The sequence below is a fragment of the Oncorhynchus tshawytscha genome, linkage group LG02 (genome assembly GCF_018296145.1).
Source record: "Oncorhynchus tshawytscha isolate Ot180627B linkage group LG02, Otsh_v2.0, whole genome shotgun sequence".
NCBI classification, from domain to species: Eukaryota; Metazoa; Chordata; class Actinopteri; order Salmoniformes; family Salmonidae; genus Oncorhynchus; species Oncorhynchus tshawytscha.
Genome location: NC_056430.1, coordinates 47,180,438 through 47,318,355, shown reverse-complemented (window position 1 = coordinate 47,318,355; position 137,918 = coordinate 47,180,438). Strand labels below are relative to the sequence as shown.

The window sequence follows — 137,918 nt, the reverse complement described above, 5'->3', positions numbered from 1 at the left end:
TATTAAGTTTGGGCGTGCTTCAGGTGATGGTCTACTTGGCTGACGTAGTCTATGGTTAGGCTCTGCACAGACATGTTTGGTGCACATACATTACTGTTATAGTAACCTAGTATTAATTCTTATACTCCTGCAAACTTGAATAAAAAAATAGAGGGATATTTTTAGATATAACTTTTCCCTCTGACGCTCTTTCTCCTCAACTGTCTCTCTCGGGACTCGAGCATAGACCCTATCCCAGGTATAGACTCGTTGACGTCAGAGACCCTTCGTAATTTGACGTGTAAACATTCTCGTCCCCTTCCACGGTTTACTCTCCGCTTGCTTTCCTTGATGGTTCAATAAGGCAATAACGCCGTGACAGGTCCTCTCATTCCCACCCAGCACGTTGAAGGAAAAAAGACACGAACCAAGGGGAACCAACAGAAAATTATTTATTTAATATTACTTACATTTTCGTTTTGAATTGTCTTATATGCTTTCTAAGAGCATCAATCTAGTCGTATTTTCTCTGAGATGGAAATGAGATGTCGCCCAACAACGGTAATGTGCTGTGCTTTTGTGGTTCTGTTCTACATCACTCGTTCCGTGGATGCTTCATTCGGGGACAGACAGTACCTCAACGAATGGGCGGTGGAGATTCCGGGAGGACCGGACGCCGCAAGGTCCATCGCCAAAGAACTGGACTACCGACTAGTCCGCCAGGTATGTTAGCGCCACAGCAACGCCCCGAGACCACGTTTATCCTCGAGTAGTATTTGAACTGTGTACTTCTCTCTTTACACTATACAATTAATATGTTAAATTTGGCTCAGGGAATATCCTTGTCTTGGTCTCAGTAGCCTATTCAGCTTTGTTTTATAAATTATTCAGTTGGTTGTATTAATACATAGCTGTTGAAAGCTCATGGAGGGCGCCACGGCAGCCTTGTTGCTGATGTTGTAGCCCGTACAGCAGCATCCTTACTGAACTTCTGCTTCAGCCAAGATTAAAACACTACAACTATAGTGATTGGTGTATTCTGTCAATCATCTTCATTATTCTGGTCAGAGTGAGCAGGGAAATTCAATTGTGTAACCTATGAAATTTCCATTATTGTCTTTTTTACCATCAGTGTATTTCGGTATCACTGTTACTTTATATTAAGTAAATTGATATCATCAATCAAAAACAAATAATTTAGTCTATCAGTGTATTTGGGCAAAATATGGGGATCCAATCCATATTTTAAGACTTATTCTTTTGAACAAGTTCATTTTGTACTGTATACAATAGCCCCCTTCTGTAAATATGTCTATTGCCAATGTTGTAATTCACTGTCTACCTTGTCCAAAACATTAGGCCTGTACACCCCCTGACGAGCTCTCTATAGTCCACTCAGAGGAACCTAGCTCTCTGACTACACAGGTCAACAACCTATGTTTCCATTCGGCCAGGGGGATGGGTGCCATATCAGCATTATCAATATAATAGGCCTGAACTGTGGCTTAGAATAACTTATAGGTTAGGCCTAAATAATTGATGCAATTTTATTTTAATTTTATTTTCTCCCTTGACCAAAGCACCCTCTAGTGGCCTCATGGGTGGGTGTTTTAAATATTTTTAATAATTTCGTAATGAATAAACTTCTTTTTTTAACACAGAAAATCTGGTGTGATGTATATAAAGTCTAATATTGGGATGTAAACTCAAAATGCAATACATTTCAACTATATCTGACATGGTACAGGTTTCTTCTTTTTTTGTGTTAGGCATATGTTTTTGTTTCAAAGTAGATTTATTTAAGAATACCAAGAAACACTCTGTGTGACCCTGATTTACAAGGTAAACAGTAATATCTGTGATTGATTCATTATTTGCACATTTGCACAATTTGTGTGATATCGTGACAAACACCTGTAGATTCCGTGGGTTCAGCTGTGTTAACCTTGCTTTCTGAGGAAATTGCTGAACAAAGCCTGCTGTAAATACAGTCAGGTCCCGATATTATTTGCACCTTTTATAAAAATGAGCAAAAAAGACTGTATGAAATAAACAATACAAATACTGAGCTATAAAAAAAAGTGAAAATTATATTATTGTATATTAATACAATTGCTCAGAAAAATAGATTTTATCAAGTTATATAAAAAAAAAGCTCAAAAATATAGGGGTCAGAATCATTGGGAACCTTTACTTTCAAACCTCCAGCACCCCCCTTTAAAAAAAAAACATTTATTCAACTAGGCAAGTCAGTTACAAACAAATTCTGATTTACAATGAAAGCCTACTAGGAAACAGTGGGTTAACTGCATTGTTCAGGGGTAGAACAACAGATTTTTTACCTTAAATAATACTTATTTTCCACCATAATCTGCAAATAAATTCATTAAAAATCCTACAATGTGATTTTCTGGAATTGTACCTATTGTACCTATGATGAAAATGACAGTTCTCTCTCATCTTTTTAAGTGGGAGAACTTGCACAATTGGTGGCTTACTAAATACCTTTTTGCCCCACTGTAGCTCAATATATCGATTATTTATTCTATGCAGTCTTTTTTGTTCATCTTATCAAGGGTGCTAATAATTTGGGACCTGACTGTATAAGTACCAAGGAAACTGGCACGGCTATTGTGGTATCTCCCTTCCAGTCACATAAATATAATAATATAATATCAACATCTACCGACGTTTGAGAACGATCTAAGGTAGCCTATTGATTTAACAAGCTGTTCAAGACATTCAAAGTGAGATGTGTGTAACATGACGCAAGGCGCTCGTATGGCGATGCCAAAGGAAAATGTCCATCCTGGGTGGACAATAAGGTTCTATTCTTTGATTCTATTCTATAATTAAAAAGGATTGCATTGACAATTACATGCAGTCCTCTGTTAGGGGATTGACAGGAAGAGGTTAATGGTGTTACACCACAGCTGTGAAATATTCAACAACCCACCACTCTCCTCGTCTGCAGATTGGGACGCTAGAAAACCATTACTTGTTCAAACACCAGACTCATCCTAGCAGGACGAGACGAAGTGCCGATCACATCACCAAACGCCTGTCTGAGGATGAGCGGGTAAACAATCCTGTATTTGTAACATTGTCTGCGTTTGAACTGGTACCCTATGTCCTATTTAGTGCTCTACTTTTGGCCAGAACACTTGTGCGTGTGCATTAGCAACGTAAACAAAAGGACAGTATGAACATAAGTAATTGACAGATTGTTTTGGCCTGTGTGGTCCAGCGGGTTATAGCTGCAGAACCCCGGCACGCAAGTATGCCAGAGTCGGCATACGTTTGAATCCAGCCCACTGCCCCTTTGACTTTAGCCTGGGTGCCAGTCTGTTTCTGCTATCATGCCAGCTACTTGTGAGATTGTCATGCCAACGACAATGCCTTGGCTTGACAACGACAATGGAGCAGGCGAAAGCACAAACAGATCTGAGACCGGGCGACTTTGAGTCCTCCTCCCCTCTATCTTCCCATTTCTCCAACTGTACTATTGCTTAAATAAAGCTCAATGAATATGAAATGAATGGGACTGCCCCACCCCTTATAAAAATGTTGATTGATTCTCTCATCTCGTTGGGTGTCTAGGTATCGTGGGCGGAGCAACAGTATGAGAAGCAGCGCAGTAAGCGGGCGTCGCTGGGATCATGCCGGAACTGTCCAGTGGACAAGCTGTTCGATGACCCCATGTGGAACCAGCAGTGGTACCTGGTATGTCCTGAAGAGCCACACATTCCTTTATCTTTCTCATAGGCTAAGTCATACCCAGTTGGTGACATATCAGTTTGGATATTAAGATTGGTCTATTAAGGTTGTTTTTTGGTTGTCTGGTGGTCCATGTGGTGTTTTGGTTATTTTGGTTGTCATGGTGGCTAATAGCTGATGCCACAATGTTAGAATTCAAACCCTACATACACAGCAATCAAAAATGTGTTTTCTAACACTAAGTTGGGTGTTTATGTTATTTATGGTTATTTGGTTCTCATGGTGGCCAATAGCTGGTGCCAGAATTGAAGTCCTACATAAACTGCAGAAAATGTGTTTTCTGACCCAGTTCAGATCCAGCTGGTGTCTTCTGCTGCCTTCTGTTTGGCCTGATTCACAAACACAATCCTAGCCTGGTCCCAGATCTGTTTGTGCTGTCTTGCCAATTCATAATGGGCATAGTCACTAGGTATTGGCAAGACAGCACAAACAGATCTGGGACCAGGCTAACACAATCCCAGAGCCTTCTGAGATTCAGCGCTGGCAGGGATGGACAGCTCCCCAAATGCTGAGTGTGTCACAGTGCGGAGACTTTGCCTTCACAACCCTTTTGGATGTACAGTCATACATATTGTTTAGTGATGAGCTTGCAGGTATTGTATTAGGGGTTTGAATATATGTTGTGGGTTAGTTTATATCACAATTAGCACCTGTCAAAATGAAAGGAAAACGTTATATGTGTGAGGAATACTGTGTGTGTGTGTGTGTGTGTGTGTGTGTGTGTGTGTGTGTGTGTGTGTGTGTGTGTGTGTGTGTGTGTGTGTGTGTGTGTGTGTGTGTGTGTGTGTGTGTGTGTGTGTGTGTGTGTACACATGCGTTTCATAGCGAGAGAGGATGAGACAAATATCTTCAGCGATCACGCATGAATATGAATAGGACACTTGAGAAGTGTGAGACAATAGGTTTTTACTCTGTGATAAGCAAATGAATGAGTAATCATCCGAAATCCCAGGCAAAGGACCCATTTGTTGAATTGAACATGCTGGCCTGGTAGGCGATTGTAAGGGAAATCAACTTTCTCCCACCTTAATCCAGTGGAACGGAATAGGCCGTCACGCATTAAGGCCCAATTTAGCGGTTATTTTAGCCCATTGAAGCCAAGTGGATGATAGTGTCACAGCTGTGTATTCCCTACCGGATACATTACAGACAGCACATTCACTTTGTCCTGTGTTCAGGATTAACCTACGGTAGTCCAATTGGACTCCTATTCCATGTCATTAGTGATTGATGGATTTCTTTCATCGGTTATGTTTCGATAGCTTCCAATAATAGCATTTTAGCAATTATTGTGAGAGTGGAGAGAGCAGTTTGTAATGGTTGATTCAAAGTACTCGGTCATTTATTAAAAGCATTGGCCGTGTCCGGATGCGTGTAACGCTCGTCTGAAGAAGAGGAGCGTGGTACGTGTTCATGATCATTTATTCAAACTGAACACTCAAACAAAATAACAAAGTGGAACAAAACGAAACAGTTCTGTCTGGTGCAGACACAAAACAGAAAACAACTACCCACAAACCCAGGTGGGAAAAAGGCTACCTAAGTATGATTCTCAATCAGAGACAACGATAGACAGCTGTCCCTGATTGAGAACCATACCCGGCCAAAACAAAGAAATACAAAAACATAGATAAAATAACATAGAATGCCCACCCAAATCACACCCTGACCAACCCAAAATAGAGACATAAAAAGCTCTAAGGTCAGGGCGTTACATTGCGTCCTAAATAGTAAGCCATTTGGGTATGCTGAAATAGAACATTTTATAGTATGTGAAATGTCAAAGATTGTTTATGTTTAGATGCCAGGATGTCGTACTCATTTTGGCTTTTTATCTAGTGCGAATTTGCTACGTGCTACCAAGGAAGATAATTGTCTTTTCAGACCCACCTGTGTTTGACAACAGGCCTAGCTAATAATCAGCTGATAATCAGACAAGGGGATTGAATACCGAAATGAACGAATGGTGGTAAACAAAGCAATTGCGCATAAGATGACACATTCTCAGTATGGGTGAGCCTACTATGTTGATATGTGTTACTTACTGAGTATATTTTTACTAAACAGTAGGTTCTAAGTAGTATGATTAACACATAGTATGTCATTTCAGTAAGTAGTAGGCAAGACATATTTCAGACACAGCCATTAAGTCACTGTTTCAAATGTCTTAATCAGTTTTCCAGTCAACACCTGTTATTTCAAAGATAGGACGTGTGTTGTCTGTCTGTTTACATGCGTCAGTGTGTGTATTTTATCTGCTCTATCCATTTTCCCTGAACTTGATGTTATGAGTCACTCATTACAGGAAATAAGAAAATAAATCGAGATGGCCGCTTTTTACTTATCTGGGCTGATGATCCTAATTGAATTGGTCATGAAGTGCTCTCATTTACTGTACGTCAGTAAACGGCCATGGCTGACAAACACCAACTCACGCCCACTCACTTGTGACAGCACTCTGATTGGCATGGGGTGGCCCTAGGGACTGTCAGTCAGGGACATCGAATAGGCAAGAAGCAATGAGACAATGTCAATGTTTTATTTCTTACATTTCTTCTATGACGGCTTTATCTTTAGGAGGGCATCTACTCGACTATAGATCGGTAGATATATAGAAAGAAAGAAAGATAGAAAGATAACAGTAGTAATAACCAAGAAAATAGAGATGTGAGGGAGGGGTGGGTGGGAGGAGATAGAGGAAGAGAGAGCAGCAATGAAACCGTAGTTATTGAGAGGATAGAGTGATCGTGAGAGGAAGGGAGAGGGAAATGAGTGCGTAGAGCGGTAAAGGGATGGAGGGAGGGATGGAAGAAGAGGACATGGACAAAGGTATGGCTGTACTGATGGACAGCAGAAACGAAGGGAGGTTGAGTTAGGAGCAGAAGGAAGTGAGGGAGAAAGACAAAATTGAGAGAGGGAGGGATGGAGAGAGTGATGCGGAGAGAGGAAAGATGGAGAGAGAGATAGTGACTGCGTGCAGGGAGAGTGTGTCCCAGGAGTGGGTGACTGCCTGATAAAGCAATCAAAGGAGTGACTCATAATAGATTGAGATTCCTAGCTCTGTCATGGGCTGTGTGTGTATGTGTGTGTGTGTGTGTGTGTGTGTGTGTGTGTGTGTGTGTGTGTGTGTGTGTGTGTGTGTGTGTGTGTGTGTGTGTGTGTGTGTGTGTGTGTGTGTGTGTGTGTGTGTGTGTGCGTGTGTGTGCGTATCATGCGTGCATGCATGCTGATCTCAGGTCTCAGTTTGTGCACGTAAGCGCATGTGAATGCCGATGTGTTTGTTTACCGCAAGTGTCCATTCTAAATGTATGCTTGTGCGTGCGAGCTGGGCTGTTTGGAGACAACAGGTTATGTGCCAGTCAATAGATGAGTCATCCAATAAGATACCAAGACAGAAGAGCTACAGAAGCCATCAATAGGACTGCACAGCTTGAGTTCTGATATCTCTGATATGCTGCCCCATTCATACGTTTTATCATATATGTCATATATTCCACTGTTTTGTCAACCGTCCCTGTAGCAGAAACGTATGGTGTGGCATCTGTGTGGATGGATGAATAGGATGGTTTTAAAGATCATTCTAAACAGAGACAGTCTCCCACAACCACCCTGATCCCTTCACTTCCTCCAGTAGCCAGAGGGAAACAGAGAAAGGGAGAGCTAAAGAGGAGAGAGAGAGGGTAGACGGGCGAGAGAGAGAGAATCATTGGGGAGGAAATGGAGCAGGGGAGAGAAAGAGAAACAGAAAGACAGGGTCCAAAAGAGAGCGCAAGAAGATGGAGAGACGGGATTGAGAGGGAGCAAGAGGAGAAGAGAAAAATAAGGCGAGAGAGAGAGAGAGAGAAAGGAGAAAAGGAGAAAGGAGAAAAAAAGAGCGAGAGAGAGTGGCGTTCCGCAGTGTCTGTCCATAATGCGGAAGCAGAGCAGCTCCAAAATGTTCCTAGTCTTTTTTTTGTCCTGTCTCCTGCTCTGAATCATCCCATCTGCCCTCAGGGAGGACTGCTGCTAGCACGGCACTGCTGTACTCTTACTCCCCACTGATTAGCCAATTAACACTAGTTGGGCGCCCCACACATATACACACTCATTACATGCATTAAAGGGACCACTGATTATTAGATAGAGGATTGGTAGAGGTGACAGAGGCTTAGCCTTGCACTATGACACATAATCATGACATATTATCATTTTATTACACATCGCAAGATTCGCAACCTTAGCACGGTCTTCAGTGAACCACTTATATACATAATTTAGTTCTGGGCTGAAATATTAGTCTGAACACTCTACATAACAAGGTTTTCTACCGTAAGCAGTCAAGAGAGCCAGGACAAAGCAACATATTAATAATGAATTGCTAAAGGTCCATGTGGGACATGACTGTCTCCATTAGCGAAGATGGAGCTTGTGTAGCCCGACGGCCGTCTTAGGTTGACCTTTCTCCATTCTTTTCTTAATACTTGATTTTCACAGAGGCAATTTAGGTGAAGTACCTCATTCCTTAATTGTTAGAATGCCCTTTTTCCAGTTTCAGTATAGGTGTGCTACTTCCTGTATGTAAATTCGGTGCCAATGTCATGCGTATGTCAATGAGCTTATAAGCTCTATGAACACTGTATATATGCTTTAGGAATAGGGTTCAATAGTTCAACAATTGTCATGAAAACCTCTCTCTCTCCTCTTCCAGTTTATATGACCTTAATGTATGCTTTAATGCTATATGTACTGTATACATGATTTAATTACAAATAACTAAAACTACTCTCTCCTCCTCCTCCTCCTCCTCCTCCTCCTCCTCCTCCTGTGTTGGCCATTCCAGCAAGACACTCGGACGTCGTCCTCCCTGCCCAAGCTGGACCTCCACGTAATTCCCGTGTGGAGGAAAGGGATCACAGGGAAAGGAGTGGTCATCACTGTGCTGGATGACGGTCTGGAGTGGAACCACACCGACATCTACCCCAACTACGTAAGTCCACATTTCCATGGCAACAGAAATCACTAAGGGAGACCGTTCCCATAGCAACATCGGTGACACTTACACAGCCATCCATGGAGCACTAATAAGCAGTAATAAATTGCAATATGATAGGTGGTGATGACGGTTGTAAGCGTGCATAGATTATAGAACTGGAAATCAATAATAGGTGGAATTATTATGGTCCTGGATTATTTTTTTGTGGTTGTGTTGACAGGAACTACACTATAGGTGGCTTGGAGGCAAACAGTTCTTTCTCTATGAGACACAAGGCATTGGGAGACAGCCCTAGGGTCTTTCTAGAGAGGCAGATTGAGAGAGAGAGAGAGAGAGAGAGAGAGAGAGAGAGGAAGTATGACAACAAGGCTGATAGAACCGACTCTGACTATAATTAGCGCGACTGTGATTAATCAAAGGGACTTAATCAAGCGAGACGCTTATCCATCTTCACTCAAAGTCTCGAAGCAGACCTGTTTCAGTGATTCTGGTGCAGTGTAGGTATAAAAGTGTAGCCTGACCTCAGAGCCATACGAAACATACTATACACATTTTTCTGCATCGCCAAGACTTATGATATGTACTAATCGTGTAGTTACTTTAGACAGAAACAAAAGTAGGTAGGTAGGTCCGGGGAGGATGGGTGGATGTATACCTCGAACCGACTAGCGATCCAAAGGTTGCGTCGAGTTGCACAGGGGACAACTGTGGCATTTTAGGTAACCCTTTCCCTAAACCTTTTCGTGTTTCTTCGTTAATAAATAGAAGAATGTCTTCACATCACGCTGCGCCTTGGTCTCCTCCATTCAACGAACGTGACAGTAGCAATAAACCTTTCAGACGAAGACATATTGACAAATGTTCGACATTCCCCTTTCTCAAAAATAATGGCTTTGTTTCAGCCCTAAATAATTTCCTACCTCGTCCTCTTGTCTGGTGTTCAACCATCCATGTAATTTTACAGTCCCTCTCAGTGACAGGTCCCCGGTGCGGTCACTTAAGTGGGTTAAGTGGGTTGACAGATTGGGTTCTGGAGCGTATGGTGATTTTCCCTTCTCTCTCTTTCTTCTCCAGGACGCAGCAGCCAGCTACGATTTCAATGACAACGACCCTGACCCCTTCCCCAGATACGACTCCACCAATGAGAACAAGTAAATTGTCTATTTATTTTAGGGATATGCCTGCTATCATGTTTTTGTTGTTATGAGAAGCATGTAGCATTTTTCACACACATTTGTCTCTTTTCAAATCCTCACTTGTATATTCATTATTTACATGCATAGGCATATTACTTATGTGGGCTATGTAGCATAGTAGCCAATAAAAATTATCTTGACATCCAATATTAATGGAATGTACATGTTCCTCATTGTTCGGGTCCCATGCAGTCTGGTGACCACTATAAAACCCATGTAATCCTGTTCCTAGTTACAGCATCCTCACTGTCGATTACACAACTAGATAAGAAGGGGAGCAGCCAGCTATCCTGCTAGACACACACAGGTCACACTCGCTGGAAATGGGCATATCTGGCACACACAGATGGAGCTGTTGATGTAACAACAGTTATATATATATATATATATATATACAGTGCCTTGCGAAAGTATTCGGCCCCCTTGAACTTTGCGACCTTTTGCCACATTTCAGGCTTCAAACATAAAGATATAAAACTGTATTTTTTTGTGAAGAATCAACAACAAGTGGGACACAATCATGAAGTGGAACGACATTTATTGGATATTTCAAACTTTTTTAACAAATCAAAAACTGAAAAATTGGGCAGTTTTGTGACTTTGACTAGGCCATTCCAAGACATTTAAATGTTTCCCCTTAAACCACTCAAGTGTTGCTTTAGTAGTATTCTTAGGGTCATTGTCCTGCTGGAAGGTGAACCTCTGTCCCAGTCTCAAATCTCTGGAAGACTGAAACAGGTTTCCCTCAAGAATTTCCCTGTATTTAGTGCCATCCATCATTCCTTCAATGAAAAACATCCCCACAGCATGATGCTGCCACCACCATGCTTCACTGTGGGGATGGGATTCTCGGGGTGATGAGAGGTGTTGGGTTTGCAACAGACATAGCATTTTCCTTAATGGCCAAAAAGTCCAATTGTAGTTTCATCTGACCAGAGTACCTTCTTCCATATGTTTGGGGAGTCTCCCACATGCCTTTTGGGGAACATCAAACGTGTTTGCTTATTTTCTTCTTTAAGCAATGTATTTTTTCTGGCCACTCTTCCGTAAAGCCCAGCTCTGTCGAGTGTATGGCTTAAAGTGGTCATATGGACAGATACTCCAATTTTCGCTTTGCAGCTCCTTCAGGGTTATCTTTGGTCTCTTTGTTGCCTCTCTGATTAATGCCCTCCTTGCCTAGTCTGTGAGTTTTGGTGGGCGGCCCTCTCTTGGCAGGTTTGTTGTGGTGCCATAGTCTTTCCATTTTTTTATAATGGATTTAATGGTGCTCCGTGGGATGTTCAAAGTTTCTGATATTTTTTTATAACCCAACCCTGATCTTCTCCACAATTTTGTCATGGTGTCGCTTGCTTGGTGGTGCCCCTTGCTTAGTGGTGTTGCAGACTCTGAGGCCTTTCAGAACTGGTATATATATATACTGTATATATATACTGAGATCATGTGACACTTAGATTGCACACAGGTGGACTTTATTTAATTAATTATGTGACTTCTGAAGGTAATTGGTTGCACCAGATCTTATTTAGGGGCTTCATAGCAAAGGGGGTGAATACATATGCACGCACCAGTTATTTTTTTCACTTCACTTCACCAATTTGGACTATTGTGTGTATGTCCATTTGATCAAATCCAAATAAAAATCCATTTAAATTACAGGTTGTAATGCAACAAAATAGGAAAAATGCCAAGGGGGATGGATACTTTTGCAAGGCACTGTATAGCCAACCATAGCAACTCAAAGCAGTCCATTTGACCTCTGACAAAATGCCACATCGTCGGAATCTCTCTTTCTCTCTCTCTCCTCTCTCTCTCTCTCTCTTTCTTTCTTTCTGGGCCTTTGTCTCACAGACAATACCTGTAAATGATGACTCACTCTAAGCCAGCTGTGAGGGTTACACAAACACACACTCAGCCCCCCTTCCCACCCCTGTTAGTGCACTCTTTTGTTGTCAATGTACTCTGATCACACACTGTATAATTTAGACTCCAGCAGTAGGCTGTTTATTGTCTCCTATAGGCATTCCCGAATGACATGAAACCAAAGGGCCTTCCATTTTTGGTTGACAAGATTCTCCCTCAATATCAATATTTTCTATGGCAAGCACATAAATAAATGAAGAATCTTACATAACCACATTGAAACGAATTGAGGGACACTGGCACTCTTTCAAGAGGTTTTATGATGGATCCAATCTGTTTTTGAGATTTTTACATTTACTGTAAGCAATACTGACATATACTATAAACCAGTTTGTAAAGGTTCCAGATCAGACTTGTTTATTCTGAATTCACTGCTACATGTATATGAAATTAGAACTCAGAATATTAGAAATTAGAATTTTGTCAGTTAGTGGGCCAGTTTGTAAAGAAAAAAGCAGTTATGTATAGTTGTAAGTGTGTGTTCTGTTTCTGTATGTACTCAGGCATGGAACCAGGTGTGCCGGTGAGATCGCCATGCAGGCAGATAACAATAAATGTGGAGTTGGGGTGGCGTACAACTCCAAGGTTGGAGGTAAGAGATGTAGCTAGCAACGTGCATGGGTGACCTGATGATCTTTCTTTTTCTATTTCTGTGTTTGAGGGCTGCAAAATCCCCTTTTCACTTAAATATGCCTAGATGAATTGCTTGAATTTGACTCTGGAGTTTGACTCTGGAATTTGACTCCCACTCTTGCTTGTGCCACTCGTTTTTTCATGTTAATGTAACTACCGCTGTAATGACGTGTCAAACACTCCAATAATGGCTGAAATGGGCTCAATGGAAAAACATTGGCTTTCCGTTGGACCTATAAGAATGTTAATGCTTCGTCAGGATTTAACGCGCCGTCTCAACACTTACATCACAACAAAGAGAAGAAAGATAACTTTATTTTGGTGTGTGTAGACTTTTTGTACAATTGATCAAAATTGCATGATTTAATGTAGTTGAAATGATTATAAATGAGATGTGCTGAAATGAAAGCAACTTTCGAAAAAGAACACTCAGATTATAGTGATATTATGTCTAATCTCACAAAAAAAGGTATACTACAGTATGTACAGATAGGTGTTATCTAGAGCCAAGCGTTTTGATTTTAAATCGTGTGGCTATCCTTCTCTTATGCAAGAGAACATGACAACGACAGTAGTGAATTAATCATTAATGAGGAAGTCTAGACAGCACAGGTGAGCACAGGTAGGCCTACACAGAGCCCGTTTTTGGTGGTTGCAGGCAACTTGCAGCCCTTTATATTAATTTATTAATGTATGTAAATACACCCAGTGTATATATGCAAATTAGGCAGATATGATTTTCTTTATTTTATCCCAAAGTATTACAAAGATACCTGATATACTAAGAAAGAAAATATATATGACTGCATAATACTATTTTTGTAGGACATTTTACAATAAATTGAATACCTGAACTCCCACCAAAATGCCTCAATTTATTTATTACAGAACAATCTTTTATGTACTATAATTCAGCCAATATCTGAGCGATTTGTGTGTGTGTGTGTGTGTGTGTGTGCCGGATTATCAAACGTGTCCCGAAGGTCGAGGGGCACCCAAATAGCATATGTGTAGAATTGCATGAAATATGCTTTAAAACTGCTACATTTTATCTCTGCCCCATGGCAAAAAGTGTAGAATTGCAGGAAATTTGTTTTAAAACTGTGACATTTTCTCTTAACCTCATGAAAAATGTGCAGAAAAGCATTGTGAAACTACACATTTTTCTTTCTGTATATATAAACAATGGGGGGGTGGTGGGGCCCCTCAGAGGTTCGTGCTCCAGGGCTCCAAATGCTGTAGTCCGACCCTGTGCGTGCTGGTTTGTGGGACCCAGACAACAGCTGGAAGATGTCCTGTTGGCGGCCTACTTTTTTGAGCGGATGATTACGCAATACCACTTAACCAAATGACTGAGCAACAATTGGGCATCTGTTCCTCAGGGGGCTAAAACATAGCCACAGAGGAGGCAGCTCATATATAATATTAAAATGAGAACATATATTTGGGGGCACAAGACCACTCTACTTTCGAAGTGTGACTTAAAACACTTCAACTACAGTTAAAAACAACTAGTTGCTGACGATTTTCATCATGTTGACCCTGCAGGGATCCGCATGTTGGACGGTATCGTGACGGACGCCATCGAGGCCAGTTCTATTGGCTTCAACCCAGACCATGTGGACATCTACAGTGCCAGCTGGGGACCCAACGACGATGGCAAGACGGTGGAGGGCCCCGGTCGCCTGGCGTCAAAAGCCTTTGAGTACGGCATCCAGAAGGTAACACCACAGTCCTCTCTTTTTTACCCCCTCAAAAAACATATTCATTGTAAAATTGACTCAAATTATTATTTACCCACAAAGCAGTCAAAACAAACTGAAATCCAAACAAATGGCCCATCTAAATACATTGAAATTGGATAAAAAGGGAAGATAGAAAAGGGACCTAGGCTAAAGGCTACTAAAAACAAACTTAACACTAACTCCTCACCTGTCTCCTTCCCCTCAGGGCCGCGGCGGGAAGGGCTCCATCTTTGTGTGGGCATCGGGGAACGGGGGCCGTCAGGGGGACAACTGCGACTGTGACGGCTACACGGACAGCATCTACACCATCTCCATCAGCAGTGCCTCCCAGCAGGGCCTGTCTCCCTGGTACGCTGAGAAGTGCTCCTCCACCCTGGCCACCGCTTACAGCAGCGGAGACTACACCGACCAGAGAATAGTGAGTTAAAGTGAACTCCACACCACACCACTAGATAATGGAGATTGGTATTGTGCTACATTTTGTTATGGTACATTGCGTTTTTAACTTGACTTTTCTTTATTGTACCTGTGGTTTCTTTGTTTACTTCTGTGTCCCTGCAGACCAGTGCTGATTTGCATAACGAATGCACCGAGACGCACACGGGAACCTCCGCCTCCGCCCCACTGGCTGCTGGGATATTTGCCCTGTCGCTGGAACAGAAGTGAGGCAACAATCTTGACTTAAACAATGTCAATGGAATATGTGTTTAGGACTCCCTGTCATAATGAAATATGTGTGCAGGACTTCCTATCTGATTTCTTATTTGTCCATCCCCACTAACCCCTCCCCCAGCCCTGAGCTAACATGGAGGGATCTGCAGCACTTGGTGGTGTGGACTTCTGAGTTCGACCCGCTGGCCAACAATCCCGGCTGGAAGAGGAACGGGGCAGGCCTGATGGTCAACAGTCGTTTTGGATTTGGCCTGCTCAACGCTAAGGCCTTGGTGGACCTGGCCGACCCGGCCACCTGGAAACACGTCCCCGAGAAGAAGCAGTGCATCGTCAGGGACGACTCCTTCCAGCCCAGGTACAAATACACTGCACTAGTCTAGTAGATCAGAAACATCTAATCCTCCTGACATAACATACATGTTGTATTGTTCACTTCAGACTAATTCTGGTGGGCAAGCAAACTTATAGTGTACCAGTAATTCCTTTATGGACAGAGTCCCATGTCCTAAGATGTCCCTGTGTTTTGGCTCTTCTATTGACGCAGATCAAGAGCTCTTTGATAAGACACTATCTCTACTTTTGACTAGTTTCCCATATGGAACAATATATCAACAGTACAATGAAAGCTAGAGGTTTGTGTTTGCTCAAGTGTGTTTTTGTGTATTTCATGTTTATGTGTATGTGCGTACGTGCACATGGTCCGTATTGGTAGGAAAGCTGGGATTCCGGCTTAGATTTCTGTAACAGAGGGCTCAAAAAAATCTTTGGAGCAATCTTTCATTTGTTAAATCACTTTAGGTTTTTAGGCTTTAGGATAAGCTAAGGCTAGCTGGTAATATTGCTATGTCAACATTTATCTCCAGACTAAATCTGTTCCCGGAGGAAGGGATTTTTTTTTAACCGAGCAGATGTTTTGTTTACCTTCCTTTCGGATTAACTGCCTCAGGACATGTAGTGCACTAACTACAATAGGTTAGCCACCAAGGCCAGGCTACATCATCTAAATTACCTTCATCTTAAAGGATAGGTTTGGTATTTTAGAGCTTACGGTTATACGGTTCCTTACCCTGGCATTGGTTTACAGGCCAGGAGAGATTGTATTAGGTTAGGATTTTCTTATACAGCCACTACTAGCCTCCGCTAACCCCAAAAAAATCTATGGGAGAGATGAGGACATCTGCACAATGTTAAACATTTAAACGCCAAATCAACTGAAATCACCTCACTGATTTGGTCACCTTTACATCACTTAAAGGTCCAATGCAGCCCTTTTTATCTCAATATCAAATCCTTTCTGGGTAACAATTAAGTACCTTACTGTGATTGTTGTCAATTAAAAAGTTCAAAAATAAACAAAAATAGCTTCTTAGCAAAGAGAAATTTATCAAGCAAGAATTTTGCTAGGACAGTGGGGAGGGGGAAACTGCAAACTAGCTGTTATTGTCAAGGAGGTTTGGAACTCTCTTTCTTATTGGTCTATTAACTAATTTATCGCCTGGTGATGTCACCAGGCAGGCCAAAACTCCATCCCACCAAAGGGCAATATCATAACTTTCACAATTTCACAGTATTATTCCAACCTCAGTGTGGAAATATATATAAAGCATAGGAAATCATGTCTTTTAATGCACTGGGCCTTTAAATGAATAATCTATAACTATCTTTTGGTATTTGTTTCATTGGCCCACTGTTGATACAGTCTCGAAATGTTTTGTATGTCAGCATCAATATATAGGACTTTCAAAAAACAAAATGTAACTTGCCATATCATCACGATGATGCGCTTTGCGATTTAACATGTTAAAATATGTTTTTTTGAAAGTACTATATAATCTACAAAAATGACATGAAACGGTTTCCCAATCTGGCCCATTGATTTGTGGTTAGTGAATAAAAAGTTAGTAATGGCTGTTTAAAGAATTCCCTGGCCCGTAGACTACTGTCAGTATGAGGGACCATATAACTGTCAATTCTAAAATACCAAATGCATCCTTTAAGTTTGCTATCATCTCTCGCTAATAAGTCAATTATTGATGATGTCCCTATGCCAGGCAGCTTGGGTTAAGCGACTCAGTGGCATTGACACCCAGTTTCCCATTTACCTAGGCCATCATGATCATGCCATCTCAGCATCTCAGGAGGATTTAAGACTCCACTTGTGTCATTGCTCACTGGTCTACAGCCCCGTTCCTCCAGTCCTGTATGCCAGCTTGTTGTGTTTGACTGTATTTGTTAATATATGAATAATGACCATTATATGTTAAGCTAAAGGTTTGGTATGTTGTGCTGTGTTGCAACCACAGTACTGATTTCTCTGTGCTGTGTCTTTCTGCCAGGGCATTGAAAGCAGCAGGGGAGATCACCATTGAGATCCCCACCAAGGCCTGTGCCGGCCAGAACAACGCTGTCCTCTCACTGGAGCATGTGCAAGTGGAGGCCAGCATCGAGTACACCAGGCGAGGAGACCTACACATCAAACTCACTTCCCCATCAGGTTCGTTAGACACACGCACATGCACACATGCACACACAAAATCTATATGTACACAGTACCAGTCAAAAGTTTGGACACACCTGTTCATTCAAGGGTTTTTCTTTATTTTTTACTTTTTTCTACATTGTAGAAAAATAATGAAGATATCAAAACTATGAAATAACACATTTGCAACCATGTAGTAACCAAAAAAGTGTTATTCAAATCAAAATATATTTTATATTTGAGTTTCTTCACAGTAGCCACCCTTTGCCTTGATGACAGCTTTGCACACTCTTGGCATTCTCTCAAACAGCTTCACCTGGAATTATTTTCTAACAGTCTTGTTAGAAAAGCATTCCAGGTGAAGGAGTTCCCACATATGCTGAGCACTTGTTGGCTGATTACAGCATATCACTGCAGAATTCTGTGGTAGCCATGCTGGTTAAGTGTGCCTTGAATTCTAAATAAATCACAGACAGTGTCACCAGCAAAGCACACCCACTGTCAGGGTTTACCAGAATTGGACCCAGAAGCAGACCAGGACAAGGTGAGTATAAAGATGGTGAGTATTTATTAATTAATGAGAACGTGGAGGTAGATAGTTCCGGGTGGAGGAGCAGGCAGCGGAGGTGGGTTGATGGGAGTGGATAGGCAGATCCAATGGATAACAACACACTGGCGACGAGCAGACATGGATGGGGTATGGGTTCCGGGTGAATGGCTGTAGACAAAACAAACGGCGGTAAGTTAAAGGCAAGCAAGACGTACAAAACAATAAAACAAAACAAACTCTATAAACTGGAGGCTGGTTCATGGGCACAACATACTGTTCATGGCTAACGATCCGGCAGGGAATGGATGTCAGGTCAGAGCTTTTGAAGGGGAGAGGTGATGATCAGGACAGGTGTGCAGATTACTGATGGGATACAGGTGCGGGTGAACATGATCTCCCAACAAGCTAATTCGCCCGGCAACCAGACAGGGTGCGTTCCAGGACACCGGAAACACACTCCAGGACAGAAACACAGGCAAACACAGACTCAGAAAGCGGGATTCGTGACAGTACCCCCCCTCCGACGAACGCCACCGGGCGGACTACCTGGAGCGCCAGGGTGGAGGTGGTAGAAGTCACGAAGCAGGTCGTCATCAAGGATCTGACGCCGAGGAATCCAACTCCTCTCCTCTGGACCATATCCTTCCCAATCCACGAGATATGACAGTTTCCTCGACTCAGTCCGTAGAGGAAGATCCCGTGTAGCCAACCAAACCTTATCTCCGATGGTATAAGCGGGAGCAGGAATACGGCGACGATTCGCCTGGATCTGATACCGGTCAGAAACTCTAAGGAGGACCTTCCTGGCCCGATGCCAGGTCCGGTGGCAACGACGAATGTGGGCCTGGACAGAAGGAACCGAAAGATCCCTCTCCTGAGAAGGAAACAAGGGAGGTTGGTATCCGTACAGGCATTGGAAGGGGGACATCCCAGTGGCAGATGAAGGAAGGGTATTATGGGCATACTCGACCCAGGGTAATTGAGATGACCAAGAGGTGGGATCAGAGGAGACAAGACAACGCAGCGTGGACTCCATCTTCTGGTTGGCTCTCTCCGCCTGACCATTAGATTGTGGGTGAAATCCAGAAGTGAGACTGACTGTAGCTCCAATGGCCAAACAGAAGGATCTCCAGACAGCAGAGGTAAACTGAGGACCACGGTCAGAAACAATGTCACTGGGCAATCCGTGGACCCTGAAAACCTCCCTAACCAGGATCTCGGACGTCTCCGTGGCAGATGGAAGCTTGGAGAGAGGAACAAAATGAGCAAACTTGCTGAATCTGTCCACAATGGTCAGAATGACCGTGTTCCCAACAGAAGGGGGCAATCCCGTGACAAAATCCAGGGCCAGATGCGACCAAGGTCGCCGAGGAATAGGTAGGGGGTGAAGAAGCCCAGAGCTGGGCCGATTGGTACTTTTGTTCTGAGCACAAACAGGACATGCGGCAACAAACCTCCGGTTATCTTCTCCCATGGCAGGCCACCAAAATCGTCTGCGCAGTAGCGCCATAGTCCGAGCAACGCCAGGGTGACAAGCTATCTTGCTGGCGTGGGACCACTGAAGAACAGCAGAACGGACCGACTCAGGCACGAACAACCGACCGGGTGGACCGTTACCGGGGCCGGGCTGCGTCCGAAGGGCCGCCATCACATCCTCCTCAATCCTCCATGTAACGGCTCCCACGACAAGGTTCTGGGGAAGAATCGTCTCAGTCTTGGCCCCACTCTCATCCGTCTTGGAGAACATCCGGGACAAGGCGTCCGCTTTGCCGTTCTTCGACCCAGGTCGGAACGTCAGGGAAAAATTGAAGCGTCCAAAAAACAAAGTTACCTGGCCTGACGGGAGTTGAGACGTTTAGCCGATTGCACGTAAGCCAGATTCTTGTGGTCAGTCCAGACCACAAACGGTTGCTCCGCTCCCTCCAACCAGTGACGCCACTCCTCCAAGGCAAGCTTCACAGCGAGAAGCTCCCGGTTACCCACATCGTAGTTTCTCTCAGCTGGTGAAAGACGACAAGAGTAGAAGGCGCAGGGATGGAGTTTACCGTCAGTGGAGCTACGCTGGGACAGGATGGCGCCCACCCCACATCAGACGCGTCCACCTCAACAACAAACTGACGGGAAGTGTCAGGTTGAGAGAGAATCGGCACGTTGGTGAATCGGCTCTTCAAGTTCAGAAATGCTCGGTCTTCCTCAGGAGTCCAACAGAAAATTCTGGTGCACGACGTCAGAGCAGTTAAAGGGGCGGCCACCCGGCTGTAATCACAGATAAACCTCCGATAGAAGTTCGCAAATCCCAGGAATCTCTGGAGCTGCAATCTCGTACCGGGCCGGGCCCAATCCCGAACCGCCCGAACCTTCTTTTGGTCCATCTTGATCTCACCCCTGGAGATGATGTACCCGAGGAAGGATGTAGTGTGGGCGTGAAAATCACACTTCTCTGCCTTCACAAACAGACGGTTCTCCAATAACCGCTGCAGGACCTGCTTAACATGCTGGATGTGGCTGGAAAGCTCCTTGGAGAAAATCAGGATGTCATCCAGGTAAATGAACACAAACAGACTGATCATATCCCTCAGCACGTCATTCACCAAACCTTGGAACACTGCTGGAGCGTTGGAAAGTCCAAACGGCATCACCTGGTACTCGAAATGTCCCATAGGTGTATTGAATCCAGTCAACCACTCGTCCCCCTCTTTGATCCGAACCAGATGATACGCATTGCGTAGATCAAGCTTCGTAAACACAGTAGCACCCTGTAAAGAGTCGAAAGCGGAGCTCATCAAGGGCAAGGGGTACTTGTTCTTGACCGTAATATCATTCAACCCCGATAATCAATATACGGTCGAAGAGAGCCATCCTTCTTACTCACAAAAAAAATACAGCTCCCAGGGGTGATGACGAGGGACGAATGAGACCTGCAGCAAGAGACTCCTTTATGTAGGTCTCCAGGGCTTCCCGCTCAGGTCGAGAAATACTGTATAACCGTCCCTTGGGAAAGGCAGCTCCAGGGAACAGCTTAATTGTACAATCATAAGGTCGGTGGGGAGGAAGTGACTGAGCTTTCTGCTTACTGAACACCTCACCCAACTCGTGATATGTTTCAGGAACCAGGGACAAATCAGGAGGAGCAGACTCACTGACCCGACTGGGGACAGCATGAGAACAGGCAGTCCTGAGGCAGTTAGCATGGCACTCAATGCTCCAACTAGTTACCTTACCAGTCACCCAATCGAACAAAGGATTGTGTTCTCTTAGCCAGGGGTATCCAAGAACCAGAGGAACATGGGGGGAAGGCAAAATGAAAAAAGAAATTACCTCTGAATGATTCCCCGACAACAACATCTTAACCGGTTCAGTCCTCATAGTGATCCGTGCCAGACTACTGCCGTTCAGAGTGGTTGCTTCAATGGCTTCCGGTAATTGCTCCTTGGAAAGCCCCAGCTGTTCCACTAAGTCGGCATCAATGAAGCTGTCATCGGCACCTGAATCGATGAAAGCGTTAATCGCTAAACTCTGATTCTTATTTATGAGGGTAGCAGGAAAATGAGGTCTGACAGGGCTCTTGAGAGGTTGAAACTGGCTCGCTAACAAACCTCCCAAACTTAACGAGCCGAGCAGTTTAACGGGCGCTGAGGACAAAAGGAGATGTAATGTCCCGAGCTACCACAGTAGAGGCAGCTGTTGGTCTCACGTCTACGTTGGCACTCGTCCTTAGTTAACCCGTGCCGCCCCACTTGCATAGGTTCAGGATCTGGCGGCAGGACTCCTCCACTAATCCCGTGTGAGGGAAAATGATCAACCCGTTCTGGTCCACTTCCTGACCCGAATGGTAACCGAGTCTCAGATTGATTAGATGGACACCACTGCTTCTACCTCCTTCTCTCTCAGACTCTATTATCTACCCGAATAGCTAAGGTGACCAAACTATCTAGATCACTAGGCTCTGGATAGGAGATCAGCTCGTCCTTGAGTTGCTCCGACAACCCCTGGTAAAAAAACGCTTGTAGTGATTCCTCATTCCAACCACTCTCCACAGCCAATGTCCTGAATTCTATCACAAAGTCTGCCACACTGCGATCTCCTTGGTGAAGAGAGAACAAACGTTTAGCTGCGTCCTTACCTCGGACTGGATGGTCAAAAAGCTTTCTCATCTCTGCCGTGAAACCCTGGTATGACGTCATGCATGTGTCCCGTCGTTCCCAAACAGCTGAAGCCCATTCCAGAGCTCTACCACGCAGCAGCTCAATAACAAAAGCTATCCTAGCCTTATCTGTGGCGTAAGAGTAGGGCTGCAGATCAAAAACTAACCCACACTGTAAAAGAAATGAACGGCATCCTCCCAGATCTCCCTCGTACTTCTCCGGTGTCGGAACCTTGGGCTCACGGAAGGAACCCGCTCCCGAATCGGCAGGTGATATGGGTGAAACAGGTGGTGGATGATCCGCCGGCAACCTGAGCTGATCCTGGATACTCGTTAATCTATCCGATAAGTTCCGGATTGAACCCGCTATCTCGTGTAGCGCCGTGTTGTGTTGTCCCAACATCTTCTCCTGCTGGGTAATTGTATGGCAAACGGAGTCCAGGTCCGCTGGGTTCATCACTGGCCGGATCGTTCTGTCAGGGTTTACCAGAATTGGACCCAGAAGCAGACCAGGACAAGGTGAGTATAAAGATGGTGAGTATTTATTAATTAATGAGAACGTGGAGGTAGATAGTTCCAGGTGGAGGAGCGGGCAGCGGAGGCGGGTTGATGGGAGTGGATAGGCAGATCCAATGGATAACAACACACTGGCGACGAGCAGACATGGATGGGGTATGGGTTCCGGGTGAATGGCTGTAGACAAAACAAATGGTGGTAAGTTAAAGGCAAGCAAGACGTACAAAACAATAAAACAAAACAAAACAAACTCTATAAACTGGAGGCTGGTTCGTGGGCACAACATACTGTTGTTCATGGCTAACGATCCGGCAGGGAATGGATGTCAGGTCAGAGCTTTTGAAGGGGAGAGGTGATGATCAGGACAGGTGTGCAGATTACTGATGGGATACAGGTGCGGGTGAACATGATCTCCCAACAAGCTAATTCGCCCGGCAACCAGACAGGGTGCGTTCCAGGACACCGGAAACACACTCCAGGACAGAAACACAGGCAAACACAGACTCAGGAAGCGGGATTCGTGACACCCACACCTCCTCCTCCGTGCTTCACGGTGGGAACCACACATGCGGAGGTCACCTAATCTGCGTCTCACAAAGACACAGGAATTGGAACCAAAAAATCTCAAATTTAGACTCATCAGACCAAAGGACAGATTTCCACTGATCTAATGTCCATTGATCGTGTTTCTTGGCCCAAGTAAGTCTCTTTGCAGCAATTCGAACGTGAAGCATTTATTTGGGCTGCAATTTCTGAGGCTGATAACTGTAATGAACTTATCCTCTGCTGCAGAGGTACAGTGCCTTGCGAAAGTATTCGCAAGTATTCATATCCAGGTGTTAGAATGGCCAAGTCAAAGTCCAGACCTGAATCCAATCGAGAATCTGTGGAAAGAACTGAAAACTGCTGTTCTCAAATGCTCTCCATCCAACCTCACTGAGCACGAGCTGTTTTGCAAGGAGGAATGGGAAAAATTTAGTGGATATTGCAAACTGATAGAGACAAATCAAAAATGAAAAAGGTGGCGCTACAAAGTATTAACTTCAGGGGGCCCCTTTGCACGCCCAATTTTTAAGTTTTTGATTTGTTAAAAATTTTTGAAATATCCAATAAATGTTGTTCCACTTCATGATTGTGTCCCACTTGTTGTTGATTCTTCCCAAAAAAATACAGTTTTATATCTTTATGTTTGAAGCCTGAAATGTGGCAAAAGGTCGCAAAGTTCAAGGGGGCCAAATACTTTCGCAAGGCACTGTAACTCTGGGTCTTCCTTTCCTGTGGCAGTCCTTATGAGCCAGTTTCATCATAGCGCTTGAGGTTTTTTGCGACTGCACTTGGAGAAACTTTCAAAGTCTTAAAGTAATGATGGACTGTAATTTCTCTTTGCTTATTTGAGCTGTCCTTGCCATAATATGGACTAGGTCTTTTACCAAATAGGGCTATCTTCTGTATACGTTGTCAAAACACAACTGATTTGCTCAAACATTAATTAAGAAGGAAATAAATTCCACAAATTAACTTTTAACAAGGCACACCTGTTAATTGTAATACATTCCAGGTGACGACCTCATGAAGTTGGTTGAGAAAATGCTAAGAGTATGCAAAGCTGTCATCAAGGCAAAGGGTGGCTACATTGAAGAATCTCAAATATAAAACATTTTTTGATTTGTTTAACACTTTTTTGGTTACTACATGATTCCATATGTGTTATTTAATTGTTTTGATGTTTTCACTATTATTCTAAAATGTAGAAAATAGTACAAATAAAGAAAACCCCTGGAAAAACCCCTGGGTTGTCCAAACTTTTTACTGGTACTGTATATATATATATATATAAAGCTCTGGAAAAAAATAAGAGACCACTCCAAAATAATCTGTTTCTCTGGTTTACTATTTATATGTACAGTTGAAGTCGGAAGTTTACATACACTTAGGTTGGAGTCATGAAAACTCGTTTTTCAACCACTCCACAAATTTCTTGTTAACAAACGATAGTTTTGGCAAGTCGGTTAGGACATCTACTTTGTGCATGACACAAGTAATTTTTCCAACAATTGTTTGCAGACAGATTATTTAACCTATAATTCACTGTATCACAATTCCAGTGGGTCAAAGGTTTGAATACACTAAGTTGACTGTGCCTTTAAACAGCTTGGAAAATTCCATAAAATTATGTCATGGCTTTAGAAGCTTCTGATTGGCTAATTGACATCATTTGAGTCAATTGGAGGTGTACCTGTGGATGTATTTCAAGGCCTACCTTCAAACTCAGTGCCTCTTTGCTTGACATCATGGGAAAATCAAAAGAAATCAGCCAAGACCTCAGAAAAAAATGTGTAGACCTCCACGAGCCTGGTTCAGCCTTGGGATCCATTTCCAAACACCTGATGGTACCATGTTCATCTGTACAAACAATAGTACGCAAGTATAAACACCATGGGACCACACAGCTGTCCTACTGCTCAGAAAGGAGACACGTTCGGTCTCCTAGAGGTGAACGTACTTTGGTGCAAGAAGTGCAAATCAATCCCAGAACAACAGCAATGGACCTTGTGAAAATGCTGGAGGAAACAGGTACAAAAGTATCTATATCCACAGTAAAACGAGTCCTATATCGACATAACCTGATAGGCCACTCAGCAAGGAAGAAGCCATAAAAAAGGCAGACTACGGTTTGCAACTGCACATGGGGACAAAGATCTTACTTTTTGGAGAAATGTCCTCTGGTCTGATGAAATAAAAATAGAACTGTTTGGCCATAATGACCATCGTTATGTTTGGAGGAAAAAGGGTGAGGCTTGCAAGCCAAAGAACACCATCCCAACTGTGAAGAACTGGGGTGGCAGCATCATATTGTGGGGGTGCTTTGATGCAGGAGGGACTGGTGCACTTCACAAAGACAAATCTGCCTGATACCAGCCTTGCTGAGCACCACCAGATCATTACCGATCCTCCACCAAATTTCACGTGGGTGTGAGACATGGAGAGGCCTACAAGCCACAGAGTCTCACACCCCAAATCCTTATTAATCTGAAACACAATACCCCACAATGACAAAGCGAAAACAGGTTTATAGACATTTTTGCAAATGCATAAAAATTAAAAATCAGAAATACTTTATTTTCATAAGTATTCATACCCTTTGCTATGAGACTCAAAATTGAGCTCAGGTGCATCCTGTTTCCATTGAACATCCTTGAGATGTTTCTACAACTTGATTTACCACCTGTGGTAAATTCAATTGATTGGACATGATTTTGAAAAGCACACACCTGTCTATATAAGGTTCCACACTTGACGGTGCATGTCAGACCAAAAACCAAGCCATGAGTTCGAAGAAATTGGTCCGAGACACAGAGACAGGATTATGTCAAGGCACAGATCTGGGAAGGGTACCAAAACAATTCTGAAGCATTGAAGGTCCCCAAGAAAACAGTGACCGCATCCATTCTTAAATGGAAGAAGTTTGGAACCACTAAGAGTCTTCCTAGAGCTGGCCGCCCGGCCAAACTGAGCAATCGGGGGAGAAGGGCCTTGGTCAGGGAGGTGACCAAGAACCCGATGGTCACTCTGACAGAGCTCCAGAGTTCCTCTGTGGAGATGGTTGTCCTTCTGGAAGGTTCTCCCATCTCTGCCTCAATCCACCAAACAGGCCTTTATGGTAGAGTATCCAGATGGAAGCCACTCCTCAGTAAAAGACACATGACAGCCAGCTTGGAGTTTGCCAAAAGGCACCTAAAGGACTCCAGATTCTCTGGTCTGATGAAACCAAGATTGAACTCTCTGGCCTGAATACTAAGCGTCACGTCTGGAGGAACCTTGGCACAATTCCTACGGTGAAGCATGGTGGTAACCGCATCATGTTGTGTGGAGGTATTTCAGCGTTAGGGATTGAGAGACTAGTCAGGATTGAGAGAAAGATAAAGGGAGCAAAGTACAGAGAGATCCTTGAGGAAAACCTGCTCTAGAGCACTCAGGACATGAGACTGGGGCGAAGGTTCACCTTGCAACAGGACAACAGGATTAACTTCCGGCACCGACAGAGATGGCCGCCTCACTTTGCGTTCCTAGGAAATTCTGCAGTATTTTGTTTTTTTACGTGTTATTTCTTACATTGGTACACAAGGTAATCTTAGGTTTTATTACATACAGTCGGGAGGAACTACTGGGTATAAGAGCAAAGTCAACGTACGATCATTACGACCAGGAATACGACTTTCCCAAAGCGGATCCTGTGTTTTGCCCACCACCCAGGACAATGGATCGGATCCCAGCCGGCGAACCAAAACAACGATGCCGTAAAAGGGGCAGACGAAGCGGTCTTCTGGTCAGGCTCCGGAGACGGGCACATCGCACAACGCTCTCTAGCATACTACTCGCCAATGTCCAGTCTCTTGACAACAAGGTTGATGAAATTCGAGCAAGGGTAGCATTCCAGAGAGACATAAGAGACTGTAACGTTCTTTGCTTCACGGAAACATGGCTCACTCGAGACACGCTATCGGAGTCGGTACAGCCAGCTGGTTTCTTCACTTATCGTGCCGACAGAAACAAGCATCTTTCTGGTAAGAACAGATCTCTTCGATTATAATCACAGCCGCATATATTCCCCCCCAAGTAGACACATCGATGGCCCTGAACTGACTTTATTTGACTCTATGTAAACTGGAAACCTGAGGCTGCATTCATTGTAGCTGGGGATTTTAACAAGGCTAATCTGAAAACAAGACTCCCTAAATTCTATCAGCATATCGATTGTGCTACCGGGGCTGGTAAAACCATGGATCATTAATATTCTAACTTCCGTGACGCATATAAGGCCCTCCTGCGCCCTCCTTTCGGAAAAGCTGACCACGACTCCATTTTGTTGCTTCCAGCCTATAGATAGAGACTAAAACAGGAAGCTCCCGCGCTCAGGTCTGTTCAACACTGGTCCGACCAATCTGATTCCACGCTCAAGATTTCTTCGATCACGTGGACTGGGATATGTTCCGCATTGCGTCAAACAACAACATTGATGAATAAGCTGATTCGGTGAGCGAGTTAATTAGCAAGTGCATTGGGGATGTCGTACCCACAGCAACTATTAAAACATTCCCAAACCGTGGATTGATGGCAGCATTCGCACGAAACTGAAAGCGGCGAACCACTGCTTTTAATCAGAGCAAGGTGACCGGAAACATGACCGAATACAAACAGTGTAGCTATTCCCTCCGTAGGGCAATCAAACAAACTAAGCATCAGTATAGAGACAAAGTAGAGTCGCAATTCAACGGCTCAGACACAAGAGATATGTGGCAGGGTCTACAGTCAATCACGGATTACAAAAAGAAAGCCAGCCCCGTCGCGAACCAGGATGTCTTGCTCCCAGACAGACTAAACAACTTCTTTGCTCGCTTTGAGAACAATGCAGTGCCACTGACACGGCCCGCTACCAAAACCTGCGGACTCTCCTTCACTGCAGCCGATGTGAGTAAAACATTTAAACGTGTTAACCCTGGCAAGGCTGCAGGCCCAGACGGCATCCCCAGCCACGTCCTCAGAGCATGCGCAGACCAGCTGGCTGATGTGTTTATGGACATATTCAATCAATCCTTATCCCAGTCTGCTGTTCCCACATGCTTCAAGAGGGCCACCATTGTTCCTGTTCCCAAGAAAGCTAAGTTAACTGAGCTAAACGACTACCGCCCCGTAGCACTCACTTCCGTCATCATGAAGTTCTTTGAGAGACTAGTCAAGCACCACATCACCTCCTACCTGACACCCTAGACCCACTCCAATTTGCTTACTGCCCCAACAGGTCCACAGACGACACAATCGCAACCACACTGCACACTGCCCTAATCCATCTGGACAAGAGGAATACCTATGTGAGAATGCTGTTCATCGACTACAGCTCAGTATTTAACACCACAGTACCCTCCAAACTCATCATCAAGCTCGAGACCCTGGGTCTCAACCCCGCCCTGTGCAACTGGGTACTGGACTTCCTGATGGGCCACCCCCAGGTGGTAAGCGTAGGTAACAACATCTCCAACAACATCCTCAACACTGGGGCCCCACAAGGGTGCATTATGAGCCCTCTCCTGTACTCCCTGTTCACCCACTACTGCATGGCCATGGACACCTCCAACTCAATCATCAAGTTTGCAGACGACACTACAGTGGTAGGCTTGATTACCAACAACGACGAGATGGCCTACGGGGAGGAGGTGAGGGCCCTCGGAGTGTGGTGTCAGGAAAATAACCTCACACTCAACATCAACAAAACAAAAGGAGATGATCGTGGACTTCAGGAAACAGCAGAGGGAGCACCCCCCTATCCACATCGACGGGACAGTAGTGGATAGGGTAGAAAGTTTTAAGTTCCTCGGTGTACACATCACGGACAAACTGAATTGGTCCACCCACACAGACAGCATGGTGAAGAAGGCGCAGCAGCGTCTCTTCAACCTCAGGAAGCTGAAGAAATTCGGCTTGTCAACAAAAGCACTCACAAACTTTTACAGATGCACAATCGAGAGCATCCTGTCGGGCTGTATCACCGCCTGGTACGGCAATTGCTCCGCCCACAACCGTAAGGCTCTCCAGAGGGCCATGAGGTCTGCACAACGCATCACCGGGGGCAAACTACCTGCCCTCCAGGACACCTACACCACCCGATGTCACAGGAAGGCCATCAAGGACAACAACCACCCGAGCCACTGCCTGTTCACCCCGCTATCATCCAGAAGGCGAGGTCAGTACAGGTGCATCAAAGCAGGGACCGAGAGACTGAAAAACAGCTTCTACTAACATTGAGTGGCTGCTGCCAACATCCTGACTCAACTCCAGCCAGGAAAATTGATGTAAAAAATATATCAGTAGCCACTTTAAACAATGGCACTTAATATAATGTTTACATACCATACATTAGTCATCTCATACGTATATACTGTACTCTATACCATCTACTGCATCTTGCCTATGCCCTTCTGTACCATCACTCATTCATATATCTTTATGTACATATTCTTCATCCCTTTACACTTGTGTTATAAGGTAGTTGTTGTGAAATTGTAAGGTTAGATTACTTGTTGGTTATTACTGCATTGTCGGAACTAGAAGCAGAAGCATTTCGCTACACTTGCATTAACATCTGCTAACCATGTCTCTGACCCAGCCAGAGCCTGGAGTTGAACCCAAACGAACATCTCTGGAGAGACCTGAAAATAGCAATGCTCCTCATCCAACCTGACAGAGGTTGAGAGGATCTGCAGAGAATAATGGGATAAACTCCCCAAAATATAGGTGTGACACCTTGTAGCATCATACCCAAGAAGACTCGAGGCTGTAATTGTTGCCAAAATGTGCTTCAACAAAGTATTGAGGAAAGGGTCTGAATACTTATGTAAATGTGAGCAATTTTATTTTAATATTTAATATATTTGCAAAAATAAAACATGTTTTTGCTTTGTCATTATGGGGTATTGTGTGTAGATTGATGAGGGGAAAAAACTATTTAATCAATTTTAGAAAAAGGCTGTATTGTAACAAAATGTGGAAAAATTCAAGGGGTCTGAATACTTTCCGAATGCCCTGTATATAGATAAATCTGAAAACTGGAGTTAAACAACTCTATATCGTACATTATTTTCTCCCATTAGGCACCAGCACAGTCCTGCTGGCGGAGAGAGAGAGGGACACGTCATCTAACGGCTTTAGGAACTGGGACTTCATGTCAGTTCACACATGGGGAGAGGACCCCACTGGCACCTGGACCCTTAAGATCACTGACACAGTGAGTCCCAGGGCTGGAGAACACTTTGGCTGTTTCACAAGTTTCATATATTTTAAGGGAAATTCCAATCCAGTATTTTCCAACAAATTTCGAACCACATAGAAAATGTAGCTGGTAATTGCATCAACATGTTGTCTAAACAGGGTGATTTTTACACTCTTTTTCAATTTCCCTCTGTCAGTCGGGGCGAATGGAGAACGAAGGTCAGATCCTAAGCTGGAAGCTTATTCTCCACGGCACGTCAGAAAAGCCTGAGCACATGAAGAAACCCAGAGTGTACGTCCCCTACAACGCTGTCCAGAATGACCGTAGAGGAGTGGAGCACATGGATGACATGATAGAGGTGAGCTTGATAATTAAAGTGGCAATTCACTTCTTTTTAACCTCCTATTCATTATCTCCAGAAGCATACCAGTTTCAAAATACAGCAGCATACCACCCTGCAGCCCACTGCTGGCTTGCTTCTGAAGCTAAGCAGGATTGGTATTGGTCAGTCCCTGGATGGGAGACCAGGTGCTGCTGGAAGTGGTGTTGGAGGGCCAGTAGGGGGCACCCTTTTCTCTGGTCCCAAAAAATATCCCAATGCCCCAGGGCAGTGATTGGGGACATTACCCTGTGTAGGTTGCCATCTTCCAGATGGGATGTTAAATGGGTGTCCTGACCCTCTGTGGTAACTAAAGATCCCATGCCACTTATTTGTAAGAGTAGGAGTGTTTACCCCAGCGTCCTGGCTACATTTCCAATCTGGTCTTCATACTGTACCATCATGGCCACCTAATCATCCCCAGCTTACAATTGGCTCATTCATCCCCTCCTTTCCCCTGTAACTATTTCCCAGGTTGTTGCTGTAAATGAGAATGTGTTCTCAATCAACTTACCTGGTAAAATAAGGGATAAATACAGTATGCGATACTTGTATGTATGTATGTCTGTATGTATTGTCTGTTGACTGACCAGAAATTGAATTCTGTGTGGCTTACTGACCTTATCCACTGAAAAAGTGCAGAACTGAGGAGTTAAATCAACTCCTAGGTAGAACTACCTCTAAACCATTTTCTGACTTTCTGTTTGTCCTTCTCCCTGTCATATAGGAGCTGCCCACCCAGGCTGAGGTTCACCCACCACAGAAGACCCAGCCCCCTCCTCCTGCTACCCCTGAGAGGAAGGAGACAAGACCCTCCTCCTTCCCCCCCTCCCTGGCCCTTCTGCGTCTCCTCCAGACGGCCTTCAACAGACAGACCCCAGCCGCCCTGTCCCAGTCCCCAGCCAAGGCCTCTAGCTGGGGAGAGCAGCACACGGGCAGGGCCCCCTCCCTTCCATGGAGAGCAGGCCCTCATGTCGCTCCACAGAAGCTGTACCAGGCCCTGGACAGGATCAACCAGTACCAGCAGGGTGGGCAGGACAACAGCCTGTATAGCGACTACAGCGACGGCTTTTATAGCACCAAGCCCTACAGACACAGAGATGACCGACTGCTCCAGGCGCTCTTTGACATGCTCTCTGACGACAGGCAGTGAGGAGGGAGGATATGGGAGGAGAGTGGGTAAGGCAAGGGCGGAACTCCAGTCCTGCAGGGTGTGTTGGCTTTTGTTCTAGCTTAACAGATCCGGCCCCCGAATCCCAACTTGAGTCGAGTTAGGATTCGGGGCCAAATGAACACACCCGATTTAACCAAACACGGTCTACATTGAAGACCTCCTTCGTTGACTACCGGTAGGTGAATCAGGTGTGTAAGTGCTGGGCTAGAGTCTGCACAGCCCTGCCATTCTCCTTGGTCAAGATTGGCCACCCATGGGGTAAGGGGTGAGAGAGAAAGTGTGAGGAGGTGGGAGCTGGGCATGGAAGGAGGGAGGGGGAGAGTGAACGCCAGATAGAAACTCTTCCAGCCAACTGTGATGTTGTTTTTCCAAAACGCTACTTTTCTTTCCTTGCAGCATTCTAGCCTGTCTGTCTGTAGTTTTGTCTTTCATTCTGTACAGTTAGTTGTAAGTCGGTTGCATCTCAATACCCACAAGTGGCTTCCTTTCCTCCTCCTCCTTCCTTTCCTCCTCCTCCCCCCTCCTCCTGATGTATTGAAGTCTAGCTAACCCATAGACCATAGATCTCTGTCATATTGCTTCAGTCTTTTCAGATCAATATGCAGGAAGGAAAGGAGACAAGGAAAGGGAACCCCTGTAGTGTATTTAAATGAATCTGGGATTGCATTCCACCCCTCCTCCAGCCATCTATCCAATAGTCTTCAAGTGACAGTTAACATCAAAGTCAATGTTCAGCCGATGTTTTCAGCCCTCAAAAGTGGTCTGATGTCAGGATGTGTCCAGGCCCCACGACATCTGTTTTGTAGAACCAGCTGTATCCCTCAACTCCAAATTAATGAAAAACATAGCCACTGCGCTGCTAAATGCATATAGGGGAAATGCTGCTCTATTTGCCACCTTTACCTGTCAGTCGTATTGAAAGTAAGGAGACAAGAGAAGGAGAAAGAGATGAGGAAAGGATGTTTTTAAGACTTTTGGGACACAGCCCTATTCTCCCTTCACGGCACTACCTGCTTGAGCATGCTATGTACAGTACCTTTAGAATTTCAAGTTCATAATTGTATTATGACTGACACTATTATCTATATATTATACAAAGACAATGAATGTAATGTTGTTTTTACACTGAACAAAAATATAAGCGCAACATGCAAAAATGTCAGTGATTCTACTGAGTTACAGTTCACATAAGTAAATCAGTCAATTGAAATAAATTCCTTAGGCCCTAATCTATGGATTTCACATGACTGGAAATACAGATATGCATCGGTTGGTCATAGATACATTAAAAAAAGGTAGGGGCGTGGATCAGAAATCCAGTCAGTATCTGGTGTGACCACCATTTACCTCGTGCAGCGCGACACATCTCCTTCGCATAGAGTTAATCAGGCTGCTGATTGTGGCCTGTGGAATGTTTTCCTGATTCTCTTCAATGGCTGTGCTAAATTGCTGGATATTGGCGGGAACTGGAACATGCTAACGTACACTTCGATCCAGAGCATCCCAAACATGCTCATGGGTGACATGTCTGGTGAGTATGCAGGCCATGAAGGAACTGGGACATGTTCAGCTTCCATCTGTGTACAGATCCCTGCGACATGGGGCTATGCATTATCATGCTGAAATATGAAGTGTTGACAGTTGATGAATGGCATGACATGACAGTGGGCCTCAGCATCTCGTCATGGTATCTCTGCATTCAAATTGCCAATCGATAAAATGCAATTGTGTTCGTCGTCCGTAGCGTATGCCTGCCCACACCGTAACCCCACTGCCACCATGTGGCACTCTGTTCACTAGGTTGACATCAGCAAACCGCTCACCCACACGGCACCATACATGCTGTCTGCCATCTGCTTTGTACAGTTAAAACCAGCATTCATCTGTGAAGAGCATACTTCTCCAGCATGCCAGTGGCCATCGAAGGTGAGCATTTGCTCACTGAAGTCGGTTACAACGCCAAACTGCAGTCAGGTCAAGACACTAGTGAGGACGACAGGCACACAGATGAGCTTCCCTGAGACTGTTTCTGACAGTTTGTGCAGAAATGTCTTTGGTTGTGCAAACCCACAGTTTCATCAGCTGTCCGGGCGGCTGGTCTCAGACAATCTCGCAGGTGAAGATGTGGAGGTCCTGGGCTGGCGTGGTTAAATGTGGTCTGCGGTTGTGATGCCGGTTGGGCGTATTGCCGAATTCGCTAAAACGACGTTGGAGCTTATGGTAAAGAAATTAACATTACATTCTCTGGAAACAGCTCTGGTGGACAATCCTGCAGTTAGCATGCCAATTGCATGCTCCCTCAAAACTTGAGAAATCTGTGGCATTGTGTTGTGTGACAACTGCACATTTTTAGAGGGGACTTTTATTGTCCCCAGCAGAAGGTGCACCTGTGTAATGATCATGCTGTTTAATCAGCTTCTTGATATGCCTCACATGTGAGCTGGATGGATTATCTTGGAAAAGGAGAAAGGCTCACTAACAGGGATGTTAAAAAAAATGTGTGCACAAAACTTGAGAGAAATAAGCTTTTTGTGCGTATGGAAAATGTCTGGGATCATATATTTCAGCTCATGAAACATGGGACCAACAATATATGTTGCGTTTGTGTTTTTGTTCAGTATAAATACACTTGACCTCTAAACTAACCACCTCTCTAAACTCCAAATATGAAATCTGTATTTAATATTTATATTTTGACATATTTATTTTGGCATATATTTGTTTTTTTGGAAGAGTAGACATACTCACTGTGCTACTGTATCTCAGCCCCAAATCCTGATTTGGGGAATATAATTTTGAGGTATATTCACAATTTCAATTTAGGATTCCGACCATACTTTATTATGCATAAAGAAATGCAGTCCCCTTACTGTTTTTCAAACTGAAAACTCTTTTATGCTGTTCTATTGAAAAAAATGTGTAGTAAAGTTAACTTCTTTGCGATTTTCTTTTATAATAGAAAAAAAAGAAAGAACAAGAAATGGGGACAATAAATGACCAAGAACCAATTGGTTGAGTAATTCTTATGGAGGTTATTCGACCCTCGAGATCTATAGATATAATGAATATGATTAAAGCTTTTGCAAATTGGTCATGTTGAAACCATTTGAATAATTATTTAAACTGACAATATAAAATAACTCTAAAAGGAAACATTTCAAATATATATCTATATATACAGTATAACTATATACATATATATATATATATACTACACATGTTGTGTAATTTGATTTATTTTAGATTCAAAGTACAACGCTGCATTAAATGAAATATTTTTCTAGAAATTCATCAGTTTATAAAAAATTATATACGTATATATAAATCCCTTAATTCATTCCGTTTATATTACAAGTGGTTTTAGTTGACATTTTCAGTTAAATTCTAGGTTTAAATACAAACAAAATAAATGGAATTATGAATAGAAATGAACATTGCCAAACTGTTGTGCTGCCGAAGAAAAATAGCTTTTCTGTGTTTGGGTGATTGTAAAACAGGCTTGGATGTTGTTGCTTCATTTACAAACTCATGTTGACACAACTACCTAGTTACATGCAACACATTGGATATCTTCATTTCTACATTTCTACTCTTTGGTATTAGTGGACCTATCATCATTCAATCCAAGTATACTTTAGTAAACTGTATACTGGTAATACTTTAATGTAGGAGCTTTATACTAAAAGACTATAACACATTTATAAGCTATATATTATACCTTCATATGCCCTACATAAACGTTCACGTTTATGCTCTCAACTGCAGGTCGGTAGATGTCACTGCATATCTTACGTCAACTTGCGGTTGTTAGTCTTAGCTGACATTTACATGTATAAATGCTTATGTAGTGCTTATGACAGTGTAATGTACTGCTATGAATGTGATGTTTCCCTATGTATGTAGAGCCCCATACATTACAGTGTTAAGTAGACCCTATTTTCTGTGGTATTGGCTCTAGCCCTGCTCTCTGCCAAACAAGGTGAAAGATTGAGACGAGAGATGAAGAACAGTTTACATGCATCCTATAATTATACATCTTTCAATGTAGCCAGTGTTGTTCTAATGTTTGTTTATATTTTGGATTTAAATCGATGCTTCTGTCCAAAATGGTTTACAAAAGCTGAAATATTCTGTATGGATGTACAAAATTAGATTTATCGTAATAAACTGCAAAGTGACTTTGTGAGTGTGTCTGAGTTGTTGGGATTGTGACTGATCTGCCACTTGAGTTCATATGGCCATTTCTGTTCATATGGACATCTGAGTTCATCGACATTTCAGTTCATATAGACATTTCAGTTCATATGGACTATTCTATTCTTTTGGACATTTCAGTTCATATGGACATTTCAGTTCATATAGTGTAGACATTTCAGGTCATATTACCTTTCCAAACAAGCTATTGTTTCTTTTGGCCTTGCTGAGAACATTTTGAGTTCCATCACTGATTAATTGCTGTGAATATGGATATTGGAATAGAACAAATATGTGCAATGGCTGGGGGTTCCTGAGGACTAGGTTGGCCTATGTCATACTTTGTCATTTGAAATTCCTAGTCATGTCATATGCCAATTTCATGTTAAATACCACCACCTTGTGGCTAAAAACACAACAGTACACAGTGGGGGGGATAAACAGTGAACGCTAAACCATTGGGAGAAATCTGCCAAAAATGAATAGCTACCCTTTTTCAACGCAGCCAACCAGTATATTACAGTTCCAACACAACTGGACGGGTGAAAGCATACTCCTAGCACCACATCACTTCCACCTATCCTGTATTTTCAGATTGGTACAGTAGATGAGAGATGGGTGCAAAAGGTAATAGCCTTTTTTTACTTATCAAAACACTAATTAATTTATATACGTTTTTACAAAGTAACTTGAAGTAATGTTCAACCTATAGGCACTGGACAATAAACAAACACATTACTCATCAATCCTTAACTGTAGAGATACAGTATGTCTGTGCACTTGAAAAAAAAGTAGAACTGTTGTGGGATTAATACGGTGTAGTTCTCCTTGTTTAACTTCTTATGGCAGGGTGCAGTATTGAGTAGCTTGGATGAATAAGGTGCCCAGAGGTGCCCAGAGTAAACTGCCTGCTACTCAGTCCCAGTTGCTAATATATGCATATTATTAGTATATTTGAATAGAAAACTCCAGTTTCTAAAACTGTTTGAATGATGTCTGTGAGTATAACAGAACTCATATGGCAGGCAAAAACCTGAGAAAAAATCCAACCAGGAAGTGGGAAATATGAGGTTTGTCATTTTCAACTCATTCCCTATTGAAGATACAGTGGGATATTGGTCATGTTGCACTTCCTACGGCTTCCACTAGATGTCAACAGTCTTCAGAACCTTGTTTGATGCTTCTACTGTGAAGTGGGGGCGAATGAGAGGGGAATGAGTCAGAGGTTTGCCAGAATGCCTTGAGCTCGTGACACTCGTTCACGTGAGAGTTAGCTCGTGTTCCATTGCTTTTCTACAGACAAAGGAATTCTCTGGTTGAAGATTTATGTTAAAAACATCCTAAAGATTGATTCTATACATTGTTCGACATGTTTCTATGGACTGTAACGGAACATTTGGATTTTTCATTTTGGACGTTTTTGTGCTCGTGCGTCATGAAATTGGATTACAAGGAGGAATTTGGACATAAATGATGGACATTATCGAACAAAACAAACATTTATTTTGGAACTGGGATTCCTGGGAGTGCATTCTGATGAAGATCATCAAAGGTAAGTGAATATTTATAATGTTATTTCTGACTTCTGTTTACTGCACAATATGGCGGATATCTGTTTGCCTTGTTTGGGCTCTGAGCGCCGTACTCAGATTATTGCATGGTTTGCTTTTTCCGTAAAGCTTTTTTGAAATCTGACACAGCGGTTGCATTAAGGAGAAGTGTATCTGAAGTTCCATGTATGACACTTGTATTTTCATCAACATTTATAATGAGTATTTCTGTAAATTGAGGTGGCTCTCTGCAAAATCACTGGATGTTTTTGGAACTACTGAACATAACGCGCCAATGTATACTGAGATTTTTTTATATAAATATGAACTTTATCGAACAAACATACATGTATTGTGTAACATGAAGTCCTATGAGTGTCATCTGATGAAGATCATCAAAGGTTAGTGATTAATTCTATCTCTATCTCTATTTCTGATTTTTGTGACTCCTCTCTTTGGCTGTAAAAATGGCTACTTGAGCGCTCTCGCGACCACCCTGTGAGAGCCCTCTGTGGCCAAGAAACAGTGGGGTTATGACAAGCTAACCAGGGTAGGCCCAACACCACGGGATACGCAGGAGAATCAATAAGGAAAAGACTAATCTTTCCCCCCTGCGTTACCATACTCAAAGGAGCGGTGGCCTCCCTGATAAACTCTGACCCTAATGGTTGACTATCTAAGGTGTGAACGGGGAAAGGCACATCTACAGGAACAATGGAGATCCCTAAACTATGAGTTAATACTTTATTAATTATTTCCCCAGCCGCGCCTGAATCTACTAGCGCCTTATGCTGGGAACGCGGGGAAAATTCAGGAAAAGTGACAGAGACAAACATATGTGCAACAGAGAGCTCTGGATGAGAATGGTGCCTACTCACCTGAGGTGACACCAGAGTGCCCTTTCTGCTACCTCGATTCCCAGAGGAACCAACCCGGCACCGACCAGCAGTGTGACCTCTGCGACCACATATGGTGCACGAGCAGGAACCCCCTCCGGTCTGCCTGCATTCCGTCCCTCCCAGCTCCATGGGTATCGGAGAGGGTGTGCGGGAGGATGGAACAACCAGACCCCGATCTGGACGTCTGCGAGTAGCCAGCAGGTTGTCCAGCCGGATGGACAGGTCTACCAGCTGGTCGAAGGTGAGGGTGGTGTCTCTGCAGGCCAGCTCCCAACAGACGTCCCCGCATAGACTACAGCGGTAATGGTCGATCAGGGCCCTGTTGCTCCATCCAGCGCCGGCAGCCAGGGTCCTAAACTCCAGCGCAAACTCCTGGGCGCTCCTCGTCTCCTGCCTTAGATGGTAGAGGTGCTCACCCGCCGCTCTGCCCTCGGATGGGTGGTCGAATACTGCCCGGAAACTGCGGGTGAACTCCTCAAAATGGTCCAAATCTGCATCTCCCCCTCCACATACAGCGCTGGCCCACTCCAGGGCTTTCCCGGTGAGGCACGATATGAGGACGAAACTCTTCTCACGGTCCGATGGAGCTGGGTGGACCGTGGCCAGGTACAGGCTTAGTTTGAGGAGGAAACACTGGCAGCCGGCAGCATATCCGTCGTACCCCTGTGGCATGGATAGATGGATCCTGCTAGGTTCAGGCGGGAAAGGTTGTGCTGGTGGAGGCGCTGGAAAAACTCCCTGTGTCTCCCAGCGGTCCATATTCTGGACAACTCGATCCTTGGCGGCACTCAGATTGTAAAACATCTCCGTATGTTTCATGACGCGCTCCTCCACCTCCAGGGGTGGGGTACCTTCTCCTGGGGTGGGGTACCTTCTCCTGCTGACTTCATGTAGGGTCAGAGATTCTGTCAGTGTCGTGTGTATAGGTGGCAGGGAAGTCAGGCGCAGGAGAATCAAACTTAGTGGAATGGAGTTATTTAATAACTTGAAAACAAACATTACTCCAAAACCAATAAATAAAACAAAGTGGGTACGAGGACCCGTCGCGCACCAATACAAACATTATCATTGAGATAATAAAGCAAACATGGTCTATTTTATGTTTTCTTGAGTAAGGTTTCTCCAAAATGCAGGTGTTCCAGCCTAGCTCAGTGCTTTCTGTTGTGGTGGGGAAAGCCAGCAGAAAATATGGAGCGTTGCGCCGTGATTGGCTCAGTGTTCTGTCACTCATGGGGACACTACGTCACCGCCAAGTCTAAGGGTAGAGCTACAAAATTCTATCCCCATGGATGCTGCCTGAGTTACATTAGAAGTGCCCATCCAAGAAGGCTCAAGATCATTGGCCATAGAAAAAAATGATGTCAAATCACATTATATGTCCAGTAGCTTTGATTGGACTGATCATGTCAACATCATACTTTCAAAATCTTAGCTAGCAGTCATCATCATGAATCAAGTTGAGAATCTACTGGCAAATCCTTTTTAATCCTTGTCATATGAAGAGAAATAATGAAGAGAAATTATAGATAAACGTATTGGTGCTAATCACCCATTGGACATAAACATTACAGAACAAGTTGGAAATCGCAAAGTCAACAATGAGTGGTTTGGCAGGAATCAGTGACAGCGGTTAACTGCAAGCGTTGCAAAGCAATCACTAGCCTGCTATTCAGTGGAGTGGCTATGAAGACCCAAATCTGGGATTAAGGGTCTCTTTTCCAAGTTTAAAATGATAAACACTCAACATTGGTCATGCTGTTGTCACACCCTGATCTGTTTCACCTGTCTTTGTGAGTGTCTCCACCCATCTTCCCCATTACTCCCAGTGTATTTATTCCTGTGTTCTCTGTTTGTCTGTTGCCAGTTTGTCTTGTCTTGTCCAGCGTGATTTTCCAAGCTCCTGTTTTTTCCTAGTCTCTGTTTTTTCTAGTGCTCCCGGTTCTGACCTCTTGCCTGCCCTAACACTAAGCCCGCCTGTCTGACTATTCAGCCTACCCTGACCTCGAGCCTGCCTGCCGCCCTGCACCGTTTGGACTCTGACCTGGTTTATGAACTTGTGCTTGTCCTCGACCTGCCTCTTGCCTGCCCCTTGTTGTTTAATAAATATCAGAGACTCAAACTATCTGCCTCATGTGTCTGCATCTGGGTCTCACCCTGTGTCGTTATAGCTGTCAATGAAGCATGATTTGTGCCTCGCTCAATACAACAGTTAATTCGGAAATGCGAAAACTGGACTTTGGGAATAAACGAGCTCTGAAAATAAGTTTTGCACGGTCATCCAACTCGGAATTGTAAATTCGGGCTCCTTCTAGAGGTACGACCTGAAGATCAATGACGTCATCATGATCAAACCTTGTTTTTTTAAAGTTCCAAGTTGTTTTGAATGCACCATAAATACAGAGAATGCCAGACTTTCATGACAAAATTTGCCCACGAAGGACCACAGCACCACCTTCTAATTCTAGTGAGCACAACACAAGGTGAGTCCAAAAATGTATTGTATGCTGCTGCATAAATTATGTAATATACCAGGTAGATATGTATACCGTAGCTAAGAAAGTAATACTAAGTGTATGTTGTGTAGAAAGATAGTTAGTAGCCCATGTGCCTCAGCCTAATAATTTGGTCTATTTACCCCTCTCAATTTCACCTACTGTTCTGACTTGGTGGTGCACATGTAGCCTATAACCTGTTTTAGAGAAATGTAATCATCAAATATTGTAGGAGCTTTCATTGTCTGCTTACATACCCCCTTTATTTATCATATGGTTCTGACTTGGTGTACAAGAAGAATACTGTAAGAACGGCCCATGTTCTGAATTCTGTCGCTGTACATTTCAAAAGTGCTAAACAAATAGTTATATTGACTATGTTCGTCCTAGCTGGCTAATTAATGTCTTAATTGAAATTACGTCCCCTTATGCCATAGTTTGGACAACTCAATTGTCACTAAAACCACATTTGTTTAAGCAAGTCAGCCATATCAGCTACAGTCTGTTTTTTTAAAGGCAGTAAATGAGGCTGAATGAACTGTTTCGCTGCCAGACAAGGCTCTGCTGATAGCCAGGTGTAGCAGTGGTAAGATGTCGGGACTGCTGTTGGGACAGCTTTATGTATAGGCCCTAACAGTTTATTGCCACTGTTAGTCACAGTTTTAGGGCAATTAATGTATTGTTTATTGTTGTGTTGTGCAGTGGCTTTCCTGGCATGTATCCCACTTTATTTATTGTTTGCCCCACCAAGATTTACATGTTAAAATCGCCACTGGCCTTTCGGACAACCTGAGTGCACTTATTCCCCTTTACCTGAAATATAGCCAGTCAGCATGAGTATGTGTGTGCCGAGCTTTTCGCCAAATGGAATTCTTGAGGTGGAGTAACTCTGCCTGATCACAGTTGAACCAGGGGCTGAACCTGTTTTTAATTATCTTTTTCTTTATGGGGTGTGTTTGTTAACAATACCACTGAAAATACCAAACCGAAGGTCCAAGCGTATTCGACAGAGGGGATCAAGCTTATTCTATACCAATTTACAGAGGCCAGGTCATGAAGGAAGGCTTGCTGATTCATCTCTGGAGAGACCTGAAAATAGCTGTGCAGCAACGCTCCCCATCCAACCTGACAGAGCTTGAGAGGATCTGCAGAGAAGAATGGGAGAAACTCCCCAAATAAAGGTGTGCCAAGCTTGTAGCGTCCTACCCAAGAAGACTTGAGGCTGTAATCGCTGAAAAAGGGGCTTCAACAAAGTACTGAGTAAAGGGTCTGAATAACTATGTAAATGTGATATTTCCGTTAGTTTTTTGTTTTGTTTTTGGCAAAGATTCCTAAAAACCTGTTTTTGCTTTGTCATTATGGGGTATTGTGTGTAGATTGATGAAGGAAAAAATAAACAATTTAATCCAATATAGAATAAGGCTGTAATGTAACAAAATGTGTAAAAAGTCAATGGGTCTGAATACTTTCCGAATGCACTGTACCTGTATAGCTGAAATGACAGCGGAGAACTGACATTAGGCAGAAATATTAGGCAGATGGAAAGTATGAGGTGATGTTCAACCGTATTGGTAACATTGAGGAGAGTCTACCGGTACTTCCATAACCTGGTTGAGGAACGTACACTGTACAGTAAAGATGGTGATGAAATTGTTGAAATAATATTACCCAGTTATACATTTTCATTGCTGGCATCCTCCACTTGTTTATCGCTCTCTTCCAATAGGTTGTCCTTGTCTGCCAGTCTGTGGTTCCTGGCTTCTAGTTGAATGTATTTTTTCCTGCAGTAGGACTCTAAAGTTATCTACTTGGTTGTTCTTGTCCTGCAGGTCCTTCTTTGTGCTTTTTTCTAGGCTGCCCTCTGTGGCCGTAAAGATGCTTTGTACTTTTTTCTAGGCTGCCCTCTGTGGCCGTAAAGATGCTTTGTGTTTTTTTTTCTAGGCTGCCCTCTGTGGCCGTAAAGATGCTTTGTGGTTTTTTCTAGCCTGCCCTCTGTGGCCGTAAAGATGCTTTGTGTTTTTTTTCTAGGCTGCCCTCTGTGGCCGTAAAGATGCATTTTCTAACGTTTGTGTAATTTCAGCCAGTAGTTTTGAAAGAGGTGTTCACTAGCCAAAACGGGTCCCTGTTTTTTGTATACTACGTCATCCAATTCTGTACCCCATCGTCCATTTTGTGTGATATGTTACGAATTTTGCCATTTGTGTGATATGTACAAATCCAATTTGTGCAATACATTACGAATTTGTTGCGCTTAAGATTCTGGTGTGCATCTTTAAATTATTTCTCTCCTCCACAGTTGTGTTCTTCTCTTTTAGCTTCTCTTCAGATTCACTCGATGCCTTCCTCTTCTCCTCAAGTCTGTTGTTGTCTTCTTATTTCTGGCAGCCTGTCTGTCTCATTTAGTTCTTCTTCCAACTTCATCTCTGAGGGAGAGCAATGAGAATCTTTCGATTTTTATTGATCACGGATAATTGTGATGACCATCTTCATGTTATAAAAAGGATTAACCTGACACTATGATGTAAAACAGAAAGGCTTTCTTGATCCTCCATTATCCAAGATGGAAAACCATGAATAATAATAAGACAGAATGTATTCGTTATTATCGTAATGAAATTACCATCTGTCACATTATCCAATCAATTGGCATTTCAGGAAATTAACTTTAACTGCAACACAATCTGGCTTAGGGCCCCCAAAAGGCTAGATCTCTGCAGCTCACTGGAATTCAGACAGGCAAACCTCAGGTTACTAGCCCACCTCTCTTATCTTAAGACTCCCATAACCTTTATGCATTTGTTTTCTTGTAAAGAATTAAATGAAGGCCTCATGTTGTATCATTTGAAAGCACCCTCCACTCTAATTTCCCCTCTTCCACTCCTTCTCGTCTGCTTTCTCTCCATATCTTATTTCCAAACTCATCCCATCTGCCCAGATTCCCAAAACATCTGGTTGCTTTGGGCATGCTCCAGATGAGAAGCCTCCAGAATCCTGAAACGGAAAGAGTGAAAAGAGAGGGGGAGAAAAGAAAGAGAGGAGGAAAGACAAGGGAGTGGGATATGAGAGAGGAAAACACAACGGAGAAAGACGACTGAGAAAGACAATATTGATATCTTAAAAAGTGCTAGACGTAGAGAAAGAGAAATATATATATATATATATATGTATATATATATATAGAGAGAGAGACAGAATAGGAGTATCCTGGCAGCTATCCAGGCCTCAGCCCAAAGCCAGGTCCTGCTGCCGCTTCTTGTCTGTCCAGAACATGGTGCTGTTCCCACTCTGCAAACTGCTCTCAGGTCAGTCCAACTTATCCATCAAGGCACCTTCACTTCTTCTTTTCATCTCTCTCTCTCTCTCTCTCTCTCTCTCTCTCTCTCTCTCTCTCCTTATTTCTCTCTATACCTCACTTTCCCCTCTCTGTGAATCCTCACATCGCAGGCAATTGGTAAACAGGTCATGGTTTTTCCAATTGCGAAATGGAGGAGAGTGAGAGATGTTTTTTTGGTTCATGTTTTAACCTCATACTGTTCTATCCGAAGCAATCAACCTGTTCAGTAGAAACAGAAGAAAACACTGCAAAACAGAGTGAAACAGGAGACCCAAAAAGAAACACTTGTTTTCATTTTCTATTGCAAAAGTGTTTCTACTGTGTCCCCTAATGAACACAATCCTGGAGTCCTGATTTTATATTTTGGATCTAACACAGTTGTTTCATAGATACGATCTTGGTAGCTCACTGACTACAAGACTTTCAGGACACGATGGTAGGCCTACATGAAGCAGGATCATTTAGAAAGTAGCCTTGGGTGACACAGCCTACAAGTTCTGTAATGATACAGAGAGAGACTTTCACTACTAAAAGAATTGCAAGTTGTCACGGTTCCAAAGTGTAAGTGCATTCTTCTCATTCCCAATCTGGACTTGTAACATTTCTTCCCTCATCAATGCTTCATTTTCAGAGCCACTGAGACATTTGTAAGCTGTGTACATAAAGGCCCAGTGCAGCTGTTTTTATCTCAATATCAAATCATTTCCGGGTAACAATTAAGTACCTTACTCTAAAATAAGAAAAATAGCTTTTTAGCAAAGAGAAAACAAGAATTTTGCTAGGACTGTCTGAGAGTGTTCTGAGCAGGGAGGGGAAAACTGAACACTAGCTGTTATTGGCAGAGAGTTTTGGAACTACCTTCTTCTACGTGTTTCTACATATGCATTGCTTGCTGTTTGGGGTTTTAGGCTGGGTTTCAGTATAGCACTTTGTGACATTGGCTGATGTAAAAGGGGCTTTATAAATACATTTGATTGAATGATTGATTATTGGTCTATTAACTAATTTACTGCCTGGTGATGTCACCGGCTGCATTTTCAGGTAGGCTGTTCAAACAACTGTTACACTAAAAGGGCATTATCATAATTTTCACAACTTCACAGTATTATTCCAACCTCATAGTGTGGGAATATATATAAAACACATTTTTGACTGCACTGGGCCTGTAGCCCTTTCCTGCAGTGAAATTACCAAATCGCCATCTAGTGGCCTCATGGGTGGAATGTTATTAATATTGTTCATAATTTCATAACTAATCAACATTATTTCAAAAACCTGCTTAAAATCTGGTGTTTCTATATAAAATGTTTTTGTTATATTTCAGTCTTCTGTGATCTATATACAGTTGAAGTCAGAAGTTTACATACACCTTAGCCAAATACATTTAAACTCAGTTTTTCACAATTCCTGAAATTTAATCCAAGTAAAAATCCCCTGTTTTAGGTCAGTTAGGATCACCACTTTATTTTAAGAATGTGAAATGTCAGAATAATAGTAGAGAGAATTATTTCTTTCAGCTTTTATTTCTTTCATCACATTCCCAGTGGGTCAGAAGTTTACATACACTCAATTAGTATTTGATAGCATTACCTTTAAATTGTTTAACTTGGGTCAAACATTTTGGGTAGCCTTCTACAAGCTTCCCACAAGAAGTTGGGTGAATTTTGGCCCATTCCTCCTGACAGAGCTGGTGTAACTGAGTCAGGTTTGTAGGCCTCATTGCTCGCACATGCTTTTTCAGTTCTGCCCACAAATATTCTATGGGATTGAGGTCAGGGCTTTGTGATGGCCACTCCAATACCTTGACTTTGTTGTCTTTAAGCCATTTTGCCACAACTTTGTAAGTATGTTTGGGGTCAATGTCCATTTGGAAGACCATTTTGTGACCAAGCTTTAACTTCCTGAATGATGTCTTGAGATGTTGCTTCAATACATAATTTTCCTTGCTAATGATGCCATCTATTTTGTGAAGTGCACCAGTCTCTCCTGCAGCAAAGCACCCCAACAACATGATGCTGCCACCCCTGTGCTTCACAGTTGGGATGGTGTTCTTCGGCTTGCAAACATCCCCCTTTTTCCTCCAAACATAACAATGGTCATTATGGCCAAACAGTTCTATTTTTGTTTCATCAGACCAGAGGACATTTCTCCAAAAAGTAAGATCTTTGTCCCCATGTGCAGTTGCAAACCGTAGTCTGTCTTTTTTATGGCAGTTTTGGAGCAGTGGCTTCTTCCTTGCTGAGCGGCCTTTCAGATTATGTCGATATAGGTCCCGTTTTATTTTTGAATCTGTTTCCTCCAGCATCTTCACAAGGTCCTTTGCTGTTGTTCTGGGATTGATTTACACTTCTCACACCAAAGTACGTTCATCTCTAGGAGAACGCATCTCCTTCCTGAGCGGTATGACGGCTGCGTGGTCACATGGTGTTTATACTTGCGTACTATTGTTTGTACAGATGAATGTGGTACCTTCAGGTGTTTGGAAATTGCTCCCAAGGATGAACCAGACTTCTGGAGGTCTACAATTTTTTTCTAAGGTCTTGGCTAATTTCTTTTGATTTTCCCATGATGTCAAGCAAAGAGGCATCGAGTTTGAAGGTAGGCCTTGAAATACATCCACAGGTACACCTCCAATTGACTCAAATTATGTCCATTAGCCTATCAGAAGCTTCTAAAGCCATGACATCATTTTCTGGAATTTTCCAAGCTGTTTAAAGGCACAGTCAACTTTGTGTATGGTAACTTCTGACCCACTGGAATTGTGATACAGTGAATTTTAAGTGAAATAATCTGTCTGTAAACAATTGTTGGAAAAATTACTTGTATCAGGCACAAAGTAGATGTCTTAACCGACTTGCCAAAACTATAGTTTGTTAACAAGAAATTTGTGGAGTGATTGAAAAACAAGTTTTATGACTCCAACCTAAGTGTATGTAAACTTCTGACTTCAACTGTAAAGTATAGTGTATAAAAATTTAATACATTTCAACTCTATATCTGACACGGTATAGGTGTATTCTTTTTTTTAAGCCCATAACCATGTGTGTGAAGTGTATACTTTTGTTTCAAAATAGATTTGTTTAAGACTACCAAGAAACACTCTGTGTGACCCTGACTTAGCCCACTGCAGTAAATAAGACAGGAATGTATGTTCTCACTCTTTGACTCAAAAGGGCCACAGATCCATTACTGTGTATTCTAGGCTGATGGAACCAGTGTGGTAATTTTGTTTGTTTTTGTGTGTGTGTGTGTGTGCGTGTGCGCATGTGCGTGTCCGTACACACCAGCCCCAGGTCAGTTAACCAGTAGGCTATGTTGTGTTATATCCAACAGGGTCAGTCAGAGTGACCAAGAAGCAGCTGGTCCTGTACTGTCTGCTCCTATCTCTGCTCGTATGTGAGTGTTACATCAGTATTTGTTCTCTCGTCACATTCTGTGCTCAGGAAGTGGAGAACGCTTTTGTTTTTGTCAGGGTACCTTTCGTGCTGTAACCTCATTTACCCTGACTGGTGTCTAAAAGTAGTTCCCTTCATTTCAGCCATTTTCAGCAGTCTGCTAAGAAAAAACGATACTGACAAACAATTCGGTGACACGTCTTTCCAAACATTCTGTGGTAATATGGACAGATGAAGATAATTAAGACCAACTAAATACATTCTAAACTTCATTAGAAAAGTACACTGCTCCTATTGCTTCACATTGTAATAGAACCACTCACACTAAATATTTGATTTGTTCCTATCGTATAGTTGATGTGTTTCTATGTAATTCATTTGTAAAAGTGAATAAATTGCACGTTATGAACATGGTTGACAAATTGTTTACTTTTTTAAACTTTTTTTTCTCCTCAGACTTTTTAAGATGGAGGAGAGCAGTGCTCAAGGTGGACACGCACCCTCTTCCTCTTTCTCTGGAGGCGGAATCAGGAAGTGTGGTCAGAGACATAGTGGTGGGCAGTGTGGAGGAACAGCAACAGCGCCTCCCGCTGGAGACATCCTGGGGCGCTCCTCTGGTGTGGGGCGACTCTAACGGCTCAGCGTGGCGGAGGGCCGAGTTTGCCCACCGCAGCATCCGCACAGGCCTGCTGACGCTCGCCGTGGGGCCCTATGGCCACTTCCTACGCCGCTTCCTTTCCTCGGCCGAGCTCTACTTCCTGCCCGGTAACACCGTGGTCTACTACGTTCTTACGGACAGCCCTCGCGCCCTGGATCCCCCGACCCCGCTGGGCCCTGGCAGAGAGCTGAGGGTGGTCCCTGTGGCAGAGATGCCCGGCTGGGAGCATCTGGCCCAGGGCCGCATGGCCCTGCTGGCAGCCACCATTAAAGATTCGGTTAGGCACGAGGTGGAGTACGTCTTCTGCATGGACGTGGACCAGGAGCTGGTGGCCCCGGTGGGAACTGAGATCCTGGGGGAGCTGGTGGCCACGCTGCACCCGGAGCTCTACGGCATGCCCCGCCACACCTTCCCGTACGAGCATGAGCCCGCCTCGCTGGCCCACGTGGAGGAGGACGAGGGCGACTACTACTACACGTCGGAGCTGTACGGGGGTCTGTGCGCTGATGTGTACGCCATGGCCCAGGCCTGCTCCCAGCTCATCCTCCAGGACCAGGAAAAGGGGCTGAGGGCTCGTGGACTGGAGGAGAGCTACCTCAACCGCTACCTGATCAACCGCAGGCCCACCTGTGTCCTCTCGCCCGAGTACAGCTGGTGGGACTCAGCCCTGGCCGCCGACGTGCCCACAAGAAGGGTGGTGTCCCTGGGGAGGCAGTGTGACACCCTGGAGCCACAAAAGAGACAGGAGCAGGACTGCTGAGTGTGTTATTTCTTTGCTTTGTCATAGAATTAGAACAACCATAGAATGTAGACAAATTCAAAAAGCAATCTTAAGGCAAACACAAGGATCCCTTGGAATCTGTTGATGTGTCAGTAAATAAACTAATGGCAGCAGACCCATTGGAGTGAATACTGTGTGTGTGTGTGTGTGTGTGTGTGTGTGTGTGTGTGCGTGCGTGTGTGTTTGCAGTCTATCTCTTCTGCACCAGACAAAAAAATGAATTAACCTGTCTCTTTAGACACAGGCCTATGCCATTAATGTCAGCTTGGAGATACGACTCCAAAGGCTTTTGTGGTTTCCAATAAGAGTCAACATTGTAAGTGCCCACTTTCACTGCACTGGCCAATCATTAACTGGTGGAGCTGCCGTTTCAAGGTCTTTAAATACACAGCAGTGGGATGCTGCTTCCCCACGTGCCATGTTGGCCTTTGTGTTCAGGGCTGTGTGTGTGCAGAACTAGAGGACGCTAGGCAAAGTTTTCCCATTGTCAATATAATAAGTATCCTCTTTCTTATACTGCTTACGAAAATGTTTGTTCCCCAACCGGTCGTTTACAGCACATTCGGTCCTGGGTGAAAAAGAATATGCACTCGGCATATCAATATAGTGACAGGTGCTTAGGAAGAAACATGAGAATACTGAAAATTCCACAAAAAGACCCGCTATAACTCACCAACTTTTTAAACGCACAAATGTTTCAATATCTTCCTCAGGTGAAGAGAAGCTTAGTGATATCCATCTCATAAGACACTCATTCTTAGTTTTATGTATTTAATAAAATTGTACTTTTTTAGGTTCTTTAACATGTTCTGGCATTACGCTCTCTCTCTGTTTCTCTCTCGCGCTCTCTCTCCTCCCATTCTTGCATGCTACTACTCTTCAATGGGAAGGCTAACACAGGCAGATGGCTTTTTCCCACTGCCAAAAGTGGCTGTCTCCAGGGCCAAATCGCCACGTGTAGTCATTCTTCAGTTTTTACTGTCTCACAGTCCCAGTGTACTCTTAACAGTCTTGGTCACGCTTCCACAGTAACACTTCCTTTTGATAGAACACATCTGTAGAGGTTCAAACTATCCAAAATATCCACAAAAAGTTTTGGGATATTCATGTCATTTGCATAGCTGTTAGCTTAAAGGGCAATTTCGCCACTTTTCAACCTCATATTCATTATCTCCATTGCTCTCTCTGGCTAGAAAATTGTTCCAGGTTTGGAAAATCACTGTTTTTCTTACTTTTAATCCTACCATGTGAAGTCACAGAGAAGCATTTCTTTAGGCCCTTTCTTCTAATACTTTTGACCACAGATCATAGAAACGCACTGTTTTCACATGTATGTAGACATTGCTTTGGTGCTGGAGATAATGAATATGAGGTTGAAAAGTGGCGGAGTTGCCCTTTAATTGTCACAACTAAGTTAACAGAAAAGCAAGCTCAAACTTCAAATAAACCACTACGTTTCATCTTTATACACCGATATTAACTTTAAACACTGATGAAAGGAATAAGTGATTTTCTCATGCTACTTGAAGAATGCTAACAGAGGTCCTAACTCTTCTTTTGAACTCAATCATTTTAAGCTATTGCTTAGTAAACAAACCCCCAAATGTAGGATCACTGACTCTCTGGGACCATAGCAGACTTTCATGTGTTTCAATAAGAGTTCAACATTATTTTATTTTTTTAACCTTTATTTGACTAGGCAAGTTTAAGAACAAATTCTTATTTACAATGACTGCCTAAGAAAAGTGGGTCAACTAATTAACTGGTGATGCCTCGTCGCAATTGGTTATTCCCTATAATTTCCTACAATGTCAATGAGCATCATCACAATTTTTCATTTGCGGTACCTCAAAATGTTGTGATTACCAGCTGAGATAAACTTTTATGAGTTTGTCTGGGCTGTGTCTTAAACCTTTTACTGCAGTGAGCTAAAGCAGGGTCACACAGAGTGTTTCTTGGTATTCTTAAACATCTACTTTGAAACAAAAGTATACACACATGGTTAAAAAAGAAGACACCTGTACCATGTCAGATATATGTGGTTGAAATGTATTCAATTTTGAGTTTGCATCCCGATATAACATTTTAGATATAGTACCAGTCAAAAGTTTGGACACACCTACTCATTCATTTATTTTTACTATCTTCTACATTGTAGAATAATAGTGGAGGCAACAAAACTATGAAATAACACATGTGGAATCATGTAGTAACCAAAGAAGTGTTAAACAAATGAAAATATATTTGACATTTGAGATTCTTCAAAGTAGCCCGCCTTTCCCTTGATGACTGCTTTGCACACTCTTGGCATTCTCTCAACCAGCTTCAACTGGAATGCTTTTTGAGGGAGTTCCCACATATGCTGAGCACTTGTTGGCTGCTTTTCCTTCACTCTATTGTCCAACTCATCCCAAACCATCTCAATTGGGTTTCGGTCGGATTATGACCTGGCCAAGAGTCTGATCAATCTGGAGGGCCACAATTTTAGAATAAGCCAGAATTAGTGTTTCACTTAAACTTTTCTGGGGTGCGGCTTATCAAGTGGATTTCTTCCAAATGCTATTTCTAACTCAAATTTAGATTTGTGATAAAAAATCAATATCCTACAATTGACCTAAATACTGGGGCATAACACATTCATTAACAGGGCTTCTGAGTATTGGCAAAGGAGAAAGAGCATATTTATCTCTTTGTGTACTGATTAGAGGCTTTAGGGGCAGTCCAGTGAGCATGTGCTGTTGATTATCACCGATGAGGGAGCCTGTCCAAATAGCACGCTGATTAATGATTTACTTTTTTCCTTGTCGTTCAAAATAGATTCAGAGGTGGGAGGAGAGTCTGAATGCCAGACAGGCAGAGCGTGTATTGCAAAATGAATGGAAATTATAAGAAGTGAGTTCTTGTACAATATGCATATGGAGATAGGCCAGAACCTGTGTATCTCAGGGATGTACATTTCCCCGTTGTCGAGAATCCCTGTGCTGAACCTTACCTACGGGTATTCACAATGCAATGTGATATAAGCCTAATGAATCCAAAGAAGCCATTTTGGAATAAAAACGGACACTTAAGGATTTACAGTGCCTTCAGAAAGTATTCACACCCCTTTGACTTTGTCCACATTTTGTTTTGTTACAGCCTGAATTTAAAATGGATTCAAATGAAATGCTGTTTCACTGGCCTACATACAATGCCCCATAATGGAAGAGGGAGGAAACCACTCAAGGATTTCACTATGAGGCCAATGGTGACTTTAAAACAGTTATAGAGTTTAATGGCTGTGAGAGTAGAAAACTGTGGATGGATCGATACCATTCTACTTACTCCAGAATACTAACCTACATGACAGAGTGAAAAGAAGAAAGCCTGTACAGAATAACAAATATTCCAAAACATGCATTCTGTTCGCAATAAGGCAGTGAAGTAAAATTGCAAAAAATGTGGCTCAGATATTAACTTTATGTCCTGAATACATTGCGTTATGTTTGGGGCAAATCCAACACAACACATCACTGAGTCCCACTATTCATATTTTCAAGCATGGTGGTGGCTGCATCATGTATGGGTATGTTTGTCATCAGCAAGGACCATATAGTTTTTTGGGGGATAAAAATAAACTAATAGTGCTAAGCAAGGCCAAACTCAAGAGGAAAAACCTGGTTCAGTCTGCTTTCCAACAGACACTGGGAGACAAACTGTCACACCCTGACCTTAGATTCTCTGTTTTCTATATATTTTGGTTAGGTCAGGGTGTGACTAGGGTGAGTACTCTAGTTGTTGTATGTCTAGGGTTTTTGTCATCTAGGGTTTTTGTATGTCTATGTTGGCCTGATATGGTTCCCAATCAGAGACAGCTGTTTGTCGTTGTCTCTGATTGGGGATCATATTTAGGTAGCCATTTTCCCCATTGTTAGTTGTGGGATCTTGTCTATATTTAGTTGCCTGTCAGCACTATTTTGTATAGCTTCACGTTTCGTTTGTTCTATTTAGTTGGTTTGTTCGGGATTCATTTATTAAAAGAATATGTACTTATACCACTCTGCGCCTTGGTCCGATCCTTTCAACGAATGTGACACAAACTCACCTTTGAGCAGGACAACAACCTAAAACACAAGGCGAAATATGCACTGGAGTTGCTTACCAAGACAACATTGAATATTCCTGAGTGGCCTAGTTACAGTCTTGACTTAAATCGGCTTGAAAATCTATGGCAAGACTTGAAAATGACAGTCTAGCAATGATCAACAACCAACTTGACAGAACTGTGCAAATATTGTACAATTCAGGTGTGGAAAGCTCTTACATGCTGCCAACTCCGCTCGCGTCGCATTCGCGAGCGTTGCAAAATAAAGTTACACCTACATGTTATTTAATCATTGCACCCACACTGCTCGCATGTGCCAACAAGCGTTTGCGTTGCCAAGCGCTAAAATAGAAGTCAATTATATTTGTGACGCTGAACGCAGTGCAAGTCCTGCCTCTCCCTTCTCCTCATTGGTTTATAGAAGCAGATAACCAATGAGGAGCTGGCACATGGGTATACCCACGTGGGTGATTGAAAGATGAACTGAGGTCGGTCGGTCGTGGTAATAGACCTTGTTATGCGTGCGGTTTGAGCATGGTGTTACAGACTTACCCAGAAGACTCACAGCTGTAATTGCTGCCAAAGGTGCTTTACAAAGTATTGATTCAGGGTGTGAATACTTATGTAAATTAGATATTATGTAAATGATATGTCACCTTACAGAACTGTTTCATTTCTTCCATTCACTTTGTTATTTTGTTTCGTGTGTTCAGTGCTAATAAAGTAACATGGACACGTACCACGCTGCGTATTGGTCCAATCCTTCATACTCGTCGTCAGACGACGAAGAGATCCGTTACAGAACTACCCACCACAACCGGATCAAGCAGCGTGGTAACCAGGAGCAGAGGGTTCTGGACTCCTGAACTTGGGAGGAGATTTTGGACGGTAGGGGACCCTGGGCAGAGGCTGGGGAATATCGCCGAGCGGCGGCATTATGAGGAGTTAGCACGGCAGCGCAACAGGGATGAGAGGCAGCCTCAAAAATGTCTTGCCGGAGGCACACGGGGAGTGTGGCTAAGTCAGATAGGAGACCTGAGCCAACTCCCCGTGCTTACCGTGGAGAGAGGTGGACCAGGCAGGCACCGTGTTATGCCGTGAGGCACACGGTGTCCCCAGTGCGCAGGCATAGCCCGTTGCGCTACATCCCAGTGCCTCGTATCGGCCGAGCTAGAGTGGGCATCGAGCCAGGAGAAATGAGGCCGGCTCAGCGCATCTAGTCTCCAGTGCGTCTCCTCGGCCCGGGGTATATGGCACCAGCCCTATGCACGGTGTCCCCGGTTCGCCAGCACAGTCCAGTGTGGTCTGTTCCACCCCGCCGCACTTGCTGGGCTACGGGGAGTATCCAGCCAGTACAGGTTGTGCAGGCTCGGTGCTCGAGACCTCCAGTGCGCCTCCACGGTCCGGTCCATCCGGTGCCTCCTCCACGCACCAGGCCTCCTGTAGCAGCCCCACGTACCAGGCTGTCTCTCCGTCTCCTCCCTCCAGGTGCTCCCGCCTGTCCAGCGCTTCCGAAGTCTCCCTCCTGTCCAGCGCTTCCAGAGTCTCCCTCCTGTCCAGCGCTGCCAGAGTCTCCCTCCTGTCCAGCGCTGCCAGAGTCTCCCTCCTGTCCAGCGCTGCCAGAGCCGCCCATCAGTCAGGAGATGCCAGAGCCGCTCGTCAGTCAGGAGCTGCCAGAGCCGCCCGTCAGTCCGGAGATGCCAGAATCGCCCGTCAGTCCGGAGATGCCAGAATCGCCCTTCACTCCGGCGCTGCCAGAGTCGCCCTTCACTTCGGCGCTGCCTGAGTCGCCCTTCACTCTGGCGCTGCCGGAGTCGCCCTTCGCGCCGGCGCTGCCGGAGTCTGCCGTCTATTCGGGGCCCGCTGCAAGGGTCTCCAGTCCGAGATCGGCAGCGAGGGTCGCCGCTCCAAAGGCGCCACTTAAGTGGGCCAAGACTATGGTGGAGTGGGGTCCACGTCCCGCGCCAGAGCCGCCACCACGGACAGATGTCCACCCAGACCCTCCCCTATGGGGTTAGGTTTTGCGGCCGGAGTCTGCACCTTTGGGGGTGGGGGTTACTGTCACGTCCTGACCTTAGTTCCTTTTTTAGTAAGCATTTCACTGTATGGTCTACACTGGTTGTATTCAGAGCATGTGACTAATAAAATTTGATTTGATTTTTATTTGAATTCCGGCTGTAACACAACAAGACTTGGAATAAGTCAGGGGGTATGAATATTTTCTGAAGGTACTGTAGGTAAATGTCATGATCACTTTCACTTTAAAATCAGCCTAAACAAAGGGAGGTGTACTCAGTACTCAATCTAATGTATTTCTTTGTCTAACATTATGCAAATGTAAATAAATAGGGCACAAAGTGACTTTCTTCAGTGACACAGGTCTTAAGACCCTGTGTAGTGGATGCTTTAGGATATGTTATTGATATGTTAGTGAATTAGCCCAATGACATCCGTTGCGCTTTATGTGCCCAGCAGGGTGCCTGGCTTGAATAGGAGCACAGTCTTGAGGACCTCTTCCATCACCCCACTCAGTACTGACAACCTCAAACAATGAGCACTTGTGTCAACAAAGAGGAGGCATGCTACAGAGGAAATGTCATCATATGAGATGACATGAATCTGTGAAGAAATCTCACTGTTATTATGCAGTAATTCCTGTAAAACGACGATGACAATATGTCATCAGGGTACGTTGACTGGTTTATCAAGGTCTGGATGACTGTTTCAGGTGTGTGTTTGTGTTAGAGAACGACAATATGTATTTTTTTAGGACCGATATCGATTTTTGGGGGTCAAGGATGCCGATGGCTGATATTTTTGGCAGATATTCAATATAATTACATTTGAAACTGTTGACGACAAAATATATTCAGTGAAAATGGGTCCAACGTAACGTCATGATTTGTGATCACTGATGCTTATGAAACTCGTTTTTTTTTTTCATTTTCCGTGATCGGGAAAATGTAATTTTTTGGGGCTGATCAGAACGCATCTCTGCTAACAGAACAAAATTAGAAATTAGAAACAAATCAATGGGCTAGTTCAGCTATCTATCAAGACACGGTGTTGTAACTTTATCCTACTGTTTTCGATTAGATAGAGCGAGGCTGTAACTCCTGTCCCTTTCAAATCTCTCATATCGCTTGCTGCCATTTACTGCTATTATGAGAACTCCTGTAGCTCAATGGTGATGAAATTTGTTACCAAGCCATAAATGTGGATAATATCTAACAAGGAGAGTGAGGGTATGCCTCTGAATGCCTAAAATCTGCTCATAGTTTGAGAAGTGAGAACGCAAAAAAAATTGTATTAGTCGCGCACTCATACATACGAAACAGGAACACATGCTCTTTCCATGAGATAATCTGACCAGGTGAAAACTATGATCCCTTACTGATGTCACTTGTTAAATTAACTTCAATCAGTGTAGATGAAGAGAGGAGACAAATTAACTAAGGATTTTTAAGCCATTCATGTGTGCCCTTCAGAGGGTGAATGGGCAAGGCAAAATATTTAAGTGCCTTTGAACTGGGTATGTATGGAAGTAGGTGCCAGGCACACCGGTTTGAGGCTGTCAAGAACTGCAACTCTGCTCTGTTTTTCACGCTCAACAGTCGTATCAAGAATGGGCCACCATCCAAAGCACATCCAGCCAACTAGACACAACTGTGAGACGCAATGGAGTCAACGTGGGCCAGCATCCCTGTGGAACGCTTTTGAAACCTTGTAGAGTTCATGCCCGATGTATTGAGGCTGTTCTGAGGGCAAACGTGGGTGCAACTCAATATTAGGAAGGCGTTCCTAATGTTTTGTGCACTCAGTGTATTTTGCAGATGTTATCGCAGGTGCAACAAAATGCTTCTGTTTCTAGCTCCAACAGTGCAGTAGTACCTAACAATACAAAACAATACACACAAATTTAAAGACAGGAATGAAGAAATATTTAGAACAAGCAATGTCAAGAGTCCTGAATATAAATACATCCGTTATACAGGATGAGCCTGGACTAAAATACAGTTTATACATATGAAGTGGGTAATGACTATGTACAGTGCATTCGGAAAGTATTCAGACGTCTTGACTTTTTCCACATTTTGTTACGTTACAGCCTTATTCTGAAAATATACACTGCTCAAAAAAATAAAGGGAACACTAAAATAACACATCCTAGATCTGAATGAAATATTCTTTTAAATACTTTTTTCTTTACATAGTTGAATGTGCTGACAATAAAATCACACAAAAATTATCAATGGAAATCAAATTTATCAACCCATGGAGGTCTGGATTTGTAGTCACACTCAAAATTAAAGTGGAAAACCACACTACAGGCTGATCCAACTTTGATGTAATGTCCTTAAAACAAGTCAAAATGAGGCTCAGTAGTGTGTGTGGCCTCCACGTGCCTGTATGACCTCCCTACAAAGCCTGGGCATGCTCCTGATGAGGTGGCGGATGGTCTCCTGAGGGATCTCCTCCCAGACCTGGACTAAAGCATCCGCCAACTCCTGGACAGTCTGTGGTGCAGCGTTGGTGGATGGAGCGAGACATGATGTCCCAGATGTGTTCAATTTGATTCAGGTCTGGGGAATGGGCGGGCCAGTCCATAGCATCAATGCCTTCCTCTTGCAGGAACTGCTGACACACTCCAGCCACATGAGGTCTAGCATTGTCTTGCATTAGGAGGAGCCCAGTGCCAACCGCACCAGCATATGGTTTCACAAGGGATTTGAGAATCTCATCTCGGTACCTAATGGCAGTCAGGCTACCTCTGGCGAGCACATAGAGGGCTGTGCGGCCCCCCCAAAGAAATGCCACCCCACACCATGACTGACCCACGGCCAAACCGGTCATGCTGGAGGATGTTGCAGGCAGCAGAATGTTCACGGCGTCTCCAGACTCTGTCACGTCTGTCACATGTGCTCAGTGTGAACCTGCTTTCATCTGTGAAGAGCACAGTGCGCCAGTGGCGAATTTGCCAATCTTGGTGTTCTCTGGCAAATGCCAAACGTCCTGCACGGTGTTGGGCTGTAAGCACAACCCCCACCTGTGGACGTCGGGCCCTCATACCACCCTCATGAAGTCTGTCTCTGACCGTTTGAGCAGACACATGCACATTTGTGGCCCGATGGAGGTCATTTTGCAGGGCTCTGGCAGTGCTCCTCCTTGCACAAAGGCGGAGGTAGTGGTCCTGCTGCTGGGTTGTTGCCCTCCTACGGCCTCCTCCACGTCTCCTGATGTACTGGCCTGTCTCCTGGTAGCGCCTCCATGCTCTGGACACTACGCTGACAGACACAGCAAACCTTCTTGCCACAGCTCACATTGATGTGCTATCCTGGATGAGCTGCACTACCTGAGCCACTTGTGTGGGTTGTAGACTCCGCCTCATGCTACCACTAGAATGAAAGCACCGCCAGCATTCAAAAGTGACCAAAACATCAGCCAGGAAGCATAGGAACTGAGAAGTGGTCTGTGGTCACCGCCTGCAGAACCACTCCTTTATTGGGGGTGTCTTGCTAATTGCCTATAATTTCCACCTGTTGTCTATTCCATTTGTACAACAGCTTTTGAAATTTATTGTCAATCAGTGTTGCTTCCTAAGTGGACAGTGTGATTTCACAGAAGTGTGATTGACTTGGAGTTACATTGTGTTGTTTAAGTGTTCCCTTTATTTTTTTGAGCAGTATATATATATATATATATATATATATATATATATATATATATATATATATATAATATTTAACATTTAGGCTGTCTCGTTGTTGTTGGTAATCAGGCCTACCACTGTTGTCATCTGGAAACTTGATAGTTGAGTTGGAGAAGTGCGTGGCCGCACAGTCAGCACACACACACACGCTGATCTACAGCTTCTTTGTCCATAAACATGCAGAAAGATTCTTAGGTATCTAAACCTATCGCCAACCTTTATTTAGGAATTTTAAAACACTTATTTTCCTATTATGACAGTCATCTAATCCGACTATCAACTGTCAATTTAAGGATACGATTCTCGCTGGTCAGATCAGCACACCAGTAAATAGCTAACGTTACACCGCAAGTCAGATGTCTTGTTGCCAAAAATGGTGCTTGTTCAAAATGATAACTAGCTAACGTTAGCTAGCTACGTTGGTTATTATCTCCTATCTGATATCTTAGCACCATGTTTATCTAGCCAGCTAGCTAGTATACTAGCTAATATAGCTAGCTAACACCACAGATGAAAGGGTTAGGTATTGTAATCTTTGCTAACAGGTTACATAGCTAGCTTATGTATTGCATTTACATCATGTGTGTGTGTTAAAGAACAGGCACGTCAACACAAGGCTTATTAATATTTGCAACAGGTGTTAAATTTTGGTCACTGTGTCAATTCCTCCATTTCTTAATACTGCACCTTTATGTTGAAAAATTAGCTAGCTTGTTGCTTCTGATTTTCCCAGCTAGACATTCCTCTGCCTTGTGCAGTGCTCATGGCTCAGGTGGTGAGTGGCGGCTGGCATAGCAGCAGTTTTGCTATGTAGCGGGACTATTGGCAAAACCGATAGAGAAGGGCCAATAGACTAGAAAAAGTCAATATCGGCCTGATATATCGGCCCGGACGATTATCGGTCATTCTCTAGTGTGTGTGTCTGTGTGTGTGTGTGACATTGACTAAACTGACAGGATGGGTGTGGTGGACAGGCTACAGTAATCTGCTGGATTCACACAGGCTTTCCCACACCCTGGCTGATGCTACACCACACCAAAACATGCTGCATAATCAACCTTCAGTGAGGACTGACTGGGTGAGATAGTGCAGGTGTGTACACACAAGGAGACTTGTGCTTTAATGCCCTTTAGAGTTCACTCCCCTACTATTTTCAAGCATGATTAAAAAAAAAAGTGCATTATAGAACAGTGGTTCTCAACCTGGGGTAGCCTACATGTACCCCTGGAGGTACTTGGCCTATCCACAGAGGGTACTGGTAAAATGTACTTGGGGGTACTCCAGACAGAGCAAAATGTGTAAACAAAAAAGGTTGAGACAACTGGGTTCCCTTCAAGATATATAATTGTGAGATCATCTGAAATTGTCAGTGAAAAGCAAACAAAAATAATAGATGTCAAAGTAATCCCTGTAAGTATGACTTTATAGAGTAAAAAAATGTCAGCAATAAAACGTTGTTCGTTGTACCATGTCAGCACACATACATTTCTACTGATAGCAGTGAAGGTTGTTCTGTTGTTAAGCATAATGACATAACTGATAAAAATTCAAAGTATACATAGCTATATGACATAATAGTGGACAGAACACATCAGATTCGATCGATCACCTTTCAAATAGTTCTACAATTACGAACTGTACTAGCATTCATATACTGAGGGAGAGAAGTCTGTGAGGGAGCAAAAAAAAGTCAACCCAATCAGACGAAAAAATCTAGAACAAGCCTTTGTGGAAGTCCCTCCCTTGAATTTTAGCGAGGTAGAGCTGCTATATGCTCGGACGTCAGAGGGACGATGGTGGAGGGCTGGTAAAGATGGCGGCGCTCTCCGAGGATGGGAGGTATGGACTGAATTGTGGCCGACGGAATGCAGATCGAGTCACCGTATTGCACGTAAAATTGACAGAGACAGCTTTCAGAGCAATAGAGAGCCACCAAACCTGTAAGGTAAGTTGAATGAATGTTTTATAGCTTACGTTATACGAGGCTATCAAAACTGGTGAACAAACTGCCACGCACAGCCAGTTTGAGCTAACGTTAGCTGTCTAGAGCTACATTATCCCCGGCCAAGTCAGTTTTATTCTACTTCAAGTACTTTGGTGAAATAGATGAATATTTGGATGGCAGTTTCGCGTGACATCTTTCGCTAACGATAATTTACCGTATGTTCAGGAGGATTGGCACTGCAGTCAGTATTTGGGCGTTTGGATATGTGTTAAAGAGTTTAACATTACAAGTTTAGCTAGCTAACGTTAGTTATCTGGGGGCTATGAGTGACTAACGTCCTACCTATAAAGAAGTTGGCAGACGTAAACTGAATTTCTGACAATAGTCAAACGTTAGACAGCCAATCTAGTTGAGAAAAAAATATTATCGGTTAACGTTAAACGTTACCTGGCAAAATGGCTAGCTACTAACAAAGTAGCTGAAGTGACATTACTCAAATTACAAAATAATTTGGCTAATGTTGAAAGTAGTCAGATAGTTGTCAACCGTTTGTGTTTACTTACCCACTATCACCGGCTGTTACCATACCATTATAGGGAGTTCAAATCAGTTCTCAATATTTAAAAAAGTATACCTTACATTTTCACGCCACTATGGTCGATATTTTCTTACGTGTATTTTACCACTTACATTTATCTCCCCCCCCAAAATCACCTTTTATTCACAAATTATCAAATTCACTCCATTGGCATTGTCACTTCCTTTTCATCCGCATCAAAATGTTGGTTTTATACCCCCCAAAAATTGGAATGGCAGTAGGCTACACCATATGACATAACTTTACTGTTTTGGCCATAGACCTATCCAGTTGCTCTTGCATTCCACACTGAAAGTTCGTCCATTTTTTTACGGCGCGTTATGTTCATGACTAAACTCTTAAATTAAATGTGAATGTTATTTTCTCTAGCTATCTTCCCAGGCGAGTAACTTTAGGACACATTTTGCTAATCTTTGTAAGTACACAGTCATGTAGCCTAGGATATGTTGTCGGTTGACTGCGATTTGTTATGAAAACGTTACAGCTAGGCCCATTTAATATTGATCGGATTATTTGCTGTTTTCCTCAAAATACTATTCACTCGATGACGATTTCTGGTGTTTCCTCGCATTTTACTTCTAATCTGGTGTTCTCCCTTAAAGCTACAGTACTGTACTTTACACAACTTTCAAAATCCCAACATCGCTGAGCCTCTAAATGGGGTCCCGGTTAGAAGGGATCCAGCTTTTGTCAAATTAGCGTCAAATGTTATTTTTATGTGCACTTTAGCTAACCTTAACCCTTTTCTAACCTTAACCTCATTCGCCTAAACTTTTGCGATAATTATCCTAACATGCTGTGTAAATTCTCATAACCTGGTACGAAAAGTAAAATCTACGTTAATTTGACAGAAGCTAGATCCCATCTAGCCATGACACTAACAGTCACTGACTCTTTCCTTTTTAGTTTCACCAGCATAGTGATTGGTGCGCACACTAAACGATGTGGCATACATAGTACGTGGGTCACACACACTAAGATTCTTAGCGTGGTATAGAGAATCCTGAAGACCACGTTGTCTCTTGAAAACAAGTATGTGATTTAGAACAAGCTGTGGCTCAAAGCAGACATTTTCAGTCAGGCATTCACACTTGCCATACAGAGTTGAAATATTTAGCCAATAGCCTACATTTTTCATTGAATCCCATTGCTTGTGAACTTCAGAGCTTTAACGATTTGGCTTTGGTTTTGTCGAAAACCAGATTCCAGATACATTCAGGGTGATGCGATACCATAGAATTAGGAATAAATAGTCATTTAATAGGATTTCTATGTGTGATACAACATCTCACTGGCTTCCTTTCTTTCTTTCTTCCTTTCTGGCAAGCTCTCATTGGCAATTGCTGATCACCATTATCAAAATATGTCGTTGCATATCTCACACTAAAACAGAATTGCAGATTTTGTGATTTTGTGCTGATAAAAATTGCTGTAGCAGAGGCCTATTATGTCTGGGCCCTTACAGATGCTGTTAGGGAACCAACCTGTAGGAACTAGAGGTCGACCGATTTAATTAGGGCCGATTTCAAGTTTTCATAACAATCGGAAATCTGTATGTTTGGACACAATTTTTATATATATATATTTACACCTTTATTTAACTAGGCAAGTCAGTTAACACATTCTTATTTTCAATGACGGCCTAGGAACGGTGGGTTAACTGCCTTGTTCAGGGGAAGAACGACTGATTTTTTTTTACCTTGTCAGCACGGGGATTAGTTTTTGCAACCTCCCGGTTACTTTCGGTTACTAGTCCAACGCTCTAACCACCTGCCTTACATTGCACTCCACAAGGAGCCTGCGTGGCAGGCTGACGACCTGTTACGTGAGGGCAGCAAGAAGCCAAGGTAAGTTGCTAGCTAGCATTATATAAATTATATATTATTATATTATAAAAAACAATCAATCTTCACATAATCACTAGTTAACTACACATGGTTGATATTACTAGTTTATCTAGCGTGTCCTGCGTTGCATATAATTGATGCGGTGCCTGTTAATTTCTCATCGAATCACAACCTACTTTGCCAAACGGGTGGTGATTTAGCACTCGTTGCACCAAACCTAACCATGAACATCATTGCCTTTCTTTAAAATCAATACACGAGTATATATTTTTAAACCTGCATATTTAGTTAATATTGCCTGCTAACATGAATTTCTTATAATTATGGAAATTATGTCACTTCTCTTGCGTTCCGTGCAAGCAGTCAGGGTATATGCAGCAGTTTGGGCCGCCTGGCTCGTTGCAAACTGTGTGAAGTCCATTTATTCCTAACAAGGACCGTAATTAATTTTCCAGAATTGTACATAATTATGACATAACATTGAAGGTTGTACAATGTAACAGCCATATTTAGACTTAGCGCCACCCGTTAGATAAAATACGGAACGGTTCTGTATTTCACTGAAAGAATAAACGTTTTGTTTTCGAAATGATAGTTTCTAGATTCGACCATATTAATGACCAAAGGCTCGTATTTCTGTGTTGTGTTATAATTAAGTTTATGATTTGATATTTGATAGAGCAGTCTGACTGAACAATGGTAGGCAGCAGCAGGCTCGTACGCATTCATTCAAACAGCACTTTCCTGCGTTTTGCCAGCAGCTCTTCGCAATGCTTCAAGCGTTGAGCTGTTTATGACTTCAAGCCTATCAACTCCCAAGAATAGGCTGGTGTAACCGATGTGAAATGGCTAGCTAGTATCGGTGTTAAAAAATCATAATCGGTCAACCTCTAGTAGGGACCAAATAAACTAACATGTTAATCCGATGGCCGTACAACCTGTATTATCTGGATGCACTTCAGAGATGCAGGAAATGGGCCTCAGCTGCCTGTGATTAACTGAGGCCAGGAGCACTGGGAAGTTCAATGGACTGTCAACAACAGTTACATAATTCCAGCAACAATCTAGTCAGACTTGGTGTAGCATATGTTCAGGGCCTAGTTAATAAAAAATCCAGATGAAATAATTTTGATTTGAAATTGAGAAACAGGCGCAGTTACAAGCCTGCTAGAGATAGCGGCAGGCAGATTAAAAAAAATGTCCACAGTCGTAGTATAGATAAAGCCTGAGCTGGAATGGGAAGCTAGCTTTAGAAAACGCTGAGTAGATCTAGCTTGTTTCGTAGTTAGTATACCCCTCTGGAGTAGGCTAATTAAAGTCTGGGGTTGAAAGGGTGTCAGGCGGTGCTATGGGAAGGAACACCGCCTTGGTGAATAGGCGCCTAGGACAAGCCAATCAAAGTTAGAACAGTGACGCGATCCTGTTAATTTATCTGACTGGTACAGAACACACAAATACATGATAGGCCTAGCAGACATCACACAAGTGTTTTGAATTCTATTGCCTGTTTTTATATCTAAATGGTTTCTGACTAGACCTACTTGCTGCAAAGTATATTGCCGTAGGGGGATAATGAAACCTCTATACTAAAATCTATTCCAAGTCCTAGTAGTTAGCCTAGGCCTATATTCTGATGACCCAACAACCTTATTGGAAGTGTAACAGTAGGCCTTGTATGCTGCAATGACCAGCCTACCATCTCTTGCTGACTGAGCAGCCAAAACTGCCTGCTTTTTGTTTCTTTCTCTCTCTCTGATTTGTGTGGGGGCTGAACTATATCTACTGGAGTGGGAAAGCTGCCTAGCCCTGGCACTGTGTGGTGGCATGAAATGTGATCAGGAGTGTGTATGTGTGGACTGGATGGTCTGGGAGTGTGTGTTGGGGGATGGGTGAAATGCTGTGGCTGGTTCTACAAACTTCTGTAGAGGAAACTGTGCCGAATTCAGCATTCAGACCAAATGCAAGAGAACACTTTACTTTACAGAACTTTACTCATCATGGGCTAATGGACTGTAGCTAGTTAGTTTGGTGTGTGTGAAGTGAACTGCACTTTTTTTGTGTGTAAACTATCACTTACCTATTGTTTGAGGACAGATATCAAAATAAAATGGTGATACATGTTTGTTAGGAAATGGCTGAATGATGGGAGTATGGCAACGAGTTTTCTTAGAAACCCAGAAATAAAACCTTGTTTATTTGAGACTAGGCTTTAGCCTACTCTAAAGATATTTATGCTGAAGAGACACAAATATACGCTAACTCATGAATTTTGTGTGGCTTAGGCTGTGTGTTATTGGGATTTTGTTGTTTAGAATTGATGTTGTGAGCTCAGAAAATGGTTTGTGGCCTGTGTTTCCTGGGCAAGGCTTAAACTTTGAAATGTTCGTATGGTCTATCCCTGTGCAAGTTTACTTACCCTAATCATTTTCGGTGTACACTGTTAAGGGAAAGTTGCTGGAGGGAAGTTCCTGAAGTTTCAAAACAGCCAGTGAAGAACCTATTCTGCAGTGCCGACGTTTCCTCATGGTGCTACCATTATATGCAACCTGCTGATGTAATTGGAATACATGTGATTTGCTATCATAATCTGACATAAATTCCATTGGCTAATTCTGAGGAAAAGCTGATATTCCTGACCACTTTGTTTGAGATGCCTATGATTTAGGCGAGTGGAGTTGCTAATTCCTGCTCTTAATTCCTACTTTTACTCGTCACAAATGTTTGAAACTATAAACATGGTAGCTAGCACACCAGTAGGATAGTAGTAACAGAATAGCCTAATTTTGTCACTAAATTAGAAAACGCTTTGGGTGTTTTTCTCAACCACAGCTCAGTGATACTCCAATTGTAACAGATTTCCATCATAATCAGTCAAATGTCAATCTCGCAGTCAACACTTACGTTGAAGATGTCCAATCCCTGTCCTCTCTTTTTCAGAATGTACCGTCCTCGCGGCCAACAATACAATTCAAGGGACTCCAAGGGGTAAGTATGTTCACACCTAAAATCTTCATTTTGACTACAGTACTACGGGCCAACCCTGTGGCTGGTAGACTGAGTTTTGTAAATCAACCATGAAAGGTTGAATAAGTTAACATTTGAGTGCTGAAAATGATGACCAATGTTGTTGAAGACCCAATGATTGTCTTGGTTTCAGTGAAATGTGCATTTATTCAGCTACGAGGTGTATTTGGTGGCTTGTTGCCTGACTCTTGCTACCCCTCTGAAAGCATCCGGTTAACCCCTGACTACCCTGGCTGTGCACTATGAAGAGTTTAACTCTCCGATGTCCCAAGATCTATAAATACTGCTCTAACAGTCTGCAACTGGGCCCAGAGCACAGGGACCAGACTAAGGTTACAACATTTCCATAAATTCCCTGGTTTCCCCAACATCTAATTTTTGTGGATTCCCAGCATCAGGGGGGAGAAAGCAGTAAATCCAGAAACCTCCAACCAGGATTTCAGAAAAAACAGGGAATTTATTGAAATTTCCCAGAATGTAGCAACCCTAGTCTGGTACCTGTGCTCTGGGTCCCTGTGCTGCAGACTGTCAACACACACACTACCAGCAACTTAGACCTCAAAGATCTGCCTGTCATGCAAACTCACATTCATTAATCTGAGATCCCATAGCTCAGATCAGTCTATATTGACAGAGGCAATACACACACATCACTGTAAAGGGATAATGTTACAAGACCATGAGAAATGAGGCCCACTTGAAGTGTTTTTACAGATGGTTCGCTATTTGCCATGACTGACTCTCACATTCAAATATGAGCGAAATCTCTTCCCAGCCCGACGCTTTAGCAGTAGAGCAAAATGAATCCCCATTTCACACCCCATTCAGAATGATTGAGTACCTCCATTCAATTCCTCACTAATGCATACAGCTTGAGGGCAAAGAGAGGCCTTCCTGGTTTTCTGTGGTAATTTTTTTTTTACAATTAATTTTCTTTAATTGTCCTTTTTATGTGAACCTCACAGCGCATTAAGATCCCAAGGACTGACTCTCTGGATGGCTCTCAGAACTTTGACTTCTATCTGTCCAACGTGGGCAAGGACAACCCTCAGGGAAGCTTTGAGTGCATCCAACAATATGTGTCCAGGTAAGCACCCTCTGGAACTAAACCGAGCATGCGCCAGTGCTCGCTACTGAAGACCCAACATAAACTGGTTCGTTAACTGGAATGCACGTCACTCTGGTGTCAGAATTTGACCATGTCATTGAGCCTTGTTAATGAGGAATTGGTTTAATTGAACTGGGTCCAAGGTGAGAAACCCTGTGCTGTATGACTGAAATTCCCCTCCCCCCCATCCTTTCCAGCTCAGGGACCCCCCACCTGGTGTCCTTGGGGACGGTTCAGGACAAAGTCACGGTGTGTGCCACCAACGACTCCTACCAGGTGACCCGGGAGCGCATGGCGCAGGCCGAGGAGGACAGTCGCAAACGAGGGACCAAGGTCCTCAAGCCTGTGGGCCAGTTCAGAGGCAAGTTCCATGCACTAATCTACCCCCAACAGTAGTATTCTCACAGGCCGGGTCCCACTACTCCAAAATGGCTTTGTTTTCCTAACCTCTCTTTTTGAACCACTGATTCTCTTAAGAACTAGCTTGGTCAAAAGCAATGGAACTTAAAGCCCACTTTTCCATCGTTTGTACCTGACTAAGCCCTTTGGGTTCAGTCTATTAGTGGTTACACAAGGCGAGGGAAGGAGGCTATTTATGAATATTGACACGGTCTGCCAACACAGCCAAACCTGGGTTAAAGTTGCACTCTAAGTAGTGCTTATTCAACAACCCTGGCCTACAGCCCCACTCTCCCAACACACACACACACACCTGTAAACCAATTGTCTTGCCTTTTATAATACGCTGCAACTAGATTGAGGTTGGGCAAGTGGAAAAGTAAAAGCTAATCTAATTTGGCCCCTCACTCTGTCACAATCTCCCGTCCTGTCTGGCCGGTGGAGATATGATGGAGATTGAGAGTGTGCAATGTAACAGCTCAGTGTTGATTTAACTGGTCATGCCAAATCTGCCTCTGCTGACCTGGGACTCAGTTCTCCCACAGCAGAGAACCATATACTGAGCTTCACTGGCAAATTGTTTCTTTTCTAGCCCCGAACTGCTACAGAGGTTTGGTGTCACAGAAATGGCCCTTTTTGTTACCAGTTATAGAACTCTAAAATATGTTCCCCATAGATGTCTTTATGTGATATATTCTAGTATAAATCTGTCTTGTTCTCACATGGTAACGATCGTGGAGAGGGTGTAGTGGGGCTCTAAAATCCGTGATGACCAAATTACGGAATTCAACTTATATATCTTCTAAATATATTAAACTTATTCAAATTTGTATTAATTTGCCGAAGATTTCAAGACATGAACAAAATGCATAAGTGATTTGTATTTTCCTTCATCTTTCTGACTTTCTTAAGAGGAAACAGTGTGGACATTCCCCTCTGTGTGTGTGTGTGAGCATTTGTATAACACTTTGTGTCGCTGTTAGCGATTATGCTAATGACAACCGTTTTCCAGTAGCTGGAAATGCTTTCTCAAAACCTCAATTAAACGTGGCCTACAAAGTAGTCGCTCTACCAGGCAGAATGACGTCATGATTATTTGCATCAATCCAGTGGTGATTTGTTTAGCAAACTGCAATCACATGTGTGCTACAGAAACACTTCTAACCAAGCAAGTCTCTTGCTGGTGAACACTTGAATAAAAGGATATCTACGCCCCCAAAATAATTATGTTGGGGACTTAAAACACCTAAATCTATAATAAAAACAAGGGCGGCAGGTAGCCTAGTGGTTAGAGCGTTGGGCCAGTAACCGTAAGGTTGCTCGATCAAATCCCCGAGCGGACAATGTAAAGAAATCAGTCGTTCTGCCCCTGAACAAGGCCGTCATTGTAAATAAGAATTTGTTCATATCTGACTTGTCAAATTAAACTAATTGTGATTTTTTTTTTTTTGAGAGCAAAAACATGAACAAATCTGAAACCTGTAAAAACAAAATGGAGGAATCAATTGGCTTTTGGGGAAAAAACTGAGTAGGGCAAAGCATTTAACAGATTTTATAGGGCCCTAGTGGGGGGGGGGTCAGGGCTTACCAGTAGAAATAAACTAACAGTTATCCACATATAAATTGGTATTGTCTGTCTAACAAAATTCAACAGTAAGCACATTCTTATCTTTGGTGGGAGGTTTATTCTAATACCTCTTAACGCCACTCTTGAACTATAGTTGACTGCAGGAATCCCTGAAATCTGCTTTACTCGTTGTGCCTCTGAACTTGAAGTCCCACCCACTCAGAAACTTAGTCAGTTAAACCCTCTTTCCCTTGGGAATTCATTTGCATACAATGGCTCAGATGGAAACTGAGAGGGGAGCAGAGGAAAGGGGTGGAGTTTGGGCATGTAACAGCTGGCTCAATAGAAGCACCCTATTAACATTAGCAAAAATGAGCCCTAACCTGCATTTTATCTTGTTTGTTTAGGGTATGTCAGTTAGGTATATTGGTCTGGGACCCTATACAGTGTGGCATAAATAAGAGCCTATTTACTTGATTGTCATTCAGAGTTTAGTACACTAAACACATGCATATCATGGCAGAAACCATGTAATTCTGTTAGGAAATCAACAGACTTGCTGTGTTGTCTTGCAGTCCTTTATCTCTCACTGTATAGACTCACTAGGCTGGCCAAATGCTTGCAGACAAAACTCATACCTGCCTCAAGTCTCACCAGGCTGAGACAGCAAAAAATGTGTGTGGTTTGTGTGCTTAGATCTCTCGCATGTCTATCAGCATTTGCTCCAGACGAAGGGACTAGGGGGCAGACGAGGGTAGAAGTTTCTCTCTAACCTTAATCTCTTAAAGAGCTTTAGGTTTTCATGATCACTGAGGACAGTATGAAGAGATGTCAAGGCATCCTGACTAAGCAGAAGACTAATGAGCTGGGGGCCAGATTCTATGTAGGCTCTTAATGACATTTACATTGGGAACTCAGTCTCTTCAAATCAGGCTTGTATGATTCAACTCGTACTAGTAGTGCAAGGTTAGTTCAAATTCAATCCACATACATTTCCGAACACAAAATGGTTGCCTTAACGACTTTGACCCTCTAGGCTTCCAAGTGTCTGCTGGCTTTTGTCCTTATCTTTCAGTCAGTATCCAATAACCCTATAACATTGTTGTCATGTTGATAAAAAAATGTCATTGTGGGATTGACAGCAAGTGACTTAGCTGCTAGTTAGCGAGTTAGTCATTTCTGCTGTAAACTCAATTCTGAGGTATTAGCAAGAAAACATTTTAATTGGTCCATTTTAAGCATAAGAGAAACCAAAAACAGATCAAATAAATACATTTCTCGTCTATGCCTTCCTCACCCCTCTAACATCAGGTAAGAAAGTCCAGATCCGCAAGCCAGCGCCGTCAGGCTCCGAACCAGTTGCGGAGCGCAAACGCTCCACCCCCATCAACCCAGCCAACACCATCCGCAAGTGCCTTGCCAACAACCCGGTGTCCCAGCGGCCCTACCGCGACCGTCTCGTCCACCTGCTGGCTCTGCGCTCTTACAAGAAGCTGGAGCTACTGGCCAGGTTGCAACGGGACGGGGTCAGCCAGAAGGACCGCAGCTCTCTGGGGAGCACCCTGCAACAAGTAAGGCTAGTGCCCTGCAACAAGTAACCAAGAGGGTGGAGGATAGTGTTTCATAGGTAGTTTTTGATGAAACCGGGGGGAGAAGGGGCCAACAAATCTACAGAGCCTTCCCCGAAACTGGTAGGGGAACACATTAGCGCTGATAATCTTTTTTATAATCATGTTTAAAAAATAAGAATAATTACATGCAATATGTGGGTTGAACACACAGAATAAAATAATAAAAGTCCCATAAATGGTAGCGACTGCCCATTCTATTATCACTTATTAATCACTTGAATAAGTTGTTGTGATTATTACATACATTATTATTTGATTACTATTTCATTCCAAGTCATTTCTATAAAGCTGCTGCCTACGCTGTCCGGCAAAATCATTATTTGAGAAGTTCTTCAACGTAAATAAGGGATGCTTTTATGACTGCTGAATACCAGCTATCAATCACTTGCAGTAGATCGTGTAATTTCAGGTAGAGATACCTTGCGAAGCAACTGCTCTCGAGTTAATATTGATCACACGTTCTTCTTTAACTTAGCAGATGTAAAAGAAACACAAACTGGGAAAGTACGAGCACAATGGATTATGGTCATTGTAGTTAGTTTAGCACAGAAAACATGGTGATTATGTTCACTATTGGCCTTTTGGAAACTACAACTCCCTACTACATCGCACCGCTCGGGCTTGATCTTATTTCTAGAGAAACTGTGCAATGTGCACATTGAGCTCACAGAAAAAAAAACTAACAATGACATTCTAATCGTTGAACCGATGTCGGTCAATTAGTTTTAAAAACCGATGTCTGTTAATCGCTCAGCACTAGAACACATAGATAAGATGGTTAGAGCTTGAATAAATAATACGTGGCTATATAAAGTGATTCCTAAATATGCACTTGAGTTCATAGATATTTTAAAGTATGAGTAACTGGTAGCACTGTGAGAAGACACATGTCCCGGGTTTGCCCCTAGGAATCTTCACCCTTCTGAAGCATTAGACCACAGAATGCAAATCACAGAGGACCTGTTCCCTGGAGTACAAAGACCTTCATTCACCACTACTGAACATAGCACACAGCAAGAATGAAGCAGCTATACATTAAAGCCATTAGTCGTGTACACACACACACACACACACACACACAGACAATATGTGTGTACACACACACACACACACACAGACAGACAATATGTGTGTACACACACACACACAGACAGACAATATGTGTGTACACACACATACACACACAGACAGACAATATGTGTGTACACACACACACACACAGACAGACACACACACAGACAGACAATATGTGTGTACACACACACACACACAGACAGACAACACACACACACAGACAGACAATATGTGTGTACACACACACACACAGACAGACAATATGTGTGACAATATGTGTACACACACACACACACACAGACAGACAATATGTGTGTACACACACACACACACACAGACAGACAATATGTGTGTGTACACACACACACACACAGACAGACAATATGTGTGTGTACACACACACACACACAGACACATATGTGTACCACACACAGACAGACAATATGTGTGTACACACACACACACAGACAGACAATATGTGTGTACACACACACACAGACAGACAATATGTGTGTGTACACACACACACACACAGACAGACAATATGTGTGTACACACACACACACACACAGACAGACAATATGTGTGTGTACACACACACACACACACAGACAGACAATATGTGTGTGTACACACACACACACACAGACAGACAATATGTGTGTGTACACACACACACACACAGACAGACAATATGTGTGTGTACACACACACACACACAGACAGACAATATGTGTGTGTACACACACACACACACAGACAGACAATATGTGTGTGTACACACACACACACACAGACAGACAATATGTGTGTGTACACACACACACACACACACAGACAATATGTGTGTGTACACACACACACACACACACAGACAATATGTGTGTGTACACACACACACACACACACAATATGTGTGTGTACACACACACACACACACACAGACAATATGTGTGTGTACACACACACACACACACACACACAGACAATATGTGTGTGTACACACACACACACACACACACACACACAGACAATATGTGTGTGTACACACACACACACACACACACAGACAATATGTGTGTGTACACACACACACACACACACACAGATATGTGTGTGTACACACACACACACACACACACACACACACACACACACACACACAGACAATATGTGTGTGTACACACACACACACACACACAGACAATATGTGTGTGTACACACACACACACACACACACACAATATGTGTGTGTACACACACACACACACACACACAGACAATATGTGTGTGTACACACACACACACACACACACACAGACAATATGTGTGTGTACACACACACACACAGACAATATGTGTGTGTACACACACACACACACACACAGACAGACAGCATGAACCACACATTTATAGATAACATACTCAAACTGGTTTATTTGCCTAAAGCAAATGAGTTGTCTGACTACAATGCTGACTACCCCCATGCTTGGGCTACATAAAACACAACACACAGACTCGCTTAGGGATTTGCATAATGTTGTGATGGAGAATGCAGAGACACTGAGTTTGGGGATGAAATGCTAATTAAATGCACTGACTTCATACCCAAGTAGGGCAGGGACCAACAAAAGTCTTTAACCCTTAGGATTTGTTTGACTCAAGTAAAGAGGCAAAAATATTACCAGCGGTTGTATTTGTTGCTTTTAATGATCCCAAATTATTGGGCAGCACTTTTTTGAAAAGGAACGACTACAAAATTAGACGCTGCTGATCTTGTTCGCGTGTCTGTTTGTCCGCAGGTGGCCAACCTGAACCCCAAAGATAACTCTTACTCTCTGAAGGACTTTGTGTACCGCGATGTGCAGAGGGACTGGCCGGGCTACTCCGAGGATGACCGCGTTCAGGTCAACGGGATCTTGGTTCGGTAGGTCATAACACATTTGTCTGAATGTTTTTGCGACGTTGCACCCTCCTGAACAGGCCCCTCCATTTTATTGCGAACGGGACTCCGTGTAGCGGCGGCTTACGGGCAGTTGACCCTCGTCTCCTCTTTCTCTCAGGAAACTGGGCCTTCCCACTGAGACACTTTCCTCCAGCAGTCCTCTTAAAGACGGCCTCCCGGCTTCCCCACAGGTAACCCCTCAACAGTACACCCTGCTGGACACAAACACTTTCAGTATTACTCGCACAAATCAATGCAGAGCGAACAGACAAGCCGAGCCAAACTAAATGACCAGTTCTCTCCTGTAAAGACACACATTTTTATCTTAAACCTATGCAATGAATTGTTTGCTAAGATCAAAAGGAAACATTGGTCCTTTATCACTCATTCACCGTAGAAATCCTTGTTTGATCGTTTGGTTATGGTCTTTTAGCAGAAGTGCCAGCCCGAGTTACCGGTTCACTTCACCGACCCCCTGATGCCGAAGAAGCCCCGCATCTCCCATGTCACCAGCCAAGGGCCCCCTGCCGCCCCAACCCCCATCCCCACCTCGTCCTCTAGAGAGCGCCGCGCCCCCCCGAAGGAGGACGACAGCCACCATAGCGCTGCTGCCACCACCAACACAAAGCGCTCGTCTCTCCCAGCCAGTACCACCACCACTGCTGGCCCACCCCTCAACCACCACCACCTTCCCCCTCCCTCCCAGCTCCAGGTTTCTCAACGCCCTCCCCCGTCGCATCAGTCTGGCCCGGGCTCCAACTCCAACTCGCCCAGCACGCCCGAGGGCCGTGGCACCCAGGACCTGCCCCTGGACCAGAGCTCCACCTGCCTGGAACCCCCCTCACCGATAGCCACCTCCAGCCCCCCGAGCAGGACCACTGACCGTTATGGCCCCTGCATGCCGCCACCAGCCAGCTCCAGTCCCCAAAGCCACCCAGCCCTCACCATCTCTTCATCCTCCTCATCCTCTACCATTATCCCCCCTCCCTCGCCAAGCAGTAGCAAGAAGTCCAAGAAAAAGTCAAAGAAGCACAAAGAGAAGGACCGCGAGAAGGAGAGGCGCAAGGATGTGCGAAGCAGTAAAGGCGATGGCCCTGGTGTCAGCCCCCGAGGGGTGCCGGTTGTGGACGCTCAGAGGCCCAGGAAGAGACACCGCGACAAGGCGGAGGAGAGACAAACGCCAGTCATCCCCGCCAAGAGCCCAGTCTGCCTGGATGAAGGTAGTCTGCCTTAATGTCTTGGTTTGGTTTCATGGTTAAAAGGGAAAAGTGTGCTTGCTTATTAGCGTGCATGGCCCAATTCCCAAAGGTTTCATTTTCAAGTGACGTAGTGGTTTCTTTCAAACCTCGGGAGGGGAAAAAAACAAAACACTGCAATAAGTGTGTGCATGCTTTGAACATGATGGCATGCTTGCATTGCCTTGTGTGAGTTGGAGCATGTATGTATATGTTTTATTTATTTCACCTTTATTTAACCAGGTAGGCTAGTTGAGAACAAGTTCTCAGTTGCAACTGCGAGCTGGCCAAGATAAAGCACAGCAGTTCGACACACAACAACAGTTACACATGGAATAAGCAAACATACAGTAGAAAAGTGTATATACAGTATGTGCAAATGATGTAGGATAAGGGAGGTAAGGCAATAAATGGGCGATGGTGGCGAAGTAATTACAATATAGCAATTAAACACGAATGGTAGATGTGCAGAAGATGAATGTGCAAGTTGAGATACTGGGGTGCAAAGGAGCAAAATAAATAAATACAGTATGGGCATGAGGTAGTTGGACGGGCTATGTACAGGTGCAATGATCTGTGAGCTGCTCTGACGACTGGTGCTTAAAGCTAGTGAGGGAAATACGAGTCTCCAGCCTCAGTGGGTTTTTTTTCAGTTCGTTCCAGTCATTGGCGGCAGAGAACTGGAAGGAGAGGCGGCCAAAGGAAAAATTGGCTTTGGGGGTGACCAGTGAGATATACCTGCTGGAGCGCATGTTACGGGTGGGTGCTGCTATGGTGACCAGTGAACTGGCGGGGCATTACTTAGCAGAGACTTGTAGATGACCTGGAGCCAGTGGGTTTGGCGACGAGTATGAAGCGAGGGCCAGCTAACGAGAGCGTACAGGTCGCAGTGGTGGGAAGTATATGGGGCTTCGATGACAAAACGGCTGGCACTGTGATGGACTGCATCCAATTTGTTGAGTAGTGTTGGAGGCTATTTTGTAAATGACATCGAGGATCAGTAGGATGGTCAGTTTTACGAGGGTGAAGGATGCTTTGTTGCAAAATAGGAAGCCGATTCTAGATTTATTCTTGGATTGGAGATGCTTAATGTGAGTCTGGAAGGAGAGTTTACAGTCTAACCAGACACCCAGGTATTTGTAGTTGTCCACATATTCTAAGTCGGAACCGTCCAGAGCAGTGATGCTGGACGGGCGGAAGGGTGCGGGCAGTGATTGCTTGAAGAGCATGCATTTAGTTTTACTTGCATTTAAGAGCAGTTGGAGGCCACGGAAGGAGAGTTGTATGGCATTGAAGCTCATTTGGAGGTTAATTAAGGCTGAGATCCCGCTAATGGGATCGATATGACAACAGCCAGTGAAAGTGCAGGGCGCCAAATTCAAAACCGAAATCTCATAATTAAAATTCTTCAAACATACAAGTATTCTACACCATTTTAAAGATGCACTTCTTGTTAATCCCACCATTGTGTCCGATTTCAAATAGGCTTGACGGCAAAAGCACCACAAACGATTGTTAGGCGAGTGCCTATTCACAGAAAAACACAGCCATTTTTCCAGCCAAAGAGAGGAGTCACAAAAAGCAGAAATAGAGAAATTAATCACTAACCTTTGATCTTCATCAGATGACACTCATAGGACTTCATGTTACACAATACATGTATGTTTTGTTTGATAAAGTTCATATTTATATCTAAAAATCTCAGTGTATATATTGGCGCGTTATGTTCAGTAGTTCCAAAAACATCTGGTGATTTTGCAGAGAGCCACATCAATTACCAAAATACTCATCATAAATGTTGATGAAAATACAATCCGTATACATGGAACTTTAGATAAACGTCTCCTTAATGCAGCCGATGTCAGATTTAAACAAAACTTTGCCGAAAAAGCAAACCATGCAATAATCTGAGTACAGCGCTCAGAGACCAAAACAAGCCAAACAGATATCCGCCATGTTGTGTAGTCAACAGAAGTCAGAAATACCATTATAAATATTCACTTACCTTTGATCTTCATCAGAATGAACTCCCAGGAATCCGTTCCACAATAAATGTTTGATTTGTTCGATAAAGTTAATTTATGTCCAAATACCTCCTTTTTGTTAGCGCGTTCAGCACAGTAATCCAAATTCATGACGCATGAGCAGACAAAGTTCCGTTAGTCTGTAGAAACATGTCAAACGATGTATAGAATCAATCTTTAGGATGTTTTTAACATAACTCTTCAGTAATGTTCCAACCGGAGAATTCCTTTGTCTGTAGAAATGCAATGGAACAGAGCTCGCTCTCACGTGAACGAGGGTCACCAGCTTGTGGCTCTCTGGCAGACCTCTGACTCATTCCCCCCTCCTTCACAGTAGAAGCATCAAACAAGGTTCTGGAGACTGTTGACATCTAGTGGAAGCCTTAGGAAGTGGGATATTGGTCATATTGCACTTCCTATCTTCAATAGGGAATGAGTTGAAAAACTACAAACCTCATATTTCCCACTTCCTGGTTGAATTTTTTTCTCAGGTTTTTGCCTGCCATATGAGTTCTGTTATACTCAGACATCATTCAAACAGTTTTAGAAACTTCAGAGTGTTTTCTATCCAAATATACTAATAATATGCATATATTAGCAACTGGGACTAAGTAGCAGGCAGTTTACTCTGGGCACCTCTGGGAACCTTATTCATCCAAGCTACTCAATACTGCCCCCAGCCATAAGAAGTTAACACAGTGTCCAAAGAAGGGCCAGAGGTATTCAGAATGGTGTAATCTGCATAGAGGTGGATCAGAGAATCACCAGCAGCAAGAGCGACATCATTGATGTATACAGAGAAAAGAGTCGAAGAATTGAACCCTGTGGCACCCCCATAGAGATTGCCAGAGGTCCGGACAACAGGCCCTCCGATTTGAAACACTGAACTCAATCAGAGAAGTAGTTGGTGAACCAGGCGAGGCAGTCATTTGAGAAACCAAGGTTGTCGAGTCTGCCAATAAGAATGTGGTGATTGACAGAGTCAACCTTGGCCAGGTTGTGAATACAGCTGCACAGTAATGTCTCTTATCGATGGCGGTTATGATATCGTTTAGGACCTTGAGCGTGGCTGAGGTGCACCCATGACCAGCTCTGAAACCAGATTACGTAGCGGAGAAGGTACGGTGGGATTCGCAATGGTCGGTAATCTGTTTAACTTGGCTTTCGAAGACCTTAGAAAGGCAGGGTACGATATAGGTCTGTAGCAGTTTGGGTCTAGAGTGTCTCCCTCTTTGAAGAGGGGGATGACCGTGGCAGCTTTCCAATCTTTGGGGATCTCAGATGATACGAAAGAGGTTGAACAGGGGTTGCAACAATTTCGGCAGATAATTTTAGAAAAAGAGGGTCCAGATTGTCTAGCTTGGCTGATTTGTAGGGGTCCATATTTTGCAGCTCTTTCAGAACATCAGCTATCTGGATTTGGGTCAAGGAGAAATGGGGGAGGATTGGGCGAGTTGCTGTGGGGGGTGGAGGGCTGTTGATCGGGGTAGCCAGGTGGAAAGCTGTAGAAAAATGCTTATTGAAATTCTCAATCATAGTGGATTTGTTGGTGTTTCCTATCCTCAGTGCAGTGGGCAGCTGGGATGAGGTGCTCTTATTCTCCATGGACTTTAGTGTCCCAGAACCTTTTTGAGTTTGTGCTACAGGATGCAAATTTCTGCTTGAAAAAGCTAGCCTTAGCTTTCTTAACTGCCTGTGTATATTGGATCGTAACTTCCCTGAAAAGTTGCATATCACGGGGGCTATTCGATGCTAATGCAGTACGCCAATGGATTTTTTTTGTGCTGGTCAAGGGCAGTCGGGTCTGGAGATAACCAGGAACAGATATCCCTTGGTTCTACAATTTTTGAATGGGGCATGCTTATTTAAGACTGAGGAAGGCACTTTTTAAAGAATAACCAGGCATCCTCTACTGCCAGGATGAGGTCAATATCCTTCCAGGATTCCTGGGCCAGGTTGGTTATAAAGTGTTTTAGGGAGCGTTTGACAGTGATTGAGGGGTGGTCGTTTGACTGCAGACCCATTACGGATGCAGGCAGTTATCGCTGAGATCTTGGTTGAAAAAGGCAGAGGTGTATTTGGAGGGCAAGTTGGTTAGGATGATATCTATGAGGGTGCCCATGTTTACGGATTTGGGGTTGTACCTGGTAGGTTAATTGATAATTTGTGTGAGATTGGGGGCATCAAGCTTAGATTGTAGGGTGTCCGGGGTGTTAAGCATGTCCCAGTTTACGTCACCTAGCAGCACGAGCTCTGAAGATGGATGGGGGGCAATCAATTCACATATGGTGTCCAGGGCAGAGGGTGGTCTATAGCAAGCGGCAATGGTGAGAGACTTGTTTCTGGAAAGGTAGATTTTTATAAGCTTGAATTGTTTGGGTACATAGCCTGCAGAGTTCTGTCTTACTATCCAGGTATCTCTGCAGTAGATTGCAACACCGCCCCCTTTGGCAGTTCTATCTTGTCGGAAAATGTCATAGTTAGGGGTGGAAATGTCAGGGTTTTTGGTGTTCTTCCTAAGCCAGGATTCAGACACGGCTAGGACATCCGGCTTGGCAGGGTGTGCTAAAGCAGTGAATAAAACAAACTTAGGGAGGAGGCTTCTAATGTTAACATGCATAAAACCAAGGCTTTTACGGTTACAGAAGTCAACAATTGGGAGCACCTGGGGAGTAGGAGTGGAGCTAGGCACTGCAGGGCCTGGATTAACCTCTACATCACCAGAGGAGGAGTAGGATAAGGGTACGCCTAAAGGCTATCAGAACTGGTCGTCTAGTACGTTCGGAACAGATTTAAAGGAGCAGGTTTCTGGGCGCGATAGAATAGATTCAAGGCATAATGTACAGACGAAGGTATGGTAGGATGTGAGTACATTGGAGGTAAACCTAGGTGTTGAGTAATGATGAGAGATATTGTCTCTAGAGATGTTTAAACCAGGTGATGTCACTGCATATGTGGGAGGTGGAACTAAGTGGTTGGTTAAGGCATATTGAGCCGGGCTAGAGGCTCTACAGTGAAATAAGACGATCACTAACCAGGACAGTAATGGACAAGGCATATTGATATTAGGGAGAGGCATGCGTAGCTGGGTGATCATAGGGGTCCAGTGAGTGGTTGGGCTCGCTGGAGACACTGCGATTCAGACAGCTAGCAGGCCGGGACTAGCAATCTAGCAGAAGGGCCTTAGAGGGATGTCTCGACGGAGGAAAGTCTGTTTTAGCCTCCGCGTGCAGTGACGTCGATAGATCAGTCGTGATGGATTAGTAGCGTTCCGAGTAGCAGAGGGGTCCAAGTCCAATTGGCAAAATAGGTAAAGTGGCCCAAGAAATTGGCCGATGGCTCTATTCAGCTAACAGTCCAATATGCTCGAGACAGCTAGCGGGCTGTGGCTAGCAGATGGGCATTCACTTGATGTTGCGATGTTGGGGCCAGTTGAATACCCCCTCAAGCTGATTACGTCGTAGTCCAGTCGTGAAGGATTGGCGGGGTTCCATGCCCCGTACCGGCAGTAGAAGGGTTCCGGGTATTGTAGCCCAGGAGGGCCTATAGGATGGGCTAGCTCCAAGCTAATTGGTGCTTGATTTCGGATAGATGATTAGCCAGGATTAGTCACTCGGATAGCAGCTAGCTATCTGCGATGATCCAGGTGAAAAGGTCTAGAGCTTGCGGTAGGAATCCGGGGATATGGAGAGAAAATAGGTCTGGTATGCTCTGGTTTGAGTCGCGTTGTTCAAACTGGTGAGAGCTTTTTGAGCTAAAGGTTAGCTGATGACCGCTAGCAGTGGTTAGCGGTCACAATTTAGACATGGATAGTGTGTGTGCTATTCAATATTAGGAAAATGTTGTTTGTGTGTATATGTGAATTAACGTAGTCAAAGGTTTTGTATTTCGTCCCATATTCCTAGCACACAATGATTACATCAAGCTTGTGACTCTACAGACTTGTTGGATGTATTTGCAGTTTGTTTTGGTTGTTTCAGATTATGTTGTGCCCAATATGAAATTAATGGTAAATAATGTATTGTCACTTTAATTGTAAATTAATAGAATGTTTCTAAACACTCCTACATTAATGTGGATGTAACCATGATTACGGATAATCCTGAATGAATTGTGAATGAGTGAGAAAGTTGGAGGCACAAAGATCATACCCACAAGACATTAACCTTACCAATAACGGGGGAGGTTAGCATTTATTCGGGGTCTGATATTTAGTAGGTAGTATTTATTATATTTAGTGTATGATATTAAGGTGGTCAAAGAATGACCTGCCCTGAGCAGCAGACTCAGAAATCAGTCCATTTGACTCTTTGTTCTGCCTCTAACAACTGTTTCAATACCAGTACTTTTGAATGGCTCATAAGTTTAAGGCTACCACTAGTGAAGAGAGCTGTTTGGCTGTCAGTTGGTTATGGAGTATAATTGTCTTTGCTGTTCCCCAGACACTAAAGAGAGGCCAGTCCACTCGTCAGACCTATCCTCCACCACTGTGATGCCAGATTACATAAGGTGAGTACTACCCCCTTTTTACTTACTTAATACTCTTTGTTCCTATGTGGGACATAAGGCTTCCACAGAAGAGCACCACTGCTACCAATCATCAGCCTTTCGGGGGATGGTATCTCCTTTTTTACCCCTCTCAAATACACATGAAGGACCCTGTGTGTCTCCTTGTCGCTGACCTGTGCTGCTGTCCCCCTACAGTAAGTACACGGCAGTGGTGTCTATGGACCAGAGGCAGACCTACAAGGACGAATTCAACGCCGAGTATGAGGAGTACCGCGTCCTGCATACCCGTGTGGAGAACATCACCCGCCGCTTCCACCATCTAGACACCGAGTCCAGGAGGCTGCCTCCCGGCACCAAAGAGTACCAGGTCAGATTATAACAAGCTACACCACAATACAAGGAGAAAATATTACAAACTTCACCACCAGATCAAATTATAATAAACTACACCAATGAGTACCAGGCCAGATTCTACCAAACTTCACCACCGAGTAATGCTGCATTCATGTGCTTGTCGGAAATGCAAAACGTCCCAATAAGCAGTCCGACATGATTGTGTTCCAAGTGCTTTTGAAGTCAGAAGACGATTGTTCTACCAATTTGATTTTAGCTAGCTAGATAAGATGGCTAACATTGCTAATAATTAGCTAGCTTGCATTGACAATATGGTCAAACTAGCTACATCTTTTTGTTGAAAAGGTGGAAGGTCAGTGGTGAAACATCGCAACTCTGGTAGCAATATTTTATTTTGAGTTTCCCACTAGTAATTGCTACTTGGAGGGTGGTTAAAGTGAAACGTCAGTCGGAATTGCCGTTAACTCTGACAGCACTATTAGTACCAGGTCTAAATATAACACTACACGAGTACCAGGTCAGATTTTTTTTTTTTTTTAATGTATGGGAAAATGTCAACACATTTTGCTCATGTAACTGTAAGCATTGTTTGTACTTTTTCAGGAAGTACATGAAGAAGTGTTGCAGGAGTACAATAAAATGAGACAAGTAAGTAAAACAAATGCAGTATACACTGAAAAATGCAACATGCAACAATTTTTAAGATTTTTACTGATTGAAAGCTAATAAGGAAATCAGTCAATTGGAATAAATTCATTAGGACCTGGTCTGTGGACTTACAGAAATGCATCTGATCACAGATACCTTTAAAAATATAGATATGTGTTTTCAATGGATGTGCGAAGTTGCTGGATGTTGACTGGAACACGCTGTTGTATACATCAATCCAGAGTGTCCCAAACATGCCCAATGGGTGACATGTCTGGTGAGTATACAAGCCATGGAAGAACTGGAACATTTTCAGCTTTGTGTACAGATCCTTGCGTCTTGGGGCTGTGCATTATCATGCTGAAACATCAGGTGATGGCGGTGGATGAATGGCACGACAATGAGCCTCAGGATCTTGTCACGGTATCTCTGTGCATTCAAATGGCCATTGATAAAATGCAATTGTGTTCGTTGTCCGTATCTTATGCCTGCTCATACATAACCTCACCGCCACCATGGGGCACTCTGTTCGTTGACATCAGTGAACTGCTCGCCCACACCGCCATCTGCCCGGTACGGTTGAAACCGGGATTCATCTGTGAAGAGCACACTTCTCCAGTGTGCCAGTTGCCATCAAAAGTGAGTATTTGCCCACTGAAGTCTGTTACTACGTTGAACTGCAGTCATGTCAAGACCCTGTTGAGAAAGACAAATACACTGATGAGCTCCCTGAGAATGTTTCTGACAGTTTGTGCAGAAATTCTTTGGTTGTGCAAACCCACAGTTTCATCAGCTGTCCAAGTGGCTGGTCTCAGATGATCCCGCAGGTGGAGGTCCTGGACTTGCGTGGTTACATGTGGTCTGCGGTTGTGAGGCCGGTTGGATATACTACCAAATTCTCTAAAATGGAGGTGGCTTATGGTAGAGAAATGAACATTCAATTATCTGGCAACAGCTTCTTCAACTTGAGACATCTGTGGTGTTGTGACAACTGCACATTTTTAGTGGCCTTTTTATTGTTCCCAGCACAAGGTGCACATGTGTAATGATCACGGCATTTAATCAGCTTCTTGATATGCCACACCTGTCAGATTATCTTGGCAAAGGAGACATGCTCACTAAAAGGGATGTGAAAGAAATTTGCATATGGAACATTTAATGAGCTGAAATAAAAGATCACAAACATGGGACCAACACTTTTTACATGACACTAATCGCTAGCTATATAGCACCAGATGGAGTGGAGTTGAAGTCTGACTGTGTACTTGTGCTCCACGAGTCATAACCAGTTGTGGAAGGAAGACTTGAAACTTGTTTACAGCCAAAGGGTTGGCTAGCTATCTGGCTTACTCGCTGTGCATTAGTTAGCTTATGTGACCAGTGCTAATTGCTAGCAAACCACTAATGACTCTAGCTTGTTAGTGTCACAAAAATGGGTGAACCAAGGGTTAATTTTAGTGGGAACCTTTTAACATTACCTAGGTTGATTTGCTTGGCTGAGTCAGCGCAGGGCGGCCTCCAACAAAAGCAAGCATTCTGTACACTTCAAGGCACTGGGTTATCAACCAAACACAGCGTTGGAACTTTGAACAGTCAAATAAAAGTAAATAAACACAAACCTTTTAAATGGCTTTCTCATGTAACATTATAGAGTCTCTAATTTCTTTGTCTGTCACCCTGCAGCACAGCCCAAACTACCAGGTGGAGAAGCAGCGCTGCGAGTACCTGCACAACAAGCTGGCCCACATCAAGCGCCTCATCGCTGACTTTGACCAGCGCAGGGCCCAGTCCTGGCGCTAGAGCACCAGCTTCAAGACCACAGTGTTGAGGTGGTTTAAGGGGTGGGCAGAGCAAGGGGAGTCCAACTGGCTTTTTATTTATTCAGACCCCTCTGCCACCACGTCCTTCCTTTACCCTTTCTTTCTACCTTTTGATTCCACAGGCTGCAGGAGGCTACAGTACACCATCTTAAAATTCTTATTCACTGCCCCCCCCTACCTTTTCTCGTATTGGTTTCTCCTGGACCTCCTCTCTATTACTACAACACTGGTCTAGAGGAAGAGATCTACATGTGAGGGGGTGGTAGGGCAAAAATACTTAACGCTTCTTACCTTTTGAAGGACTTATCCCTAAAAATGAACAACAAAAATTAAACTTATTTTTGAAAGCAGAGAAAATATTATACTTACACTTGTATTTAAGTAAATAAAGAGGGAGATCTATTTATTTTGGACTGTTAGGATGGAGGAGCGGTCCACAGATGATTTATTGTTTAAAAAGTTTATATTTTCCAAAAGCAATGCAAAAAAACATGGGCCTTATGTGTTTGACTTTATGAAGCCATTTTGCACGTGAGAGGAGATCCCATTCTGCATCCCAGTGGTCCAAAGTGGCTCATTTTCATTGTAAAGTAGGGGGCTCAAGGAAAGGAATCCACTTGAGCAATTGAGATGTAACACCAATGTGTGTGTGCATGGGTTATAAAATGGCTTATAATGGGGGTGGGATGGGTAAATTAGGAGTATCCGTCCCCTGACAGCAGGGGCGTGCTACCCTGAGCACCACCAGTGTTTCTGCCCTCAGTGCAAAAGGGTGCCTTAACGTGTTTAGTTTACACTGCAATGTCGAGTCGCTGAGACTTCTAGGGTCCCCAAGGCAACACGGGGGAACTACAACCACCTGGCTACAGGTCACACAGACCAGTGTGTGTGTCGGGGGGACACAGTAAAGAATATGTCTGAGGTTAGGTGGTACCTTTTTGAGAGGTGAGGGAGTATCAAGAGGGGCTACAAAGGTCAGGGTGGTTTGTGTGTGCGTGAGTGTGACCTGTGTATGGGTGGGTGCCAATGTAAAACGGGGGGAATTAACGGGTTGGGGCGAAAACACAAGTGGGGAAAGAAAAAGTTTAAAAAAGCTGCTTTAGTCTTTGTTTGAAGAGCCAGAGCCCTCAGGATCAACCTGGCTAAAGTTACATGTTCTTAATTGGGAGGCTGTTCTAGAGTAGCAAATCTCTAGGACTACAGCGTTGCCTCGCCAGCTTATTTAAAGGAAAACAGGCTGTGTTCTGTTTGACGAGAAAAAAAAAAAAGAATGCATCCACCTGAAGACAAATCTGTATTACGATGAAAAATGTATTATTTTCTTCTCGATTCCAGTTTTGGCAGTGCAGCAGAACTATGGAAGAACGACGATTTAGCGTTTCTGTTTTTGAATTAAACTCATGCTGATTTAGTTTGATGGATGGGTTATGAAAATCAACTTTTGAGTCTTTATTTCATGATCTCGTTAATTAACAAGCTCCTTTGAGCTCAAGGGAAACATAATGTTTACAAACCTGTGTTAGAATGTTTGCCCAAAAATGTACTGTTCTGGTATTCCAGTGGGGTATCTACCTACCAGTTGTCACACTGATACCAGAGACAGGATATGAAATGTATTCCCTGGAAAATTGCTTTTATTTTCTTTCTTTTTTTGTGGGGGGGTGGAGATATTCTAATACTTCTTCATTTGAACTTTTTTTCTGTTTCTGGGGGGTGGGGGGTATAAAAAAAAATTATAATTATATATATAATTGTAAGAAACTGAAGATGCAAACTTGCTGCAGTATGGTGTAATGTAAGTCTGTGATAGAGCTCATATCAACTGTCGTGAAATGATTGGGGCTTCCTTTGAATGGGCCAGTCTCTGCAGCAGACCGACTCTTTCCAGAGGTAGTGTCACTTTTTAAAACAGGAGCGTGGCTCTCTCCAGTCACAAAAGCCAACTATATTTCAGTGTTGCTGTATTTCAATTTAATAGTCAAACTCTATAAGGACCATGAGCTCAACATGTTTAAGAGGGATTTGTAGATGTGAAAAATACTTATTTGCAGATCCTGAATAATTGTGACACTCGTGAGTCCCAAGAGGAGTACTGAAGTACAGGGTCCATTCCCAGGAAAGTGGGTACTTGGTCGGAGCCTCACTCAAATAACTTGTGTGATGGGCTGCTTTTATTTTATTTTTTCCCCTTTTCCCATAACTATTGCAGTCGTTTCCCAGAATTTGTGAGTCACCCAAGGTTGACCCAATAGCCAAAATGTACGCTAGGCTGCACACAACTCCCAAGGTCTAGTCCATCTCACTGCCCCCCCTCCTTCCTCCTTTGTAAAGACAGCTCTGTAACATAGCTGCATTGCTGCTAAGCCCCACTCCCTTCCAGCCCCTCTGAAGCAGTAAGCCACTCTGCTAATCGCTAATCGTTCTCATACTGCGGCTCAGGGAGAGGCTGTCCTCGCCGCGACCCCGCAGGCTAATGCCTAGCTAAAGGAGCGTCAGCCAGGAGATGGGTCAGAGGACATTTAGCGGGGTCTTAACATGGCAGGCCGCTAAGTGACTCATCAGTACTGCGGGAAGCAAGGAAGTAGGGCTGAGAGCGCAAAAGTAGGGAAGTTGTTTTTGTTATGTTGGGGGAGGAGGGGTCAAGTTTTAATGAGAAAGGGCAAACAAGTGTTAAACACCATTTCAAAACTGTATGAATTGTGAAGGAGTGGTAAACCTGCCCACCTGAAAATGCATTAAATCAGTACAATAAAAGCCAACTTGGTTCTACATTGAACGTTGTGGAGTGTTTCTTTATTTACATTTTTTATTTGCATGCCATCCATTTCTTTCCCATGTGAAATGACTACTGTCCTCCAACAGGGCCTATGTTATGGTCAATAAGTTGTGTATTGACATGGATACATATTAGTGTCATGTACCCCCAGCACAATGTAAAGTGCCATATAAATGCAACCCATTGTTAAGAAGGTGGGTTGGATGCTTTAATGTTGATAGATTATTGCGGCTAACAAGACTTCACATTTATGTCTCACTATGATTGGTGTGAAAATCATGCTGTTAAATGATTGTTCCGTCAGTATGGCCTCTGAGCCGATAGGAACTTAGACAGTTGCAAACTGGGAAGATGCTCCATCTTTGTAAAGGTATCCAGATCCGGCACTAGTGCGCACATGGAAAACTAATTTGTTTGAACAGTCGCAAACAAGCTGGATTGTACCGGGAAGCTCTTGGCAATGTTGTGGTCTGGGGGGGAGACTAGCAGAGCTGGTCTAAGTTTGAATGGACAAATGCACATTTCCTTCCAAGTGTCAGTGACTACATTAATATTTCAACACATGCATGTGCCTGCAATTTTATACATTCCAGGGCAAAGACAGTACTTTTTCCATTTTATAATTAATTGTTAACTATTGTAAGAAGTGGTTTGGTGAACCATGTGACGAGTAATCTTGCCTGAAAACAAGCGCTGTCCTTGAGCAAATGCCTACAGGCTTTAGCTCTCCGTGCTAACAGACATGGCACGCGGGTGACCCAGGTTCAAACCAAGCCAGTCACATTGGTGCAGTGACTTGGATTCAGTCAGTTGATTCAGAGAGGAGGTGGTTGAAGAAGGGTGAAGTGTAGCAAAGGTAGTTTGGTTCGCCACACTCGGGACACGTAACCTTGCCTGAGGTTCGCTTCCCCCAAACAAAGTCTTGTGCAAACCCCAATCGCCTGCACTGGCAGCAGCCCTGCTCTTAACACCTGAATCAACTATTCACGGTCCTGATGATCGCTCAATGTTAACTCATGTTGCTGCTTTGCAAGGAAAATGAAGGATATATCTTAATTTGGCCGCTCAAAGTAGTATTTGGTTTGAATCCAAGATTACGGCATTCAGTCCTCCATGACCTGAGATGCCCCATATTTGTCAGGATGTCATCAATGCAACAGTATCTGAGATCTCTGCAAATGTGATTAGGGAATACCGCATTGAAAGACCATCTGGGGAAGAGCAAGTGTTGTCGTCCTGTTATCCGATAGGGTCTGGCATCCGTGGCGCTCCATAATCGATGGCAGCTACTCCTCTGCAGAGGAATTTTCCTTCTTGGGTTTGGTTTTCTTTTGGATGACCTGATTTGTGTCCATGACCCAAGCCGTGTTCTTTTGAGATTAAATATTTTATAAAAAAATGGGTGTAGAACCGCTTTAATATTGCAGATTGTAGCTTCCATCAATGTAATTATCTGCATCATTTCCAATCCCCCATATTTTGTGTGTGTCTGTGTGTATATCAAATCAAATGTATTTATATAGCCCTTCGTACATCAGCTGATATCTCAAAGTGCTGTACAGAAACCCAGCCTAAAACCCCAAACAGCAAGTAATGCAGGTGTAGAAGCACGGTGGCTAGGAAAAACTCCCTAGAAAGGCCAAAACCAAGGAAGAAACCTAGAGCGGAACCAGGCTATGAGGGGTGGCCAGTCCTCTTCTGGCTGTGCCGGGTGGAGATTATAACAGAACATGGCCAAGATGTTCAAATGTTCATAAATGACCAGCATGGTCAAATAATAATAATGGTTATTATGGTCAAATAATAACTGTATATACAGTACCAGTTAAAAGTTTGGACACACCTATTCATTTAAGTGTTTTTCTTTGTTTACCATGTTCTACATTGTAGACATCAAACTATGAAATAACATATGGAATCGTAGTAACCAAAAAAGTGATAAAATATATTTTAGATTCTTCAAAGTAGCCACCCTTTGCCTTGACAGCTTTGCACACTCTTGGCATTCTCTCAACCAGCTTTATGAGGAATGCTTTTCCAACAGTCTTGAAGGAGTTCTCACATGTGCTGAGCCCTTGTTGGCTGCTTCTCCTTCACTCTGCCGTCCAACTCATCCCAAACCATCTCAATTGGGTTTAGGTCAGGTGATTATGGAGGCCAGGTCATCTGATGCAGCACTCCATCACTCTCCTTCTTGGTCAAATAGCCCTTACACAGCCTGGAGGTGTGTTGGGTCATTGTCCTGTTAAAAAACAAATAATAGTCCCACTAAGCGCAAACCAGATGGGATGGTGTATCGCTGCAGAATGCTGTGGTAGCCATGCTGGTTAAGTGTGCCTTGAATTCTAAATAAATCACAGACAGTGTCACCAGCAAAGCACCCCCACACCATCACACTTCCTCCTCCATGCTTCACGGTGGGAACAACACATGCAGAGATTATCCGTTCACCTACTCAGCGTCTCACTGCGGTTGTAACCAAAAATCTCAAATTTGGAGATACCAAAGGACATATTTCCACTTTACTAATGTCCATTGCTTGTGTTTCTTGGCCCAAGCAAGTCTCTTATTATTATTGGTGTCCTTTAGTAATGGCTTCTTTGCAGCAATTTGATCATGAAGGCCTGATTCACGCAGTCCCCTCTGAACAGTTGATGTTGAGATATGTCTGTTACTTGAACACTGTGAAGCATTTCTCTGGGATGCAATCTGCGGTGCAGTTAACGCTAATGAATTTATTCTCTGCCACAGAGGTAACTCTGAGTCTTCCTTTCCTGTGGCGGTCCCCATGAGAGCCAGTTTCATCATAGCGCTAGATGGTTTTTGCGACTGCACAAAGTTCTTGAAATGTTCCATATTGACTGACCTTCATATCTTAAAGTAATGATGGACTGTCGTTTCTCTTTGCTTATTTGAGCTGTTCTTGCCATAATATGGACTTGATCTTTCACCAAATAGGGCTATCTTCTCTATACCACCCCTACCGTGTCACAACACAATGGATTGGCTCAAATGCATCAAGAAGGAAATAAATTCCACAAATTAATTTTTAATAAGGCACAACTGTTAATTGAAATGTATTCCATGTGACTACCTCATGAAGCTGGTTGAGAGAATGCCAAGAGTATGCAAAGCTGTCATCTAGGCAAAGGGTGACTAACTTGAAGAATCTCAAATATATTTTAATTTGTTTGACACTTTTGGTTACTACATGATTCCATATGTGTTATTTCATAGTTTATGTTTTCACCATTATTCTACAATGTAGAAAATAGTAAAAATAAAGAAAAACCCTTGAATGAGTTTGTGTGTCCAAACTTTTGACTGGTACTGTATATAAACAACTGTATAGCCGGCTGGACTGGCTGCATTGACACCTAGATGTAATTCCACATCAGGAAGAACTACACCTTCTAAGGGTCTCGGCGCTATCTACATTAGTAGATTTGGTTGAATGATTGGTCTATTTTTTTTCTTGAACTCTGATATAATCTAGGCCGTCATTGAAAACAAGAATTTGTTCTTAACTGACTTGCCTGGTTAAATAAAGGTAAAATTTAAAAGAAAATTTAAAAAAATATATATATATCTGATAACAAAATGGACATTTATTTCACAGTTTTCTACTCAGATAGAAAAAAATGACAGGGTATTAAAAATTATACCACACTGCATCTTTAAAGAGCAGCTAAACAACTTCTCTGGTAGAAAACAGAAACATGTATTAGTAATAAACATTTATTATAGTGTCATAATTGACTACAAAGTGAAAATAGGACAATTTTGGTCAAACTCAATCTTGTCCAAAACTGAGATTTGCGATATAATTAGGAAAATAATGTATATCACTGAATGAATGGTCTCGTAAATGTTTTCCATGGGTTGGGTTAATTTCAAACCACTGTAAGGCTGTACAGTACAATATGAATGTCCAATACACACAATATGACTGGTGAGCTAGTTTCAGAGTCCTGCAATAAGAGCTAGTAATTGTGTAAACTCTACGTAGCTGTGTTCTGTGTGGGCAGATTGCAGCCAACAGTATTTTTCAGTGGCAACCCTTTTGTGGCGTCCGTCTTCCGATTACACACAGGTGTTAGAAGCTAATTAGCTAATAGCTAATTAAGAGAGGTGGTTGACTGTAACATGAAGATATGGCCGTGTGGGAACCCTAACCCTTTAAAAGGTGTGTATCAATTGAACTTTTTATTTGTGGAATGATTTCTCGCTGACATGAAAGATAAGGTCATTCTGCTTTCAAAACTGTACTGCAAGCGAATACGAGTTAATGTTCAGACCAAGCGTTGGGACTCTTAACAACACTCCCCCGTACAGAAGATGTCTTCGTTCGATGACTCTTATGTGTAATGTCATGGAACTGAGAGTCATGATCAAGTGCTAGGGCTTGGCTGTACAGTGCATATACAGCTCTGGAAAAAAATTAAGAGACCACTGCAACATGATCAGTTTCTCTGGTTTTACTATTTATCGGTATGTGTTTGGGTAAAATTAACATTTTTGTTTTATTCTATAAACTACTGACAACATTCCTCCCAAATTCCAAATAAATATATTTTCAATTAGAGCATGTAGCTTGATTCATGCGTCCTTCACAAAGACATACTCACCAAATTTTACAGTGGTTGCGAGACACTGTGGCTTGTAGGCCTCTCCAGGTCTCGCACCCACTGTGAAATTTGGTGGAGGATCGGTGATGATCTGGTGGTGCTTCAGCAAGGCCGGTATTGAGCAGATTTGTCTTTGTGAAGGACGCATGAATCAAGACACGTACAAGGTTGTCCTGGAAGAAAACTTGGTTCCTTCTGCTCTGACAATGTTCCCCAACTCTGAGGATTGTTTTTTCCACAAAGACAATGCTCCATGCCACACAGTCAGGTCAATCAAGGTGTGGATGGAGGACCGCCAGATCAAGACCCTGTCATGGCCAGTCCAATCTCCAGACCTGAACCGCATTGAAAGAGGAAGATCGATGGTCACAAGCCATCAAACAAAGCCGAACTGCTTTAATTTTTGCACCAGGAGTGAAATAAAGCCACCCAACATCAATGTGAAAGACTGGAGGAGAGCATGACAAGACGCATTAAAGCTGTGATTGAAAATAAATCAAATCAATCAAATGTATTTATAAAGCCCTTTTTACATCAGCCAATGACACAAAGTGCTATACAGAAACCCAGCCTAAAACCCCAGACAGCAATCAATGCAGATGTAGAAGCACGGTGGCTAGGAAAAACTCCCTAGAAAGGCAGGAACCTAGGAAGAAACCTAGAGAGGAACCAGGCTCTGAGGGGTGGCCTCATCTGGCTGTGCTGGGTGGAGATTATAACAGTACGGGACAAGGTAGCACGTCCGGTGAACAGGTCAGGGTTCCATAGCCGCAGGCGGAACAGTTAATACTGTAGCAGCAGCAGGTGGAATTTGGGAGAAATGTTGTCAGTAGTTTATAGAATAAAACAAAAACGTTAATTTTACCAAACACACACCTATAAATAGTAAAACCAGAGAAACTGATATTTGCAGTGGCCTCTCATTTTTTTTCCCAGAGCTGTATGTATGCCCCCAATACATTTATGCAGTCTAATACATTCAGTGGGATTTGAACGTTTTTTCTTTGACTGTTTATTGAAACATGCATTAATTTTTGTATTTTAATTTCTAACATTGTTAAACATTATCTAGTCCAAATATGGCATTATTCCACTATATGTGTCCGTTTTGATCAGTTTCAATTGGGGCACTTTTATTTTGAAGGCAAACCGAATATGCCACCATTGTGGCTATCTTCACACATGTCCTAACGATTTATTAACACGCCTCCTCTGACACAATACGGAAGTAGACTGCTCATCAAAACATTAATCGCGCCGAGCTGTTCATATCAAATTTGCAAGCCAATATTTTTTGTCTTTCAACTAACGCTAGAATGGCACAGGAATTTGTCGAAACTAAACTTAGAGGAGACAAAGTTACAATATTTCTCAAACCATCGTGCCCGTATTGCGTTACGGCCAAAGAGGTATTGACAAAGTACAAATTCAAAGCTGGGCATTTAGAATTTATTGACATCACTGGACGGAGCGATATGAGTAGTTTACAGGACTACTTTTTGGAGATAACTGGAGCTCGGACGGTGAGTGTCTTCATTCGAGTATTGCCAGTATTTCAATTCGTTATTCCTTTGTTGTTGTGATGAGTACAACACTGCATGTAACTTTGTATCCAGACAATTGGGCGCGATCTCAAAGATGGCTGTCGTTCAATTGATGATTTTTGAGAACAAAGAGTGCTTTTCGGTGAAGGAGTTCATAACGAGCGTAATATCTCGACGTCTCATTTTTTTTGTATAGCAAAATACATACCGTAGTTTAAAAAATATGCGGACTATTGTAACGTTACATGATACATTTGTTTGTGTTATTTCCCGTTCAAAAAAAACTAATGACGTCAATGATTTTCAGGTAGGAAAGTTGGAGCTCTCGAAAGAGGCCCTAGTTCACGAGTTGGAATTCCGAGTTGGATGACCGTTCAAATCGATTTTTCCCAGTCTGAGCTCGTTTTTTTTCGAGTTCCCAGTTGTTCTGAACGCGGCATAACAGTTCGGTCGTCCATCGCAATGACTCAGCAATCTATGAACGCTGATTGGCTTGAAGCTCATCACATGTGAATGTATTCAGCTATTCATCTACTATCCTTATTAATGGATTTAAGTAAAAGTGAGTCACCCAGTAAAGTCCTACTAGAGTAAAAGTATTTGGTTTTAAATATACTTAAGTATCAAAGTGTGGTGCCTGGAAAACAACCACTCACTCAATGTCAACAAAACAAAGGAGATGACCGTGGACTTCCTACATAAAAGGGACCGCAGTGGAGAAGGTGGAAAGCTTCAAGTTCCTTGCCGTACAGATCACTGGGACTGAGAAGCTGTTTTTCAGTCTCAAGGCCATCAGGCTGTTAAAGCCATCACTAGCACATTAGAGGCTGCTGCCTATAGACAGACTAGATATCACTGGCCACTTTAAGGAATGGAACGCTAGTCACTTTAATAATGTTCACATATCTGGCATTACTCATCTCATATCTATATATACTGTATTCTTTACTATTCTACGGTATCTTAGTCCGTTCCGCTCTGACATTGCTCATACATGTATATCGTCTAAATTCATTCCTACTTAGATGTGTGTGTGTATTAGGTATATGTTGTGTAATTTGTTAGATATTACTGCACTGTCGGAGCTAGAAGCACACGCATTTCACTACACCTGCAATACCATCTGCACGTGTATCTGACCAATAAGATTTGATTTGAAAGTAAAAAATAATTTAAAATTCCTTATATTAAGAAAACCAGATGGCACCATTTTCTTGTTTTTAAAAATTTGCAGATAGCCAGGGGTACACTCCAACCCTCAGACATAATTTACAACAAGAATGTGTTTAGTGCGTCTGCCAAATCAGAGGCAGTAGGGATGACCAGGGATGTTCTCTTGATAAGTGTGTGAATTAGACCATTTTCCTGACCTGCTAAGCATTCAAAATGTAATGAGTACTTTTGGGTGTCAGGGAATGTATGGAGTAAAAAGTACATAATTTTCTTTAAGAATGTAGAGAAGTATAAAGTTGTCAAATATAAATAGTACAGTGTGGTGTGTGTAGGTCCCGCGGGTGTTCATCGGTGAGGAGTGTGTGGGAGGGGGCAGTGACGTGGCAGATCTGGACGAAAGTGGGAAACTGGAAGGGATGCTGCAGTCCATTGGTGCGCTGCAGTGACACACACTGCCCCAGGTATGTACACGCATGAAAGGGAGTGAGGGAGGCGCAAGGCAGGGGATTAGAGTTTGTAATGTAGAGAGGAAAGTTGTAGAGAGTGAGGGGTGGGGGAGTAATGTGGCTCTTCAGCAAGCCTCCAGACTGGGAGAAGCTGAGGTGGAGTTTCAGGAGGCTAGAGAACAGATAGCTCAGGGGCCAGAGAACCACGCCACCTGCTGGCCAAACGGATCCTCCACAGCCACCTTGGGACACATGTAACTAAGTATTTGTTCTTAACTGACTTGACTAGTTAAATAAAAACAACACATAGCCTAAGGACCTAGATTTAAATAATATTTCTGTCCATTTTAGGGGAACGGTTTTGACTTATGACCTTTGCCTCTGGGGTCATTCATAAGTCATAAGCTTCCACCAAGGTACAGAGTGGGAGCTATTCTCCTCCAGAAACAGACTAAAGAGGGTATGGATTAGATTGTTGTTAGCCTCAATTCAGCCTTCCCTTTCAGAACAAATGTGAGATTACGGAATCTGGCAACACAAGATTAAATTGACGTCTGTGGTGCATTTTAGCTTGTTAACAAGGCAGAAGGGAGCGAACTGTGAAACGAAAGCATTTTTACCCGCAGCAAGGTATCCCTCAACCTCTCTGCTAGAGATCCCAACATACAGTATGTCTCAATACACCAGTTGGCCTGTTAGTCACAACTTGTGTTGTTGGCAACATTGATACAACCCGGGGGGGGAGGGGGGAGCATAAATGCATGTTACTCACACCAACATGTGACTTACTCTCCGTCACACGCACGTGGATGAGGTGAAATTGAAAATGTTAAGATTGCGCAAGGTTGATTAATTTAGAGCTTATGCAGAGCCGTTAACTACTCTAACATTTTCAACATAAGGGGTCATGAGTAATAAAGAGCCATACACCCACAAAAAGCTTAGGAATGCAAGTAATTTGCTTATGTGTTTTGTGGTTTGAGGTTGAAATTGCTTCAAATCATATTGTGTGTGTATAAATGTATGTAGTTTAAATTCAAGCCAAAAGCAACCAAGCTTCAGACTAACCTTCAACACATGACATGCTGTATGTGAATATGTATGTGCATTATTAATGCACACTAAGCAGTAACACACACACGTGACAGAAGACCTCTCATACAGAGCAGATGCATGTCAACGATTCAGTAGGCGACGTGCCAACGTGTTCTTTAAAACATATCTTTATTCCTAGTGACTCAGAGGTCACAACTATTACTGTACACGGCCATCCCCCGTGGCTAGAGGGCCACGAAACTAAACACCCCGCACCCTCTAGTCTCCACATGCTGGGTGCATTACGCAGTTAGCTCTACTCCAGATGTTTAAAAAAACACATAGAACACCCCCTGGTACAGACAGTACACATTACAAAAATAGTCACAGCACTGTCAAATTATAATCTCGTGGCAAAAATGAGGTCAAACCAGAGGTGTTGTTTGGTTATGGTTTCAATGAACAGTGTATGTGGTGATTTAAGTCTCCAGGTGCCCCAATGCTGTTAACACTCTTAAGAGGATTTAGCATTGCAGAATAACCCAATAAGACAGCCATGTAGGACCATTATGTACTCACAGTTATGTTGGCCTAGTCCCAGATCAACTCCTATAGCCCTAGGCACTTGATGACCCATTAGACATAAAAGAAGGGGACATTAAGTTGTATGTAGGGTGTAGCCAATAACTGTATATATTGAATGGACAAAGCCATCGATCCCGTGACACCATTCATTCCTATGTGAATACTCAATAGCGCATTGAATCCAAATGAAGTCGGTTAAGATGGTGTCTCATGGTGACATATGCGCTGTTTCAGCTACTCCAGGAAGTGATGTTGCAGGCTAGCTAAGTGCTGCCCCCTCTCATTGAGTACCTCAAGTTGAAGGCTGACCAGGGTACCGCAGGCTGCCAATATTAGCAACTCAATTGTCCTTAACTTCTGTGTGCGATTTTGAAAATAATCGGTTCAAGGACATCTGGTATATTAGAAGCATTTTTTTTTTATCAACACGAAGATTGCCATTTTTCCATTTACTCTAATGGGGGATCCTGTTTCCTGCTACCAATGCCTGCAGTACCATGGTCAACCTTGAACTTTCATGGCGTCAATGAGAAGGGTGTAGCGCCATGGGTTGATTTGGGACTGTAGGATTCTGTGTCAAGTATAGATTAGATACAGACATCCTCTATAGACGCACAATCCCGGGTCACGTTCATTAGACAGACTCCCAAATGTTTTGGATACATTTCAACATGTTCCTTTGAATGTTTCCGGGCACATTTATAAATTTGAGCACCTTCTCTGCTAAAAACCTAAATGTTCTCTCTCCTGTGTGGAGATGGCAAAGAGGATCACTGTCCATTCTCCATGGATAGTTATTTGCCATGGAAAGGGCCATTTTTATACCGTTATTCATTGGGCTACAGATACAGTCCTCCATGAACAGATAATGGTGACTTTCCAGGTCATCTTTTTTGCATGTGCACAATGCCTGGAGAAGGATTTACATATCAGAAACCACATTAGTATGATATAGAAAACGTATGAGCTATGCAGCCAGCGCGACTGCAAAAAGGACGAACATGGCCATTATTACATTTTTTACGCCCTGGTTTCCAGTGGAATTCAGCTGTCATTTGAAATTCTCCCTGGTTAAGTAAATCAGTCATTTGGTCCTCGGGGACCGGAGTGCGTCAGTCTTTTGTCACCTCCCGTAGACGTCGCCTTTCGACCAGGCCTCTTCGACCTTTCAGCTCTGTGCTTAACCCTCTGGGTTTCCTCCTGAGCTGGTTAGCTTTCTGTCCCTCTTTTTCACTGTCCATTTGAGGCAGATGACTCAATTATGTTCTGTTTTGTTTTTAATGCCTTCTCTCAACTCCTCTCCCCCTCCTTTCTCTCGCCCCACACCTTCCTCTTCTCCTCTCTGCCTCTCACTACTTCTCCAGGGTGTGGCGGCGGGTGGGTGTCACATGACGAGGCAGCGGGACTTCTTGAGTTTGCGTCGGCGCTGCTGGTACTCGCTCAGTTCTTGAAGGTAACCTCGGGAAGGCCAGCGCAGTCTCTCCACCTGTTCCCGCTCCTCCTCTGTCAACCAAGACAACAAAAAACAAAGGTTGCCATGACGATGTCACCCCGCTCTCTCACACACATGGATGCGCGCGTACACACAGTGCCAGTATTTATTTTTATCCGTCATTGCCTAAACCAACATTTCTATGAAGCCATCATGAAGCCACATGCATGCTCTGCCTGAAACACTTGTGTTTACACCCAAGAGCTGGACCAATGTGAATAATATTGTGTAGTACTATTTAGTCTTTGTATCGTGTATCACTTCACTTGTGCCCTTAAAGATCCGTCCATTTGACCTTAAATATGCACTGGTGTACGATGACATTGTTAATGGAAATAAACCTGTTGTAGATGCAACTAAACCTTCCCTGTGTGCTTATTAACCCGTGTGGGCTTTATAAAATGTGTCATAATCTGGGATGAAGTGGCTTGATGAGCGTCAAGAAAGGTAAACGCTAACAATGCTAATTTAGCGTCATAGGTGTGCAAATGTTTTTTACATGCTATGACAATCTACTACATCCTCAATCAGAACTGCTTATTTGACCTGTAGTATGTTCCCTTTCAGAATTCATATGTCCCCTACTTAATTTGTGCTATCAAAACTAACATTATGCCTAAATGGATTACACTTCACTACTTCCCTTTAACATACGGTCTACACAAAGCTGTCAGTAAAATGTAATTCGCTTTCACAACAGCTGGCATCGGTTTTAGCTCATGGTGACTCGCACGTGTCCATTTCCTTAGTTGGACATAGCATGGATTTTGCAACACCAGTCACACTTAGTGAGTTTGAGTTATCAATATGTCTTGTGTCTGATCTCTCACCTGAGAGCTCCAGGAAGTCAGGCTTGTGACTGAAGATTAGGTAGTTATTGGCTATGAAGTGGAGGAGCCATACGTACAGCTGCTCTGCGTTGTGGCACTGCGAGAGAGAGAGAAAAAGAGGTAGAAGGAGAGAGGGGAGGAGTCAGCTATTTGAGCAAAGATGTATTGTGTAACTGTTGAAGATTTAGAATATATGGGGCGGAATAAATTAACACCAGCAATGACATTTTCCAACCCTGTGCATGTGCATGCATGCATATTCTCTGCTTTCCCTGCCTCCAGTGTTTTTAAACCAATGACCAGAAAGAACTGGATAGGTGACAGCACATTGGTGGGTTAATCCTTCACAGCGTTCGGTACAAGTTATTTCCTAAACCAAATCCTCTCAGGTTTGTGGTAAGGATCATTAATAAAACTACAATTATTTAATCATACATTATTTATTTTTTGGCACTGAATATTAGAAACATTGAAACATCAAGGGGTGCATCATCTGAATAGTCTGAAGTGACTTCCCTGTCTTCTCTCACTCTATACCTCCACTGAGTGGAACGCAATGTGGTGGATGCTACTGAAGATAAGCTATTTTGTGTCAGAACACACATACACTTGCTGAATCCAAAATCCTTCCCCTAGGCTTCTTACTTCTGTAAATTCACCCTGACTATATTAAACAGATGTAGGGTATGTTACTTACATTTGTATCTCTATTTGCTATGACGTGTTACATTACCAATAAAATAATGCTTAGAATTACTTAACAAAAAGTAGGGCAGTTGGACGGGTTGGCATATAACATGACCGTCTAGCAACCCAAAGGTTGCATGGTCGTGTCGGGGACGACTGTAGCATTTTAGCTAACCCTTCCACTTAACCTTATTCTACTAACCTGCAATGTAAATTCTCCTAACCTGCTGGGTGCTAACGACATCCAATTTGTATGATATTGTACGACCGGGTATGGCGTATCAAATTCTATTAGTCACATGCGACGAATACAACAGCTGTAGTAGACCTTTCAGTGAAATGCTTACTTGCGAGCCGCCACCCAACAATGCAGTTTACAAAATATGGATAAGAATAAGAAATAAAAGTAACAAGTAATTAAAGAGCAGCAGTAAAATAACAATAGCGAGACTATATACAGGGGGGTACCGGTACGGAGTCCATGTGTGGGGGCACCGGTTAGTTGAGGTAATATGTACATGTAGGTAGTTATTAATGTGACTATGCATAATGATAACAGCTGAGAGAAGCAGCGGTGTAAAAGAGAGAAGGGGGGCAATGCAAATAGTCTAGGTAGCCATTTGATTAGATGTTCAGGAGTCTTATGGCTTGGGGGTAGAAGCTGTTTAGAAGCCTCTTGGACCTAGACTTGGCACTCCGGTCCAGCTTGCCGTGCGGTAGCAGAGAGAATGGTCTATGACTAGGGTGGCTAGAGTCTTTGACAATTGTTAGGGCCTTCGTCTGACACCGCCTGGTATTGAGTTCCTGGATGGCAGGAAGCTTGGCCCCAGTGATGGCTGAGCAGTTGCCATACCAGGCAGTGATGCAACTGGTCAGGATGCTCTCGATGGTGCAGCTGTAGAACCTTTTGAGGATCTGAGGATCCATGCCAAATCTTTTCAGTCTCCTGAGAGGGAATAGGTTTTGTCGTGCCCTCTTCACGACGGTCTTGGTGTACTGACCTCCCTATAGGCTGTCTTGTCGTTGATCAGGCCTAGCCATGACCAGCCTTTCAAAGCACTTCATTGCTACAGATGTAAGTGCTACAGGTCGGTAGTCATTTAGGCAGGTTACCTCGGTGTTCTTGGGCACAGGCACTATGGTGGTCTGCTTAAAACATGTTGGTATTACAGACTCAGACAGGGAGAGGTTGAAAATGTCAGTGAAGACACTTGCCAGATGGTCAGCGCATGCTCGCAGTACATGTCCTGGTAATCCATCTGACCCTGCAGCCTTGTGAATGTTGACCTGTTTAAAGGTCTTACTCACATCGGCTGCGGAGAACTTGATCACAGTCTTCCGGAACAGCTGATGCTCTCATGCACGTTTCAGTGTTATTTGCCTCGAAGCGAGCATAGAAGTAGTTTAGCTCGTCTTGTAGGCTCGTGTCACTGGGCAGCTCTCGGCTGTGCTTCCCTTTGTAGTCTGTAATGGTTTGCAAGCCCTGCCATATCCGACGAGCATCAGAGCCAGTGTAGTACAATTCGATCTTAGTCCTGTATTGACGCTTTGCCTGTTTGAAGGTTCGTCGGAGGGCATAGCGGGATTTCTTATAAGCTTCTGGGTTAAGAGTCCCGCTCCTTTGAAAGTGTCAGCTCAGTTTGGATGTTGCCTGTAATCCATGGCTTATGGTATGTACGTACGGTCACTGTGGGGACAATGTCATTGATGCACTTGTTGATGAAGCCAATGACAGATGTGGTGTACTCCTCAATGCCATTTGAGGAATCCCGAAACATATTCCAGTCTGCTAGCAAAACAGTCCTGTAGCTTAGCATCTGCTTCATCTGACCACTTTTTTTATTGATCTAGTCACTGGTGCTTCCTGCTTTAATGTTTACTCGTAAGCACGAATCAGGAGGACAGAATTATGGTCAGATTTGCAAAATGGAGGGCGAGAGAGAGCTTTGTATTTGGAGTAAAGGTGGTGCAGAATTATTTTCCCTCCGTTTGCATATTTAACATGCTGATAGAAATTTGGTAAAACTGAGAAGTTTCCCTACAATAAAGTCCCAGGCTACTAGGAGCGCCGCCTCTGGGTGGGCGTTTTCTTGTTTGCTTATGGCGGAATACAGCTTATTCAATGCTGTCTTAGTGCCAGCCTCCGTCTGTGGTGGTATGTAAACAGCTACGAAAAATACAAACTCTCTAGGTAGATAGTGTGGTCTACAGCTTATCATGAGATACTCTACCTCAGGCGAGCAATAGCTTGAGACCTCCTTAGATATTGTGCACCAGCTGTTATTTACAAAAATACATAGTCCGTCGCCCCTTGTCTTACCAGATGCCGCCATATTACCAGCCAGCTGTATGTTGATAGTGTTATCGTTCAGCCATGACTCCGTGAAACATAAGATATTACCATTGGTAGATTCATCTTCCCGCTTAGGTCATCTGTTTTATTCTCCAAAGATTGCACATTTGCTAGCAGAATGGAAGGAAGTGGAGGTTTATTCGATCGCCTATGAATTCTCAAAAGGCAGCCCGCCCTCTGGACCCTTTTTCTCCACCTCCTCTTCACCCAAATCACGGGGATCTGGGCCTGTTCCCGAGAAAGCAGTATATCATTTGCGTCAGACTCGTCAAAAGTAAAAAAAGGATTCTGCCAGTCCGTGGTGAGTAAACCCAGTCTTGAAGTCCAGAAGTTATTTTCGATCATAAGAGACATAAGCGGAACACTATGTACAAAATAAGTTTAAAAAATAAGTTGCAAATAAACTAACAAAAAAACACCATCAGTTGGGGACACGTAAAACGTCAGCCTTCTTCTACGGCGCCATTGTTACAGTAGTATGATACTGTAACGACCCTGGGTTTATAAGCTCGGATATTGACTCTGCCGCTAGAGCATGCTTTTGGGGCACAGTCGATAGCGCGCTGGACTTCGGGCTAGAAGGTCGAGGGTTTGAGACCTGCTCCCTGCCTGTTTCATTACATTGGTGTCAGAAGTGATCGGACCTTGCATCCACGACAGTGCGTGTGCTTGGCCAATGGAGTGCGTTCATATAAGACAGAGTCGTAAGCTAGCATGAGGACGCGCTCTTTGAAAGGAGGGAGTAGTGTAACAACCCTGGGTTTATAAGCGCAGATATCGACTCTGCCGCTTGTGCATGTTTTTTGGGGCACAGTTGATAGCTCGCCGGACTTCGGGCGAGAAGGTTGAGGGTTTGAGACCTGCTCCCTGCCTGTTTCATTACAATACTATATTTCCTCCAATTCGAATGATGATGTATGACCACTATTCCATTTGTAACATATCATACTAAAAGGAGGGGTACAAATAAAACTTCCCAAATCCTATTGATTTCCCTGAGACCATGTTGGTAGATTTTAAAGAATCAAACGCGTATGAGAATCTTCACTATATTGCTCACACCTATCAAACGTTTCAGATCTACAGGAGTGCCAAGATGAAATGGAGAATATCTTTCACACACCTACCTTAGCCCTACGGAGAAGCCGGATCACACTGATGCCGGTTGATGCCAGCTCTCGGCTAGGCATGCTCTGGAGGTAGGCGCACACACACACCTCACACAGGTGCTGCAGGCGCTTCACCTGGTACATCTCTGCACAGACCAGCACGGCCATGGCCTGCAACACACTGGCTGGACACACATACATAGACACTGTCAAACATACTGGAGCCTCATTTAGAAAATCGTAAATTGTGGTTGAAATCCATGCCATTGTTGGGATTTATAAACCGCACACAGACCACAGCAAATGTCTCCATTTGCTGTACTGTCAATCATATCACATTACACACAGCTGTGAAAAATAAACCAACGACCAGATAACTCACACTCACTCGCTCACCCTCCAAACAAATTGGGCATTACAGTACTATTTATCATATCGTACTAGGGTCAGTGTCCACTCCAATTTCTTTTGATGTCCCCCCAGCCTGTCAATTTTTTGGGGAGCTGACAGTCAAATCCCTTTAGGCCATAAGAGATACTATTTATACCATCTGAGCATGTAAATCCACCATAAATCATGTCACAGCCTCTACTGAGCAGCACCGAGGACCCAGGACAGTGGCGTACCGCAGTTTTGCGGGGCCCCTTCAAGGTCTGAGCTAGGGGTGTAATGGTACACGTATTCGTACCGAACCATTGAGTATGGAGACCTCTGTTCGGCCCGCACTGTGAACCTGACTGTACATAAAAATATATATTTAAAATATAAAATCGCTAGGCCTATAGGCTTGAGTAAATCTGAAATAAGAAAACATCAACGTTATCAAAATTCTCATCTTAATTGGAGCATTTCAATCTATCCTTTTGTTGCAGCTGGGAGCTAGTTCTGTTCAATGGCGAGTGGTGGGGTCGGAGGAGAATTCTCCATAATTTAAATCTCTAGTTTGGGAACATTTGCGCTTCCCAGTAGATTACAACGGTGATGGACAGAGCGAGTATGTCGACAATGCTTAATGAGTATAGCCTATGCAGCTGCCATCACCTCAAACTTGTTGACACATTTACGCCTACTTCAGCCCATGTTTCTTATTAACAGAGCAAGACAGAAACACACAAAAACAACACAACTTTGTCTCCCCTCTGCATTTAAGCAGCCCTTTGCAGCGGATTCTGACCGGGCCAAAGAAATTACTAGAGCGATAGGTATGTTTATAGCTGCGGACAGAGGCGCAACTTTGGCTTTAGAAGTGTGTGGGGGGGGGATTGTATATATATATATATATATTTTTTTTTATCCAGTCGGATAAACACTCCAAACAGCCTACCCGACCTCTTGGAGGCGTCCGCATGGTCCTAAAGCACACCATTGCCACGTTTTGTATCACATTCCAATGACAAAACTGGGGGGACAAAAATGCCATTTCAGAATGTGGGGTGGATATGCCCGTCCCCAGTGAAAGTTGCCCCCCTGGCCGTGAATATGCGCCCATTCTCGGTGGTTGAGAAGAATAGGGGGTTTCAGCACCTCGTGAAAGTGCTCAAGCCACATTATGAACGTGGCTCTCTCGCACCCGTTTCAGCAAACTGGGAGTACCCGCTCTATATAAGCAAACTAAAGCAAAATGTTGTCAATTAATTGGCCAATGCACCCCGTGTTTTGCGTAATACAGATGGATGGACCTCCAGGGCTACAGAGAGCTACTTAATAGTGATAGCCCATCACATTACCCCGGAGTAGGAAATGTGAAGCACCATGCCTCAGACACGCCCTCTTTGTGAGTCACATATTTTTCTCTTTGTAAGATAACATTATACAATATCTTAGCCACGGTTACACATTGATTTCACAAACATATTTCACTTTACCTTAGTGTTGTTCATGAGTAATCGTGTTTTCATTTAAGAAAATACAATGTGTTGGTATTCCTGATTGTGCCCTCATCATTATGACTCATGATCATACAGTATATGGAAACATGAATACCAACACTTAATATATTCTTAAATTAACAAATATTTACTGCAGTAACTGTTGGCATTTCATTTTCCCACTGTACCGAAACCAACCCAAACTGGGTTTGGTGAGCTGTTACACCCCTAGTCTGAGCTAAAGATAATTTCCTGCAATTCTACACATATTGCCATGGGACTTAAAGAAAAAATGTGCAGTTTTATAGCTAATCTCATGCTATTCTACACAATGAGGCTGAGAGAATATATAATTTTTACAGCTAATTTCCTGTTATTCTAGGGAATCAGCTGCTCATAATAAGGACCTTAATTGGCTGAATACTGAGTGTTATGCTGCGTTTAGATGAGGGACACACAAAAAACGTCATACCAGTCGGGATAGCGGAACAAGAAAGCAAGAAAGAGGGTGAATGCAAAAGCAAGCCAGCACGATGGTATGCGTTGCTATGGTGATTTCAGTAACAAACAGGGCAAATCAACATTAAAATATCTGAACTCTGGCGACAAGTCCCGTCTACCATTGTGCTTTTATTGAAAACAATGACATCCGGGTTTGCCATCTACCTCGTACCATCTAAACGCAGCATAAGTTAGAACAAGGTTGGAACAATAGTTCTCCAGAATGATGGTTTGGCCACCCCTGGTCTCAAGGCCATGTCTAGCCCTAACCCATGTTTACCCAGAGTGGGACCTTTACAAAGTGCCTGTTTTTGCTCCTGCCCTGCAGCAGTGGACCCACCAGGACAGCAGGTGTCAGTGTAGAGGTACTCCAGGAAGGAGAGGAAGGTGTCAGAGGAGACTCCGTGGATGGGCACCACCCGACTCCGTGCCTCCGCGTACTTCCCGCTGAACATGGCCGCCATGACATCGCAGCGAGCCACCAGGACCGCCCGGTGAGCTGGTAACACACTCCCTGAAACACAGTCTATTTTTAAATATAATCTGGGTGGTTCGAGCCCTGAATGCTGATTGGCTGACAGCAGGGTATATCAGACCTATATACCAAAGGTATGACCAATTTATTTTTAATTACATTGGTAACCAGTCTATAATAGTAATAAGGCACCTTGGGGGTTTGTGGTATATGGCCAATATACCACAGCTAGGGGCTGTGTCCAGGCACTCTGCGATGTGTCGTGCCAAGAACAGCCCTTAGCCGTGGTATATTGGCCATACACCCCCGGACCTTATTGCTTGAATGTAGTCATTATTTTACCAGGTTACTTTGCTGATAACATATTCTCCATGCCAGCAAGGCCTTGGGGAAGAGTTGAGGAGGAGCGGGGTTGAATGATGGTTCAGGTGAAGAGAGAGAGCTTTCGGTAACGTGTTGCTAATCACACTCTTGATATACCTCTATTGTAAGGTGGAAGGTTTTTAGCCTCTTCACGATACAGTGGAGGATAATAGCGAAAGCTATTCACTGTATTTTGTCATTTTCTTTAAAGAAACAGACAAGCCTCTACAGCTTCACATCTACAGAATGATCTGCTCATGTACTGTCTCCGAACGGGTCGTTTAAATTAACCCAGAGCTTATGACAGCTATAAAGCATGACTTAATGGTTGTCTTGAAGTCTTGACAGGCATTGTGTCACTTATGACAGCCCTCTATAGTTGTGTGCAGCGCAGGTGAAGAACATGCTGCAAAGTGGATACATTTTGAAGTGTCGGGCATATTTAAAAAATATATATATTTCATTACATGGGTTATTGTAGATGATTGCTTATGAACTTGGAGCTTGGCATCACCCTGCGAGAGAGTTTGTCATAAAAACGATGTACTGTTTCTGCAGCAAAGTCATTTATAAAATTGTATACATAATATAACATCTGTAAACATAATATTAGGGTGTCTGTAGTATTACTAAGCTCTTATAAACAAAACAGAAGAATTGTACAAAATCTGGCATGAATGTCTAAAGCACCACGACTATTGTATATCAAGTGTACGTCATACAAGGCACCCTAAATATGTTGATGGCATTTTTTCTCTGGTGCAATAATGAAATGGACTGACTACCTGAGGGCCCTCAGTGAAGAAATCAGTTAATCATGTGTAATAGAAAAAAGTTGACTTTGTGTGTGTGTGTGTGTGTGTGTGTGTGTGTGTACTTGCCTTGCACCATGAAGATGACATCAGAGTAGAGAGGAGAGTTGAAGAGGTTGACCAGAGACTGAGGACCAAGCTGGGTGGGCCGAGCGTTAGGCGTATCCCTGGAGCCCTACACAGACACACACACACACACACACACACACACACACACACACACACACACACACACACACACACACACACACACACACACACACACACACACACACACACACACACACACACAGCATGGGTTATGTCTGAGGATTCCACCACTGTTGGTATTTACTACCATGAGTGCCATTCATTCTGAGCTTCCATCTCCACCACCCACCCGTGGCATAGAAATAGCCTGTCTACATGCCTGCCTCAGCAGTGGCCAACTCCACTGTCCCTGCCCTCCCTGCCAAGACCGCCTCAATGGAGCTGGCTAATGCTGAAACAGACTGGCAGGCAGGCTCGCTTCCAGAGCAGTCTGCATATCAAACCCATTGGCTTCATTATGCTGCAGTGATATAACATCGCTCGCATTGTGCCAGAGCCTGCTGGTTTAGAGTACACAAATCATTGACTTTCAACTGCTTAGTCAATCCTGTAGATGGATTGGAACCAAGCGTATGACTTGTATTGAGAAATGATACATGTAAATGATGAGTGCAAAAGTGGCACTTCACTTCTGATGGAATTGAAATAGAAGGAACTCAAGCCTGGTCACCAGATCGAATTATGAACCTGCATGTCACATGTCTCCTGATGTTAAGGCGGCCCACATCCCATTCCCTTTGCTCAATCTGAGAGTAAACATTATCCCAATTCAATCAATTAGTGCACTGCTAGTACACTGCTTTTGATCAGAACCACATGTATTGTCTTATATGGGGGAATAGGGTATCACAGGGTGTCTTTTTTTGCATGTGCGAGTCCATGTTAACCATGGGTCACCTTGTCTCTGCCCATGAAGGAGCGGACGCGGTCCATGAGTTGAGCCACGGCCAGAGAGTTCTTCAGCTTCTCCCCCACGGCCTCCTGGAGGTGCTCCCACTCCCACGCCCCTGGGTCACACCAGAACCACAGGCACACAAATAACATATATACCACAGCAACAGACAGACTCATATAAAATATATAAACACTCATACCGTATAGAGTGCCTTCGGAAAGTATTCAGACCCCTTTTTTCCACATTCTGTTACGCTACAGACTTATTCTAAAATGGAATAAATAAATTTCTCACACCAATCTACTCACAATACTCCATATTGACAAAGCAAAAAAAACAGCATTTTAGAAATTTGTGCATTTATTAAAAAATTAAAAAACATACTTTATTTACATAGGTATTCAGACCATTTGCTATGAGACTCAAAAGTGAGCACATGTGCATCCTGTTTCCATTGATTATCCTTGAGACTTTTCTACAACTTGATTGGAGTACACCTATGGTAAATTCAATTGATTGGACATGATTTGGAAAAGCACACCCCTGTCTAAATAAGGTCCCACAGTTGACGGTACATGTCAGAGCAAAAACCAAGCCATGAGGTCAGGAATTGTCCGTAGAGCTCCGAGACAGGATTGTGTCGAGGCACAGATCTGGGGGAGGGTACCAAAAAACGTCTGCAGCATTCAAGGTCCCCAAGAACACAGTAGCCTCCATCATTCTTAAATTCAAGAAGTTTGGTACCACCAAGACTCTTCCTAGAGCTGGCTGCCTGGCCAAATTGAGCAATCGGGAGAGAAGGGCCTTGGTTAAGGAGGTGACCAAGTACCTGATGGTCACTCTGACAGAGCTCCAGAGTTCCTCTGTCTATATGGGAGAACCTTCCAGAAGGACATTCATCTCTGCAGCACCCCACCAATCATGCCTTTATGGTAGAGTGGCCAGGCGGAAGCCACTCCTCAGTAAAAGGCACATGACAGCCCGCTTGTAGTTTACCAAAAGGCACCTAAAGGACTCTCAAGTCTGATGAAACCAAGATTGAATTATTTGGCCTGAATGCCAAGTGTCACGTCTGGTGGAAACTGATCCATACGGTGAAGCATTGTGGTGGCAGCATCATGCTGTGGGGATATTTTTCAGCAGCAGGGACTGGGAGACTAGTTAGGATCGAGGGAAAGATGAACAGAACAAAGTACAGAGATCCTTGATGAAACCTGATCCAAAGTGCTCAGGACCTCAAACTGGGGCGAATATTCACCTTCCATCAAGACAATGATCCTAAACACACAGCCAAGACAACACAGGAGTGGCTTCGGGACAAGTCTCTGAATGTCCTTGAACGGCCAAGCCAGAGCCCGGACATGAACCCGATTGAACATCTCTGGACAGACCTGAAAATAGCTGTGCAGCGATGCTCCCCATCCAACCTGACAGAGCTTGGGAGGATTTGCAGAGAAGAATGGGAGAAACTCCCCAAATACTGGTGTGCCAAGCTCGTAGCGTCATACCCAAGAAGCCTCGAGGCTGTAATCGCTGCCAAACGTGCTTCAACGAAGTACTAAGTAATGGGTCTGAATACTTATGTAAATGTGATATTTAAGTTGTTGTTTTTTAATGCAAAAATGTCTAAAAAAGTTTTTGCTTTGTCATTATGGGGTATTGTGTGTATATTGATGAGGACAACAAAACAATTTAAATGTCGAAAAAGTCAAGGGGTCTGAATACTTTCCAAATGCACTGTATATCATAGAAACACTATACTACTTATATATACAGTGGGGCAAAAAAGTATTTAGTCAGCCACCAATTGTGCAAGTTCTCCCACTTAAAAAGATGAGAGAGGCCTGTAATTTTCATCATAGGTACACTTCAACTATGACAGACAAAATGAGGAAAAAAAATCAGATTGTAGGATTTTTTATGAATTTATTTGCAAATTATGGTGGAAAATAAGTATTTGGTCAATAACAAAAGTTTATCTGAATTATTTGTTATATACCCTTTGTTGGCAATGACAGAGGTCAAACGTTTTCTGTAAGTCTTCACAAGGTTTTCACACACTGTTGCTGGTATTTTGGCTCATTCCTCCATGTGAATCTCCTCTAGAGCAGTGATGTTTTGGGGCTGTTGCTGGGCAACACGGACTTTCAACTCCCCCCAAAGATTTTCTATGGGGTTGAGATCTGGAGACTGGCTAGGCCACTCCAGGACCTTGAAATGCTTCTTACGAAGCCACTCCCTCATTGCCCGGGTGGTGTGTTTGGGATCATTGTCATGCTGAAAGACCCAGCCACGTGTCATCTTCAATGCCCTTGCTGATGGAAGGAGGTTTTCACTCAAAATCTCACGATACATGGCCCCATTCATTCTTTCCTTTACACGGATCAGTCGTCCTGGTCCCTTTGCAGAAAAACAGCCCCAAAGCATGATATTTCCACCCCCATGCTTCACAGTAGGTATGGTGTTCTTTGGATGCAACTCAGCATTCTTTGTCCTCCAAACACAACGAGTTGAGTTTTTACCAAAAAGTTATATTTTGGTTTAATCTGACCATATGACATTCTCTTAATCTTCTTCTGGATCATCCAAATGCTCTCTAGCAAACTTCAGACGGGCCTGGACATGTACTGGCTTAAGCAGGGGGACACGTCTGGCACTGCGGGATTTGAGTCCCTGGCGGCGTAGTGTGTTACTGATGGTAGGCTTTGTTACTTTGGTCCCAGCTCTCTGCAGGTCATTCACTAGGTCCCCCCGTGTGGTTCTGGGATTTTTGCTCACCGTTCTTGTGATCCTTTTGACCCCACGGGGTGAGATCTTGCGTGGAGCCCCAGATCGAGGGAGATTATCAGTGGTCTTGTATGTCTTCCATTTCCTAATAATTGCTCCCACAGTTGATTTCTTCAAACCAAGCTCCTTACCTATTGCAGATTCAGTCTTCCCAGTCTGGTGCAGGTCTACAAATTTGTTTCTGGTGTCCTTTGACAGCTCTTTGGTCTTTGCCATAGTGGAGTGTGGAGTGTGACTGTGAGGTTGTGGACAGGTGTCTTTTGTACTGATAACAAGTTCAAACAGGTGCCATTAATACAGGTAACGAGTGGATGACAGAGGAACCTCTTAAAGAAGAAGTTACAGGTTTGTGAGAGCCAGACATCTTGCTTGTTTGTAGGTGACCAAATACTTATTTTCCACCATAATTTGCAAATTAATTCATTAAAATCCTACAATGTGATTTTCTGGAATTTTTTTTCTCATTTTGTCATAGTTGAAGTGTACCTATGATGAACATTACAGGCCTCTCATCTTTTTAAGTGGGAGAACTTGCACAATTGGTGGCTGACTAAATACTTTTTTGCCCCACTGTAAGATTAATGAGCCAAATCTCTTTTTCGTCCACTTTCATATTAAAAAGATCCACCTAAAATTGCGAATAATTCCCAACTATTTGCACATTCAGATCAAATTTTTTGTTAATATCATACCTTTTGAGTTCCTTTGTCCATGACAGAAAATATTTCACCACCCCATTCCTTTTTCCACACAACTTCATCTAAGGATGTAGAGTGTGTTTCCTGTAAACAGTTATATTCCTTTTCTTTTAGCCACGTAAAGACTGATCTTTTTTTATAATCTGCTAAACCATTAAAATTATAACTGGCTATACTTACTTCACCCCTTACCATAACTAGATACTATTCTCAGTCTAAATTGGCCATAATTAGTGCTCGTAAAGTTACTGCCGTCAGAGGTATTATGACGGTCAAAACTAGATCTTTCAAATGTCTGATATTTAAAATCTAAAAAATAGGTTCTAGCAATATATGTAGCGGTTTTGTTTTAATCAAAAATAACAAACCGGGTGTTTTCCAGCATACAGTGTTCAGCTGCACACTCCGATGACGTGTGACGACAATGAGGGAGTTAATTTGTGGAATTTAGTTCCTTCTTAATGCGTTTGAGAAAAAAACAGCTCAAATAAGCAAAGAGAAACGACAGTTCATCAGTACTTTAAGACATGAAGGTCAGTCAATGCGGAACATTTCAAGAACTTTTAAAGTATCTTCAAGTGCAGTCGCAAACACCATCAAGCGCTATGATGAAACTGGCTCTCATGAGGACCGCCACAGGAATGGAAGACCCAGAGTTACCTCTGCTGCAGAGGACACGTTTATTAGAGTTACCAGCCTCATAAATTGCAGCCCAAATAAATGCTTCACAGACTTCAAGTGACAGACACATCTCAACATCAACTGTTCAGAGGAGACTGTGTGAATCAGGCCTTCATGGTTGAATTGCTGCAAAAAACACTACTAAAGGACACCAATAAGAAGAAGAGACTTGATTGGGCCAAGAAACACGAGCAATTGACATTAGACCGGTGGAAATGTGTATTTTGGTCTGGAGTCCAAATTGGAGATTTGTGTGGGTGAACGGATGATCTCCGCATGTGTTTTTCCCACTGTAAAGCATGGAGGAGGTGGTGTTATGGATGGTGTGTAGGTGCTTTGCTGGTGACACTGTCTGTGATTTATTTAAACTTCAAGGCACACTTAACCAGCATAGCTACCACAGCGATACGCCATCCAATCTGGTTTGGGCTTAGTGGGACTAGAATTTATTTTTCAACAGATCAATGACCCAACACACCTCCAGGCTGTGTGAGAGTGATGGAGTGTTGCATCAGATGACCTGGTCTCCACAATCCCCCGACCTCAACCAAATTGAGATGGTTTGGGATGAGTCGGCCCGCAGAGTTAAGGAAAAGCAGCCAACAAGTGCAAGGCATATGTGGGAACTCCTTCAAGACTGTTGGAAAATCATTCCAGGTGAAGCTGGTTGAGAGAATGCCAATAGTGTGCAAAGCTGTCATCAAGGCAAAGGGTGGCTATTTGAAGAATCTCAAATATAAAATATACACTGCTCAAAAAAATAAAGGTAACACTAAAATAACACATCCTAGATCTGAATGAATGAAATATTCTTATTAAATACTTTTTCTTTACATGGTTGAATGTGCTGACAACAAAATCACACAAAAATGATCAATGGAAATCAAATTTATCAACCCATGGAGGTCTGGATTTGGAGTCACACTCAAAATTAAAGTTTGAAAACCACACTACAGGCTGATCCAACTTTGATGTAATGTCCTTAAAACAAGTCCAAATGAGGCTCAGTAGTGTGTGTGGCCTCCACGTGCCTGTATGACCTCCCTACAATGTGGGCAAAGTATGTGAACCCTTGGATTTAATATCTGGTTGACTCTCCTTTGGCAGCAATAACCTCAACTAAACATTTTCTGTAGTTGCGGATCAGGCGGAATTTTGGACCGTTCCTCTTTACAAAACTGTTTTAGTTCAGAAATATTCTTGGAATGTCTGGTGTGAACCGCTCTCAAGGTCATGCCACAGCATCTCAATCATGTTGAGGTCCAGAAGGCGTATTTTCTTCTGTTGAAGACATTCTGTTGTTGATTTACTTCTCTGTTTCGGGTCGTTGTCCTGTTGCATCACCCAACGTCTGTTGAGCTTCAATTGGCGGCAGATAGCCTTACATTCTCCTGCAAAATGTCTTGATAAACTCGGGAATTCATTTTTCTGTAGATGATAGCAAGCTGTCCAGGCCCTGAGGCAGCAAAGCAGCCCCAAATCATGATGCTCCCTCCCCCATACTTTTGAGTTCGGATGAGGTTTTGATGTTGATGTGCTTGTGCCTTTTTATCTCCACACATAGTGTTGTGTGTTCCTTTTAAACAACTCAACTTTAGCTTAATCTGGCCACAGAATATTTTGCCAGTAGCGCTGTGGAACATCCTGGTTCTCATTTGCTAACTTCAGACGTGCAGCAATGTTTTTTTTGGACAACAGTGGCTTCTTCCATGGTGTCCTCCAATGAACACTATTCTTGTTTAGTGTTTTACGTGTCGTAGACTCGTCAAGAGATGTTAGCATGTTCCAGAGATTTCTATAAGTCTTTAGCTGACACTAGGATTCTTCTAAACTTCATTGAGCATTCTGCGCTGTGCTCTTGCAGTCATCTTTACAGGATGGCCACTCCTAGGGAGAGTAGCAACAGTGCTGAATTTTCTCCAATTATAGACAATTTGTCTTACCGTGGACTGATGAACATTAAGGCTTTTAGAGATACTTTTGTAACCCTTTCCAGCTTTATGCAAGTCAATAATTATTAATCGTAGGTCTTCTGAGATCTCTTTTGTTCAAGGCATGGTTTACATCAGGCAATGCTTCTTGTGAATAGCAAACTCAAATTTTGTGAGTATTTTTATAGGGCAGCTCTAACCAACCATCTCCAAACTCATCTCATTGATTGGACTCCTGGGTAGCTGACTCCTGACTCCAATTAGCTTTTGGAGAAGTCATTAGCCTAGGGGTTCACATACTTTTTCTAACCTACACTGTGAATGTTTAAATTATATATTCAATATAGACAAGAAAAATACTTTGTGTGTTATTAGTTTAAGCACACTGCGTTTGTCTATTGTGACTTAGATGAAGACCAGATCAAATTTGATGACCAATTTATGCAGAAATCCAGGTAATTGCAAAGGGTTCACATACTTTTTCCTGCCACTGTATACCACAAAAACAGACACTCATATACAGTATTGAGTCTGTATACAAAACATGAAGAACGCCTGCTCTTTCCATGACAGACTGACCAGGTGAAAGCCATAATCCCTTATTGATGTTACTTGTTAAATCCACTTCAATCAGTGTAGATGAAGGGGAGGAGACAGGTTAAAGAAGATTGAGACAATTGAGACATGGATTGTGCATGTGTGCCATTCAGAGGGTGAATGTGCAAGACAAAAGATTTAAGTGCCTTCAAACGGGGTACAGAGGTAGGTGCCAGGTGCACCGGTTTGTGTCAAGAACTGCAATACTGCTGGATTTTTCACACTCAACAGTTTTCCGTGTGTCTCATGAATGGTCCACTACCCAAAGAACATCCAGTCAACTTGACACAAGTGTGGGAAGCATTGGAGTCAACATGGGCCAGAATCCCTGTGGAACGCTTGACACCTTATAGAGTATATGGCCTGACAAATTGGGGGGAAGGGTGTAACTCAATATTAGGAAGGTGTTCCTAATGTTTGGTATACTCAGTGTATAAACACTCATGCATACCATAGAAACACTATAATACTCATACCACGGAAACAGATATACTCATATATACCCCGGACACAGACTCACATAAACCCTAATACTAATATATAGGCTACCACAGAAAAACGAATACATATGCTACCACATAAATCTGCATAAAGAAAATATGCTAATTTCCCCACCAGTGGAGTGTTTTAACCAACTGACTTGTTTACGCATAAAAATCAGTCTGCGATGACGTAGTGCAGACAAAATGTACTTTTTCATCTACCGAATACAAATCTAAATTGCAATATGTTTCCATCGCATTTTCAACTCTACCGGTGGTTTTGTCACAAAAACTGTTGAGTTAAATAGCATATGGGCCTATTCTAGTCTTGTCATATGCATTCTAGACAACAGCTCACAGATACAGTGCGGGTAGGCTGTTCGGGTAGTCTAAAATGATGAGATTATTATGGATAAGAGCGAGAATATTTATTTGTCAAATGGCAGTCAAGCTTCGATCATCATGTCACCAGAATGAAATCGTACCGAAACTTCCATCACTCGCATAAAAACTGTGGTTGGAAACATGGTTATTGACTCAAATATAAACAACTTTGTGTACTCTCTCTCATATAACATAATATTGTAGGAACACCAATGCAAATACGAAAAGATCCACAGAGTCGCATAGGAGTGACACTCATAACTACATCACAGTGGCCTACTTTTCAGAAAGTACCTGTGAGAAAGAAAAACCATTGACCGTGAGTTAGTATCCCAAGGAATAGGCAGGAAAACTCTTTCAATTAGCATATTCCTTGAAATCATCAAACAACAGTCCTTCAGGCAGCCTTGAAGGTTGAAGGGGTGGGTGGAGTATTCCTTCATATATGAAGGCAAACAGACCATTGCAGCAGGAGGAGGTGAGTTATAGGGGTATTAGCTCATCACTTTTTATGGAGGTACTTTAGCTGATACAAGGATTAATTTAAACACCCAGCGCAGGGTAATATCCCACAAACACCTCATTCAGGAGATTAATTCCAAGCTGTGACATAAAGCTTTCTCGCTGAAAATCAACTGCTGAAATTTCCTCCAAGACAACGGTAGGTCGACTCAAGGAAAAGGTTAATTGGTTAGTTTGGTTCACAATGCAGGGTAAATGGAGGGTAAAATCATCTTAATTAAACACTGATGATCTTTATGTGGTACCATGACTAAGCACAGCCAACACACACACACACACACACACCATGGAGACTACGGATAGAGTCATAGCAGGATGTTTCATACAGTGATGGGAAATTATCCACTGCAAATGATTGCACCTACCAAAGCAGACATTAGCTCACTTAGCTAAAGCCTCGCTCTCTAGTGCTGATCCACATGCTTAAAGCACTTGGCACTTAAACTAACTTTGACATTTAAGCTTGTTTCAAAACAACAGAACTTAAACCAGTAGTTTACCTCGGTAGAGGAACATGAGTGTCTCCCATAGACACAGGCACAGCAGTGGGTCCTTCACCACCAGGCGCGATAGCCGTCCAGCCAGATGCCCGTCGGGCCGCGACCCGTCCTCCATGCCCAGGCCCCCATCCCAGGTGGAGAGCAGCGATGGGGGGCCACCATCCCCCCGGCCATCCCCCCGGCAGGCGCAGCGCGATATGGGCCTCTCCCTGGCCTTGGGGCCCAGCAGCAGCTGTCTAAAATAGGGACTGACAGCACAGAGCACAGCGGCGTGCCCCCAGCCCAGTTCCTTGCCAGAGTCCCCAGAGTAGAAGGCCACGTCGGCGAACTGGCCGCCACGCTCCAGCAGCCACTGTAGGTCCTTAGAGAAGCTGGACTCCTCCACTCGGATGGGGGGAAGACGCGCTGAAGGGATGGAGTGAGAGATGGGTACAGGAAAGGGGGAGTCGTGGGAGAAAAGGGAAGAGAGGAGATGAGATGTTGGAATGAGAGAGGAGAGTAAAAGCACAGAGGGAAAAGGGGAGGAGTAAGTAGTGTCAACATTGTTACGTATGTGGCTCGGATGGAATAAAAATGGGGAAGGTTAGCGAGAGAGAGATCAAGAGAAAGAAACAGACAGAAAATGGATGGAGGGGAGAAGGTTGAAAGAGGGGGCGAAAGAATAAAGGATTGATGAGAAAAAAAAGAGGGAGAACAGAAAGATGATCAGACAGTTAGCTTAGGGAGTTGGGCGTGGGAACGAGGGATGAGGGAAAAGCAGAGAATATTAAGTAAAAGGTAAACAGAGCGAGAGAGTGTGAAGGTATGTAAATCACTGTTCTATTATAAACCTATTTATGCTTAATCCATGCTGTACCCCTGTGCACCTCATCACTTTTTTATGGCCACTCTGTTTTAGCCTGGTATACAGGCAAGGCTGTCCAGGAATCAATGCACTTCATATTTCATGGACTGTGCACTATAACGAGAGAAAGTTAAGTAGTTGGACGGGCACCAGCCAAGCCAGCCCACCCACGCACCCACTTTGGCAGTGTTGCTCTTATCTGTCAATCACCAGGCCAAAGTTCATCAGACATAGCAACATGGAAGGCTGCTATATTCAGTACGTTAACTGTAGCTTAGCCGTGTGTTCGTATTTTTATTTTAGATTTTTTTATTTTTTTATTTCTGCCCCCTTTTTCTCCCCAATTACGTGATTACGATCTTATTTCATCGCTGCAACTCCCCAACAGGCTCAGGAGAGTCGAAGGTCGAGTCATGCGTCCTCCGAAACATGACCCGCCAAGCCGTATCTCTTAACACCCGCTCGCTTAAACCGGAAGCCAGCTGCACCAATGTGTTGGAGGAAACACTGTTCAACTGACAACCGAAATCCGCCTGCAGGAGCCCAGCCCGTCACAAGGAGTCGCTAGAGTGCGATGAGCCAAGTAAAGCACCACGGCCAAACCCTCCCCTAACCTGGACGACGCTGGGCCAATTGTGCACCACCCTATGGGACTCCTGGTCACGGCCGGCTTAGCCGTGTGTTCTATTTCTGTGTCCATGAACACAGATAGGTGTCAAATTTGTAATAGCACATTTACAGGAATAAAGAATAAAATAAACACTATAGGGTGAAGGGCTGACTAACAGATGATTCGAAACTTTGATAAAGCAATGAAAGGCTATATTCTATATTTAGTAAGGGAAGAAAATTGTCCACTAACTGTTTGCTACACAGAAATGCGATCTTCTATTGAAGTGACAACGTTTCAACAATGTTTCAACCAACATGATATGATCTTCGTCACTTAAGTATTGTAGTACTATCACTAAGCTTCACTAACTGTTCTTTAGGAGCAGCAAACGGTGAGTCTGTATTCATTTTCATTGCTTTATTTGTCTCCTGTGGCATGTTTGGATGTGTGCAATTACTCTCTTTTCATAATTCAAAATTAAGTCCATGAGCCCAAAATAGCCCTGGCTTTCTCATCTCAGATCTCACAGACTTTAGATCCATGCAATAATAAATCCCCAAAAGTAATGAATCTACTATACTGGAGCAATTGTCGAAGAAATCTTAACACTATTCCACTAATCTGTGTCTGCTATCGATTTAGTTCAAACTCAAACTGTTGGCTGATTTAAAAATGTTAAATATAATTTAAGTTAACAATAATATCTAGTAGCATGTTAACAACAACAGCAGCATGTGCAGAGAGAACAAGAAAGGGCTGAAAATTAAACCCTGAGGAACACCACAAGTAAAGTTGATACCATACAAAGACGCATATAAATTATTTAAAGGGGCTTCTCATCTTGCAATGCCAGTCTCTCACCTGGCTGTTCCAGATGAGGGGGGTGGGGCTCATTCAGCTTGTTGCTCCGCCTCTTCTCCGGCCTCTCTTTGGCCTTCTGCTTCAAACACTGAATCATGAAGTACTCCAGCTGAAAACATACACAAACGCACGCTTGTTAGAATAAACCCACACACACCAATAAAACATTTTAATCACATAGCAGCCAGTCCCCATTCTTATCTTCACTAGTACAATGGCCAATAATTTGCCATCTGCATCATCGATGATGATTGATAACATAGAACACTCCAATCATATATCACACCATCAAACAATATAATCCGTTCATAACTGGCTGATGCCGACACTCACCACGCTGCCAAAGTAGCGACCCACAAAGACATGGTTCAGAGAGGGCAGCTCCAGGTAAGTGGCCCCCAGGTCCCTAGAGAGCTGCAGGCCCTCACTATGGGGGACACAGCTGCTCCAGTCTGATGCACACAGGGGGCACGTGCAGGGGGGCCCCTCATCTGGACAGTGAGGGGACAGAGAAGAGGTGAGTGAGACAGGACAACATTTACCTCCTCTAAACGCACACCTGCAAAAAATAGATATTACCCACAGAACTTCCAGCAGAACATATCAAGATTTTCTTTTATCCATCAAAGATATAACCACATACTGAAATTCAGACAGATTTACAATGCATGCACAGAGGCACACCGTGCATGCGAATACTGTAGCCTACATGCAGAGAGACAGTCAGAGTGTGAGAATATGAAGAGAAAATTACAGGGAAATGGAGGGAGGAGTAAAGAGATACAGAAACAGCATAAAAGCAGAGAAGGAGCCAGAGAGAGAGACAGAAAGAGTGTGGCGGTCTGCTCAGTGCCAAATGCAAGGGATAAATCACTCTGCTAATAAAACTACAGGCATAGAGTGAACACCAGACACTGTCTGTGGTGTGTGTGTGTACAGTATGTGACGTGTCCTGCAATGATTCTGCCCTAGGTGGTCTCCTAAACCAAGGCAACAGGAAACACAGCTGTCATTCTCCACATTCATTAGGGGATAGTTTTAGCATAGACAATAAAAGCAGTGACAAAACAACACAAAAACATAGTGTCAGGTCCACCACTATCCCACAAGGCCCCTCTCTCACCACCAAAGAGTTATCAAATACTATTATCATCTTGCAATGAAGCTCTGGCAAGATCTAAAAGCATCTCACTGTGCTAAAAAGTAACCCATCATGAATGTCCTGGATTTGTTTATATGAAATGAAAATGACTTATGGTCACGCATATAGACATTAAAGTGGGCTTGATGGTTAATACTTTGCTAGTTTAATACCACCGACCTGGGCAATGCTACATGTACCACACTGTACCACCAAAATGTACTGTGGTTCTTTGTGTGTGTGTGTGTGTCAGGCTTTGGACTTTGCCTACTTTTTTCTTGCATCAAATTATGCTTGGTTTGTTTGTTGTTTTAGCCACAAAGACATTACTTAGAGACAAAATCCTGGGGCCTGTTTGAGATTGAATCATAAGATGAGCATCATGCTCTTAACTGAAAGGACAGGGAAAAGACAAATCCACTCCTTCAGCAATTGTTCCTGCTCCGAGAGTATGTAATGTAGCAATCGTTTGGTAAGCCATATTTGTCAAATTTGCAAATATAAAGATCAATTAATTAAGGCTATTTCAAAAGACTCAAAATTCTGTGATTTTTGGATGATATTAGTTTGGGTTTATTGGATCGTAAAAACAGTGTTGAGTCAAATGTCATAAACATGGTTGGATGTCATAACCTTTTATGAATGGTGTGAGGCCACATAACCAATCATTGTCAATATTTCTATACTCTAAGTGCTATGAGGCAACCACTGACTGCAACGGAATGTAAGACTGCCTAGCAAAACTTCACCACTTGACTCATGATACAAAATATCATCCTTATTTAGCCAGGCAGGTCCATTAAGATTTGTATTTTATTTAAGATGATGACCTGGCATGTGGTAAGTGCATGGTAATACAGCACAAGAAGACACAACATGTCCCAACAGGACAAAATGGTGTTGTGGTCAAGGATAGACCAATGGGATCTCACCGTTTAGGCGTGCGCCCACAGCAACCAAAATGACGGGCACGCCCCAGTGACGTAGCAGGGGGCGGAGTCTAGGGGCATATCCGTTGCGCACCTGCTGGAAGGCCATCTTGTCGTTGATCGAGTACTTGATGACCAGGATGTCAGCCTGTTCTAGAACGCTCCGCACACTGGCCCAGTCACTGTCCAACAGATCCTGTCCACACACAGAGTACATACACACATTTTAAATACTTTATTTGAATCCACAAATCACATTACAGTCGAGGATTCAAACATTTTACAGGACACGGATATATTTTTCTCCAAACTGCTAGGCTGCCAATGACAGCTGACACAGAGCAGTACTTTGCTAGCTGCTTTGCCTTTGTCCTATGCAGTCCTGCAATCTGAAGGCCACGTACTGTCATGCCCGAGACCCCTAAATATCTGCACTACAAGTTGCACTGATAACCAAGGCTGTTTAAGTGTGACACAAGGGGCTGGTGTTTTTAGTATCAACATTATAGGGCCCGTTTCCCAGATCCAGTTTAAGCCCCACTCCCCCTAAAAAATAACTGTTAATTGCGACTTGTAATCAGTCTCCATCAGACCTGAGAAGAAGTGGTCAGATTTGTTCCACTGCCCTTGCTGAAAACAGTTTCGGAATTCAAAATGCATGTGCATCTCAAGAGCGCTCCTCACACTCAAGGAAGCCAGGTAAACAAACACAAACAGTGGCTGGAAGAGTGACTCACTCCTTTATAACAACAATACTAATCTGACCATACAAATGCATTTTTCCCTGCCTGCTTATTGGTCTGGCTTGGCCCCTGATAACCTACATCTGTCTCCACTAATGAAATCTATTCTGAAAGGGAAAAGATTAGCCACCGTTGGGTGAAGACAAAGCTCAGGAAAGTAGACTAACAGTGAAATGCTTACTTTAGGGCCCTTCCCAACAATGCAGCGAAAAACATTTTGAAATAATATAAAAATAATCACCCACCCCAACATCTCCAGAGCCAAAACACACACACACACACTTACCCAGCTAGGGCAGTCCTGCACCACCACAGTGACGTCTCCAAAAACGTGGGACGTGTACTCCATGAAGGCCGGGTTGGACAGGCTGCTCTCCTCAGGCCCTCCGGCCATGGCGCCGTGGCCCAAATAACTCCACAGCAGGCCCCCCTGGAGCTGGCCCTGACCCATGGCCTCTTCTCCTGGCCCCACTCCCCCGGGGCACTCACTGCCCAGCGCAACAATATGAATGGACCTGTAAGTAAAGCACACCAGATGGGGGGGACACAGTCAGGGTCAGACCCATTAGGAACCAGACAAGCAGAGATGGGCTGACAGATATGGTGTGCTGCCTGGTACACTATGGGGGTAGGTAGGGTGAATGTGATGTGTCTCTCAAATGCAGTGTGGGATGCTGCAAAGGAGGGAATTAGGGGGAAGTCAGGTGAACGTGTCTCTAATACTGCGCCTGTGAGAGATGCAACAAGGAGGGAATTAAGAGCCTTTTCCTCTTATTATACATGTCTATCACGGAGACACTGCATCAGGTTGTGTCATTGAGCGAATGACACCGACAGGCGTTGCTCTGTCAGATTTGTTTAGATTAAAAAAACAATTGAGAATTGAATTATTATTATGCAATTATCCCATTCATAGCCCATTATTGGCAAAAACATGCGTGGTACAAGCACACAGTAGAAACGCGGGAGGAAAGTAGGCTACCCAGTCTTCTGCATCAATTCATGAGGTGCAGACAGCAACTTACATGGTCACCACGGGTTTCTGCTGGTCAATGCCTTGAACACGTTCTCCCACCGTGCGTTTTCACATGGGTCCGCAGTGAGAGGCTTTTCCGCAATGAGTCCCGAGTATGGGGACGTTAATCCCTCATATCGGTGACTCGCTCCCCACGACCGCGGTTGAAGAGTTTCAAAATCCCCTGTATTTCCTTCTCGTTGTTCATTCATAAAGCAAAACCTCTTACAGTTTACGGTAATGTAAAGGAATGTAAACACTACTGGTTGGATCCAGCCGGCGCCGTGGACTACCACTGCGCTAAAAAATAAACAAGTTGTCAATAGCTAAAAAAAAAATAAACGACGCGGAGAAACCAGCACCTCAATATTCCTGGCACTCATGCCACCGCTTTATCCAATGAAAATTGACGTCGCTGTACAAAACAAAGTCCACTGGGCAGAGGAAGAAAAGTGGGGAGGTAATGCACGGAGAGAGCGAGAGAGACTGGGATAGAGCAACAGACCGTGTTGATGGAGAGTGGACGCGCCTGACTCAGCAGCAAACAATACACGCGCGCACGCACGCACGCCAACAGCAGTACACATCTACAGCCACAAAATGACGCGCAGCACAAATTGCTATTGTTATGTCCTTACCTCATTAGGCGAACCTCTCCACACACCCACTGTGTTTTCTCCGGACTGCGAAAAAAAATCTCGCCCGTTGGTTAACCTAATCTTATTTATTCTCATTATTCCAGCTCCCATTATTAATTAATGCAAGGGATGGAGTTTCCCAACATGGTCTTAGATTAGCATTATTCATTGGCTGTGAACACAAATACATTCCAATAAAATGTAATTAGGCCGGATAATCTTTAAAACATGGAACATCGACAAAAGTGACAAACACGGCTCTATTCTCACTGTAGGCTATTTGACCGCTCCAACATTGTGTCTCTCAGGATCATGTATAACGAATAAGCCTAATTTACTCTCCCAATGTATGGAATTGACTTGCAATACTTTAAGTTTATGACATGATTGCTAATAGGGCCTATACACCAAGACACCATATGCACACCAAGACATGTTGCCCTATACAATGATAATGACATGATAATGAAGAAGTTGTGAAGTGGGCTGTTATGCTGATTAAGCTTGAGTCGGTGGAATAATTGGTGTTAGGGTTGATGCGGTGTGATACTGTAGTCAATTCTAATGAGTTATGTGCAGTATAAGTAGAGTCTCTAGGACCTAAGGGGGTTGTTCACTGTGAGGGATGGACCTCAAGACAAGCGGTGAACCACGCTCAGATAATAACCTTGCCTGAGTGAGACCTGAAGACCTGCGTTGACACTCAGAGCTAATGCCTATACAAAAAAAATATTTGTTATTGTCACATACACCAGATAGGTGCATGTGTTGTTTTACAGGGTCACCCAGAGTAGTACAGATCCCCTGGAGCAAATTAGGGTAAACTTCCTAGCTGAATGGCACATCGACAGACTTTTCACTTTGCTGGCTCTGATATTCAAACCAGAGACCTTTCGGTTACTGGCCCAACACTCTAACCGCTAGGCTACCGGCTTTAGCTCAGTGGGCTAACACAGTCTGAGTCCGCAGTCACAGTGGTGTTCTGACTTGGATGTAGAGGTCAAAAGGGGGTGAAGTGTAACATGTTTTGGATTGTGTGATGCGTTTGCTTTAGTTCAGTGTATGGAAGACCATGGTTCCAACCATAGCCACGGAAGTAGTTTGGGGGTGGGGGTGCAGCGATGATTTAATATATAATTTTTGTATTTTTGTATGTTTTCCGGGGTGCTGCAGCGCTCTCAACACCCCTACTTCCCGCGGCTATGGTTCCAACCCTATTGATGCAGAGGAGTCAAAGACCTTCACTATGACTGACATAGCAGACTATGTTTTCATATTTATATTCATGTCTTCAGAAGAAAGATTTGCAAACTTTGCACTCAAATGCTTAGCAACGCCGACACCGGCCTCGAGGGCGACCTGGAGGGTGAAACGCAGGGCGATCCGGATGGAGGCGATGGAAATCCCTCAACATTGACGGATCCAAGATGTCCCCCACCGGTACTCAGCACCTCTCCTCCGGACCGTACACCTCCCAGTCCACGAGGTACTGCAGGCCCCTCACCCGGCGTCTCGAGTCCAGAATGGCCCGTATCGTGTACGCCGGGACCCCTCGATGTCCAGAGGGGGAGGAGGGACCTCCGGCACCTCACCATCCTGCAGGGGACCAGCTACCACCGGCCTGAGGAGAGACACATGAAACGAGGGGTTAATACGATAATAGGAAGGGAGTTGTAATCGATAACACACCTCGTTTATCCTCCTCAGGACTTTGAAGGGCCCCACACACTGCAGCGCCAGCTTCCGGCAGGGCAAGCGGAGGGGTAGGTTTCGTGACGGAGTGAGTTTTGGGCCATGTCCCGCCTATGGGACGTACCTAGACCACTCGCTGGGTCGGTCCTGGCAATACGACCGCAGAAACCTACCCACCTCCTGGCTCACTCTCTCCACCTGCCCATTACTCTCGGGGTGATAACCGGAGGTCAGGCTGACCGAGACCCCCAGACGCTCCATGAACGCCCTCCATACCCGGGACGTGAACTGGGGACCCTGATCAAAGACGATGTCCTCCGGCACCCCGTAGTGCCGGAAGACGTGGGTGAATAACGCCTCCGCAGTCTGTAGGGCTGTAGGGAGACCGGGCAACGGGAGGAGACGGCAGAACTTAGAAAACCGATCCACAACCAGCAAAACCGTAGTTTTCCCTTGAGACGTGGGGAGATCGGTCAGGAAATCTACTGATAAGTGAGACCATGGCCGTTGTGGAACGGGGAGGGGGTGTAACTTCTCTCTAGGAAGGTGCCTAGGGGCCTTACTCTGGGCGCACACTGAACAGGAATTGACATGAACCCTAACGTCCCTAGCCAAGGTGGGCCACCAATACTTCCCCCGGAGGCCCCGCACTGTCCTCGCCACCCCAGGATGACCCGATGAGGGTAGGGTGTGAGCCCACCAAATCAGTTGGTCCCAAACACCAAGCGGCACGTACTTACGCCCAGCCAGACACTGAGGAGGCGCAGGCTCCGCCCGTAACGCCCGCTCGATGTCCGAGTCCATCTCCCATACCACTGGTGCCATCAGACTCGAGGCTGGAAGGATGGGAGTAGGCTCAGTGGACCGATCCTCCGTGTCATAAAGACGGAACAGCACGTCAGCCTTTACGTTCAGGGAGCCTGGCTATACGACAGAGTAAACCTGAATCGGGTGAAGAACATGGCCCACCTTGCCTGACGTGGATTCAGTCTCCTAGCTGCCCGAATATACTCCAGATTCTGGTGGTCGGTCCAGATGAGAAAGGGGTGCTTAGCCCCCTCAAGCCAGTGCCTCCACACCCTCAGGGCCTTGACCACCTCTAACAACTCCCAGTCCCCCACATCATAGTTACGCTCTGCCGGACTGAGCTTCCTCGAAAAGAAAGCACAGGGACAGAGTTTTGGTGGCGTACCCGAGCGCTGTGATAGCACGGCACCCACCCCAGCCTCGGACGCATCCACCCCCACTATGAATGCTAGAGAGGGGTCCGGGTGCGCCAACACGGGTGCATCCGCCTCTGCCGACCACCGCAAATGCATCGCCCCGCCCCCCTTCAGCAGTGAGGTAATGGGGCCGCTAACTGGCCAAAACCCTGGATAAACCTCCAGTAGTAATTGGCAAACCCCAAGAACCGCTGCACCTCCTTCACCATGGTAGGAGTCAGCCAATTCCGCACAGCCTTAATGCGGTCACACTCCATCACCACCCCCCCGATGTGGAAATGCGATAACCCAGGAAGGAGACGGCTCGTTTGGAGAACACACACTTCTCAGCCTTGATGTATAGGTCATGCTCCAGCAGTCTACCTTGCGTACCAGCGGCGTGGGTGACGGAATAGATCAGAATATCATCGATATAAACAACCACACCCTGCCCATGCAGGTCCCTGAGAATCTCGTTTACAAAGGATTGAAAGACGGCGGGAGCATTCTTTAACCCATATGGCATGGCGAGGTACTCATAGTGGCCCGATGTGGTACTAAACATGGTTTTCCACTCGTCTCTATCCCGAATACACACCAGACTATACACGCTCCTGAGATCCAGTTTTGTGAAAAACTGTTTTCCGTGAAATGATTCCACCGCCGTAGCGATGAGAGGTAGTGGGTAACTGTTACTGTAATTTCATTATTTCCAATATGTTTTCATTAATTGAATTCACTTAGTCTATTTTATGAGAATGTGTAAGATTCTTATTTGCATAAAATAGACGGAGACCAGTCTTATCAAAAATGGATAATAGTATTTATTCGCGGAGCGCGCTACCATGTTACCACGAACAACAGCTTATATACAAAATATTACGTCATTGTTGAATGAATCTCCTTCTCCCGACCAAGACAGAGCAACTTTAAAAGTTCATTCTGACCCACTAGCACACACACAGGACACACAACATAACTGAATTAACTCTTGACCCCTCACCATTATCGATCACCACTTAGCTGACAGTTCTAGTTAACAGAAAACCTAGGAATGCACTCACTGCCTTATCTAAACCCCCCCAGAGCTAAGTTTCGTCGGTTCAACCATAGGTTAACGACCCTATCTGCTTACTTAACCCACAACCCATTCCTCCCCAGACTAGTTGGAATGGTGTTCATTATGTTTAATTACTCCTTGTTCATGCCACATAATCCCTTCTTTATGAACTAACATTATTAATCAGATATTGTAAAACAGGGTATAGTTTACTTAGTTACAGTTCTATTTAAAATGGGGATATTGTTTAGTCATTTATTCATAAAATTCCTAACAGTAACTAAACCCCACTGTGATGGCATTTAGACCTCTATAATCAATGCACGGACGCAGACCTCCCTCCTTTTTCTTCACAAAAAAGAAACTCGAGGAGACTGGTGAGATGGAGGGCCGAATGTCCCAGAGATTCCGTAACATATGACTCCATAGCCAACGTCTCCTCCTGGGACAATGGGTACACGTGACTCTTTGGAAGTCCAGCGTTTACCTGGAGATTTATCGCACAATCCCCTCCCGGTCGATGAGGTGGTAATTTAGTCGCTCTCTTTTTACTGAAAGCGATTGCCAAATCGGCATATTCGGGGGGGATGCGCACCGTGGAACCCTGGTCTGGACTCTCCACCGACGTGGCACAGATGGAAACTCCCAGACACCTTCCAGAACACTCCTCTGACCACCCCTGGAGAACCCCCTGTCTCCGCGAATACTTGGGATTGTGACTGGCCAGCCAGGGAATCCCCAGCACCACTGGAAACGCAGGCAAATCGATAATGAAGAGACTAATTCGCTCCCTATGATTCCCCTGCATCACCATGTCCAGTGGAACCATGGCCTCCCTGACCGACCCTGACCATAATGGCCGGCTATCTAGGGAGTGCACGGGGAAGGGAGAATCTATCGGCACGAGCAGAACACCCAGCTTGATGGCGAGGCCGCGATCCATAAAGTTCCCAGCTGCACCTGGGAACAATCGACTAGCGCCTTATGCTGGGAAGAGGGGGAAAAATCAAGAAACAAAATCAAGACAAACATGTGACCAACAGGGGGTTCTGGGTGAGTTTGGTGCTGACTTACCTGGGGGGACCGAGAAGCGTTCCGCCTGCCATCTCGACTCCCAGACGGGCCCCCCAGCACCGATCAGCCGTGTGCCCTCTCCGACCACAGCTGGTGCAGGGGGAGCCTCCTCCTCCGGTACCCCTCGGCACGGCCCCCCCAACTCCATAGGAATGGGAGCGGGGGAGCTGGGTGGTGGAGCGCACAGGAACCTCTCCGAACGCCCGGGGGCAGCCAGCAGATTGTCCAGCCGGATAGACATGTCAATAAGTTCATCTAGGGAGAGAGCGGTGTCCCGACACGCTAGCTCCCTGTGAACGTCCTCCCGGAGATTACACCGGTAGTGGTCTATCAGGGCCCTGTCGTTCCACCCAGACCCAGCGGCCAAGGTCCGGAACTCCAAGGCGTAATCCTGGGCGCTCCTCTTCTCCTGCCTAAGGTGGAACTGTCGCTCTCCGGGTGAATTCCGGGTAGTGCTCCTTCGCCGAGTCTGGGCCATTCCAGACCGCGTTTACCCACTCCAAAGCACGACCCGTCAGGCAGGAGATGAGGACACTCACCCTCTCCGCTCCCAAGGGAGTGGGCCTCACGGTCGCCAGGTACTGTTCCAGTTGGAGCAAGAACACTTGACACCCCGCCGCCGCTCCATCATAATCCCTCGGGAGCGCAAGACGGAGAGCACTGGACCCGGGGGTATGGGGAGAGAGGAGAAGGGGAATCCAGAGCTGGGGGACCTGAAGGTGGAGAGAGGAGACCACTCCTCTCCCATCGGTCCATTCTCTCCATCATCTGGTCCATTCCGAATGCGATCCGATGGAGGACGGTGGTGTGGTGGAGGACACGTTCCTCCATCAATGGGAGGGGGTTGGCAGCTGCTCCTGCTGACTCCATTCTTAATGGTGCGGGATTCTGTAATGCCCGGGGTGTAGTGGAGGAAGAAGTCAGGCGCAGGAAACAGAGAGTTCAAGATAGCGATACTTTTTAATTCACCACACCGGTGAAAACGACGCCACCCAAACAAAAGGATCAGTGTCAGCTAGTAGGCCGGTGACGACGACCGCCAGGCGCCACCTGAACAAGAAGGGGAGCCACCTTCAGTAGGAGTCATGACACCAGCACACATGATTCAACTTGTCAATTAACACAATATTAACACCTATGTAATTTTAACACTATGATATAGCTAACCAGAAGGAAAAAAACATGTATGGTTCTTCAAACGTTTTTTTAACCTTTCAGATTGAGAAAAGTTCTTTATAGAACCATTAACAAGGGTTCTATATAAAACCAAAAAAGGTTGGAACAATAGCGGAGCTGTTTTTCATGCTATATAGAACCATTCTTTGTAGAACCTTAGGAAAGGGTTCTTTATAGCACCATTAATGTTCCATTTAGAACCCCATGAGCATGGTTCTTTATAGAACCTTCAAAAAAAGAGTTCAATATAGCACCCAAAAGGTATCTGCTATGGTTACAAGCCAAATAACCCCAATTTGGCACTAGAACCATTTTTTTGTGTGTGTAGCCTAACATGCTGACTAGACCGGGTGTACGCATTTTACCTGAAATGCACAAGGTCCTCTACTCTGACAATTAATCCACAGATAAAAGGGTAAACCGAGTAAATTTCTAGTAATCTCTCCTCCTTCAGTCATCTTCTTCTTCTTTGGACTTTATATGGTGGTTGGCAACCAACTTTAAAGTGCATTACCACCACCAACTGGACTGAAGTGTGGACATCAGTTCATCTTTCATTATAAATTGGGTGGATCGAGCCCTGAATGCTGATTGGCTGACAGCTGTGGTATATTAGACCGTATACCACGGGTATGACAGAACATACATTTTTACTTCTCTAATTACGTCAGTAACCCATTTATAATAGCAATAAGGCACCTATGGGATTTGTGATATATGGCCAATATACCATGGCTAAGGGCTGTGTCCAGGCACTCCGTCATGCATAAGAACACCCCTTAGCCGTGGTATATTGGCCATATACCACACCACCTCGGGCCTTATTGCTTAAATCACTGTTGAAGGAATTTAATTCCTCTGTTTTAATTCCCAATTAAAATTAAACACTCTGTCAATTCATAAGGATTTGTAAGACCCTTATTTTATAGGAATGGACAGTGTCCCGGTCTTAAAGTCAAGTAACAGCCTTTATTCAAGAGAGTACTGAGTACATACACATTTTACCACAGGTTATAAACTGAAAATGACGTCAGCGTTTTCTAAATGTTCCGTCTCTTCTTGACACTGATAGAAAGGCTCTATAGCTCTCAAGCCTTCCCTCCTTGCCTACAGCCAAGGTCAGTCAGTGTAGATAAGCATTCTAGACAGTCTGGAGATAGTTCATTCATTTGTACCAAGGAACAGACCATCATTGTTCTAAACTCTTGACTACATTATATTCAATACTGGGAGCAAGAGAGAAAATTCATACATGTACAGTAACATAATAGTATTCGGATTAGTCAGTCCTGATTGAAATGTATACATAATTAGTCATCATTGATAAAAATTCCCTTAACAATCACCCACGTGGGTATATGCTCCTAAAAATCAATGAGGAGATGGGTGAGGCAGTTCTTGCAGCGCTTCAAGCATCACAAATAGAACCAAGTTCTATTTTAGTGTCTGGCTTTGCATACGCTCATTGACAAGCAAGCAGTTTGGACGCAATGATTGAATAACATGTATGTGTACATTTATTTTGTAACTCGAGTGGTGTGGTCAGCACATAATGACTCGGTCACACTGAAAGTGCTGTTGCAATTTGGTACACCAGAAGTACATTAATTTCCAATGGAACGCTATGTTTGTCTTGCAGCATTCTGTTGCAGATTCAGTTGCAGTGCGTTCTGTGTGGTGCCTACCTTGTATTTATCAAACATATGCGTCAAACTGCATGCGTAGCCGGCTCGACAGAAATGGTAGCAGAAGGTGAATGTTGAACTTCTGTTACAAACATATTCAGATGATGCTGCATACTATTTTGCGCAATAAATCTATCTGTGGATCAAGGCATAAGAGCCTATTTGACTACCTTTTCATGGCATGACCCCTAAAAATATATATTTTTTGCTAATTCAGCATTGTTTGATTGTGCACCCCAATGTTTGTTAAAAGCATTAGCATATTTTAATATTCCATTTCTTAGTTATTTCGTGTTCAGCTTTCTTATTCGTGTTACCTTGGGCTTTGTCTTGTCTTGATGCAATACAATGCGTCACATAAGGGGATTGAGGCTCTATCAGCGTGCATCGGAGGTCAGCAGAAGAGAACAGGATCATTAACAAGAGCATATTCATATGCCCCCCCCCACACAAATTTCTGGCCACTGACTTCTGCTATTCCACAGGCGATTGAGCACAGCTAAGCCTATCACTCTCAACCGGACTGATAATTATTCTCCTTTGTGGTGAGAAACTGGCTCATAGTATGTTGCTATTCAAAGAGACAAAGGGGACACTGAGATTATTTTACGGACCTCTTTAGTTTGCATGTTGAATTTGAAGTCGCATTGCACTATTCTATACTGAACAAAAATAGAAATGCAACATGCACCAATTACAACGATTTTACTGAGTTACAGTTCATATAAGTCAATTTAAATAAATTCATTAGGCCCTAATCTATGGATTTCACATGACTGGGCAGGGGCGCAGCCATGGGTGGGCCTGGAAGTGCATAGGCCCACTCACTTAGGAGCCAGGCCCAACCACTGGGGAGCCAGGCCCAACCAATCAGAGAATGTCCCCACAAAAGGGCTTTATTACAGACAGAAATATTCTTCACTTTCATCAGCTTCCCGATTGGCTGGTCTCAGATGATTCCGCAGGTGAAGAAGCCGGGAAATGGAAGTCCTGGGCTGGCGTGGTTACACATGGTCTGTGGTTGTGAGGCCGGCTGGACGGACTGCCAAATTCTCTAAAAGGACATTGAAAGCGGCTTATGGTAGAGAAATGAATATTTAGTTATCTGGTAACAGCTCTGGTGGACATTCCTGCAGTCAGCATGCCAATTGTACGGTCCTTCAAAACTTGTGTAGCATTGTGTTGTGTGACAACACTGCACATTTTAAAGTGGCCTTTTATTGTCCCCAGCACAAGGTGCACCTGTGTAATGCACATGCTGTTTAATCAGCTTCTAGATATGCCACACCTTTCAGGTGGATGAATTGTCTTGGCAAAGGAAAAATTATTACTAACAGGGATGACAAACAAATTTGCACAAAATTTGAGAGAATACGTATGGAAAAATTCTGGGATCTTTTATTTCAGCTCATGAAACATGGGACCAACACTTTACATGTTGCATTTATATTTATTTTCAGTATATGTCCTGAAGTCAGAAGTTTACATACACTTAGGTTGGAGTCATTAAAACTAATTTTTCAACCACTCCACAAATTTCTTGTTAACAAACTATAGTTTTGGCAAGTCGTATCGGACATCTACTTTGTTCAAGACACAAGTAATTTTTCCAACAATTGTTTACAGACAGATTATTTCACTTATAATTCACTGTATCACAATTCTAGTGGGTCAGAAGTTAACATACATATTAAGTTGACTGTGCCTTTACACAGCTTGGAAAATTGCAGAAAATTATGTCATGGCTTTAGAAGCTTCTGATAGGCTAACTGACATAATTTGAGTCATTTGGAGGTGTACCTGTGGATGTATTTCAAGGACTACCTTCAAACTCAGTGCCTCTTTGCTTGACATCATGGGAAAATCAAAAGAAATCATCCAAGACCTCTGAAATGTTTTTTTTAGACCTCCACAAATCTGTTTCATCCTTGGGAGCAATTTCCAAACGCCTGAAGGTACCATCTGTACAAACAATAGTACGCAAGTATAAACACCATGGGACCACGCAGCCGTCATACCGCTCAGGAAGTAGACGCGTTCTGTCTCCTAGAGATGAACATACTTTAGTGCGAAAAGTGCAAATCAATCCCAGAACAACAGCAAAGGACCTTGTGATGATGCTGGAGGAAACAGGTACAAAAGTATATATATCCACAGTAAAACGAGTCCTATATCGACATAACCTGAAAGGCCACTCTGGGGTTTGCAACTGCTCATGGGGACAAAGATCGTACTTTTTGGAGAAATGTCCTCTGGTCTGTTGAAACAAAAATAGAACTGTTTGGTCATAATGGCCATCGTTATGTTTGGAGGAAAAATGGGGAGGCTTGCAAGCCGAAGAACACCATCCCAACTGTGAAACACGGGGGTGGCAGCATCATGTTGTCTGTGTGCTTTGCTGCAAGAGGGACTGGTGCACTTCACAAAATAGATGGCATCATGAGGGAGGAACATTATGTGGATATATTGAAGCAACATCTCAAGACATCAGTCAGGAAGTTAAAGCTTGGTCGCAAATGGGTTTGCCAAATGGACAACGACCACAAGCATACTTCCAAAGTTGTGGCAAAATGGCTTAAGGACAACAAAGTCAAGGTATTGGAGTTGCCATCTCAAAGCCCTGACCTCAATCCTATAGAAAATTTGTGAGCAGAACTGAAAAAGTGTATGCGAGCAAGGAGGCCTACAAACTCTGTCAGGAGGAATAGGCCAAAATTCACTCAACTTATTGTGCGAAGCTTGTGGAAGGCAACCCATAACGTTTGACCCAAGTTAAACAATTTAAAGGCAATGCTACCAAATACTAATTGAGTGTATGTAAACTTCTGACCCACTGAGAATTTGATGAAAGAAAGAGAAACTGAAATAAATCATTCTCTCTACTATTATTCTGACATTTCACATTCTTAAAATAAAGTGGTGATCCTAACTGACCTAAGAAAGGGAAATTTTACTTGGATTAAATGTCAGTAATTGTGAAAAACTGAGTTTAAATGTATTTGGCTAAGGTGTATGTAAACTTCCGACTTCAACTGTATCCTATATATCGAGGCCTGTTGACCTAAATGATATTTATTTGGGTTTGAAATTAGATAGCCTACTACTATTTTTGCAAACTCAAATAAGAAGCCTGTGACAGCACTTACTAGCCTGCCGAAATTCGGTGCAGAAACATTCTGGACAGTGCCAAGATTAGGGCACCACGTCCATTGAACAGTGCAGCGCCCCTGGCAGGCCGCTCATGCAATGGTTGGGCCTGTGGTTGCAGGAAGGCCTGCTAATAAGACATCCTGCCATGCTTTTACTATTGTTCTCGTTCCTCTTTCCCCTGAAAATTTGAATTGTGAATTTATTGGAAATAAATAAGCTAGAATGTTATTATTGCAATACTGTTCTTAGACTCTTGTTAGGCCCATCCCGTTACTAAACATTAATTCACACATCATTGCATAGGGCTAGGTCGAAACACAAATCTGCTCAAGTTTTCTTTTTCTAATGTCCCGTTAACATCTTGACTTATTTCATTATGCCGTATTTCATTACGCTGTAAGTCATCTTCATGCAATCTCATTCCGCTACTGGACAGAGAGCATAGGGAGCGTTTCACAACGCAAGACAAGATGGAGGAGAGTCAAATATTTTTATAACTAAACCAAGATAGACCATTGCATGTCATTTCCAATTGGAGCAAATTAATCATAGTGGGCAGAAAAAGCAAGGAAACTTTGGCAAAGGGTAAAGTCTACAAAACGTAGTCCACTCTGTTTGTTATAGATTCTAGTTTTGGAAACAGAAAACTGTATTGAGATCAAATGTTTCATCGATGAGAAAATGTGCAGAATGTCGGCCAAAATCTATCTCACTCCATCTTCTCCCACCGCCAGCCACTGGGATTATGCTCATCAGTCACCATATTTGGTAGTGAGTGGAAACGGCAACCAGATACTTCACATTTATACATCCGGTGAAATATCTGGCTAATTGTTCGATCTGTGGCTGTCACGTCCGCTCCAGCTCCCCCTCTCTGGCTCTCAAGGCCGCCAGGCTGCTCTTCATTACGCACACCTGTCACCATCATTACGTGTGTTAGCGCTTCACCGGACTCACCTGGACTCCATGATGTCATAGATTGCCTCCCCTGTATCTGTCACTTCCTCAGTTTCTTCCTCGTCTCTGCATTGATGCTGTTTTGTTTATTTTGTCCAGACGCTGTTTTTGCTTTGTTTCATGTCTATTTATTATTAAATCTTTACTCTGTACTTTCCTCCCGTCTCCCAGCGTCTGTTGGCTCAAGACCGTTACAGTGGCCTAGTCTCTCGTTAGGGATTGCATTTATTTTGGGAGATTGTAAAAGGTGACCTTTTCATTTAAGACAGGGGAAACATATTGTTTCAGTTGATAATAAAACATGTTTTGTTCAGTTAGGTTACTTTTTCCTCAACTTGTTTCTATAACTTTCTAGCAAGTTAAACTAGCTTACAGAGCCGCTAGCTAAAAGCTAGGCTATACTGTAGCTAGCGACCTCCACTCTACCTAACAATTATCATCAAAAACTAAACAAAAGTCATTACCAACACAATAAACTAAAACAGGAGGCAACATTCATGAAGTAACCTATAATTGGCTTAACAACCAATATGTATTCTTTTTTAACATACTATTAAAATAGTACTCATTTACAATGGCGATTTTAGCATGTAAATCTTGGTGAGGCAATCTCAACAAAAAATTTTTTAGAGGCATGCCAGCAAAGCCACTACACAACACATGAATTGCACTATAATGGTGACAATCGGTGCCCACAAACTGTTAGGGTCTACATAAACCTGTCCCAACAGCAGAGCTTTATTTTCAGCACCATGGAGTGAATCCTTACCACTGCTACACCTGGCTATCAGCGAAGCCTTGTCTGGCAGCAAAACAGTTCATTCTGACTCATTTACTGCCTTTTAAAAAAACATAGCTGATATGGCTGACTTGCTGAAACAAATGTGGTTTCTACTGACAATTGAAATGAACAAACAATGTCATAAGGGGATGACAAATGGATAAGAGGCAATCCATAATTTTATTTCAGACAGTAATGAGCGAGCTAGGATGGACGTAGTCAATATAACTATTTGTTTGGCACTTTTGAAATGTACAGCGACAGAATACAGAACACGGGCCGTTCTTACAGTATTCTCCCTGTACACCAATTCAGGACCGTAGGATGAATAAAGGGTGCATATAAGCAGACAATGAAATCTCTTACAATATTTGATCATTACTTTTCTCTAAAACATGCTATAGGCTACATGTGCACCACCAAGTCAGAACAATAGGCTAAGGGTCCAAAGGGGGAAAGGGACCAAATTGTTAGGGGGAGTCACATGGGCTACTAACAGCTTACGATACAACATACATTTAGTATGACTTTCTTAGCTAGAGTATAGATATCTCCCTGGCATATTACATAAGTAACTCAGCAGCATAAAATACATGTTTGGACTCACCTTGTTGTGATGTGCTCACATGAACAGGAAGGTGGCGTGGTGGTCCTTCGTTGGCTAATTTTAGACTTGAACTATGCACCCACTCCACTGAATAGCAGGCTAGTGATTACTTTGCAAAACTTGCAGTTAGCCACTGATTCCTTCCAAACCACTCATTGTTGAGTGTGCGATTTCCAACTTGTTGTGCAATGTTTATGTTTATGTCTAATGGCCGATGAGCACCGATACGTTTTATCTTTAATTTCTCTTTATAATTCCTCTTCATATGACAAGGATTGAAAAGGATTTGCCAGTTGATTGTCCACTTGATTCATGATGATGACTGCTAGTTTACTAAGATTTTGAAAGTATGATTTTGAGATGATCAGTCCAATCAAAGTTACGGTAGATATAACGTGATGTGACATAATTTTATCTGTGGCCAATGCCCTTGTGCCTTAATGGATGGGCACTTCTAATGTAACTCTATGGCAGCACCCAAGGGGCTTGAATTTTTCAAGCTCTACCTGTATATTTTGCAGTGATGTAGTGTTCCCATGAGTGACAGAACACTGAGCCAATCACGGCACAACAAGAGAACATTACCAACCCCTACGCTCCATATTTCTGCTCACTGCCCCACTACCACAGTAAGCACTGAGCTAGGCTGAAACACCTGCATTTTGCAGATGCCTTACTCAATTAAGCAAAAAAGTGACCATGTTTGTATGCGGCTTTGTTAACTCAATTATGTTTTTTTCTTACATTGTTTGCAAACAGATATGTGACACGTATTAATGC

The 137,918-nt window shown here is 43.6% G+C and overlaps 5 protein-coding genes across 7 annotated transcripts; 4 read left to right on the top strand and 1 right to left on the bottom strand.

Moving 5' to 3' along the window:
• Positions 1-292: 292 nt before the first annotated feature.
• Positions 293-33,093, top strand: LOC112233763 (neuroendocrine convertase 1-like). The gene is made up of 14 exons (XM_024401607.1): positions 293-702; positions 2,954-3,058; positions 3,580-3,702; positions 8,576-8,722; positions 9,803-9,879; positions 12,348-12,436; positions 14,026-14,198; positions 14,428-14,640; positions 14,784-14,884; positions 15,016-15,249; positions 17,231-17,388; positions 30,230-30,363; positions 30,545-30,706; positions 31,455-33,093. The coding sequence occupies exons 1-14, from the start codon at positions 514-516 to the stop codon at positions 31,878-31,880; spliced, it is 2,331 nt and encodes a 776-aa protein (XP_024257375.1). The 5' UTR covers positions 293-513; the 3' UTR covers positions 31,881-33,093.
• A 10,931-nt stretch (positions 33,094-44,024) lies between these two features.
• On the top strand, positions 44,025-49,319 carry LOC112233764 (globoside alpha-1,3-N-acetylgalactosaminyltransferase 1-like). 2 transcript variants are annotated; one of them, XM_024401608.2, is made up of 3 exons: positions 44,025-44,338; positions 47,704-47,766; positions 48,222-49,319. In XM_024401608.2, the coding sequence occupies exons 1-3, from the start codon at positions 44,305-44,307 to the stop codon at positions 49,181-49,183; spliced, it is 1,059 nt and encodes a 352-aa protein (XP_024257376.1). In that variant the 5' UTR covers positions 44,025-44,304; the 3' UTR covers positions 49,184-49,319. The 2 variants fall into 2 exon arrangements, with proteins under 2 accessions (XP_024257376.1, XP_024257377.1); XM_024401609.2 differs by lacking the exon at positions 47,704-47,766.
• Positions 49,320-60,750: 11,431 nt separating this feature from the next.
• On the top strand, positions 60,751-85,622 carry LOC112233765 (RNA polymerase II elongation factor ELL2-like). Of its 2 annotated transcripts, none has more exons than XM_024401612.2 (12): positions 60,751-60,943; positions 66,326-66,373; positions 67,378-67,499; positions 67,718-67,881; positions 70,798-71,057; positions 73,994-74,118; positions 74,255-74,327; positions 74,573-75,356; positions 81,838-81,904; positions 82,100-82,271; positions 82,862-82,906; positions 84,590-85,622. In XM_024401612.2, the coding sequence occupies exons 1-12, from the start codon at positions 60,770-60,772 to the stop codon at positions 84,704-84,706; spliced, it is 2,151 nt and encodes a 716-aa protein (XP_024257380.1). In that variant the 5' UTR covers positions 60,751-60,769; the 3' UTR covers positions 84,707-85,622. The 2 variants fall into 2 exon arrangements, with proteins under 2 accessions (XP_024257380.1, XP_024257378.1); XM_024401610.2 differs by having other exon boundaries at positions 60,752-60,943; positions 74,570-75,356.
• Positions 85,623-93,337: 7,715 nt separating this feature from the next.
• glrx (glutaredoxin (thioltransferase)) lies at positions 93,338-98,761 on the top strand. Its single transcript, XM_024401614.2, has 3 exons — positions 93,338-93,653; positions 95,180-95,308; positions 98,278-98,761. The coding sequence occupies exons 1-2, from the start codon at positions 93,447-93,449 to the stop codon at positions 95,291-95,293; spliced, it is 321 nt and encodes a 106-aa protein (XP_024257382.1). The 5' UTR covers positions 93,338-93,446; the 3' UTR covers positions 95,294-95,308; positions 98,278-98,761.
• Positions 98,296-123,690, bottom strand: LOC112233767 (rho-related BTB domain-containing protein 3-like). Its single transcript, XM_024401615.2, has 12 exons — positions 123,127-123,690; positions 122,388-122,616; positions 121,362-121,554; positions 119,622-119,779; positions 119,289-119,397; positions 116,971-117,375; positions 108,391-108,500; positions 107,473-107,578; positions 106,094-106,267; positions 103,403-103,569; positions 99,236-99,332; positions 98,296-98,416 (listed from the first exon to the last, which is right to left on the bottom strand). Coding segments are annotated over exons 1-12 (1,869 nt in total). The 5' UTR covers positions 123,129-123,690; the 3' UTR covers positions 98,296-98,297.
• Between the last annotated feature and the right edge of the window lie 14,228 nt (positions 123,691-137,918).

Excerpts from the sequence above, each read along its gene's own strand:
- glrx (XM_024401614.2), top strand. The coding sequence starts at position 93,447 with ATGGCACAGGAATTTGTCGAAACTAAACTTAGAGGAGACAAAGTTACA. Across the intron at positions 93,654-95,179 it reads AGATAACTGGAGCTCGGACG|GTCCCGCGGGTGTTCATCGG; the intron begins GTGAGTGTCTTC and ends TGGTGTGTGTAG.
- LOC112233764 (XM_024401608.2), top strand. The coding sequence starts at position 44,305 with ATGGTGCTGTTCCCACTCTGCAAACTGCTCTCAG. Across the intron at positions 44,339-47,703 it reads ACTCTGCAAACTGCTCTCAG|GGTCAGTCAGAGTGACCAAG; the intron begins GTCAGTCCAACT and ends TATATCCAACAG. Across the intron at positions 47,767-48,221 it reads GCTCCTATCTCTGCTCGTAT|ACTTTTTAAGATGGAGGAGA; the intron begins GTGAGTGTTACA and ends TTTTCTCCTCAG.
- LOC112233763 (XM_024401607.1), top strand. The coding sequence starts at position 514 with ATGGAAATGAGATGTCGCCCAACAACGGTAATGTGCTGTGCTTTTGTG. Across the intron at positions 14,641-14,783 it reads ACTACACCGACCAGAGAATA|ACCAGTGCTGATTTGCATAA; the intron begins GTGAGTTAAAGT and ends GTGTCCCTGCAG. Across the intron at positions 15,250-17,230 it reads GACGACTCCTTCCAGCCCAG|GGCATTGAAAGCAGCAGGGG; the intron begins GTACAAATACAC and ends TCTTTCTGCCAG.
- LOC112233767 (XM_024401615.2), bottom strand. Across the intron at positions 119,780-121,361 it reads TGTGGGCGCACGCCTAAACG|ATGAGGGGCCCCCCTGCACG; the intron begins GTGAGATCCCAT and ends CTCACTGTCCAG. Across the intron at positions 119,398-119,621 it reads GTCGCTACTTTGGCAGCGTG|CTGGAGTACTTCATGATTCA; the intron begins GTGAGTGTCGGC and ends GTATGTTTTCAG.
- LOC112233765 (XM_024401610.2), top strand. The coding sequence starts at position 60,770 with ATGCTCGGACGTCAGAGGGACGATGGTGGAGGGCTGGTAAAGATGGCG. Across the intron at positions 67,500-67,717 it reads ATCCAACAATATGTGTCCAG|CTCAGGGACCCCCCACCTGG; the intron begins GTAAGCACCCTC and ends CATCCTTTCCAG. Across the intron at positions 67,882-70,797 it reads GCCTGTGGGCCAGTTCAGAG|GTAAGAAAGTCCAGATCCGC; the intron begins GCAAGTTCCATG and ends CTCTAACATCAG.